The sequence below is a fragment of the Dendrobates tinctorius genome, unplaced genomic scaffold (assembly GCF_039654945.1).
Source record: "Dendrobates tinctorius isolate UK_male_01 unplaced genomic scaffold, ASM3965494v1 ptg000398l, whole genome shotgun sequence".
In the NCBI taxonomy this organism is placed as follows: domain Eukaryota; kingdom Metazoa; phylum Chordata; class Amphibia; order Anura; family Dendrobatidae; genus Dendrobates; species Dendrobates tinctorius.
The window spans coordinates 577-128,353 of NW_027362064.1; the positions used below are offsets into that span (position 1 = coordinate 577).

The 127,777-nt window shown below is 44.3% G+C and overlaps 2 protein-coding genes across 4 annotated transcripts; one reads left to right on the forward strand and one right to left on the reverse strand.

Moving 5' to 3' along the window:
• Positions 1-10,971: 10,971 nt before the first annotated feature.
• On the reverse strand, positions 10,972-62,166 carry SLC35A5 (solute carrier family 35 member A5). 3 transcript variants are annotated; one of them, XM_073563798.1, is made up of 8 exons: positions 61,995-62,166; positions 51,092-51,204; positions 49,394-49,549; positions 31,924-32,022; positions 16,012-16,145; positions 15,148-15,215; positions 12,750-13,497; positions 10,972-11,298 (listed from the first exon to the last, which is right to left on the reverse strand). In XM_073563798.1, exons 3-8 carry the CDS (start codon positions 49,521-49,523, stop codon positions 11,230-11,232), a joined length of 1,248 nt encoding a protein of 415 aa, XP_073419899.1. In that variant the 5' UTR covers positions 49,524-49,549; positions 51,092-51,204; positions 61,995-62,166; the 3' UTR covers positions 10,972-11,229. The 3 variants fall into 3 exon arrangements, with proteins under 3 accessions (XP_073419899.1, XP_073419901.1, XP_073419902.1); XM_073563800.1 differs by lacking the exon at positions 49,394-49,549; XM_073563801.1 differs by lacking the exons at positions 49,394-49,549; positions 51,092-51,204.
• Positions 62,152-109,845, forward strand: ATG3 (autophagy related 3). The gene is made up of 13 exons (XM_073563802.1): positions 62,152-62,286; positions 62,367-62,464; positions 76,140-76,181; positions 79,885-79,934; positions 81,664-81,734; positions 94,763-94,870; positions 97,693-97,742; positions 100,570-100,645; positions 102,150-102,184; positions 104,728-104,880; positions 108,172-108,299; positions 108,910-108,978; positions 109,599-109,845. The coding sequence occupies exons 2-13, from the start codon at positions 62,393-62,395 to the stop codon at positions 109,678-109,680; spliced, it is 936 nt and encodes a 311-aa protein (XP_073419903.1). The 5' UTR covers positions 62,152-62,286; positions 62,367-62,392; the 3' UTR covers positions 109,681-109,845.
• The last annotated feature ends 17,932 nt before the right edge of the window (positions 109,846-127,777 follow it).

The window sequence follows — 127,777 nt, forward strand, 5'->3', positions numbered from 1 at the left end:
GAGAAAGAGAGAGAGAAAGAGAAAGAGAGAGAGAGAGAAAAAGAGAGAGAGAGAGAAAAAGAGAGAGAGAGAGAGAAAAAGAGAGAGAGAGAGAGAAAAAGAGAGAGAGAGAGAGAAAAAGAGAGAGAGAGAGAGAAAAGAGAGAGAGAGAGAGAAAGAGAGAGAGAGAGAGAGAGAGAGAGAGAGAGGAGAGAGAGAAAGAGATTTTTTTTTTTTCCGGCACCCAGACAGATTTTGGGGTTAATTCAGTGTCTGGAGGATCCGCCGGAAAAAAACGTTGCAAGCTCCGTTTAGAAATCTTTGAGGATGGTGATGGACACTAATATTGTGGCGGATCCTCAAAAAAACGGATGCAACGGACGGCAATCAGTCAGGATCCGCCAATAATGAAAGTCAATGGGGAAAAAAACGGATCTGCAAAGAAAAATGGCGGATCCGTTTTTTTTTCAAAATTGGCGGATCTTGACTGATTGTCAAAAACGGAAGTGTGAAAGAGGCCTTATAGGGCTAAAAATAGGTGACAGATTCCCTTTAAATGCAAATTTCAAGATTTCTTCCTTTGTCTTTTAATGATTGATAAATATCCATATGAAATACACATGTAAAAAACACAAAAACCTGATTTAAACAATGGGATATTCTCTGATGATGGCTTGCCTTTAGGAAAGAATATAGAGAACTTTTAATTAGGTTGAATCCTGACGCCTGTATATCACAGTCTGAATACGGACCTCTAGGCCCAAACCGGCTGCCGCTCATCTAAGCCAAACTTGACAGCCTTATATACCGGTATGTGTATGAAGCCATGACCGAAAGGAGCCAATGTATCTCCATGTATACACAGCAGGTGTCAAGGCTTGTGTGGTCGGACTTGCTACCTTGACAAAACTTATTTTATGATGACTGATCTACTTCGTATGTTTAGTAGAGTTTTTTTTTTTACCTGTGCTCTTTCACACATGCTAGTTTCACATTAGCGTTTATGGCCGCAGCGTCGGGCTGCGCACGGCCGCCGCTAAGCCCCGCCCCCTACGGTCGTAAACGCTAATGTGAAACTAGCCTTAAATAGTAAGGAGCAAACGTGCTCTGATAAGGTGTTATCTGAGCATGCTAGTATGCTAACCAAGTGACTTCCGCGTGCTCAAATACTATGTTCGAGTCCCTGCGGCTATTCGGCAGCCGCAAGACATACGGGGATAACACCTCATCCGGGCAGGTTCGCCCATCACTATTTAATATCAATTTCAGCTGGCATGCCATGCAATAGATTTTGTGCTTGATTAATTGTGACTTGCTTCGATGCCATGATTTTCATGTGATTTTAACAAACTCCACAGAACTAAAAACACAGGAAAAAATGTCAAGGACCCAAAAAACACATCAAAAGTGTGAAAAAATAAACAACTCTTAACCCCCACACTGCTTTTAGTTCATTTTAGGTTTTCTCATTGGCTTATTATAGCCAACATTTGGCCACAGCATTTTGCCACAAAAAAAGTCAGAAAAGCATAACATTGTATTAACCTACAAGAAAAACATTGACAAGCTGCACCCAACTGGTGTTCTCTGTTTTCAATTATCAGGGAGCAACTTCTGAGCTGGATGCAGAAATGTTCATTAAATATAAAACAAGATTCTGACATTTTCAGAGTCAGTACTCCAGCCTCATCGGGTCTATTTAATAATATATGGACCGTGCATTGTTATAGAGCAGATTTAAATAAGGGATTGGAGAAAATGATTAACGGAACCGGTCAGCAGGACTGTGCACAGTAACCTACAGACCGTGTCAGGTCGGCGCCGTTATACTGATTACAGTGATACCTTGGTTGATGAAATCCGTCTTGCGGTTGTTGTGAAATCTTTATTTTCAGTTTTGAGTTAATATGCTCGTGCTCCTGGGCGGCCTGTGGGGGGGGGGGGGGGGGGGGGGTCTTCATATGGTGCTCTGTGTAGGAATTCATACTGATCAGGTCACTGATCCCTCACTGACCTGTCCTCTAGTTTACATAATGAATATCTATACTTAATGAAGGAAAAAAAAAACCTTCTGCAGGCAGTTGCCAGCCATAGCACCTGCGCTGCAGCATAATCGCATATTTAATGTCCAAATAATAAATGTGGTTGATTTTGTTTTATATCGGAATAACACCAATTTTAAAATGGCGCACGCCACGCCTGCGCAGTAGCATCTATCTGTGATCCGATAGGGGCTACTGCTCATGCGCCAGCGGCACCATCTTGCTGGAGGAGAAAAAATATCCTCTCGGCGATCGCAATAGCTGCTTCTGCACAGGTGCAGCAGGTGCCATTTTAAAATTGATTTTTTTTTTTTTTTTTTTTAATTATTACTGGGCCATTACACATGCGATTATGCTGCAGCAGAGTTGTCACAGCCGGCACCCACCTGCAGAAAGGTTTTCTGTTTTTTTTCTTCAGTATGTACAGGTATTTATTATAAAAACTAGGTGACATGTAACTGAGGAATCAGTTGGCCTGACAGCAGTCTGCATTATGAATACTAATCAGAGCACCCACATGAAGACCCCCATAGGCCGCCCTGGAGCACGAGCATATCATTAACTCAAAACTGAAAATAAAGATTAAACAACAACCACAAGACGGATTCTATCACCCAGGTATCATTGTAATCAGTATAACGGCGCCGACCTGACACTGTCTGTAGGTTACTCTGCACAATCCTGATAACAGGTTCACTTTAAGTATATCTTGCAATAAATATGTCAAAATCCCTGCTCACGGGCTTAGGAATCAGCCTTACATGTTAATTGTGTGGTCCTAAACATTGATTGATGGGAGAAGCTATCAATCACACAATAGCACCACCCACTTGTCTCCTAAGCACAGAATGAGCACGGATTTCAATCTATAAAATATTGAACCCTTTCCTCCATATAAATTTGCTCAGTTTCCCACAGCAATATCAAGCAGGAATGTTCCCAGAGTAATTAAACTTTACAAAATTTAAAAAGTTACGAAACTTTGCAAACCACTTTAGATTGGTCTTCATGCCTGTAAAAAAAAATTGCATGCAAGTGGCTTTCAAATCTTCCCTAGTCTGTACTCCTGTCTTTAGCTGCGTTGATATCAGAATGTACTCATTTGGAGTACAGATGATGGCAGTGGTAGGGTCAGTTCTGTGCCTGTGTCTCCCTAAGCTGCTGCAGGAGATTGTTCTTATAAATATATCACTAAGATGAGGAGATGGGTGCTGACTCTTCTACTGCCATCAGCTGTACTCCAGATGAGGAAATATCTAAAAATGACAAAAATTGCCTGATAAAGTGATTTACAAAGTTTCATAACTTTCTATGCTGGACATTACATAAAAATGAAAGCTTACTCTTTAAATGATAAATATGTGAAACACAAGAAATAGAATTTTCTCAGTATTCACAGATGCTGAAAGCAGGTATTCAGTTATTTTTTTTCTCATTTGAGCTTTTAGACCCCATGTATAGGAGTAAATTTGCCTAAAGTCTTGCCTGATTTTAAGGTGGGAGCAAAATAGCCAGATGAAATAATGGCAATTAACACAAGATAAATGAGTGGTCACCAAGATGTGGTGGTCCAGCAGTAACCATTCTAGAAATGCTAGCAGCCTGGATGTTGTAGTTCAACATCGGCTGGAGTGGATCATCTTATAGTCTGCTAGTCAAACTGCTTAGGTTCACAGTAGGACTAATGTTGTCTAATGGTGGTAAAAGGCCCTAAAATATTTTTCAGCGCAATATATTTATAATTATTTTAGCTAGATAGACAGTGTCAGGCAAGGCACGATTGGGCTCCATTACTTACGAGAACTGGTAGAAGTTAAAGCAAAAGTGGAAATCTAGAAACAAATCTACTGTAACTGCGCGATATTAAACTTGGACAATTTGTGTCTCACTTGTTATCCGTGTGCAATTCACATGCAATTATTTTTAACAGGATCAGTTAAGTTGCAAAACCATTACAGTTTCCTATGCAAGGTCTCTGTAAAAATGCATGCTAGACTGTGGTTCCATATGGCAGCCAATTTTTTGGTTTACCCATAGACCTGAATCGGCAGGTCTCATCAGACTTTACAGAATAAACTAGTGTATGCGGTGATTTTTTTTTTTTTTTCACATGTAGCTTTTGTCCATGAAAATAAAAATCGCTCGCATACACTGCGCTACTGAATAACCTTGGTCTTAGTGCTGTTCATGTGTGGTCTGCTTTTTACAGACAGCACTCAGAAAATATGCTGCGAGAAAACCCTAATTGTGGGGATGACACTGCGTGTTTGGTATACATATAAATGACTATAAAAATTTGTAACTTTTTACGTGATGTGAAAAAAAAAAATGAAGCTATTTTTGGTTCAGTTTTTTTCTTGTTCATAGTTTCAATTGTTCATATTTCATAAGTTAACCCGTGGAATGAATCCTCCAGGATATTATGGCCATGTGGCAAAATTATATATACATACACACAAATATATATATATATATATATATATATATATATATATATATATATATATATATATATATATATATATAATTTTTTTTTTTTTTAAAAACAGCACAAAATGGAAAAAGGATAGTCCATCAAAAAAGAAAGCAGCACACCATGTTAGTTTTCAATAAAGTGCTTTTTTAATAGCCCATATGGCTATGTGCCCATGCAGCAATGTTTCGGTTCAATGGGTGTGAAAAAGGTTCACAGTGTGACAATCATGCAAAAGAATAGGAAATCAGGAAGGGGCTAACACTCTTTCATGCTTCTGTATATTATATATATATACACATACATACACACAAACACTTTTGTGGTGACTTTTTTGTATATAAATATGTGTGACAATTTATCTTATATAATTTGTCCCCCCAATAGATCATAAAAGATCTTTGGGGAACATTTTTTTAACTATTCAATTTTCCCACTGTAACTGCGACATCCATGAGCGCAAGAGTTACAGAGGAAAACAGCCCACCACTGTGCCCCATGTCATGGATAGAGCTGAGCTGGGTCTGCTAGGGCAATTATATGATCCCCAGCTCTCACAAAAGTAGTGATGGTACTTTGGTACACTACAAAATGCTCATACACTTAGGTTCATGATGCAGTCAACTGTCAGCGCCTCCAAGTGCTGTACACAAGACCACATCCTCTTGAATTTGGGAGGGATTACTCAACCTGTAAAACTGTTGGGACTCATCTTCCCACTTGCTGGCCCTCCAAGACCCTCCAGTAACAACCCCCAGGTAAGAAGAATTCCCCTGGCAGCACCAGGAACTGTATGTTGGCCGCCGAAGATCGGAAACCAAAAGCATATATAGAGGCTTTGCCTATTCAATCTGTATGTTTCCAGTTGTTGTGGGGTGGATCCTCTCCCTAAAGCTGTGGTCATACTTGCATGAAACTCGCACCTCAATACCCGACACTGCCACCGGCACTCAGACCGGAGTGTTCAGCTGCATAGAAATACATGCAGCTGCACACTCCGGTCCAGAGTGCCGGGTATTGAGGTGCGATATTCGTGAGTGTTTCTCGCAAGTGTGACCACGGCCTAACTGGTGCTGTTGTGAGAATGGGAAAATTACATTTTCTATTGCAATGTCAACCTGAGTCTGCTACATCTACATTCCTGAATCCCTGGCAGATACAGTATGGCATCACCTAACAGCTATTCTACTACAATCAGAAATAATGGCAAATTGTATTACGGCCCCGGCAGCATGCCAACTAGGCACCCTTTCTAGAGCAATACTGGTGCCACTTTCAATTCCATGCAAACTGTATTTCTCATTGACTGCTATCTAACTGCCAAAATAGAAAAAATAAGCGGTAATAAACAGTTTGTCTTCTACCCAGGGTCTCCTGCTGCGTTTGGAGCAGATACAGCCAGCGACTTACCCGCGTCTACTAGATTACAGGAACTTTAAACCTGCGCTGCAAATTTACCACACTTATTTCATTATCAGGTTACTATCAAGATACTCACTCTTTGGTTTCATCACAAGTCGGACAAATACTATTCAAAGGGTCTTGACAATTTGTTTTATGGGAATGAAATTCAGAGACAACTGATCTGAGATAAATTATGCACAGACACCTAAACCATCACACATTTAGAACTAAAGAGGAGCCATCACCTCTTCTGGCACCTAAGCAAATAATTGCAATCCATTTGGAGCATATTTTCTTACAAGTCTACATTGTACCGTTACTCTGTCATTCCTACTAAAAATGAAAGACCAATTTAAAAATTGCTGAGAGTTTAAGAGTTATGAGACCAAGAGTGTAAAGAGTTGTGGGGAGTGTCCCTAAGCACTGACACTAACCATTCATTGCCGGCGGTGTCAGAATACTAAGACACATCCACTATTTTCTTTGTTAAAGGGGCAACACCCAGTTGTCAACTTTTTGGATTTACAGAGGAATGGCAAAGAGTAACAGAAAGATGCTCAAGAATTGTAATTTCATGGTGAAAATAATTGCTGAATGAAGAAAGACATGGAAGGTCCTCTATAACTAGTGAGTACTGTATACAGTGGTGGCCAAAAAGTATTGGCACCCCTGCAATTCTGTCAGATATTACTCATTTTCTTCCTGAAAATGATTGCAATCACAAATTCTTTGGTATTATCTTCATTTAATTTGCTTGCAAGGAAAAAACACAAAAGAGAATGAAGCAAAAATGAAATCATTGAACATTTCTCACAAAACTCCAAAAATGGGCCAGACAAAAGTATTGGCACCCTCACCCTAATATTTGATTGCACAACCTTTAGCCAAAATAACTTCCAACAACCGCTTCCAGTAACCATCAATGATTTTCTTACAATGCTCTGCTGGAATTTTAGACCATTCTTCTTTGGCAAACTGCTCCAGGTCCCTGATATTTGAAGGGTGCCTTCTCCAAACTGCCATTTTGAGATCTCTCCACAGGTGTTCTATGGGATTCAGGTCTGGACTCATTGCTGGCCACCTTAGAAGTCTCCAGTGCTTTCTCGCAAACCATTTTCTAGTGCTTTTTGAAGTGTGTTTTGGGTCATTGTCCTGATGCAAGACCCATGACCTCTGAGGGAGACCCACCTTTCTCACACTGGGCCCTACATTATGCTGCAAAATTTGTTGGTAGTCTTCAGACTTCATAATGCCATGCACATGGTCAAGCAGTCCAGTGCCAGAGGCAGCAAAGCAACCCCAAAACATCAGGGAACCTCCGCCATGTTTTACTGTAGGGATCGTGTTCTTTTCTTTGAATGCCTCTTTTTTTTCCCTGTAAACTCTATGTTGATGCCTTTTCCCAAAAAGCTCTACTTTTGTCTCATCTGACCAGAGAACATTCTTGCAAAACATTTTAGGCTTTCTCAGGTAAGTTTTGGCAAACTCCAGACTGGCTTTTTTATGTCTCGGGGTAAGAAGTGGGGTCTTCCTGGGTATCCTACCATACAGTCCCTTTTCATTCAGACGCCAACGGATAGTACGGGTTGACACTGTTGTACCCTCGGACTGCAGGGCAGCTTGAACTTGTTTGGATGTTAGTCGAGGTTCTTTATCCACCATCCGCACAATCTTGCGTTGAAATCAGTGCCCAGTGCCATGGGCTTTAAACTTCTTGATGACACTGCGCATGGTAGACACAAAACATTCAGGTCTTTGAAGATGGACTTGTAGCCTTGAGATTGCTCATGCTTCCTCACAATTTGGTTTCTCAAGTCCTCAGACAGTTCTTTGGTCTTCTTTCTTTTCTCCATGCTCAATGTGGTACACACAAGGACACAGGACAGAGGTTGAGTCAACTTTAATCCATGTCTACTGGCTGAAAGTGTGATTTAGTTATTGTCAACACCTGTTAGGTGCCACAGGTAAGTTACAGGTGCTGTTAATTACACAAATTAGAGAAGCATCACGATTTTTCAAACAGTGCCAATACTTTTGTCCACCCCCTTTTTTATGTTTGGTGTGGAATTATATCCAATTTGGCTTTAGGACAATTCTTTTTTTGCTTTTTCATTGAAGACAAATTAAATCAAGATAATAATACCAAAGAATTTGTGATTGCAATCATTTTCAGGAAGAAAATGAGTGTTATCTGACAGAATTGCAGGGGTGCCAATACTTTTGGCCACCACTGTAGTACTAAGACTTGTCACATGCCTTTATGTTCTGACCAACTGACAGAAGCACCAACAAAACAGCAAACCGGGAGGACATGCAGTACGGAAGTACCAAGTCTGACGTCCTCAGCATCAACTAAGAGTTTTCTATGCAGTTCAGGCTCCATGAACCCCCTGGGATCATACAAAACCCAAAAACAGATTGGCACCGTTAGGTTGAAGTTGTACAAAACATCCTAGCCTGCCTGTACTCTTGGATCCCTTGCGGCTGATGCAGTACTGTAGCCAACAGCCATTTACACCAGAAACCATGGCAAATTGTAGCAATTCACCGGCAGCATTGGAAGCAGGCTGGAGCAATGCTGGTGCCACTTTCAATTCCACAAACTTTTTTTTTCCCTCTTCCCTATATGCATTTCTTTTAATCTAAACATAAAAAGGAAAAACCCAATATTTTAGAGACAACCAATTGCCATTTGCAATCAATACCTTGGAATTTGACATTACGACCTTGATTCATCATTTCAGTGGTTTTTAAGTCATTTTCCGTTTTTGTTGTGTTGTATTAGTTTCCATATTTGGGGAAAAATTCTTCAAAATATTGCACTCGATTCATGAAATTGTCACAAAGTCAAAAGTGCTTTTTTTTTCTGTTTTGAACTGTCTGAAATGTCACACCTGTTGCAAAAATAGCACAAAAATTGCACCAAAATCCTGGTGTACTCAAAAACACACATTTTTATGACATTTAAAAAGTTGTCATTAATAAAACAGACAATAAACAGAAAGGTGCAAATAAAATAATGAATTGGGTGCAAACAAGAAAAGGCCCAAAACACACAAAAGTAGATAATGGCAGTGATGAATTGGGGCCTACGTGCCTAGGATATTGGGGATTTAGATCCGGAGTGCACATTCATATGCAGAGGTGTTATGGCAGAGTACCGCTGAGTGGGTAGGACAGAACCATACCACCTTTGGTCAATCACTACAATGAAGCGATCATGGATGCAGAACCAGAAAGCAAGAAGATGAAAGCATGCATGCAAAGTGCACAGAGACGCACTCACAGAGCGCACATTACATTGACACAAGTAGTAATCTAAAATTCTATTTGCGAAAATGTTGCTTTTTTCCCCCTCTTTTTACCTTGTGTGCCAACTTTATTATTGTAATTGTATGCTTTCATCTATTGAGATGTAACTTCAGGAATAAATTCAAAAATTTCCAGCAAGGTAGATAGTCTACTTGGAAAAGACTAAGGCACACATGTAAAAATATCTTTTAGAACCATGTTTGATGAGCAGTATTATTCTAGGCAAAAAGTGCAACCTTTAAATAGGCATTCAAAGGATAAGAAATGCCTGATGGGCGAGCGTCCCAAAGAAGGCACCCACATCTATGAGGGGAACACCAGCCTGCGAACCTGGCAGTGGCTGAGCCATCTCTCTCTACATTTTCCTACATTAGGTAGTACAGCCTTCCCAAAAGACTGCACCACTCTCCTGTTTCGAAAAGGGAAGCATGTGACCAGACTTTCCATCAGCCTCCGCCAATCAGAAAAAAAGCTTTGGTATGCAAACGGTTGCTTCTAATAAGATGAGGCTAATCAACAGGTCTGGCAACATGCTTCCCCATCAGAAGCCATTTTGAAAAGAGGACAGGTGTTAAAGAGAACCTGTCATGTAAAATAAAAAAAAAAAACATTATTAACCTGCAGCTATTGGGTAATCTACAGGTTAACAGAGTTCAAAGAGGCCAGGCAACCGAACTGAGAGCCCCGCTGCTGAGAGGAGATGAATTGTATTGCTCCTGGCAGGCTTCAGCTTTCAGCCATACAGATGTGTCGAGGTAGCTATTTAGGGAGGGCTAAATTAACCCTTCATGGTTGAGCCAGTGCTTTCCAAATTATTCCAGTGTTGCCAGCAACTCAAATGACCACACGGAGACGGCCGTACCTAAATAGAAAGTAGTATAATGGCATATTCTTCAGAGTTTTACACCCCGCCTCCCTTATCTTTGTACCTGATGAGAACAGTTTGGTTTCATGACAGCCCATGCCAATTATAAAAATTTATCTTACAACAACAAAAATTAAGAAACGAAACCTACAGAGGAATGGAGAAGTGAAACTTAAACTCTGATTTTAGTATTAACCCTTCACAGATGCATCCAGCAAGGCTTCAGGTGCTCAGCATTAGAGCCATCTGTCAGGCACTAGTGACTATAAACAGAGCGGTGACTGAAGCCCCTTCAGCTGCACACCTATGACTCAAAAGCTGGAGCCTGTAGGGAGGAATAAAGTTAATTTTCTCCTGGCAGCGGGGCTCTCAGTGCAGGCGCCTGGCAGCTTCAGGATATTAACCTGCAGATTAACCCAATATCTGCATGTTAATTGCATTTTTTTTTTACATGACAAGTTACCTTTAAGTCTGCGAGGAATTGCAGAAGGAGAACCTGTAATACTCATTAGTAAATGGCACAAAATCGTGTTCACAACATATTTGTTAAAATAAAGATAACACTAAGGCCTTCAATGAACAAGACAAAATTTGATCAGGCTCTGGACTTGCGTTCTCAAAAACGGTGAAAGACCAAGAGATGGGACTCGAAGAAATGTAAGCCCCTTTAAGGCCATGTTCACACACATTACACTACAACCACAGACTCAGGCTCAAGATTCCACCTCCCAAAGCACGTTCAGCCCGATACAGTAACACTAAGTAGCGCTAAACAGTTGCAGGGACTGGAACAAAAGAAGACCCCTGATAACTAGGAATCGGAGGAGTAAAGATCGACAAGGAGTAAAGATCTCTTTAGGAGGCTTCAGGGCCAAGAAACGTCAATACACCAAAGATTATGTGACAAGATACCCTATTAAAAATATCATTACATTATTTTTCACATTTTGCTTCCCAAATTCACTCTTAATAGAATACCCGTTCCAAATAAATATTGCTCTTCTTGTGCAAACCCCTGTATTTTCTCCATGAAAACAGTTATGTTGAAAAAAAAAACAAAACAAAGTGTCCATTTTTTAACCATTTTCAAAAATACGGTAGAGTACATCAGTAAATTTGGCCCCCATTTTTCTTTTGAGGTCTGTGCTAATGTGTTAAAAAATGTCTTCATCAGTCTCTGAGTCGTCACTTGTTCTGGTTAACTTCTCAAGCTCTTCCCCATCCTACAGGTAAAAAAGAAAGAAAAAACATTACAACAGAAAATAGGGAACTTCAGTGGGTAGATCCGCCCAAAAAATGTTTATGTAGGTGGCCACGAGCATTTATTTGCAGACCACCCAATATTTTAAAATGTCGAGCTAGTCCTCATATTACTCCGCAAGGACGATTTAAAACATTGTTACAAAAACAACAGCAAGGAGCCAACCATCAGAAACCTTCAGCGTCCACATAGAGAAGGCAGAGATGGTCTATTTGCATTTCTGCCTTCCATCTTGATCCCTGTACCAAGCACTTCCTCCTCCCATCCTAGTGATCATGTGATCACTGGGTATCGGGAGGGTGCAGTAGCTTTGCAGGGTAGTAAGGTGGTTGAATTTGTCCTGTAAACTAAGTCTAATAAGCCAATCCAAATTACAGTGAAAATCATCAATAATTAAAATTATTTAATTATTGAAATACCCTCCTAGAGGTCTGTTATGAGCTAGTGTGGGGCACAATGTGCAAGGTAAATCCTTAAAATAAGTTAATGAAGAAAAAGTAGGGAAAAATAAATAAATAAAAAGGAGAATGCAGCCTCCAGTCCAAACTGCTGTTTATAGTCAAGCCCTTGATGAAAGAAAACAACAAAACAGTCCGATATATATATATATATATATATATATATATATATATATATATATATATATATATATATATATAAATACTGTAATGATTGAAGAAAGGGAAACACCATTCATATTGTATCTTATTGGCATTTTTTGTGGATTCATTTTCCACAGATATCTGCAAAAATAATAACTACAAAAATAAAAATTACATAGCCACATTGCTGCTATACGTACGGAGCGATCCAGACTACATAGCCCGATTGTTATACTCCTGCTCGCTCAGGACTCATCTGGAATGCTGTGTCCAGTTCTGGACATTGAAAAACTGGAGAAAGTTCAGTGAAGAGTGACCAGGATGGTGAGCGGACTGCAAAGTATGTCCTATGACAAATGGTTAAAGGATCTGGGAATGTTCAGCTTCCAAAAAAGAGGGCTAAGAGGAGACTTACTAGCGGTCTACAAATATGTGAAGGGATGTCACTGTGTAGAGGGATCATCATTATTCTCATTTGCACATGGAAATGAGAAGCAAGCCAGACAGCAGAGACTCCCGTGGATCGCTAAACTAACAGGGTAAATGTGCTCCGCTCATGAATGTACAGACCCACAGACCTTGTGTTGCGCCATTTGTGTGCCCGCTTTTAGCCCTATAGTTTCTGTGACCAATGGGGATCTTTGTGCATAAGAGGGGCTACTTCACACAGAAAAATATCCTAACCGTTAAGTAATATATTACCTGGCATAAGTATTTCACTGCAATATTGTATGAATATTTATAATTGTCATGTTAAAAAGTTGCATAAACAAAAAAGTGAAGAAAAGAAAAAAAAAAAAAAAATACTTACACCACAAGAGTGTTCCCAAACATCTCCATTTACTATTTTTAACTTTTCCCGCTGTGGGGGGCCATTGGATTCTATTATTTGGCTTGCATTGTAAATATATATGGAGAGAAGAACCACAGGGGCTTGGAGAAAGAATTCCAGTGAGGGCTTAAAATTGAATACAAAAAATGACACAATTGTAATTATAACGGCTGTCACTTGTGCTGTGAGGACGTGAAACATATTGTCTCTGAATTTTAGTATAAAAGCCACTGACAACCCAACAAATGCAGTTGCAAAAATGAGAGCAATTGAAAATCCATTATGGCCATAAAAAAATCCACAGGCCTTTATTTTGTCGAAGTGCTCACTGTGAAGAGACAACGTGAGTCCATTGAACAAAACGCCAAACACGTAAAGTTTGCTGTTTTGAATAAAAATGCTCTCAGAAATCTGGTCCCCTTCTTTCAGGATTTTCTCATTGTAGATGTTTGCCAGAGCTGATATAAAACATTGCAGTAAAATCAGAAAGTGTCCAAATCCAAGAGGGATAAACTTCAATGTCTTTTGTATCGCTGGATTGCTGCTTTCATGGCTCTCGGCATCAGACTTTGCCACAAAAATGCAACTGTTGGACGGTATGGAATGGAAAATGTGGTGAACTTCATGGACGGAGACGTTTTTGTGAGCTCCATTCTGGGATGTGAGGCCCATTATGGATAGGAAAAGTATTAGGAGAGATGCCCACTGAACAAAAGAAAGGTGTCGCCTGAAAGAGAGAAAAAAAGGCCGAAACTATCAGTTTTTCAGGTTTTTTTTTTTTCTAAAAGGGAACATGCTTAAAAAAATAAGCTTTATTTTCATATTAAAGGTCATCAAAGACAAATACAATAAAGTTTTAGGGGCTTATTCATCATGACTGGGGTTGAGTATGCCAGTCTTACCGAAAGACTCAATTAGAGACTGGGGTAGACTTCTGGCATAAACACCGGCACATTTGCTGAATTTGATGGGTGGACCTATCCTTGCCCTGTCCAACCCAGGCTCATCTACAGTGATGCAAAAAATGTGGCAACTTTTCAATGTGTTTTAATTGTATAAGCCGACCCCTCTAAATTTGCACAGAAAACTGGGAAAACTTATTGACTCGCGTATAAGCCTAAGGTGGAAAATGTAGCAGCTACTGGTAAATTTCAAAAATAAAAATAGATACCAATAAAAGTAAAATTAATTGAGACATCAGTAGGTTAAATGTTTTTGAAATTCCAAATTGAATCAGGAGCCCCATATAATGCTCCATACCAGTCCAAGATGGCCCCATAAGATGCTCCATACAAAATGCACCCCATATAATTCTGCACAAAGGTTAATAATGCCCCATATGCTGCCCCATAAGATATTCCATAGATTATGCTCCCATAAAATGCTCCAAAGATTATGGCCCATATGCTGCCCCATAAAATGCTCCATAGATTATGCCCCCATATGCTGCTCCATAGTTTATGCCCCCATATGCTGCTCCATAGTTTATGCCACCATATATTGCTGCTCCATAGTTATGCCCCCATATATTGCTGCTCCATAGTTATGCCCCCATATATTGCTGCTCCATAGTTATGTCTCCATATATTGCTGCTCCATAATTATGCCCCCATAAAATGCTGCAAATAAAAAAAAAAAATGACACTCACCTCTCGTTGCTGGGGGCCCAGTGCCAGTGTCCTGAGCAGGCGGTGACAGGATCTGATGTTACCACTGGCTCAGGACCCCGGCACTGGCGATATTTACCGATCCCCACTCTATGGCTGCGCGTCGCTCTGTCCTCTCCTCCGCGTGCTGTCAGTGACTTCCAGGCAGCGGGCGTGGCGCGCATTAACTACGTCACCGCGCCCTCTGACCTGAATATCACAGACAGAGGACGCGGAGAGGACAGAGCAGCGCGCAGTGATGGACCCAGGACAGGTGAATATAGCTTATACTTACCCCCCCGGCGCGGTCGCTGCAGCCCCGCTTCTCTCTTAGTCTCAGGCTCCTTCCTTCAGCGGTCACGTGGTACCGCTCAATAAAGTCATAAATATGCATATGTTCATGACTTTAATGAGCGGTACCATGTGACCGCTGAAGGAAGGAGCCTGAACCGGGAGAAGCAGGGGGGCTGCAGAGACCGCGCCAGAGGGGGTAAGTATGACTTGACACCCCCGCCCCCCTCCCCCGCCGACCCCCTGGTATATGACTCGCATATAAGCCAAGCGGGGGACTTTCAGCCCCAAAAAATGGGCTGAAAATCTCGGCTTATACGTGAGTATATACAGTAAGTTTTCTGAGGTAAAAGCTTTTATGTTTTAATTTGTGTAGGTCATCCAGTAAATAAGAGAAATATAAAATGGCCAGAATAATATATACATTGAAGGTTACATACTTTAATATGATCCTGAAGAACAACGCAGTTGTAATTATAACAAAATTGGACAACAATACTGCCATAGCCTAAAAGGAGAAAGTAAAAAGAAAAAAACATTTAGAAGAAAAAAAAAAAAGATGAAAATAAAGTAATGCAAAGCATTTTCAATCAATTTTCAGGTAAACAAAAAAAAAAAAAAAAAAAAAAGAGAATGAAAGGTAATTCGTATAAAAAAAGACCTCCAATGAAAAGTACAATTCAAGAAGTATGCCACTACTTGGACAGCCCCCTCTCACACCCTACTCTAGGCCCTGATAAAATAACAAAGCCTATTATACTCACCTCCCGCAATGGCGCCATTCCAGCAGTGTCGGCACTTGCATTCCCCATGTTCTCGTGTGGTTGATATGACAGGTGAGCCTGGAGCGCAAACAGCGCTGGCATCACTGTCCCCACCTTCAGACAAACGGAACATCCAAGAAAAAGTCAGGGCTGGGGCTCTCTCTCACTTTCTCTTGATGTTGGGTTCGTCCGAAGGCGGGGACAGTGATGCCAACGCTGATCGCGCCAGGCTCACTTGTCATATCACACAAGAACACAGGAAACGCGAGTTCCAACACTGCTGTATTGGCGCCGGCATGGGAGGCGCGTATAAGCTTTTTTTTATAAAATTGGCGCCAAGTATTTAGATCAAGAAGGGGTGGTCCTAGTAGTGGAACAATCCCTTTAATATCATACCTATTAGAACCTCTTATTTACACATATGCATCCTACTGCCGCTTTTAGGGAAAGTTCAGAACTTGCAATGGTTAAGTGAATGCCTTCCAGAACTGTGTATGTATAATATTTCACATCACAATAAAAAATATACTTATCCCTTACTGGCTGTAGATAGGACAGGACGTAGAAAATTATAAGATTGTCTAAAAAGTAGAGAAACGCCGGCACAGCCCATTTCATGTACCGGCAGAATTCCTTCGCTGTAAAGTACGAGGAGCATCGCAATGATCGCTTTTCTGAAAAATACATAAAAGTACATAAAAAAAAATAGAACATGCAGTGAAAAAGATGGCAAAATGGAATACAAAGTCATAATACATTGCTATACAGTTGAGTAGTCCAGCTTCCAGACAGCATACCCTTATTTTAAGCAACACCCTGTTTTGTTATCCATTAACCCCTTACCAACTGTGTGATTTTTCTTTTATTTTTGTGCTTTCGTTTTTGCCCTACCCTTCTTCCAACACACGTAACCTTTATTTTTTTTTTCGACATAATTGTATTAGGAATTATTTTTTGCAAAACAAATTATAGATTTGAAATAATTATTTTATCCCTTGCTGATTTTGTAAGTTTGCCCACTGACAAAAACATGAGCAGTCTATAATTTTAAGGGTAGGATAATTTTAACATTGAGAGATAGAATATGCAAAATAAAATTCAGAAAATCACATTGTATAAATTATATACATTTGCATTTTGAAGTGAGAAATAAATATTTGATCCCTCTGGCAAACAAGTCTTAATACTTGCTGGCAAAACGCTTGTTGGCAAGCACAGCAGTCACACTTTTTTTGTAGTTGATGATGATGTTTTGCGCACCTGTCAGGAGGAATATTGGTCCACTCCTCTTTGCAGATCATCTCTAAATCATTATGATTTTGAGGCTGTTGGAGGTCACGTGTGTTGCTTACTTAAGAGAAACGAATATCTATTAAGTAGCAGCACATGTGACCGCATGCAGCAGTAGGAAACCGGTGGCTGACACTGCACGCTACTGAAGAGCAATGAATACTCACTCCTCTATGCGCGCAGTCCTGATGAGTATTCCGGCAACTGTGCTCTGTGTGAGCAGCGTATGACGTCCCTGCCATGCGCGGCTTACAAGCATAAAGCAGTTGCTGGCACTGGAGCAGGACAGTGCGAGGAAGCGCAGGAAGGCAAGTGTAATGGTTTGTTTTTTTTTGTTTTTTTTTAATATTTTCTGATGGGGCCATGCTTACCAAGATGAGGGCCATGCATACCAGAAAAGGGATGGGGCCATACTAGGATGAGATGGGGTCCCTGCATAAAAGGATAGGGATGGGACCATGCATACTAGGACAAGATGGGGGCCCTGCATACCAGGACGAGATAGGGCCCCATCATACCTGGATAGGGATAGGGCCATGCATACCAGGATAGGGATGAGGGATCCATGCATAACAGGATACAGATGAGGGATCCATGCATACCAAGATACAGGTGAGGGGGCCATGTGTATCAAGATGGGGATATTAAGTACAGAATTGACCACATTTTTTGCTTCAATTATTTTTTCCCCAATTTCCTCCTCTAAAACCAAGGTGCATCTTATGGTCCGATGCGTCTTATAGTCCAAAAAAATCCAAGAGGAGGGGACCAAAATTGCTCCTGACATGTGCGCAAATCTCATCATCAGCTACAAAAAACGTCTGACAGCTGTGCTTGCCAATAAGGGTTTTTGCCATCAAGTATTAAGTCTTGTTTGCCAGAGGGATCAAATACTTATTTCTCACTGCAAAATGCAAATGTATATAATTTATACAATGTGATTTTCTGGATTTTATTTTTCATATTCTATCTCTCAATATTAAAATTAACCTACCCTTAAAATTATAGACTGTTCATGTCTTTGCTACTGGGCAAACTTACAAAATCAGCAAGGGATCAAATATTTATTTCCCCCACTGTATATCAGCACATACGTTGGGTTTTAGAGACGATTTTAAATATAACGAAACCTCTCCCCCTCACTTATTTGTACGGTCATTAATGAAAAGATGATAGCCCTGTAAATTAACAGCACAATCATAGCTTTCGTCCAGCTATGTCCCAGTTATCCCCACCACATCATAATTTTTTTTCAACAGTATTAATACTAATTCCTCCATATTCTTGGTCAGGCTTCTTGCATCAGTGTACATGCACTTTATGTATTTCTTGGTTCCTCTATACCTGCTTAGGCTATTGACTGTCCTAACCCCTCCCCCATGCCACACACAATTTCATTACTTATGCACACTCTTCCCAAGCTATACAGTAATTGCCCACCCACCAGTCCATAGTTTAAACACTCCTCCAACCTTCTAGACATTCTTTCCCCCACCACATCTGCACACTCCCCATTCAGGTGCAGCCCAGCACTGGTGTAGATCCTATAGCCAATGGATCGCCCGCTAGGACCATGGGGTACTCGGTATCGGGCCGGTCAGTTCTTAAAGGGGATGTCACGGCAGCAGTGACCCAGTCCGTAGCCCTGGGCGTCCAATTAAATGGATATTTACAAGGAGATAAACTTTGTAACGTTTATAATAAAGTGTGCGTGACGCCACCTGTGGTATTCGGTCAGGGGACCGACGCTGCTATGAAGATCCTCTGGGATGGTGACAGGGTAGCAGAGATGGTTGAGCTCTCCACAGGTAGAGCTGTATCCCAGGGCAGCTTGGATGTAGATGTTAAAGGTGAAGTTGGAGAATGTGGTGCAGGGCAGGTGACGCAGGAATGATCAGAGGACACAGCTGGGTGCAGTTTTCAAAGCGTTACTCACAGTTCTGGTGCGTACAGATGCCCGCTTGGCACTGTGTCCTCCAGGTGAGGGGTTCAGCCAACTCCCAGTTAGATTGGGATGCACCTTTCCAGGACTCCTTTCTACATGTCCCTCTCCTGGCCGTCTCACTGTGCTGGTTTTCCTCCCTTCCTGCCTAACACCTCACAGTCAGTGTCCCGAGCCAGCAGCTGGAGCTTGACGGGCGACGTCCTCTCTGCGGCGCCATGCTCCTATAGGGCTGCCTTTTCAGTGAAATAACTCTGGCTGTAGCACCTAGAGGTGCCCCTGTCTCTGGCTTGCTAGCTCAGTCTGGTGATTCTTCACTAGTCTCAGGGGCTGGTACCCCACTGCGACCCGGTCCCTCCACCCGTTGAAGACAGGTAGATACAGGCCCCACGGATGGATCTCTCACTATCCCTAGGACCCCTTCTTCCTCTCCACTCCTGGAGCCTTTTCTTCTCTTTCCTTCTTCACTTTCTATTGTCTGGGGACAAGCTGCTGTCAGTCCCACTTCCCCTTCCAGACTGACCCTCTAATCTAATCGTTCTCTGATTACCACACTGACTCCTCCTCCCTCCTTCCTACCTTCTCCACCCACTCCCCCAACACCGTTTTCTACCCAGCCTGGGATGAGACCATCCTCCCTTAGGGTACATCCAGGGTGCCCTGCTGCAATAGTCTGTGTTGGGTGCAGGTGTTAGAGTCCTGGGTGGTGCTCCCTTCTTACCTGAGAGTGGGGTACCACACCTCTGGATGAGATGCAGTACCTCCTCTGTGGCGACTGAACCCTCAGGGGTCCCACACCAACAGAGAAGTCAGCCCAGTTTTCCAGAAACCCAAAACTCTCCTTCCTACACTATTTCATGTGCCAGTTATTCACCTCCTTAATCTCCCGCTACCTCTCTGGTTTGGTACAGGCATGTTCTTGCTTTAATCTTACAACCTAATTCACTGAAGTCATCTTTAAGGGCCTTCAAACTACCTCTAACTTTGCCATTTGTGCCGATGTGCACCATGACCTGAGTCCTTCCCAAACTTTTCCAGTAATCTGTTAACCCCATCAGCGATGTGTAAAACTCAAGCCCCAGGAAGACAACACATCATTCGGTCTTTGTGACAGACTGCCCTATCTATTCCTCTAATAACGGCATCCCCACTACCAACACCTATCTGGCCTGCCCTGGGTTCCTACTCCCCTCCTTACTGGAGCAGACACTTTCCAGCTTTCAGGGGACATGTCTTGCTTCAGCAGTGCTACTCCTGTACTGAAACTCCCCTCATCTGCCAACTAAACAAACTTGTTTGGGTGCGCCAGATCAATACTAGTCTCCCTGGTGCTCTTCCCTCTACCCTGCCTTCTGTCACCCAGGTAGCTGCCTCATTGTCCTGAAGCTCAGTACTATGATCCTACGATCCTTCCACAACTACCCTAGCGAGCACTTGCTCAGTGAGCAGCTAAACTCCTTTCCATATTGTCAATAGATGTCAGCATTGGCAGCTGTTCACTTAGATACAGTTCCTGGGTTTCCAAATGTACAACGTGCCCACACCTCATACAGCAGTATGCCCTTCAATCCGCTGGTCAAGGATTGCATACATGTGACAAGATGTACACTGGATGCCATTGTCAATCATGTAGCACATATTACTAATGGGGATTTCACAAGACAAAAATAAATAGGCAAGTAACTACAAACCATGAATGAATACAAGTTACTCCCGTCTAACCTCCCTGAAACCAAAGTCATTGAATCACAAATCACCCATTTAAAGGGGTTGTCCACTAATAGGACAACCACTGCTCGTACTCCCCGCTTGGTCCCAATAAAAACTTATACTTCCGTGCTGGCAGCGTTCTCGCAGTGTTGGCACTCACTCTCCACGGAGCCCTTGTGCGATTGGGGGCCAAGGTCACGTGTCGCAACAATCAGCGGTGGCGCCACTGTCCCCACCTTCGTACAAATTGAACATAAAGAGGAAGTCCGGGCTGCAGCTGATCTCTTGCTTCCTTTTCATGTTCAATTTGTCCAAAGTCGGGGACAGTGACGGCAGCGCTGATTGGGCGTCGGTGTCACAACAACCGCAAAAGGACTCTGGGGAGAGAATGCCAACACCACCCTTCAAGAACAGGAAATCTACTAAATAAACGGGCGGTACCTCTCATACGCATCAGCTGGGTTTCAGAGCATGAGAGTACCTCCAGACAGTCATTAACACAATCATCACCAATCTACATTTCTACACCCCTATGTAGTACACAACAACTAGTGGTAAGAAGGGAGTAAATATAAGGGTGCTGTCACGGGCTCTGTAAAATCCAGTTACCGGTAAGTGTCTAAAGGTACTGTCACACTTAGCGATGTACCAGCGATCCCGACCAGCGATATGACGCTGTCAGGATCGCTGGTACATCACTAAGTGGTCGCTAGTGAGCTGCCACATAGGCAGATCTCACCAGCGACATCGCTGGGGACGGGGGTCGCTACTTACCTGTCAGACACGGCGATCCTGCGTCCTCCCGCCCGCCTCCACGCGTCGCTCGTCGTCACAGCAGGAAGCGCCGCAGGAAGCTGACGACGAGAAACAGTCCTGAACGTTCTCGCGCGATCAGCGATAACCAGCAGGGGAGCCGGTCGTAGGTAAGTATCACACACAGCGATATCGCTAACATCGCTATAACGTCACTAGTTATAGCGATATCTCTTAGTGTGACTGGCCCTTAAGATTTTTCCCCTTTTCCCATGACAGCACCACCTGAGAGATTTATATTGACCAAGGCACCATAGGGAGGGATCACCACTTGTAACACCGTTTTCCCCAAAGGACAGGTCATCAGAAGACAGATTAAGTCAATAATGATTATAGAAGGTAGAAGGGGCAGACCATATCGCTGCCTTACATATCCTGTCGATCGACACCTCTGCCTTCTCAGCCCAGGAAGTTCCCATGGTCCTGATGGAATGAACCTTCAAGTTCTCTGGAACTGGTATATTACTAGAGGCGTATGCTCAGGGCTGTGGAGTCGGTAAGCCACAGTTGCGACTCCGACTCCTGGATTTTATCAGGCTCCGACTCAGACTCCGGCTCCTTCATAAATGGCCAATTCATAACAACAAATTTACTGTTGTAAAATATTAAACATCGTGCTTATTCAGTTTTTCACCATCATATAAGTAATCAGACCACTTAGAGCAAAAACTACATTTATTAGAATACAATTAGAATATAGCAAATAACTTTTATAAACTTTTCTAAACTGTAAGTAAATATGCAATAAACACTTTTATGCAGTTAATAAGAAGAAATCTATAAATTTGTCCTCAGAAAAAGTATTGCCTCTGTCAGATCCTCCTTCATGGATGCCCTCAAATCTGGTCTAATTATTTTGAGAGCAGAGAACAACCTCTCTACACTAACTTGTGTTGGTGGCAAAGCAGTAACCACTCGGGCAACATCTCTGACAATGTCAGGATACAGAGGAATCGCTTGTTGCCCTGTTATTTTTGATTTACGGTCAAATTTCTCAATTTTTTAGTGCACATGAAAAATTCTGCTGAAATGTACTGGCTGTGTTCCTTGATGGGGATGACTCCTCTTCTATGCGGGAACGCTTTGCACGGTCCTTGTGATCCAAATATTTTTCGAAATTATATTCTTCATCAGTTGATGAGGGTGAAGATGTGGCAGGACGACCAAATTCTTCTTGTTCCTCCTGACTGTTCTGCAACCCTTTCATTCTTACTGCTATTTCAAACAGAGCTTCTTTTCCTTTACTTAGCTGTTGATCATCTAGAAGAATCCGATGCATTGGGTCTACATAAACAGCTGCCAAAAGAATGTTATTTTGTAATAGTAGCTCCTCTCTCCGTTTCATTGATGTAGCAATGCCACTTGCAATTAACCCTCCTCTTTGGGACAGGCGAAACATCAGGTTCTTCCACTCCTTTAAGAAAATACCTGGAGTTAAGTCCTCTGCTTGTAATTTTTTAGTCACTGTAAATGGGTGCTCTAGCAATTTTTCCAGCTCAGTCACCTGACTCCACTGACTTTCATTTAGCGTCAGTTGAGGGTTAGCCATGTCTACAAGAAAGGTTTTCAGTTCAACCAAGCGCTGAATCATTAAGTAAGTACTGCCCCATCGTGTGGCTTGATCAATAATTGCCCCTTTTCCAGCACGTCTCTTCAAAATTGAGTCAACTTTAGGGGTTCTGGCAACAGTAGCCAATTTTCTCACCTTGCCAATCAGTGCAGCAGCATGTCCTTCTTGCAGACTGTGTCTTATAGCCAGCTGTAGCATATGCACAACACTGCGCATGTGATGAATGAAAGAACATATTGACACAGTTTCAACAAGATCTAAACTATCATGTTGCTGTTCATCTGAAGCAACTTCGGTTTGCTCCTCAGTTACAATACTGTGTTCCTCTATTTCAAACATTTCTGTGTCTGTGGACCCAGAATGTTCTTCTAGCTGCTGGTCACCATCATTACTCTCATTCATTAGCTTAATAGTACTTATCATATTTGAAGCATTGTCAGTTACGACAGAAAGAACTTGCTCTTTTTTAAGTTCATAGTCTTGCAGAACCTTTTCCACCAAGACCTGGAGAAACTCACTGGTGATGAGCTTTGGTGTCTTTTACTGCCAATGTCTTGGTAACTATTTCATTTTTGTCACAAACAAATTGGACATTGATGGCAAAATAGTTCACTCTGTGACGTGTGCAGGATTACTAATTTTCTAATACTCTCTCTCTCCAGAGAAACACCAAGCTTGCGGGCCATTTCCCCATTCAGACACATAAAAGCTGGTCGTGAAAATAATGAAATAGGCACACTATCCTTTACAACAAGCTCTATGATCTGTTTTTTAAATGTATCTACTGTCATTGTCACAGTAACTTTGTCACTGACAAAATATCTTGCAACTGATGGCTGCAAAGTTCTCTGCTCCTTTGTTTGGCTGGAAGAGCTGGGCACTGGTTCATTGGTTTGGATGCAGTCTTTCTCATCCACTGCTTTCAGTACTTCTGGATGAAAGCGCTGTAAATGTCTCTTTAGATTAGAAGCTCTGGTAGGAGCATTTTTATCTTTGCCTGAATATGCATTCATCTTGGCTTCACAGCATTTGTTTTCGTCTGGATCATTTGTCATACACTGACAGACATAATGTTTTCTATCTTGAGTGATGGTGAAATGTTCAAATACAGCTGATTTAATGTGATGCTTCTTTGACATTCTCAGGTTTTTAATTCTGCATTCACAATCCAAATGACAATTGTTTTTCCTAAAAAATTGTACAAAATTATTGCCAGGTCGTACAACTGATATAGTGGTCAGTAATACTGTTATTATTCCTCATATACTCACAGTTAACTGATGCAGTTTGTTGAAAGGATAATACTTCTTACAGTCTTCCTCTTCTGAGTAGCAGGCAGCTGTGAGATGCTTGGAAGACGCACACCTAGTATGATCTAGTCTAGAGGAGGAGCTTTACTACTAAGAATTTGCAACACATTTTCACTTTCAGTTTCATACATTGTAAGTAGGGGGGTTGGGGCAGCATGAGGTTAACCAAGTATAAGATTAGATAAGGGCAGTGGAGAACAGTGACACACAAGAAGTAAGAAATGTCTCTATCTCCAGCAGAACTGCTTATCACTGTTGTTCATAGTTTGATAGAACATATATATTTGAGTAACATTTATAAAATTCATATGAAAGTTCAATTATGAAATATTAATACATTTTTTTTTAAAGCTAGAGTCGGAGTCGGTACATTTCTACCGACTCCAACCAAAACTAACTCCGACTCCGACTCCACAGCCCTGCGTATGCTAAGCTAATAGTGTCCCTAATCCATCTAGCTATGGAACCCCTTGTTACTTTGAAACCTTTCCAAATGAATGACACGAATAAGGACTAACTTTCACCATCATTTTGAGATGGCTAAATAAATATTGTACCAGGACCCATTTAACATCTGGCAAATGAAGTCTCTGTTCTTCTGCATTTTTAGGTTGCTAAAAAAAGAGGGGAGAACAATGTCATGTCTCCTGTAAAAATTAGAGGCTACTTTTGGAAGATATGCTGGATCTGGTCTCAGTATAACTCTATCTTCCATGATCTATGTAAACAGGTGGTTGACTGTAAGTCACTGACACTGCAGGCTGATGTTAGGGCCACTAATATCACTGTCTTTAGTATGACTATCTTGGCTGGTAATTCCTCTAAGGGCTCAAAGCGAGATCTTGTTCGTGCTTCCAGGACCAGGTGGAGATCCCAAGGAGGCATTTTTGGGGCCGGTATTGGTCTTGATCTATCACACGCCTTAATAAACAATTATCCACCTATCTTCCTCTAGGTTCTAATTATATAGGGCCCCTAAAGCAGATACCTGCACCTTAAGGGTACTAGTGGCCAGGTCCATCTCCATACCATACCCTTTTCAATAAACTAATATGGCCTTTAATCGGAACTCTCCCACCCAAGGATTGTTCTGAAGTAGACAAGAATTTTGCCCATGTCCTACCATATATCCTAGTTGTTACTGGCTTCCTGCTCTCCAACAGGGTAGAGACTAAGGTCAAGGAGAAGCCCTTTTGGATTAATAGCGGCCTCTCAAACTCCAGGTCATCAAATGAAGGCCTGCCCTCTGGGGATGACAAACTGGGTGCTGCCTGTGGAGGTCAGGGATATCTGGGAGAATCCAGGGATCAGACAAGCACATCATCCTCATCCATAAGAACCATGGCCTCTTGGGCAAAAATGGAGGAATTAAAATGACATCTGCTCTTTCTTCCCGAATCTTCCTTAGTACTGCTGGAATCAACATTAACGTGGGAAAGGCATAGGCTAGTTTTAAGTCTCAGGGAATATGTAGTGCATCCACTGCATATGATCTCTCAGATTTAGAGAGCACAACTTTTTTTTGTTTTTTCGTTTCACTTGTTTGCCAACAGGTTTATTTCTAGCTGGGTCAGGCTGGCTCTGACTTGCATCAGCTGGTGATTGCAGTCCTCTATTCATCTGCCGATCATTAAAAAATACTCCAGATAAGGAACCGTTAAAACATCTCGTTCACGGAGATGTGCCGTTACCTCTAGAATAATCTTCATACATATCCTTGAGGCCATGGATGGACAGGAGAGTAGGGCCCTGTACTGAAAGTGCCTCTGATTTGCTTCTTTATATACAAGGCTACACTCCAATACTTCTGGTCTCTCACATGCATTGGGACATGGTAATAAGCATCCTTTAAGTCCAGGACACTCATAACAGCCTGGGAAAAGCATCTTTATAGTCGAACTTATAGACTCCATCTTGAAGGGCTTTTTGACCAGAAACTTGTTTAGTCCCTTCAGGTTGACTATAGTTTTGAAGTTATAGTTGGGTTTTCTTATCAGTAATGAGGGAGAATAGAATCCTTTCCCCTGCTGTTGAACCGGCACCTCCACTGAAACCTGTTTCTGTAGTAAGCCTAGTACTTCCGCTTCCAGAACTAATTGCCCCAAAGGAGTTCTGGGAGATGAAATCCGGAAGATGTGCTGGAGAGTAGACCCCTGAATTCTAGTTTCAGCACTGACTTTATTATGTTCAGAATCCAGGTATTGGATGAGATCTTCTCCGAGGCAGGCCGGAAGTGGGACAGCTTTCCTCCTACCTGGGGAAGACTGTCACTTAGAGGGCTTTATGGCCTCAGCAGAAAGGCCACCGAACAAGAAGCCTCTGCTTCTCAGCTGCCTATCCTTCCTTGTCCCTGTTATATCTAAACCTACGAAAGGAACTCATATTGTGGAATGGACACACTGGGAAATCCCTTTTTCGTATCTGTCGCTTTGTCCAAAATATCATCCAGTGCTTAGCCAAAAATATATTTTCCTTTGCATGGGATTGAGCATAATCTGGTTTTAGGTTGAGCATCCCCCGGCCAGTTCTTGAGCCACAATGCTCTACGGGCCACATTTGATAGATTCGATGACCAGGCTGTCAACCTGACAATCTGCAGAAGTATCAGCGAGCAAGGCAGCAGCTCCCTGCGTTAGTGGAAGATTTGCCAGGAACTTATCCCTAGGGGTGTTATTCCTGATTTGATCCTCGAGCTGTAGTAACCAAACCATCAAAGATCTGGCTGTGCACGTTGCTGGCTTTAATGCCCCTGCCGACGATTCCTATGCTTGTTTTAAGGGGGTCCCTAGGAGTGCCAAGATCTTCAAAAGGCAATGTAGACTTTTTACAGGACTTAACTACTGCAGCATCAATCTTAGGGGTCTTCTCCCATATGCCTGCTTCCTCCTCGTCAAAGGGGCACCTTCTTTTTGACTAAGATGATAGTGGACCCTTTCTCTCAGGTCTTTTACATTCCCTGTCAATAAGTATTTTAATCCTCTCATTGATTGTGAATCATCACCTTTTCTTTTGCTCTAAACACCCAAACATGATGTCCTGGACTGTTCTAGGGGGTCTTAGAATCCACAATTCTCAGTTGTTCCAAGTTAAATTATAGACTTTCGGTCCATAGCAAAACCGGGGGTTTCTTCAGAAATTTTTTTTTAATGCAATCGGGACATAGTCTCTTTGTATATGTGCTGTGTAACCCATACCTGCTCAAAGCACATTCTTTATTATTTTGCTTGTCACAACATTTCATGGGCCTTTCCTAGTAAAAATGCATACAGAAAAGGGACCTATTTAATATGGTGAGCTTTCACAAAAATCACTCCCCATTCGGTTGATCAATCTAGGGGTACTGAGATGAAGGCTGGATCAGTTCACAAGAACATTCTCCCTTGGGGTTGGTAGATTCATGGCCTGCCCTGTTCCTCTGGCTGGTATCGCTGCTTGTCCGACTGTCATTGCTTCGTGCCTAGCAATGACACGCTGCTGGTGTTGTTGCTGCATATCCACGAAGGAGGACTGCTGCCAATGCCACCATTATACTGCAATTATCCTCACACACTGGGGATGGTCTAGGCACACCTCTGTCCGCCCTCTGGGTTTCCAGGGTCAATTATTACATTTGAATCCGGCGCGCTGTGCCCATGGAGCTTCTGCAAGCCCTGTGTATGCGTTACTGGGGTGCACCGTATCTTCCACAAGCGTACCCCGCATGCGCACAGCCTGGAAGCATGTCCCAATGCACTCAGCAGGGGGTATTCCAGTAGCCCCGACACCTCGTGTCGGCAAGAGACTTTCACCAAAAGGTCTCTGCCTGCATGGCACTTTGTGGCCAGTGGTACCTCACCCCTATGGAAGGCATCCCGTATTGGACACCCGCCAGACTTGGGTAAAGTCCGATGTACATCTCTCTTCCTAGGTTCCCTCAAGGACAAGAAACCAAACTGATGCGGAGGAGAGGTACCACTCCTATTCAGTAGGTTTCCTGTCCTTGATGGGCGGATACCCTCTCTCAGGTGGTGCGGTCATAGGAGAAGGGGAAAAACACATTTCTGAAGTATCAATTTTTTTTTCTCTTAAGTGTTTACCGTACATGATAATTTTACACTTTGGTACATTATACTTCTAAAGGTGGAACAATAGCAAATATACCTATTGTTTTTAATGGAGTTTTAGAAAAACTTTTAAAACATTTTTAACTTTGTTTTTAGTCCGCTGTGCTATATACTACAATACCACAATAATGTGGTACAAAGATGAAATAAAGGACAGTCACAGGATGCTCTTCACAGGAGCACTGTAATGGCAGGCACGGGGGCCTTCAGTAGGCCCATGAGTGCCTTGGCAAACCAACAGCACCGTACAATGGCTCTGCATGGGGGCCGAAGGGTGGGTGGAATGGTGTGCCCCCTGAAGCACGCACTTCAAATTCGGCTGTCAAAAATGGACACTGGAGGCATTAGTAGCATTGTACCAAATTCAACTCAATGGGACAACACTCCAGTATATTGCTCTAAAAAGATGGAGAACAGATAGGTGGAGCAATGTAAACATTGAAGAGGGTCCAGCACATAAGTGTTTTGGCCACTGCAAACAGCTGATCGCAGAGAATGCCAAGAAATGGATCCCCACCGATAAATATTGATGGCCAGTCTAGTGATAAGCCATTAATATTTTAGACAACACACTTAAATCTTCATGTATTCTATATACAAATTATTAGTTGGTACAGGTGCCATGTTCTATCCCATTCATTCTCTCTCATGGGGTTGGACACATGCTTGCATTGACATCAACATTGTGGAACCACGCTGTGTGTCTGTTGGGCTGGCATCTGATCAAGCTCAGTTTGAATATAGAGAAAGTGGGCGATGGTGGGCAGAGGGAGGGCAGTAACAAGACCACAGCAGGATTAGTTTGTAGCTTGTAACCATGGACATGCATTGGTCTGAATGGGAGTTAAAAACACAAAGAAATAGTCTAATCTTAATACATTATAACAAATTAATAAATTATAACCTAAATTTACAATCTAAATGCATTGAAGCACGATGGTCCATATTGTGATTATACATCATTGGTAAAGAGTGTAGTTCAAGGCAGAAATTAGGAGGTAAACAATGTTATGCATACAAAGGATTTAAAGGGAACCTGTCGGCAGGATTGGGCTTAATAACCTACAGACACTGTTAGGTTGGCGCCGTTATACTGATTAAAATGATACCTTGATTGATGAAATCCGTCTTGTGGTTGATTTTTAATCTTTATTTTCAGTTTTCAGTTAAGGAGATTCTCATGCTCCGGGGCGGCCTGTGGGGGGTCTTCATGTAGTGCTCTGCTTGAGTATTCATAATGCAGACTGCCGACAGGTCACTGATCCCTCACTGACCTGCCCCCTATTTTACATGCTGTATAACTTATTGTTTGGGGAAAATAAAAATAATTCCATTCATCACCGGATCTATAATATCCATATACCGTATATACTCGTGTATAAGCCGACCCGTGTATAAGCCGACTCCCCTCATTTTGCCACAAAAAACTGGGAAAACGTATTGACTCGCGTATAAGCTGAGGGTTAATGGTGGTCCAAGAAGATACTCCATAGATAAAACCCCTCCATATGCTGCTGCACAAGGGTTAATGGTGGCCCAAGATGCTCCATAAATACCCCCCATATGCTGCTGCACAAGGGTTAATGCTGCCCCATAAGATGCTCTATAAATACCCCCCATAATATGCTGCTGCACAAGGGTTAATGTTGCCCCATAAATACCCCCCATATGCTGCTCCAAAGGGTTAATGCTGCCCCATAAATACCCCCATATGTTGCTCCACGAGGGTTAATGCTGCCCCATAAATACCCCCCATATGCTGCTCTACAAGGGTTAATGCTGCCCCATAAGATGCTCCATAAATACCCCTTATTTGCTGCTGCAATAAAAAAAAAAAAAAATTACATACTGACCTCTGCGTCGTTGGGGGCCAAGTGCCGGTGTCCTGAGCCCCTGGCAGTGGTGATATTCGCCTGTCCCCGTTCCAAGCCGTGCACCGCTGTGTCTCCCGGATCTCTGCATTGACAGCAGAGGGCGCGCACTGACTACATCTTCGAGCCCTCTGCCGTCACAGCAGGAGGACCCGGAGACAGCGGTACACGGCTTGGAACGGGGACAGGTGAATATCACTCTGCCCCCGTCATACTCACCCCTCCTAGCGCAAGGTCTTCTCTGCAGCGGCAGCCCCTGCGTCTCCCTCTGCCGTGTGCTTCCTGCATTCAGATGGTCACGTGGTACCGCTAATTAAATATGCGCATATTCATGAGTTTAATGAGCGGTACCACGTGACCGCTGAATGCAGGAAGCAGACGGCAGAGGGAGACGCAGGGGCTGCAGAGAAGTGTCTCTGACCCACCCCCCGGTATATGACTTGCGAATAAGCCGAGAGGGGGACTTTCAGCCCACAAAAATGGGCTGAAAAATCTCAGCTTAAACACGAGTATATACGGTATTTATTTATATAAATTTGAGGAAAAAAAAATATTCCTTAAAATAGTGCTGGCGGCGCTTGCGCAGTTGCATTTATCGGATTGCTGATAGATGCTACTGCACAGGCGCGGCTGGTGCCATTTTGGTGGAGACAAAATTTTTTTTACTCAAGCAGAATGGCAGTGTCGCCTGCAGAGTAGTGTTCTGAATTATGCTACTGCGCAGGCGCCGCCAGTGTGATTTTGGAGGAAGAATTTTTGTTTCGTTTTTTCTCAAGAAATTTACATCACTAAATAAAATGAATATATGGATATATTACAGATCCTGTCAGGCTACAGCGCAGGCTCCGCGCGAATATAATTTTTTTTTTTACTCAAAAAAATAAGTTACAGTATGGAAAATAGAGGTCAGGCCACTGAGGGATCAGTGACCTGTTATAAGCCATACAAATGAATATGTAAAGCAGAGCACCGCATAACACCCCCCCCCCCCCCCATAGGCCGCTCCGGAGCACGAGCAGATCATTAACTACAAATAAAGATTGAAACAACCACAGGACAGATTTCATCAACCAAGGTATCATTTTAATCAGTATAACGGCACTGACCTGACACTGTCAATAGGTTACTGAGCACAATCCTGCTGACAGGTTCACTTTAAGGCTGGAGGACACACTAGTGACTTTAAAAACCGATCCGATTTTGTTCTTGCCAAATCGGACTAGTGTCAGGCAAGTGTCATGCATTTTTCATGCAAATAAAATCCCATTTTTAACACCTAGCATCCAATTTACATCCAAATGCAGTGCGATTGCCATCCGAGTGCCTTGGGAAATAATAAACAAGATCACTTAGTCAATCTGCTGCGGTTAGATTCTATTCAAGGCATACGATCTCTTTTCCCTTTTGTGGCCTTTAACTAAGAGCTCCGTAACATTCTTCTCTCATTTCCCCCTACATTCTTCTCTTTTTTTTTCGTTTTTATTCTGCCTCCTTTCTTGTTCTCTTGGCTACTGGTTTTTCCTTGCCCTGCTCCTTGATTTCAAGGACTGGTATGTTTATTATCATCCCAAACTATGAAGATTTTCAATGTTGTGCTCTTGCTGACAATGTAAAGTGGCATTTTTCAAGGTCCATTATTCAGTTTTTAATGCCTTCTGCTCTGTTGCACAGTATTTTTCGCAATAACTTGGCACACGGATTGCTCAGAATTATACTGTGCCATTTAATAACTTTAATAGGATAGATCTTAAAATGCACAGTACAGAAAGAAAACCGTGAACCCTGAAGTCACAGCTCCAGGTTACAACTGAAGTGTAACACTAATATACTGCGGAAAGCTTACCCTTCACAATGACTCGAACAGCCATTATCAGACAAAATACGAGTTTCACGGCTTCTGCGCACACATTTACTGTGGCGGGAACATAGTCGTATGTATTATCTGCAAAACACAAAGAACAAGTCTGCAACACGCTTATACAAATTCGGTGTCAAGGGCTCAAGTCCCACATTAAATTTTCATTTAAAAAAGTATATCAAACACACGACTGCATTAGATATAGATTTTTGTTAGCATACACCAAAAATTACCAAGCATTGTTGGACCTATAAAAAAAAAAACAAAAAAAAAACAATTATCCTGCATGTAAAAATGTAAGATTAGAACAGTTCGGTTGGCTACAGACCATCTGCCAAAGGAAAAGCTTTACAGAAAGCCAAAAAATGTACATTATCTGGCCTACATTTACAGAAAAATTTGAAAAATTGCAACTTTTCCAATCCATTATATACCATGTTTAAGAGTGTATCTTTATATAGGATAGGTGAAAACTTCTAGATCAACTGAAACCTGCCCCAATAACCAGCACAGGTCTCTTATATTGGCTAGAATAGAGCGACAGTGCACATACTCGACTGCCGCTCCATGCCAAACTGCTTGGTCTTGGCATTCCTATAAGGAATGAGTGGAGTGCTGGTCAGGCATGTGCACGGGGATAACAAAAGCCCCTCTTCTGGTGATTTGTGGGAGTTTCAGTAATCAAACCCCTAGTATCCAGTGAAAATGCAATAACTTGGTTTAACAGGAAAATGCCTTTAAAAGGGGGATGCCTGGTTTACAAACCCCAGATAAGGGTGTCCTAAATTAATGTCGGTTTTTATCTGCTCAACACCTCCACAATTAGCAAGAACAGACATTGGCTACAGAGCATCTGTGATTGTGGGGGACACAACACGCCCACGTAGTACTTCTGAATCCCTCGGACTTCAAAAAGTGTAGAATCACTTCTCATGGGAACGCAAATATTTACTAGAAAAGCTTGACAAATTTAGAACAGATCAAAACAGATTTCAGAGCTTTGCACATATATCAACTGACTAAAGGTAAGGGTTTCCATAAAAGTAGTGTAATGTCCCCATATTATACCCTAGTACGTTATGCCCTGTACATTCCACAGCTTTTCTAAAAAAAAAAAAAAAACAACTTTGCCTACATGGTGATACTCCTACCCCTTTTTCTTATCCATGTCTGTCTACCCTATCAGGTTACCGCTTTCATTTGTATCAGGTGCATGGGACTACTATTGTGCCAACATTATTTACTGCCTCTGTGTTAAGACTTTTTACCAAACTGTTGATTTGACCACTCAACATTTTTGCTCTCACTGGTTGATTTCTTCTTTCATTTCTGCCCAATGGTGGTCTGTTTCTCTTCCACTAAAAACTCCTTTGGCAGCATGTTGTGTGTTCACAGCAACAGCATCCAAATGCAAATGTGATACCTGGAATCAGCTCCAGACTTTTTACTTGCTTAAAATGATGATGCACTAACGAGGAAATAGCCTATGAATCCCACTAAAAAAGCTTTTGAGATATTGTTCATATTAAAGAGCTGTAATTCCTACTGTAACCCCTTACTCCAATTTGAATATGAATACCCACAAATTAAAGCTGAGAGTCTGCACTTTAATATACTGATAATATAACAATCTTAAATAGGTTTTGGAAAACTGCTAAAGTGCCAAAACCTGTGTCACTGTCCATATATTTCTGGATCTAACTGTATGTAGAGCAAAAGCAACATCATAACTTAAGAGGGGTTCACACAAAGTGGATGAACCTGTGGTATGTATCTAGTCAGTAACTAAGCTGTAAAATGCCAGCCATGGCTCCAAGTTTCCAGAGTAGTAGACAGAGGCATAACTTAAGTTATAGTGCTATAAATACAATTATATGTACATTAAACTTAAAAACAAGGTAGGAGCAGTATGCAGCTTCTGACAGTTATACAAGCAGCCAAAAGGGTCTAGTGACATCTGCAGTCCAAACCCGTAATAGAGATCAGCATTTCTCACTTTACAGACAAGTGCTCGCAAAAACAATCTCCACAATTCAGTACAAACTATACTTCTCAATATAAAAAAAGAAATAGACATCAGTAAGACGACAAGAAATGAAGCAGACCTATGGGCATTATAGTCATGGTCGAAAGTGTTTGCACCCTTGAAGTTGTTCCAGAAAATAAAAAAATATTTGGAATTGAGAGTCCTCATTTGTTGATACCTTTTATTGGCTAACTGAAAAGATGGTAACAAATTGCAAGCTTTCCAGACTACTCAGGTCTCTTCATCAGACATAGACTAATACAACATCGGAAGAGTCACATATTTATGCACAACAAAGCACAGAAATAACGCAATAGACGTGAAGCAGAACTATCATTATGGGAGAGAAAATAAAGCATTTATCCCAAAAAATTATAGCAATTACACATTTTGTTATACACTAATTTTATTTGTGCGTTTTAGTACACCACAACAAAAAAAGAAGAAAAAAAAAAAAAAAAAAAAAAAAAAAAGGCAAACTGGATATAACTTCATACAAAACCCAAATAATGGGACAAAATGGAAAATGGTTGGCAACTTTCCAAACTTCTGGGTAAACAACTTTGTTTCAAGCATGTGTTGCGCATTACTTACTACAGGTGAGTTTTAACAATTGTTGGCAATGTACTGTATATAAAAGTGTGTGTGTGTGTGTGTGTGTGTGTGTGTGTGTGTGTATCAAGCCACGCCCACTCCACGCACAAGGCTCCGTATAATATCTAATATATATATATATATATATATATATATATATATATATATATATATATATATATATATATATATATATATATATATACACACACATATATACACATATATACACACACACACACACACACATATACACATTTTATTACACATACATACATTACACATACATATACATACACTAGCTGCTGGCCCGATTCTAAAGCATAGGGTACTCTAGAATATGGCCAGTGGGAGATTAAAATAAAGAAAGTGATATACTCACCATCCAATGGCCCCAGGACTGTGTCCCTCCTCTCCACGCTCCCGGCATCTTCTGTTCCAAGTAATGCTTTGCGCCAAAGACCGCTGCTGACGTTACTCTCACGAGAGCTCAACGTCATCAGCGGTCTTTGGCGCAAAGCCTTACTGGGAACGGAAGATGCCGGGAGCGTGGAGAGGAGAGAAAAAGTCCAGAGGCCGTTGGAAGGCGAGTATATCACTCTTATTTTAACCCCTTCATGACAGCCAATACGTATATTTACTGACCTGAGATATAAGGGAATATCATCCCCATACAGGTGACAATCCAGCAGCTGTCGGCTGTCCACTATATCTGACAACTTGTGTATCACAAATGATTGGTGCTGGCACCATCCATATCTGTTTAACCCCTTAGTTGCTGCTGTCAAAAGTGACATCAAATAAATGGTTAATAGATTGTGGGGGCTTGCACTTTAATTGACACACCGAGATCATGATTGTGTGGTCCTGATGTTTGCCATAGCAGTTCATGGCCAAATAGCGGCCTTAGAGTCTCCCGGATATAGTGGTCAGTTCAGAAGTTAGCGACATTTAGGTGGTAAACAAGCACTTTTCCATTCCGACTATACCACTTTGCATTAATTCCTAAAAATCACCTGAAGGGTTAATAAACTACCTGACCTGACAGCAGTTTTCAATGTGTTAGGGGGAGCAGTTTTTAAAATGGTATAACGTTTGGGAATTTTCAATATATAGCACCCCTAAAGTCACTTCAAACTTGGATAGGTCCCTCAAAAAAAAATAAATTTTGTAAATTTCCTTGAAAGAATGAAAAATTACTACTACATTATTAAACCTCCTAAAAGGCTAACAAAATAAATTAGCGTTTAAATGGTGCTGATGTAAAGCAGACATGAGGGAAATGTTATTTATTAATGTTTTTCTGTGGTATGACTATCTGGATTAAAGGGATAATCAAAGTTTGAAAATTGCAATTTTTTTTACATTTTTGTCAAGTTTCTGATATTTTTTTATAAACACAAAATATATCAATCTAAATTTACCACTATCATAAATTATAACGTGCCATGAAAAAAAAAATCTCAAAATCACTGGGATTTGTCGAAGCATTCCAGAGTTATGACCACATAAAGTGACATTGGTCAGAATTTAAAAAATTGGCCCGGTAACGAAGGGGTTTCTATTTTTTACACGTTTATAGTACCCAGGGTCCGGAGGAGTCTCCTCTCCTCTGGACCCTGGGTACCGCTAGCCGGTCATCTCGGTACTGCTAGCCGGTCATCTCCCGGCTGCGTCGCTGCTGACGCCCGTGCGCCCGGAAATGACCCGTGGCAACCGTTGGAAGATCAGCGGCGCAGTGGCGTTCGTCCTTCTAATTGAGGACTGCGCCTGTCGCTGATTGGTCAAGGCTTGGCGGCCGCGACCAATCTGCATCGCAGGATTTCGGTTACAGACAGACACCATAAGACGAAATATATACACATATACACACACACACACACACTAGATGGTGGCCCGATTCTAACACAACAGGTATTCTAGAATATGTATGTAATTTAAAGGGAATCTGTCACCCCATTTTTACCCCATAAGCTGGGGCCACAGCCATCAGGGGCTTATCTACAGCATTCTGTAATGCTGTAGATAAGCCCCCGATGAAATCTGAAAAAATAAGAAAAACACGTTAGATTATACTCACCGGGGGGCGGGTGCGGTGGGTGTCGCGGTCCGGTGCCTCCCCTCTTCATACGATGATGTCCTCCTCCTTGCTTCTCCCTCAGCTCCTGCGCACACGTACTTTATCTGCCCTGTTGAGGGTAGAGTAAAGTAATGCAGTGCGCAGGCGCCGGGAAAGGTCAGAGGTCCGGCGCCTGCACACTGCAGTACTCTGCTCTGCCCTCAACAGGGCCGATAAAGTACGCGTGCACAGGAGCCGAGGGAGAAGCAAGGAGGACGACGTCATCGTATGAAGATGGGAGGCGCCGGACGGGACGGCGACAACGGGGCCGGACAGGGACTAAAATTCAGCCCTGGCATTTAAAGTTACACAGGCCCACTAGTCACATGGTGACTATATAATATCTTTGTACACTTGTAGGTTACAAGAAGTGAGAGGAGATTAACACGACTATATAACATGTAGTCAGAGCTGTGCCCAGTATTTCAGTTCAGTCCTATTTATTGCTTTTAGTTGCAGTATTCCTCCCAAAGCTCTGTCCCCTTTTGTACGCACAGTGACAGAATTCCTGGCAGAACTGCTATCCATTGGGCAACCAGACCCCCTGGTCATAGCCGCCCCTATCATACCTCCCAACTTTTGAAGAAGGGAAAGAGGGAGAAAGACAGCGGCGCGCGCAGCGTGCCGCTGCAAGTTTTAGGCCACGCCCCGGCCACATCCATTTTGCAACTAGTCACACCCATGTCCACCCCGACCGCACCCATTTAGCACTGCTGATCACACAGTGGCTGGCATTATGGGCACACTGACCGGCACTAAGGAAGAAAGAAAACAGAGAAAAAAGATAATGGAGAGAGAGAAAGAAAGGAGAGCGAGAGAGAGAACAGAGAGAAAGAAGAAAGAACAGAGAGAAAGAGGGGAAAGAAAGAACAGAGAGAGACAGAGAAAGAACAGAGAGAAAGAGAGGAAAGAACAGAGAGAGAGAGAGAGAGAGAGAAGAAAAAAGAAAGATTAGAGAGAAAGAACAGAGAGAGAGAAAGAAAATGAGGGAAAGACAGAACAGAGAATGAGAAAGAAAGAACAGAGTAAGAAAGAAAAAGAAATAAAGAAAGATTCTATAGAGATACTATAGCAGCCCGGCTCCCATTGTAGTGCCCACCTGAGTCTCCCAATGCAGGACATATCATGATCCGCTCACATGGCCGGCATCCCCGATTCCAGGGCAATCCCGCTGTCCGCGCTGTCAGAAGAGGACATGGTGACGGAACTGAAGCATTCCTAGTTCCGTCACAATCTCCTCATGAAATTATCTCATTTCCGGTCAGCTTCCAGCATATCATTTCTGGTGGAACGTCATGTGTGAGTTTTAAAATGCTCCTCGGGGCTCCGCCGTGTACTCCAGTGTCCGTGGGAAAAGCCCGCTTTGTATGCTTCGTACACACTTGGCTCCGCTCCATACATCCCGTACACGCTCCGCTCCGTACACCTCATACACACACAGCTCTGCTACATCTACCCTGTAAACCCCTCCTGACCCCACACATACTTACCTCATCCAGCACAGCAGAGTCCGGCAGACACCAAGAGGCAAGGCTGAGCGCACAGGACGTGTGATGAGGTCACAGGAGGAGCGGGGAAAGGGGTCACATGATCAGTGGTCTGGACAAAGGCTCCTGATCATGTGACCCGACTCCTCCCATCCTGTGACCTCATCACAGGTCCTGTGTGAAGAGAAGAGAGCGGGCAAGCAACGCTGTGAGTGGCTGCGGGGCGGGCGGGGGGGGGGGGGGGGAAGGTCTCAAGCTAGGGCGAGGATGGGGTACGTGGGGAGGCGTGGCGGCTTATCTCCCTGCAGTGCGGGAGGGTTGGAAACTATAACCGCCGTGCCCGCAGAGGGCCGGCGCCAGGAACAACAACCAGCTGGGCTGGCCTGGGCGACATCCATCGGACCGGACCGAACGCCGGGGTGAGTGTAATCTAACTATTTTTTTATCTTTCAGGTTTCATTGGGGGATTATCTACAGAATACTGTAGATAAGTCCCTGATTGCGGTGTCTGCAGCTGATAGGCCAAAAATGGGGTGACAGATCCCATTTAAATTCCGCGCCAATATTGCTGACTGCGGCAAATCCGTGCGGCAGGAGATGACCCGCGGCAACCGTCGGGAGTCTCCCGACGGTAGCAGTGGCGTGCGTCGTTCGAATTCCGCGCCAATTCGTGGCCGGACTGCGCCAGTCGCTGATTGGTATATGATAAATATATATATAGTGCCTTGCGAAAGTATTCGGCCCCCTGGAACTTTTCAACCTTTTCCTACATATCATGCTTCAAACATAAAGATACTAATTGTAAATTTTTGGTGATCAATAAGTGGAACACAATTGTGAAGTTGAATGAAATTTATTGGTTATTTAAAATTTTTGTGGAAATTCAAAAACTGAAAAAGAAACAAGACGGATTTCTCCAACCCAGGTATCATTCTAATCGGTGTAACAGCGCCATCCTGACAATGCCTGGTTCGCTTTAAACTTATTCATACAGCTACAACTAATGTCATTCTAAATTAGTCCTTCTTTACAATTTCTAACTGAATGGTATTACTAAACTCAGGGGGCGGAGCCGCGGCACTGAAATGCTCGGTGCTGCGGGGACACTGCACCTCCACCGTGTAAAGACGGAGGGAACCTGGAGATGACATACAGGTATATACAGGGGGAGATGACATACAAGTATCTGTAACGCTGGAAGTGTCACTCTGTCCGAAGCCTTTATAGACTGCGCAAGCGCAGACAGAAGAGGGCATCCAGCGGTACAGGGAGTGTGTATGGCGCCCGAAATCACAGTACGCGTAGACACTGAATGCATACCGCGATCTCTGGCGCCATACTTACACACTTACCTGACCGGGAGGAGCGTTGCCGTGATGCTTCTCTTCGGAGACCGGGGCAGGAGTGCGTCAGTATGGCACATGTGCTTTGCGCTATACGGCACCATTTTACTGAAGACACATTTGCAGCGTCTTCAGCAATATGGCGCCGGACAGCGGGGTATGGGCATGCGCGTACTCCGGCGCCACACTCCTCCCCTGGCCTCCGGCAGGTGGGACCGCGCTGGACTACAGGAAAGAAAGGTGAGCATAAATGTTATTTTTTGTATGTGTGCAGTTTAATCGGGGTGAGGGGGACCACACATACCAGGATAGGGGGGGTGAGAGGACCACGCATACCAGGATAGGGGGGGGGGGGTGAGAGGACCACGCATACCAGGATAGGGGGGGGGGTGAGAGGACCACGCATACCAGGATAGGGGGGGGGGTGAGAGGACCACGCATACCAGGATAGGGGGGGGTGAGAGGACCACGCATACCAGGATAGGGGGGGGTGAGAGGACCACGCATACCAGGATAGGGGGGGTGAGAGGACCACGCATACCAGGATAGGGGGGGTGAGGACCACGCATACCAGGATAGGGGGGGGTGAGGACCACGCATACCAGGATAGGGGGGGGGGGCGAGAGGACCACGCATACCAGGATAGGGGAGGTGAGAGGACCACGCATACCAGGATAGGGGAGGTGAGAGGACCACGCATACCAGGATAGGGGAGGTGAGAGGACCACGCATACCAGGATAGGGGGGGGGGGTGAGAGGACCACGCATACCAGGATAGGGGGGGGGGGGTGAGAGGACCACGCATACCAGGATAGGGGGGGGGGGGGTGAGAGGACCACGCATACCAGGATAGGGGGGGGGTGAGAGGACCACGCATACCAGGATGGGGGGGTGAGAGGACCACGCATACCAGGATGGGGGGGGGGGGGAGAGGACCACGTATACCAGGATAGGGGGGTGGGGGGTGGGAGGACCACGCATACCAGGATAGGGGGGGTGAAAGGACCACGCATACCAGGATAGGGGAGGTGAAAGGACCACGCATACCAGGATAGGGGAGGTGAAAGGACCACGCATACCAGGATAGGGGGGGGGGGGTGAGAGGACCACGCATACCAGGATGGGGGGGGGTGAGAGGACCACGTATACCAGGATGGGGGGGGTGAGAGGACCACGTATACCAGGATAGGAGGGGGGGGTGAGAGGACCACGTATACCAGGATAGGGGGGGGGGGTGAGAGGACCACGTATACCAGGATGGGGGGGGGGGGGGGGAAGAGGACCACGTATACCAGGATAGGCGGGGAGAGAGGACCACTCATACCAGGATAGGGGGGAGAGAGGACCACGCATACTAGGATAGGGGGGAGAGAGGACCATGCATACCAGGACTGCGTGGGTGTGAGGGGACAATGCATACCAGGATAGGGGGGTGAGGGGACCATGCATACCAGGATTGGGGGGTGAGGGGTGCCATGCATACCAGGATTGGGGGGTGAGGGGGTACCATACATCCTATGATAGGGATGAGGGGGGACCGTGCATACCAGGATTGGGGGGTGAGGGGTGCCATGCATTCCAGGATTGGGGGGTGAGGGGTGCCATGCATTCCAGGATGGGGGGGGTGAGGGGTGCCATGCATTCCAGGATGGGGGGGGTGAGGGGTGCCATGCATTCCACGATTGGGGGGTGAGGGGACCATGCATTCCACGATTGGGGGGTGAGGGGACCATGCATTCCACGATTGGGGGGTGAGGGGACCATGCATTCCACGATTGGGGGGTGAGGGGACCATGCATTCCACGATTGGGGGGTGAGGGGACCATGCATTCCACGATTGGGGGGTGAGGGGACCATGCATTCCACGATTGGGGGGTGAGGAGGACCATGCATTCCACGATTGGGGGGTGAGGGGGACCATGCATACCAGGATTGGGGGGTGAGGGGGACCATGCATACCAGGATTGGGAGGTGAGGGGGACCATGCATACCAGGATTGGGGGGTGAGGGAACCATGAATACCTGGATATGGATGAGGGGGTACCATGCATACCAGAATTGGGGGGTGACGGGACCATACCTACCAGGATAGGGATGAGGGGCTACCATGCATACCAGGATAGTGGATGAGAGGGTACCATGCATACCAGGATTAGGGGGTGAGGGGACCATGCATACCAGGAAAAGGAATGGGGTGCCATGCATACCAGGATTTGGGGGGGGGTGACCATACATACCAGAATAGGGATGAGGGGGCCATGCATAGCAGGATAGGGATCAGGGGTACCATGCATACCAGGATAGGAAGGGGGCAGGACATACCAGGATAGGAGACCATCTTCCAATAAAAATGCTCGTCACCCGGGCGTAGATCGGGTTCAATAGCTGGTATACTATATACAGGAGAGATGACATACAGGTATACACTATATAAAAGGAGATGACAAAGCCACAATTTATGTGCAATATAATCATTATAATTTGTTATAACTAACCATAGTTAGTTACTATGCCCGGGCAACGCCAGGCTCTTTAGCTGGTATGGAAATAAAACCTGAAATCAGATAAAAAGGGAAGAAGTTGACCCAGTCTTTGAATTGTATGCCACACTAAGCATGGAGAGCAGAAAGAGGAGAAGAGAACTGTGAGGATTTGAGAACCAAAATTGTTTAACAATATCAACAATCTCAGGTTACAAGTTCATTTCCAGATATCTTGATGTTCCTTTGTCCACAGTGCGCAACATAATCAAGAAGTTTACAGCATACGGCACTGTAGGTAATCTCCCTAGACGTGGACGACAGAGAAGAATTGATGAAAGGTTGCAGTGCAGGATAGATGAGACCAAGAATTCGCCAAAAAATTTCTATTGTTTACTAAAATCAGAATGAGGCCTACAAAGAAAAGAACACAGTACCTACAGTCAAATATGGTGGAGGTTGAAAGGTGTTTTGGGGTTGCTTTGCTGCCTTGACTGCGTGCAAGGCATAATGAAATCTGAAGAATACCAAAGGATTTTGGGTCACAATTAATGATGAACGAACGTTCCCGTATAACGTGTTCGAGTCATTTTACGGTTGCATGTTTTGTTCATGCAGCCGCAGGGACTCAAACATATTATTCTAGCACACTCAAGATGCTCGGATAACACATTAGCTGAGCACGTTCCCTCATCATTAATCGCAATGTAGTGCCCAGTTTTGAAAAACTGGGTTTGCATCCTAGGTCATTGGTCTTACAGCAGGACACTGACCCCTAACATGCTTCAAGAAGCACCCAGAAATGGATGGAGACAAAGCGCTGGAGAGTTCTGAAATGACAAGCTATGAGTCTAGATCTAAATCCCAAAGAATACCTGTGGAGAGATGTTAAAATTGCTGCTGGAAGAAGTCACCCTTATATGAGAGACCTGGAGCAGTTTGCAAAAGAAGAGTGGTTCAAAATTCCAGTTGAGAAATGCAAGAAGCTTGTCGATGGTTATAGGAAGCAATTGATTGCAGTTATTACAATGGGTGTGCAACCTAAGTTAAGGGTGACAACAATCTTATCCTGCCTATTTGGAGGATTTTATGTGAAATGATGTCCAATTTGCCTTTCTTTCCCCCTTAGTTTTTTGCGTTGTTCCAATACACAAAAAGAAAATAAATGTGTATAACAAAGCATGTAATTGCAATAATTTTCTGGGAGAAATACTTCACTGTTTGGCACAATTTCATGGGTGCAAACATTTTCGGCCATGACTGTATTTATAGACCTAAGGGGCAAGTTTTCTCCTTGTGGAGAGTGACATGCCAGGTTTGGCAAGCCAGTATGAGGAGACTTAAACGCATTGCGTACTCCTCAGGGAAATTAAATATGAAAATTATGTCTTCAGAGAGGAAGAGGACTAGAACTCTAGTGTCACCTATCCTAAGTAGCGAGCCTACAAGTCATTATCGACCATTTAACGAGCCTTGCAATATGACTTGGGATAAAAGCCAAACCAGAATGTCAATTTGCAGACAACTTGAGAGTCTGATTTGGCTTTTATCCCAAGTCATAATACAAGGCTCGTTAAAGGGCCAATATTGACTTGTAGGATCACGTGCTATAGAATTCAAGTCTTCTTCCTCGCTGAAGATACAATTTGCATATGTATTGATAGAAGTACCTCTATGCAAGTTAAAAATGAAGCAGTTGCTCCTAACACTAGAAATACCTATACTGGATAAAAGGGGATACATTTCTAGCAAAGTGATCACCATGTAGAAACAGTTAGGCAATTTTCAGGCCTCTTTTCCCACTTCACAAGCATTTGCCCTTCATGGGTTGCCTCATATTAGCAGTGTTATTTTTCAGCTTGAAAGTAATACATCATCTGCTTTAGATAACCCAATGGGTCAAGCAGAGATAAGCAAATTAAATGGCCACGGAGATTCCAAACATTTTTATGCAGTGCTTTTTTTCCTTCAGATCTTTAAAGACTGTTAAATGTCTGATGCTAGAAGCGCATTACCAAAAGAATAGGATTCTCACATGTGAACAGAGCTGTAGTGTGCTTGTGTGGCAAGGTCTCCCATTAACAGTGAGGTGAGCGGCGGTCACAAATGCACCCTACTACCCTCTTGGATGGAAACCGGGAGCCCGTTCATGGGATCAGCGCGAGTCCCAGCAGTCACACTCCTGTTGATCACATGCTCATCATCTATGATGTTTGTTGAGCAATCCCTTTAACAACCACACACTAAAATATTATGCACTATTACACTAGACACATATCGCACCGGCAAAGAGAAATGAGTCCAGCAGAAGAAGAAAACAATGTTATGTGCATATATTCCCAGGGGGAGCACAGAAAGCACATGCTTGGCAGCACAATAAAACACAGCCATTCTAGTTAGCAAAGAAAAGTTACTAAGGAAACAACAATTACTGCAGAATTGTAGACCAGGAATATATAGCAGCAATCAGGTTTAAAGTGTACACAGCACAAAAACAGTGCCTTGAAAAAGTATTCACACAAAACGCTATGGGTGGCAGAAAACTCACACTGATCATCCCGAAAACATCATCACCAGTGTCAAACATGGTGGCAGCATGCTGGGGGACATGGAAGTTGGTCAGAGTTGACTGGAAGATGGATGGAGCTAAATACAGGGAAATCCTGGAGGAAAACCTGTTAAAGGCTAACAGACAGGGGTGTAGGTTACCAGTCCAGCAGGACAATAACCCTACACATACTGCCAGAGCTAAAATGGAATAATTTACATCAAAGCATATTCACGTGTGAGTGGCCCAGTCACAGTCCAGACCTAAATCCCATTTAGAGTCTGTGGCAAGACTTGAAAATTACTGTTCAGACGCTTCCATCCAATCTCATTGAGCTAGAGTGATTTTGCAAAGAAGAATGGGCAAAACTTTCAGCCTCTCGATATGCAAAGCTGGTAGAGACATACCCACAAAGCCTTGCAGCAGTAATTGCAATGAAATTTGGTCCTACAAATGCACAGCACAATTTTCAGATTTATATTTTTAATGTAATCATAAAAAAAACATTTCTTTTACACGTCAAATACTTACTACTGCTATTTCACATAAAATACATTTTTTTTTTTAAATCAGATCATTTTTATTGATTAGTCGATTTTATAAACAATTACATACATTATACTACAAACTTAAACAAGTTTAACCCTTAACCTTTAAGTGACAGAGCCAATTCTGACCACTGTCATATTATGAGGTCTTAACTCTGGAACGCTTCAACGGATCCCGGTGATTCTGACAATATTTTCTCGTGACATTGTACTTCATGTACCGTATTTTCCGGCGTATAAGACGACTTTTTAACTCCTCAAAATCTGCTTAAAAGACGGGGGTCGTCTTATATGCCGGATGTCGTCTTATACGACGAGTGCATATGGGGGGAGTGGTCCCGATGAAGAAGGGAGGGTGTAAATGGTGTTATCATCCCCCTTTTACCTCATCGGTGGCAGCGGTGTGGCAGCTCTGTGCTGGGGGTCAGCGGCGGCTCCTCTTTGTTCAGCGTGGGGGCGCTGTGCTGGGGGGCGGCTGTGGAGGCCGCCGGAGTCCACGCATGCTCAGATTCAAATCTCGTCCCGAGATCTCGGGAGACGAGATCTGAATCTGAGCATACAAGGGCTCCGGCGGCCATTTTCAGGGAGGCCACCGCATCGCAGCAATGGAGCTGCCTGGGCCTCCAGGCTTTGGGGAAATGCCGGAGGAGCCCCGACGCTGGACAGAGCCTCCGCAGCCGCCCCCCAGCACAGCGCCCCCACACTGGACAAAGAGGAGCCGCCAATCCCCAGCACAGACCCGCCACAGTGCAGATGGAGTAGCCGCCGATCCCCAGCACAGACACCCGAAGACAGCACCGCTGCCACCAATGAGGTAAAAGGGGGATGATAACTCCACGTACACCCTCCCTTTGTCATCGGAACCATTCCCCCGCACCCGGCATATAAGAAGACCCCCGACTTTTGAGAAAATTTTCTATTTTAGCTGGAAAAGTTGGGGGGGGGGGGGGGGGTCGTCTTATACGCCGGAAAATACGGTAAGTGGTAAAATTTATTCAATATAACTTACACTTATTTATGAAAAAAATGAAAATTTGGCAAAAATTGTGAATATTTTGCAATTTTAAAACTTAATTTTGTGCCCTTAAATCAGAGTCATATTGCACAATATAGTTAATAAACATTTCCCACATGTATTTTTCTTTGTTAGGACGTTATAAGGGTTAAAAGTTGACCAGCAATATCTCATTTTTCCAACAAAATTTACAAAACCATTTTTTTAGGGACCACCTCACATTTGAAGTGAGTTTGGGGGGGGGGGGGGTCAATATGACATACCCAAAAGTGATACCATTCTAAAGACTGCACCCCTCAAGGTGCTCAAAACCACATTCAAGAAGTTTATTAACCCTTCAGGTGCTTCATGTGAACTAAAGCAATGTGGAAGGAAAAGAAAAATGAACATTTTTTTTTTTTTTGCAAAAAAGTGAAATTAATTTAGACCCAAACTTATTTATTTTCACAAGAGTATCATGAGAAAATGGACCACAAAACTTGTTGTGCAATTTTTCCTAAGTACGCTCATACTCCACATGTGGGGGGAAAGCCATTTTTTGGGTGCATGGCAGGGCTCAGAAGGGAGGGAGCACTGTGACTTTTTGAACCAAAATTGGCTGGAATCAATGGTGGGCACCATGTTATGTTTGGAGACCCCCTGATGTACCTAAACAGTGGAAACCCCCAATTCTAATTCCAACCTTTACACAGCCCTACCCCCTGAACCTAATCCCTACCCTAACCGTATCACCAACACCCCAACCCTAACTAACGCTAGCCCTAACAGAAAAATTGAATAAAAAATAATTTTTTTTATTTTATTTTTACCTAAGGGGGTGATAAAGGGGGGTTTGATTTACTATTTTTTTTTATTTTGATCACTGTGATAGACCCTATCACAGTGATCAAAATAAACCAATAGGAAAAATCTATTATTTTTGTCGTGTGCCAGCTGGCCGGTCTTGGCAGGCGCACTGCGCATGCACCTGCCATTTTCTTCGCAGAAGACGACGTCAAGGACCATGGAACAGAGCCGGAAGGCACCGTGGGTATCAGGGTCCCCATTTCTCGGTCCTCTGGTATGCTAGATCATATCAGAGGAGAGAGAAATAAATGGGAAATTATATATATATTTTTTTTCCAATCGCAAAATTTTCCTACTCTAGGGGGCGCTATAACCTTATATCTCAGCGCCGTTAAAAGCGGCGCTGAGGAATAAGTACCCTTAACTGCCACCATTAAAAGGCGTATTGGCGGTTAAGGGGTTAAAGATGACAAGTTCTATAGCTGCCAAGGTAGTCAATGCCAAACAAAGTTATTAATTTTGTCCAAATGAAGATTTTCCCAAAGACTAATGACACATTATTAAATACAGGGATTATATCAAAACTAGTATTGGTTGTATGTTCACCAACATGCTTATGAACAGAAAATAATTGGTCTCTATATGTCCTCAACATTCAATATCTAAAAAGCCGAAATAGCCAACCAGTCTAGTACAGTTACTCTGAGTAGGTCCACAGATGCCACCCCAGGGGTGACCAGCCACTGTTTCCATATATTTATGAACTCCAGGCATATGGTATTATTAATTTTAGCTTTTAATTCCTCCAATGTTGGGGGGGATTACGGTCTAACCAGTGCAATGTTAATTTCCTGGACCAGAAACAGTATTCTCAGAATGGCGATAGTCACAGGGAATCTTAAATCTACCCCCACCCCCAGAAGGTCCAGTATGCACACCCTAGGATCAAGTTGTATGTGTATCCCGAATACTTATTTAATCAGAGAGGTCACCTCCACCCAGTAGTGGTCTATATCAACACATTCCCATAGCATCATATGTATCAGATGGGCCCCATGGATACCGCATCTCGGACATGAGTCTTCAGTCCAAGCCACAATTTTAAACAATATATTAGGTGGCTTATATACCACCCTGTAGATAAGGAAAATTTTGGACATTCTTCGGGACTCAGCTAGAGATAGTATAGGGTGTTTCTGGTATTTCATTCCATTGTTCTTCAGAAAGGGGGCCAACATTCTGTTTCCACTTTGTTCTGACCAACATGGGATGTTTATCTAGATATAAGGGTAATAATATCCGGTAAATGGAGGAAATGAGGCCCTTCGTATTAGATACTGTAGCGATTAAATCTAAGACAAAGTGATTCGTGATATCTACCTTAGTAGTCTTAATTTGTATCTGGAAGGCATGACGAAGCTGCAAATACTGAAAGAAGGCTCTATTTGGAATGCCAAAGCCAGAGTGAATCTGATCAAAACTTTGGATTGAACCGTCTTGTATTTGGGTCAACAGCAAAATCCTTCTGCGTTCCCATTCACCGAAGCCCTCTGGTTAAGCTATTGCGCTTAGTTTAGAATTGATCCACAGAGGGGAATAGTCTGTGGATCCCTTGATACAGAGAATGTCCTTGCCCCTATCATTATTCCTGAGAAAACCAGCCTCTAGCGCTAATACTGGTATCTCCCATTAAGTGCAGTTGTACCCCAGCCCAATAAAATACATTTACTTTTGTGGGTGTAACATGGAAAAAAGTGTAAAAAGTTCAGAGTAAGAATACTTTTTCAAGGCCCTGTATATAATTTGGTATCAAAAGGTTTAGATTACAAAAGCGACCCAGTCATAATCACGGGGCAAATATAGTTTCATACAGTGACGAAAAGTCTCTTTATATGGGACAAACATAAGATCACTGGTCCACAATCATTGGCCAAAGTAAACTGCCTGATGCAGGTTTCACTGTTGCTTTCTCAAGGGCCAACAGTTTAACGTTTTAAAGCCCTTGAAGCAGCAGTGAAACAAGCGCTGAGCAAGCACGCACTGCATCCTTGATATGTATGCACTATTGTACTTTTTTGTGAAGAGAAGGAAATTTCATTGGCACATTGCAAACAGGTAATAAAACAACTATTTTATTTAGACAATTTAAAAAGGTTAAAAAAAGACCATGAAGCTTCAAGGTCTTTTTTAAACTTTTAAATAATCACACACAGCTCTACAGTGAGATCAGACAATTACTCATTACAGGACACACTGGTAATGCTTCCTTTAATTTATAATAATCTCTGGAAGCAGATTCTCATCTAGATCAGTGTCCACCCATAGATCTGAACTGCTTAGATATCAAGGTATCATTTTATTCTGCCTCCTATAACCTGCATGCCTATATAATCGACTGAGTAGGGTATGGTTGACCATACTGACAGATTCCCATTAAACTAATACTTTATTTAAGTACCCATTGTGCAACACAACATAAACATTATGTCAAAAAATAAAGTCAACCCACCCTCATTAGCGGAAAATTTCAACAGAAGGACACGGCTTGATCCAAGTCCAACAAAAGTAAATCCAAGCAGAAAGGTGTGCAAGTTGGATCTGGAGAACCATGATGGATTGATGCAGGTCTTGCACATCATTGAAGTCAGGATCAGTCCAGCATTTCCTGATTAAATAAAAGATCACATACAGGCGAGGGGTGAATCTGTTATGTATACAGTATGTGCAACAGGCACAGCTATCATGGATACAGTTTTGTAGGTCTGAACTTTTTGCAGAGCAGAGAATAATAGGTGCTGAAATCAGAGTCAGCAGTAATGCCAAGTGCAGGAAGACGGCTTACATTTACGTATTTCACCAGTCAGTGACCGGAATCTCCCCCCAAAAAAGTCCTCGCTTGTTGTGTTACAAGCCAGTTCACAGGAAATTGCAACAATATGGCTTTCTCAATCTGTTGGCATTGAGTCATTGTGACATCTCTCTATGTCCTTGCATACATGTAATACGTGGCACATGAATCACAGGGGTTGTACCGCACACGTGTCAGGCTGGGAACGCATGGTGCACGCACAGATCAAGGAGGCAGCATTAAGCAGGGTTTAGTGCAGGGAGCGGACACACATGCCTGAGTAGAGCACTTGCCAGCTCATTTACTTAATCACACAAAGTTGATATTCTCAGCAATAATCAAACGATCTGCGGCCATATAGGTAGGTTTGAAATCTCGTAAAGTCAATTATCGAATGCTAGACATGATTTAGTAGGCATAAAGCAGCAGACGGACTTCCTTTAAAGGGACTCAGTCGGCCGAGCAGGTTTCTGGGAAATAATCAGAGAAGCATTAGTAGGGGCAGAGATCCTGATTCCAGGGAAATGTCACTTGCTCGGCAACTTGCTGTATTTTCCATACAATCAGTGCTTTATCAGCAGGAGATCATCATTACAGGATTCAGTGTAGTGTTCTAGGCACTCCAGCTAATCTGTGTGACTGCATCCCTGATTGTCAGCTTTGCCTCCTGTATACACTGTGCATTGTCAGCAAGCTGCCAACCAGGGATGTTGGCAAGGTTATTCACAGCTCTGCATTCACAGAACTGCTACATCTACAGCAGTGAAAACCGGAATTTTATCAAATCTACACCAAGCAGTCCAGTAAGGGATAGATCACTGAAATCAGAGCCTCTGCTCCAACCTCATGCTGCTCTCAGACTAACCCCTTTACGACCTATGGGTACGTCATATGTCGCCTCCAACTCTGATGCAAACTCCGGCAATGAGCCTTCATCTTTTGAGGCACATGACAGCTGATTTCATCACTTGTCATGTTCCCCCAACAGCCGTAGGTGGAATCGTGATCCACCCGCAGCTGTTAACATGTTAAATGAAGCTGTCAATTTCTGGATGCGCGTTACAAACCTTGCCCCTAGGCACTCCTGTCAAAAGATTACGGGGCGACGATGGGTTGGCATGACAACCAGCGGTCTGTAGAGGACCCCCGTGTTTGTTATTGCTGATCTGCTATGAGAACCACCCCTGGTTCGGCGTTCATGGCAGATAATCATTTCTGCTACACATAGCAGTGCTTCAGACGATCACAGCTTGAAATCTCCTAAGGGTTTTCTAGTGGAAACTGCTTCGGGAAATGTTTTTCGTTAAGGAGTTTCTTTTTGTTTTTGTTTCTAGCAGCAGTTTTTGGAGTATTTATTACCTGAAGTGTTTTTGCAGACTTGAGTAGACAATGTTGAGTTTGGAGTATTTTACATTGGGAGCTTTTTCAAAGAAGTGACATGCACTTTATTGCCACCAGGCGCTTTTGAAAACCTGAAAAAAAAAAAGGAAAAAAAAACAAAAAAAAAAAAAAAACACTGAATAGTCTGCACATATGACAAGCAAAGTTTTATATTAGAAAAGAATAGGAACAGTCTTGATTTTTCAGGCTTTTTTTTTCTTTTAACCCCTCTCTGCCATTAAACGTACTATCCCGTCCATGTGCCCTGGGATTTACTGCCCATGGACGGGATAGTACGTCATGGGTGATCAGCCGCGCTCACGAGGGGAGCGCGGCTGATGGCCGCCAGCTGATTCTCACAGCTGACACCCGCCACTAAGTGCCAGGAGCGGTCACAGACCGCTCCCGACACTTTAACCCCCCGAAACACTGCAATCGAACAAGATCGCAGCGTTCCAGAGCTGGCAGAAGGACCAACAGCCCCTCTGCCTTTAGACCAGAGACCCCGCGGCAGAAATAGAGGCCCGACATGATGACCTCCGGGTACCCAGAACTGAGAAAATTCCTGTCATGCGCAGTGCATGTCAGGAAGTCTCAAGTTAGTGCATAGAAACTGCAGCGCTGACAGCTTCTATGGCATGCAGATCTGCAGATTTAAATAATTGTAAAAATATTTAAAAAAAAAAAAGCAATATTTATTCGATCACTAAATAAATATTTGAATGGAAAAAAAAATCTAAACAATAAAAGTACACATATTTGGTATCGCTGCGTCCGTAACGACCCGACCTATAAAACTGTCCCACTAGTTAACCCCTTTAGCGAACACTATAAAAAAAGGCAAAAAACAATGCTTTATCATCATACCGCCAAACCAAAAGTGGAATAACACACGATCAAAAAGACGGATATAAATAACCATAGTACCGCTGAAAACGTCATCTGGTCCCGCAAAAGACGAGCCGACATACAGCGTCATCAGCAAAAAATAAAAAAGTTACAGCTCGCAGAATAAAGCAATGCAAAAACAAGTATTTTTTCCATAAAAGAGTTTTTATTATATAAAAGCGCCAAAACATTAAAAAAAAATATATATATAAATGAGGTATCGCTGTAATCGCGTGACCCGAAGAATAACACTGCTTTATCAATTTTACCAGACGCAGAACGGTGTAAACGCCCCCCCCCCCCCCAACAAAGAAATTCATGAACTGATGGTTTTTGCTCATTCTGTCTCCCAAAAATCAGAATAAAAAGCGATCAAAAAATGTCATGTGCCCAAAAATGGCACCAATAAAAACGTCAACTTGTCCCGCAAAAAACAAGACGTCACATGACTCTGTGGGCCAAAATATGGAAAAATTATAGCTCTCAAAATGTGGTGATGCAAAAACTATTTTTTGCAATAAAAAGTGTCTTTTAGCGTGTGACAGCTGCCAAACAAACACCCGCCATAAATAGTAAATCAAACCCCCCGTTATCACCCCCTTAGTTAGGGAAAAATAAAAAAACGTATTTATTTCCATTTTACCGTTAGGGTTGGGGCTAAAGTTAGGATTACAGTTACGGTTGGGATTAGGGTTAGGCATGTGTTGTTTAGGCCTGTTTCACACATCCGTTTGTCACCATCAGTCAAGATCCGCCGTTTTGCAATAAAATGGATCCTCCATTCTTGGAGGATTCGTTTTTTTCCCCATTGACTTGCATTATCGGCGGATCTTGACTGATGGTCTTGTATCAGTTTTTTTGCGGATCCGCCAAAATTTTGTTGTCCGCTCACGAGCCTGGACGGACAATGCAACGTTTTTTCCCTGGCCGGATCCGCATTCTTGTCATTTGATGGTGATTTAACCCTAAATTCATGTCTCTCTCCGCGTCCTCTACCCGTATCGCGCGATCTCCTCCATTGCGCGCCTTCCTCGCGCGATCTCCTTCGACTGCTCCATCCCAACTCGTACTTTACAGAGGCCGCGGTCACGTTAATTAACGCCGCTTTCCTTCTTCCACGGATCCGTAGTCCGCGGTCATCCGTACTTCGCTAAACGGGGATGGATCAGTTTTTTCCCCCATTTGTCGGATTTCAGCTGACCGCCAACTATGGATGTGTGAAACAGGCCTTAGGCACTTCAGGTGCTCTCCAAACGCAACACGGTGTCTGATCTCAATTCCAGCCAATCCTGTGTTGAAAAAGTCAAACGTTGCACCTTTCCTTATGAGATTTGCCATGTGCCCAAACAGTGGTTTACCCTCACATATGGGGTATCAGCCTACTCAGGACAAACAGCACAACAACTTTTAGGGTCCCATTTCTGCTGTTACCCTTGGGAAAATAAAAAATTGGGGGCGGAAAGATCATTTTTGTGGAAAAAAAATATTTTTTATTTTTATAGCTCTACATTATAAACTTCTGTGAAGCACTTGGGGGTTCAAAGTGTTCACCATGCATCTAGAAATTCCTTAGGCGGTCTACTTTACAAAATAGTGTCACTTGAGGGGGGTTTCCACTGTTTAGGCACATCAGGGGCTCTCCAAACGCGACATGGCGTCTGATCTCAATTCCAGCCAATTTTGCATTGAAAAGTCAAACAGCGCTCCTTCCCTTCCATGCGCCCAAACAGTGGTTTACCTGCATATATGGGGCATCAGCGTACTCAGGACAAATTGCACAATAACTTTTGGGGTCCAATTTCTCCTGTTACCCTTGGGAAAATAAAAAATTGGATCTGAAGTAAATTTTTTGCGAAAAAAGTTAAATGTTGATTTTGTTTTTTAAAACATTACAAAAATTCTTGTGAAGCACCTGAAGGGTTAATAAACTCCTTGAATGTGGTTTTGAGCAGCTTCAGGGGTGGTTTTTAGAATGATGTCACTATTAAGTATTTTCTATCATACAGACCCCTCAAAGTGACTTCAAATGTGAGGTGGTCCCTAAAAATTGATTTTGCAAATTTTGTTGTAAAAATTAGAAATCGCTGGTCAACTTTTAACCCTTATAACTTCCTAACAAAAAAAAATTGTTTCCAAAATTGTGCTGATGTAAAGTAGACATGTGGGAAATGTTATTTATTAACTATTTTGTGTGATATGACTCTCTGATTTAAGGGCATAAAAACTAAAAGTTTGAAAATTTTCAAAATTTTCGCCAAATTTCCATTTTTTCACAAATAAACGAAAGTCATATAAAAGAAATTTTACCACCATCATGAAGTACAATATGTCATGAGAAAAAAGTGTCAGAATCACCAGGATCCATGGAAGCATTCCAGAATTATTACCTCATAAAGGGACAGTGGTCAGAATTGTAAAAATTGGCCCGGTCATTAACATGCAAACCACCCTTGGGGGTAAAGGGGTTAAAAGGGAGCCTGTCAGCAGGATTGTGCACAGTAACCTACAGACAGTGTCAGGTTGGCGCCATTATACGGATTACAATGACACCCGGGGTGATGAAATCAGTCTTGTGCTTGTTTCTCAATCTTTCTTTTCAGTTTTGAGTTAATGATATGCCCCTGCTGCGGGGCGGCCTGTGGACCAGGGAAATGGGCATCCAGGGCTCAACCACATGAGTGAAGGCTGGATCCCACTGGGGAGCTGAACATTGCGAAAATAACCAATGCTGCTCTGTATATTCTCTAACTCATCTGTAAGGCCTCTTTCACACTTCCGTTTTTTACAATCAGTCACAATCCGCCAGGTTTTGAAAAAAAACGGATCCTCAATTTTTTTTTGAGGATCCGTTTTTTTTCCCATTGACTTGCATTAATGGCGGATTGTGACGGATTGCTGTCCGTTACATCCGTTTTTTGTGAGGATCCGCCAAAAGTTGCTGTCCGTCACCATCCTCAAAAATTTCAAAACGGAGCTTGTAACGTTTTTTTCTCTGGCGGATCCTGCAAACACTGATTTAACCCGAATTTCTTTCTGGGTGCCGGACAAAAAAAAAAAAAATCTCTCTCTCTCTCTCTCTCTCTCAGCGATTCCTTTAAATTTCTTCATTTTCAGGATCCGTCTGAAAACGGATCCTGTGCCATCCGTTCACATCAGTTTAGAACGGATCCGCTTGTCTGGCTTTTTGGCGGATTATAACTGATGCAAAAAACTGAAGTGTGAAAGAGGCCTTATAAATGGTAACCATCTCTGCGCTAAACTGTTTTACAATTTGATTTTGTATAAAGAACAGCAGCACGGCGCTTTGAATTTTCATGTCCTAATGACGTGTATAAGCTCATCATAAACAAGGCCAATACAAAAGGCGGCCTTCACCATATGCTCATTGTTATATAGGGAGGCAGATACAAGGGCGGCCTCTGCCATATGCTCATTGTTATATAGGGAGGCCGATACAAGGGCGGCCTCCTCCATATGCTCATTGTTATATAGGGAGGATGACACAAGGGCGGCCTCTGCCATATGCTCATTGTTATATGGGGGGGATGATACAAGGGCGGCCTCTGCCATATGCTCATTGTTATATAGGTTATATTGTTATATATCTGCTGACATCCCCAACATCATCATGGGTGACTTCAACATCCCTATTGACACTTCCACTCCGGCTGCCTCTAAACTTCTATCGCTCACGGCTTCACTCAGACTCACTCAATGGTCCTCTGCGGCCACTCACAAACATGGTCACACGCTGGACCTTATCTTCACCCGTCTCTGTTCTCTCACTAATCTCAATAACTCACCCCTCCCCCTGTCTGACCACAACCTACTGACATTCTCTTCCCTCTCCTCTCCTACTGCGCAACCCCCGCTCCATAATCTCGCTCACCCTCGCAGGATTCTCAAACACCTCAATTTACAATCACTCTCTGAATCCCTTCTCCCTCTTACAGACATAGCTTCCCTTCATGACACAGATGCTGTTGCCACTTTTTATAACACCACAATAACAGCAACACTTGATTCGGCCGCCCCCCTCATGCAGATCAAAACTAGAACAATAAACAGGCAGCCCTGGCTGACCAGCCTGACCAAAGAACTGCGACGGGTTTCCAGGGCCGCTGAGCGGAGATGGAAGATAACTCATTCTACTGAGCACTTCAATGCATACAAGCAGTCCCTTGCCAGCTTTAAGTCCACGCTCTCTGCCGCAAAACGAACTTACTTCGCATCTCATATCCTCCCTGTCTCATAACCCTAAACAGCTCTTCAACGCTTTCAATTCTCTACTCCGTCCCACAGCACCTCCTCCCATCTCTGCTGAAGACTTTGCCTCCTTCTTTAAGCAGAAGATCAACACGATCAGACAAAACTTTGGCCCACAGCCCCTAATGCCCCTCTTAGCCGCTCAGCCCTGTTCTGCAAAAGCCAGCTTCCCCACCATGACAGAAGATCAGCTCTCCACCCTTCTGTCAAGATCACACCTCACCACTTGGGCCCTCGACCCACGTCATCCCTAACTTGGCCACAGTCCTTATCCTATCTCTAACACACCTTTTCAACCTTTCACTTACAAATGGTGTCTTTCCCTCATCCTTCAAACATGCCTCAATCACACCCATCCTCAAAAAGCCCTCCCTTGACCCATCCTCTGTGTCTAACTATCGCCCAATATCTCTTCTCCCTTATGCCTCAAAACTACTGGAACAGCATGTATATCTTGAACTGTCCTCCCACCTCTCCTCCTGTTCCCTCTTTGACCGGTTACAATCTGGCTTCCGACCGCATCACTCAACTGAAACTGCCCTAACTAAAGTCACTAACGACTTACTAACCACCAAGAGCAAGCGACACTACTCTGTACTCCTTCTCCTGGACCTGTCCTCTGCCTTCGACACCGTAGACCATTCCCTCATCTCTTGGCATCACAGGCTTGGCCCTATCCTGCATCTCATCATACCTAACGGACCGAACATTCACTGTCTCCCTCTCACACACCACCTCCTCACCTCGCCCCCTGTCTGTCGGTGTTCCCCAAGGCTCTGTCCTAGGACCCCTACTATTCTCCATCTATACCTTCAGCTTGGGACAGAGCTCATAGAATCCCACAGTTTGCAGTATCACCTCTATGCCGATGACACGCAGATCTACAGTCATGGCCAAAAGTTTTGAGAATGACACAAATATTATATTTTCACATGATCTGCTGCCCACTGGTTTTTATGTTTTTGTCAGATGTTTTTATTACATACAGAAATATAATTGCAATCATATTATGAGTAACAAAAAGGTTATATTGACAGTTAGAATGAGTTAATGCAGCAAGCCAATATTTGCAGTGTTGACCCTTCTTCTTCAGGACCTCAGCAATTCTCCCTGGCATGCTCTCAATCAACTTCTGGATCAAATCCGGACTGATAGCAGTCCATTCTTGCAAAATCAATGCTTTTATTTTGTCTGAATTTGAAGGTTTTTGTTTGTCCACCCGTCTCTTGATGATTGACCACAAGTTCTCAATGGGATTAAGATCTGGGGAGTTTCCAGGCCATGGTCCCAAAATCTCTATGTTTTGTTCCCTGAGCCATTTAGTTATCACCTTTGCTTTATGGCAAGGTGCTCCATCATGTTGAAAAAGGCATTGTTGATCGCCAAACTGCTCTTGGACGGTTGGGAGAAGTTGCTCTTGGAGGACATTCTGGTACCATTCATTATTCATGGTTGTGTTTTAGGCAAGACAGAGAGAGCCCATTCCCTTGGCTGAGAAGCAACCCCACACACAAATGGTTTCAGGATGCTTGACAGTTGGCATGAGACAAGACTGGTGGTAGCGCTCACCTGGTCTTCTCCGAATAAGCCGTTTTCCAGATGTCCCAAACAATCTAAAAGGGGATTCATCAGAGAAAATGACTTTACCCCAGTCCTCAGCAGTCCACTCCCTGTACCTCTTGCAGAATATCAGTCTGTCCATGATGTTTTTTCTGGAGAGAAGTGGCTTCTTTGCTGCCCTCCTTGAGACCCGGCCTTTCTCCAAGAGTCTCCGCCTCACAGTGCGTGCAGATGCACTCACACCTGCCTGCTGCCATTCCTGAGCAAGCTCTGCACTGCTGGTAGCCCGATCCCGCAGCTGAAACACTTTTAAGAGACGGTCCTGGTGCTTGCTGGTCTTTCTTGGGCGCCCTGGAGCCTTTTTGGCAACAAGGGAACCTCTCTCCTTGAAGTTCTTGATGATGCGATAGATTGTTGACAGAGGTGCAATCTTTCTAGCTGCGATACTCTTCCCTGTTAGGCCATTTTTGTGCAGTGCAATGATGACTGCACGTGTTTCTTTAGAGATAACCATGGTTAACAGAAGAGAAACAATGATGCCAAGCACCAGCCTCCTTTTAAAGTGTCCAGTGGTGTCATTCTTACTTAAGCATGACAGATTGATCTCCAGCCCTGTCCTCATCAACACCCACTCCTTTGTTAATGGAGCAATCACTGAAACGATGTTAGCTGGTCCTTTTAAGGCAGGGCTGCAATGATGTTGAAATGTGTTTTGGGGGATAAAGTTAATTTTCTAGGCAAATATTGACTTTGCAAGTAATTGCTGTTAAGCTGATCACTCTTTATAACATTCTGGAGTATATGCAAATTGCCATTAGAAAAAATGAAGCAGTAGACTTTGCAAAAATTAATATTTGTGTCATTCTCAAAACTTTTGGCCATGACTGTACCTATCTTTACCCGACCTCGCCTCCTTACTGACTGAAATCCCACAATGTCTGTCTGCTATCTCAGCCTTCTTCTCTGCTCGCTTTCTCAAACTAAACATGGACAAAACAGAATTCATCATCTTTCCCCCATCTCACTCTACCCCTCCACCAGACCTATCCATCAATGTCAACAGCTTCTCTCTTTCCCCAGTCCCGCACGCTCGGTGCCTTGGGGTGATCCTCGACTCTGCGCTCTCTTTCAAACCACATATCCAAGCCCTCGCCTCCTCCTGCCGCCTCAAACTCAAAAATAATTCCCAGATCCACTCATTCCTCAATCACAAAACCACAAAAACACTAGTGCATGCTCTTATCTCCCGCCTCGACTACTGCAACATCCTACTCTCTGGCCTCCCCTCTAGCACTCTGGCTCTGCTCCAGTCCACCCTACACTCTGCTGCCTGACTAATCCACCTGTCTCCCCACTACTCCCCAGCCTCCCCCCTATGCCAGGCCCTTCACTGGCTTCCTATCGCCCAGAGGATCCAATTCAAAACCCTAACCATGACATACAAAGCCATCCACCACCTGTCTCCTCCATACATCTGTGACATGGTCTCTAGGTACCTACCCGCACGCAACCTTCGATCATCTCAAGATCTCCTTCTCTACTCCCCCCTTATCTCTTCTTCCCACAACCGCATACAAGACTTCTCCCGTGCTTCCCCCATACTCTGGAACTCCCTGCCGCAACACATCAGACTCTCACCAACAACGGAAACCTTCAAAAAGAACCTGAAGTCCCACCTGTTTCGACAAGCCTACAGCCTGCAATGATCCTCAGTCTACTGAACCACCGCACAACCTGCTTTACCCTCGCCTACTGTATCCTCACCCATCCCTGTAGACTGTTAGCCCTCGTGGGCAGGGTCCCCTTTCCTTATGTACTTGTGTGTCCCTTGTCCTACACTTGTTTATTATTCTTGTATATATTACACTTGTCTATAATTCCCCTTTTGACATGTAAAGCGCCATGGAATAAATGGCGCTATATAAATGCATCATAATAATAATATAGGGAGGACGATACAAGGGCAGCCTGCGCCATATGCTCATTGTTATATAGGGAGGACGATACAAGGGCAGCCTGCGCCATATGCTCATTGTTATATAGGGAGGCCGATACAAGGGCGGCCTGCGCCATATGCTCATTGTTATATAGGGAGGCCGATACAAGGGCGGCCTGCGCCATATGCTCATTGTTATATAGGGAGGACGATACAAGGGCAGCCTGCGCCATATGCTCATTGTTATATAGGGAGGACGATACAAGGGCGGCCTGCGCCATATGCTCATTGTTATATAGGGAGGACGATACAAGGGCGGCCTGCGCCATATGCTCATTGTTATATAGGGAGGACGATACAAGGGCGGCCTGCGCCATATGCGCATTGTTATATAGGGAGGACGATACAAGGGCGGCCTGCGCCATATGCTCATTGTTATATAGGGAGGCCGATACAAGGGCGGCCTGCGCCATATGCTCATTGTTATATAGGGAGGCCGATACAAAGGCGGCCTGCGCCATATGCTCATTGTTATATAGGGAGGACGATACAAGGGCGGCCTGCGCCATATGCTCATTGTTATATAGGGAGGACGATACAAGGGCGGCCTGCGCCATATGCTCATTGTTATATAGGGAGGACGATACAAGGGCGGCCTGCGCCATATGCTCATTGTTATATAGGGAGGACGTTACAAGGGCGGCCTGCGCCATATGCTCATTGTTATATAGGGAGGACAATACAAGGGCGGCCTGCGCCATATGCTCATTGTTATATAGGGAGGACGATACAAGGGCGGCCTGCGCCATATGCTCATTGTTATATAGGGAGGACGATACAAGGGCGGCCTGCGCCATATGCTCATTGTTATATAGGGAGGACGATACAAGGGCGGCCTGCGCCATATGCTCATTGTTATATAGGGAGGACGATACAAGGGCGGCCTGCGCCATATGCTCATTGTTATATAGGGAGGACGATACAAGGGCGGCCTGCGCCATATGCTCATTGTTATATAGGGAGGACGATACAAGGGCGGCTTGCGCCATATGCTCATTGTTATATAGGGAGGACGATACAAGGGCGGCCTGCGCCATATGCTCATTGTTATATAGGGAGGACGATACAAGGGCGGCCTGCGCCATATGCTCATTGTTATATAGGGAGGACGATACAAGGGCGGCCTGCGCCATATGCTCATTGTTATATAGGGAGGACGATACAAGGGCGGCCTGCGCCATATGCTCATTGTTATATAGGGAGGACGATACAAGGGCGGCCTGCGCCATATGCTCATTGTTATATAGGGAGGACGATACAAGGGCAGCCTGCGCCATATGCTCATTGTTATATAGGGAGGCCGATACAAGGGCAGCCTGCGCCATATGCTCATTGTTATATAGGGAGGCCGATACAAGGGCGGCCTGCGCCATATGCTCATTGTTATATAGGGAGGCCGATACAAGGGTGGCCTGCGCCATATGCTCATTGTTATATAGGGAGGACGATACAAGGGCGGCCTGCGCCATATGCTCATTGTTATATAGGGAGGACGATACAAGGGTGGCCTGCGCCATATGCTCATTGTTATATAGGGAGGACGATACAAGGGTGGCCTGCGCCATATGCTCATTGTTATATAGGGAGGCCGATACAAGGGCGGCCTGCGCCATATGCTCATTGTTATATAGGGAGGACGATACAAGGGCGGCCTGCGCCATATGCTCATTGTTATATAGGGAGGACGATACAAGGGCGGCCTGCGCCATATGCTCATTGTTATATAGGGAGGACGATACAAGGGCGGCCTGCGCCATATGCTCATTGTTATATAGGGAGGACGATACAAGGGCGGCCTCTGCCATATGTTGGGCGGCACGGTGGCTCAGTGGTTAGCACTGTTGCATTGCAGCACTGGGGTCCTTGGTGCAAATCTCACCAAGGACAGCATCTGCAAGGAATTTGTATGTTCCCCTGTGTTTATGTGAGCTTCCTCTGGTTTCAGCAAACAAGGCAATATCGCACTGCCAGGGTGTTTAGATTGTGAGCCCTAATGGGGACAGTGCTGATAACACAGAGCACTGTGGAATAGGACAGCACCACATAAGCAAAGCAGAACAGTGTGTGCAGAGGGAATGTCCAGTGAGTGCACACATGGAGCCATCACGTGACACAAGGCTCAGCAGTAGAGCGAGTGCTCGGGGCACAGTATGAGAACATGCCGGCACTCACCTGAGAAGACACCAGGACTCGGACACGTCACCGCGCACTGACTGCCCAGCAGCCCCACATCTAACCGCAAAACCAGCCTCACACAGCCACACCAACTAGTTTACTTCCGGGTTATGACGTCACGCGTTCCACACCTCGCTTTCACATCAGAGCGAAATAAGCTAAACGCCACGCCCAAATTTCGTGGGCATGCGCAGCGGACATTTCCGGATGTGGCGCCCCCATGTGACCGGCACCTGCACCAGAGTAGAGGAACAGGGCGGAGAGGTTCCTTGAGAGACCCTGCTAGCAGGTGAGAGCTGTTTCTGTGAGTATGCGCGGCCCCTTTGTCAGCGCTGTGTCCAGTGATCACACTTGTGTTCTGTTCTGCAGCGCCCCTGCGTGGGGAGACGGGAGACATGCAGAGCGTGATCAACACGGTGAAGGGCAAGGCGCTGGAGGTGGCGGAGTACCTGACTCCTGTGCTGAAGGTAAGCACCGCCATTATTGCCAGGAATGTAACCTCCGTCATCCTGCCATCACTCGTCAGCTGGTGGTGCTACACAGCTGTGCCCTCCTGCTGGCGTCCCACGGATCGCTGCCCGTCCCACGGATCCCACGCCCGTCCCACGGGTCCCACGCCCGTCCCACGGATCCCACGCCCGTCCCACGGATCCCACGCCCGTCCCACGGATCCCACGCCCGTCCCACGGATCCCACGCCCGTCCCACGAGTCCTCGCCCTTTGCTCCTTGCCCGTCCCACGAGTCCTCGCCCTTTGCTCCCTGCCTGTCCCATGGATCCCCCACCCGTCCCACGAGTCCTCGTCCTTTGCTCCCTGCCCGTCCCACTGATCCCACGCCTGTCCCACGGATCCCACGCCCGTCCCACGAGTCCTCGCCCTTTGCTCCTTGCCCGTCCCACGGATCCCACGCCCGTCCCACGAGTCCTCGCCCTTTGCTCCCTGCCCGTCCCACGGATCCCACGCCCGTCCCACGAGTCCTCGTCCTTTGCTCCCTGCCCGTCCCACGGATCCCACGCCCGTCCCACGAGTCCTCGTCCTTTGCTCCCTGCCCGTCCCACGGATCCCACGCCCGTCCCACGAGTCCTCGTCCTTTGCTCCCTGCCCGTCCCACGGATCCCACGCCCGTCCCACGGATCCCACGCCCGTCCCACGAGTCTTCGCCCTTTGCTCCTTGCCCGTCCCACGGATCCCACGCCCGTCCCACGAGTCCTCGCCCTTTGCTCCCTGCCTGTCCCATGGATCCCCCGCCCGTCCCACGAGTCCTCGTCCTTTGCTCCCTGCCCGTCCCACGGATCCCACGCCTGTCCCACGAGTCCTCGCCCTTCGCTCCCTGCCCAAACCAATGGATCCCCCTGCCATCGGTGACTTCTCCATAGGCAACTCCCTGTAAAGCTCTTCTCTGGTTGCAGTCCTTAGTTCTAGCAGATGTGTGCACGGTCTGTGTGCCAGCCTTCACTTTTTGCCCCCGGGTATCTAGGATGAGTTACACTCTTTTGCCTGAAAGATTGCCCTCTGTAGGTAAAACAAGATGATCTTGTAGTTATGATACCTTTTAATGGCTAACAAAAATAAAATAAAATGTTACAGAGCAAGCGCTCGAGACTGCTCAGGTCCCTTCCTCAGGCGTGGTATAACAAAGTATCAGAAGAAACACAAATATCTACACAAACAAAAAAACAAACACAGGCATGGTATAATAAATAAACAAATAAACATACAGACTGATCTCAGCGACTGAATGCTTAATTGCATTAAAATAGTGATGTGAAAGTTTATAGTCCCAATATCCAAGTAAGATCAGAGGCCCGGCGGCTCCCTCACTGTCTCTGGAGCAGATTCTGTAGTGAGTCATATTCCTTCCGACAGATTTAGCCCTGTGTGGAAGGAATCGGAGACTCTAATAAGTTTGTATTCCTAAACCCTTTGATGTTTTTGTGATTTAAAGTTGCCTTTTACTATGACTACTAACTTTCATATTGTTTATTATTATTATTAATATTTATTTATATAGCGCCATTGATTCCATGGTTATGTTCTGTCCTGGACCACAGAAATGTTTGGCCACTAGTAAATGTGTTTTTGTTTTTTGTTTTTTAATCTGTCATGTATCCTCGGTTTCTGTCCTGTTCTCTTACATAGAGGCCCCCAATAGGACATATAGTTAAAACCATCAGTATTGTAGGACTTGTTAAAGCCAGATCCAAGAAGGAACATCTAATACCCAAAGGACTGAGCGTAAAGAATCCTTTTTGGAACACTTCCAATCAGGGCTGTGGAGTCGGAGTCGTGGAGTCGGAGTCGGTGCTCATTTTGGTGGAGTCGGAGTCGGAGTTGGAGTCGGTATAAAATGGACCGACTCCGACTCCTAAAATATATAATAAATTGGGTACAGTAATTCAATGCAGGATGTGCTGAATATTTTTTCATAGGAATTTGGGAAAGTTATGAAATGTCCTATAAATGGCTGTTCTATTCGTGATCTAAGGCTACGTTCACACACAGCGTTTTTCCTGTGTTTTTTGAGGATACGTTTTTCAGCTGCAAAAGCTGATCATCTTTTTAAAAAAACGCATCACCTGAAAGGTTTTTGAGCTCATAGATAATGTTTTCAATAGCAAAATCAGATTAGAAATCTGCTCTATCTATCCATTTATCCATATCTGTCTATCCATATCGTATCTGTACCAAAAAGAATGAAAACCGGGTAGTACACCAATATATATTCTGTTCTATCTAAATATCTTGATTATGGGATCATAAAAATGATTAAATGTCTGAGGTTCACATTGTACTACAATAAATTTTTCACTTAAATATAAGCAATATGTGTGGGAGTCGGAGTCGTGGAGTCGGAGTTGGAGTCGGAGTCGGTGTAAGAGAAATTGAGGAGTCGGAGTCGGAGTTGCAGGTTTGGCTTACCGACTCCACAGCCCTGCTTCCAATAGTCATTATTCACAACCACCCCACCGCAGCTTGAGGTACTGAGGAAAAACTGCTAAAAAAATCACATATTACACAAGGATGACCAGCTAAAGACAGTATTCTAACACCCTCCCTTGCTGTGCTAGAGGCAGCCTCCAAATTTAAGAAACATTGTGATCCGAAGTTCAATGCCCTGAGATACACCGAGAGGAACTTATCCGCACAATGTGAAGAGCTGCAAAACCTGCACTCATGTAGAGTCCAAAGACAGGATACAGATTCCCAACACACAGCATGATTAGAAGATTCCCAGGACATTCACATGTACTTCTTCCAATGAGGTGTACTTAATTCTGTGCACTATATGTCCTATTATTTCTCCACACTGTTTTTCGATGATTCCTTTGTATCCCCGTTCATACTGCACCCACACACAAGCGACACACCATTTGAAAGGTAAACTTTCCCCCTTCAGCAAGAAAATAGCCAAACAAACCACACAGCCACAATTTGATCACAAAATACAGTTTAAACATTAATTTTTTTATATACCTGCAATAAGGAAATATGACATGCAGGTGGCATCACACTACCCCAAAGCACACTACCAACACATTTGTAAACATGCACTGCTTTTTCGATGATGACTTCACCCCACACACACACATGATACACCATTTGAAAGGTAAATTTGCTCCCTTCAGCAAGAAAATATCCAAACAAACCACACATTCACGATTTGATCACTAAATACAGTTTAAACATTCATTTTCATAAACCTGCAGAAAGACACAATGACCTGCAGGTGGCACCTAAACCGGAAAACATTTTTTGGCCTCTATCAAAACAATTTATTGTGTTACCAATCTACATACAGCACAGACCAAAAGTTTGGACACACCTTCTCATTCAAAGCGTTTTCTTTATTTTCATGACTATGAAAATTGTAGATTCACTCTGAAGGCATCAAAACTATGAATTAACACCTGTGGAATTATACAACTGAAAATACTGTGTGTCTTATATTCTAGGTTCTTCAAAGTAGCCACCTTTTGCTTTGATTACTGCTTTGCACACTCTTGGCATTCTCTTGATGAGCTTCAATAGGTAGTTACCGGAAATGGTCTTCACTTCGCAGATGTGCCCTGTCAGGTTTAATAAGTGGGATTTCTTGCCTTATAAATGAGGTTGGGACCATCAGTTGTGTTGTGCAGAAGTCTGGTGGATACACGGCTGATCGTCCTACTGAATAGACTGTTAGAATTTGTATTATGGCAAGAAAAAAGCAGCTAAGTAAAGAAAAACGAGTGGCCATCATTACTTTAAGAAATGAAGGTCAGTCAGTCTGAAAATTTGGGAAAACATTGAAAGTGTCCCCAAGTGCAGTGGCAAAAACCATCAAGCGCTACAAAGAAACTGGCTCACATGAGGACCGCCCCAGGAAAGGAAGACCAAGAGTCACCTCTGCTGTGGAGGATAAGTTCATCCGAGTCACCAGCCTCAGAAATCGCAGATTAACAGCAGCTCAGATTAGAGACAAGGTCAATGCCACACAGAGTTCTAGCAGCAGACACATCTCTACAACAACTGTTAAGAGGAGACTTTGTGCAGCAGGCCGTCATGGTAAAATAGCTACTAGGAAACCACTGCTAAGGACAGGCAACAAGCAGAAGAGGCTGGTTTGGGCTAGAGAACACAAGGAATGGACATTAGACCAGTGGAAATCTGTGCTTTGGTCTGATGAGTCCAAATTTGAGATCTTTCGTTCCATCCACCGTGTCTTTGTGCGACGCAGAAAAGGTGAACGGATGGACTCTACATGCCTGGTTCCCACTGTGAAGCATGGAGGAGGAGGTGTGATGGTGTGGGGGTGCTTTGCTGGTGACACTGTTGGGGATTTATTCAAAATTGAAGGCATACTGAACCAGCATGGCTACCACAGCATCTTGCAGCGGCATGCTATTCCATCCGGTTTGCGTTTAGTTGGACCATCATTTATTTTTCAACAGGACAATGACCCCAAACACACCTCCAGGCTGTGTAAGGGCTATTTGACAAGAAGGAGAGTGATGGGGTGCTACGCCAGATGACCTGGCATCCACAGTCACCAGACCTGAACCCAATCGAGATGGTTTGGGGTGAACTGGACTGCTGAGTGAAGGCAAAAGGGCCAACAAGTGCTAAGCATCTCTGGGAACTCCTTCAAGACTTGGAAGACCATTTCCGGTGACTACCTCTTGAAGCTCATCAAGAGAATGTCAAGAGTGTGCAAAGCAGTAATCAAAGCAAGAGGTGTCTACTTTGAAGAACCTAGAATATAAGACATACAGTATTTTCAGTTGTTTCACACTTTTTTGCTAATTCTATAATTCCACATGTGTTAATTCATAGTTTTGATGCCTCCAGAGTGAATCTACAACTTTCATAGTCATGAAAATAAAGAAAACGCTTTGAATGAGGTGTGTCCAAACTTTTGGTCTGTACTGTATATAAATACCTGTCTGTTCATCAGCTCATGAAATTCATTTACATTTGACCAGCTTGCTTTTTCTGAAATTGCCTGCGTCCCCTACAACCGTTGTGCGAAAATTTTGCACGGGCCAAGCTAGTATGTCCTATTGGGGGCCTCTCTGTGGTAGAAACAGGACAGAAACTGAATGCATGAATGAGATCTCATAGCCACACAATTACAGATAGAAAGAAGCAAACATTTCTGTGGTCCAGGGCATAACATAAACACTATGAAAGTTGTCATATTAAAAGGCAATTTTGAATCACAAAGACATTGCAGGGTTTGGGAATACAAACGTATTAGTCTTTGATCCCATCCACATAGGACTAAATCTGTCGGAAGGATTTAGGACTCACTACAGAATCTGCTCCAGAGATGGTGAGGGCGCCGCCGGGCCTCTGATATTACTTGGATATTGGGACTATAAAACTTTCACATCACTAATCTAATCCAATTAAGCATTTGTTCTCTGAGCTCCGTCTGTTTATTAAATGTACATTTATTATACCATGCCCCTTTTTTTAGTTTGTGCGTGCATTTGTTTCTACAGATCCTTTGTTATACCATGCTTGAAGAGGAGACCTAAGCAGTCCCGAAAGCTTGGTTTGTAACATCATTTATTTTATTTTTCTTAGCCACTGAAAGGTATCATAACTGCAAGGTTATCTTGTTTTTCCCACCGATAACATTCTTTTTTCAACTTGCTATCACTGTACCAAAACTGTTTTTTTTTCCTTTTAACTCTTACCTGTAATGCCAGCCCCAGTGCCCGGTAGCCAGATAGTGGGCACTAACCAACTTCTTTTTTCTTGGTCAATGACAATCTAGTTATTTGACTACATTTGTCCAGTTGGCTCCTGAAGTCTGTTTTATTAGTCTTGTACACCAGTCAGCTACAACAATACCCGGGCGGGCACAGACAGCCATGTGCTGTCCAGTAACGTGTCTGTGATAGGAGTGGGCCGCCCTCATGGACCCCTGTGCGGCTGAACCTTACACCAGTGGTATGTCTGCCCCCCGATAGAACCACTGGCTGACTGTCTGGTGTGGCAGTAGCCAAGACAGCAACTTGGACAATGTCAACCTGGTAAGTGTGAGAGGGTATGAATAATGCTTCCATCCCCAGCACAACCACTGCTACATGCACTACGAGCAGCTAACCACTAGGAGCACTGCAGCCCCCACATTGCAGTCAGTCTGCGGCGGCTCTGACCACATCTCTCTGATACTGATGGACCATTTAGAAAGTCAAAATTGTGATCCTGGAGAAGCCCTATAAGTGTAAAGATATGATGATACAATATAACTCTTAAGCATTGTCTGCCATTGGTTTATATTGAAGTATTGAGAAGGGTCAGAAGGCAAAATTTGACTTTTTCAGTTTTCTTTTTCTGCATCCAAAGCCTCTACCCTAGGAGGTGTCACAGAAAACCCGGTAGGCTAACTCACCAATGCTCGGTCAGATTACCAATGCACTAGTAAGAGACCCCCATGATGAAGGCGGGGGAAGCACAGGTACAAAGTACTGATGAAGACAGCCACTCCCAACCTGCCATCATGGAGGAGGGGGCTGCCAAGTCTTACAAATGCACACAGAAACGTGATCTGCACAGTGTCTGCCTTCCAGCCTAATGGTGACGGCCATACTATTAGATCAGATGGGCTGCCCAGCACTATATATGTGCACCCAACCACTGATGACACAGATCCTGGCTGCAGCTCGCATAAATACGAAAAATGTGCTGTAAAAAGATAAAAATGATCTATAAAATGAGGTATTGGTCGAGGTGCTACAGACCATGGGACAGTACAGCTTTTGATATTACTCCTTGCTGGTAACAGATTTTATTTAATGGGAGTTCTGAACTTGTTTGCAAAAGTGCTCTGCAAAGAGTGGAACTTCCGTAAAACCGCAAAGTCGGGTAGTTTTCATAATTCCCAGGTCTAGTGCCGGCTCTCCACCACTGCTCCAGTCTCAGGGTTTTGGCTGCAGCGGTGACGAATCACGTTTATAGCACATATGACCACTGCAGCAACCTACATCAACAGACCTACTGAGCTAAGTGATTGGCTGCAGCGGTGATGTGATCCTTGCAGTCAGAACACTGAGGCTGTGTACCCACGTTGCGGATTTTATGCGTTTTTGCCGCGTTTTTCGCAGCGCAAACGCTGCAAAAACACATACAGAACGCACCCTATGCATTCCTATGGCATTCCGCACATGCTGTGCTAATGCTGCATTTTTTTCCGTGGCAAAAAACGCAGCATGCTCATTCTTTTTGCGGAATTGCGGCGATTCCGCACCCATAGGAATGCATTGATCCACTTACTTTCCGCATGTGTCTATGCCCACTATGTGTAAAGTGAGCGGATCATGTGTGGATGGTACCCATGGTCTGGAGGAGAGGAGACTATCCTCCAGGCCCTGGGTACAATATCCCTATAAAAAAAAAAAAGAAAAAATCGGGTTATATTCACCTTCCGGCGTCCCGTGCAGCCTTACCGATGCTCCCGCCAACTCCCGTTCCCAGTAATGCCTTGCGGCAAAAACTTTTGATGACGTAGCGGTCTCGTGAGACCGCTACGTCATCAAAGGTCTTGCAAGGCATCGCTGGGAACGGGAGCATCACAAGGATTTAACATTCTAACTTTTACTATTGAGGCTGCATAGGCAGCCTCAATAGTAAAAAGTTGGTCACACTAGTCAAACACTATGTTTGGTCACACTTGACAACCTGTCAATCACATTCCAATCGATGCTTGAAATCACTTGGAAAGCGCTTGGTTCCGCACATGAAAATCGCGGGAAAAACCGCTTGTTTTCTGCGGGAAATTGCTTGCGAATTCGCATGCATTTTCACGCGGCGGGAGTTGCGGAAATGCTGCGGACATTTCCGCAGCATCTCTACAACGTGGGTACATAGCCTAAGAGTAGAGCAGCGGTGGAAAGTTGAAAACCCTTTTAAAGGTTATCTGTCACTCCATTTGAGCATTTTTAACTAATATGGGCATACAGGTTGTAGACATCTGAACCTAATCATATCTGTAGGCCTCCTGGATGATGCCTTGTTCATTAAAAACCATCTTTATTCATTTTGATCTTCCAGGCTGTGGGGCGTATGCCAAGTAGATAAGACTGCATCCTCTCTTTTTACACTACTTTAGATTTCTCTTCCCTGCTTGCTTTTGACGTCATATGCATGACCGAAAATCCCACACCTGCACATTCTGCCTGCCGTCTCTCCTATGCACCTTTCCACCCTTCTCAGGGCAATGACTTTTCAATTTTCTTGTGCGCCAGAGAGTCACAGTCCTTTCCAGTCCCAGTGTTCTCTGGCACTCTGAAAAGTTGCACACCCGACTTGCAACTTTTCTAAGCGCCAGGGAACACTGGGACCGAAAGTGGCTGTGCCTGTCCGGCGCACAAGAAAATCGAAAAGTCGTTGCATAGGAGAGACGGCAGGCAGAATGCACGGGATCTCTGGCCACACACATGACCTCAAAGGAAAGAAGAGGAAGAAGAAATCTAGTATGAGAGAGGAGGCAATTTTTTTGTGCTGAAAACACCCCCCTCGGCTAATACATGAGTCAATTGTCCAAGAAAGCCGGAGGGGGAGCGGCGTAGCAGCGGGTCACAGAGGCAGGAGCCGGTGGCTGTGGCTAAAGCCTGTGCCGCCGCCAAATAGAAATTAATATTCATTTTTCTTATAGCGTGCACGGTGACAGCTGGAGCCGCAGCCGCCGGCTTCCAGAAGACATCCTACTCACCCTCCAGCATGGCCTCACGTCATCTCGTTGGTGCCGGCTTCCAGCAGCACTTCCTGTGCTGAGTGATCACGTGGCACTGCTCATTAAGGTAATATTCACGTGCTTACACTCCATAGGCGTGGAGGCACTATTCATTACCTTAATGAGCGGCGTCATTTGATCGCTCAGCACAGGAAGAACTGCTGGAAGCCGGAACGTGATGTTGCGAGGGCACACTGGAGGGGTGAGTAGGATGTTTGTTTTGGTTTTTTTTTGCAATAGGAAGCATGCATACCAGGACAGCTACGGGGGGAGCCACGCATACCAGGACAGCCACAGTGGGAGCCACGCATACCAGGACAGGGATGAGGGGACAATGCATACCCGGCTTATAGTCGAGTCAATAAGCTTACCCAGTTTTCCGTTGCAAAATTAGGTGCCTTGGCTTGTACTCGGGTCGGCTTATACTCAAGTATATATGGTAGCTAAAAATGCTCAAATGGGTTGAAATATACCCTTTAGTGTTAAGGCCCTTTTACATTTAGCTATGCACCAGCAATCCGACCCGGTCAGGATCGCTGGTGCATCGCTAAATGATCGCTAGTGAGCTTCCACACAGGAAGATCTCGCAGCGATGCAGCAGCGGACGATACTCACCTTTCACACTCAGCAATCCTGACGTCCTCCCGCCCGGGTCCAGCGTCGCTCGTCTCACACAGCAGGAAGCCGACGACGAGAAACGGAGCTGCCCGATCTCGCGCGATGAGCGACAGACAGCGGGGGAGCCGGTCGGAGGTAAGTATCACACATAGCGATATCGCTAGCAATATCGCTATAACGTCACAAAATCAGTGACGTTTTAGCGATATTGCTAGCGATATCGCTATGTGTAAAACCCCCTTCAGATATGGGTTTGCTCATGTGCTCTAGTCCGCTGATTTCAGCTGTGTTGGCTGATGGTTTTAAGTATGGCTTAAGTCTCTGGTTAAAGGGAACCTGCTGTCAGCAGGATTGTGCACAGTAACCCACAGACAGCGTCAGGTTGGTGCCGTTATACAGATTAAAATGATACCTGCGTTGATGAAATCCGACTTGTGGTTGTTTAATATTTATTTTCAGTTTTGAGTTAGATTCTTGTGCTTCAGTGGGGGTCTTCATGTGGTGGTCTGCTTAGTAATCATACTGATAGCTTATGACAGGTCACTGATCCCTCACTGACCTGCCCCCTAGTTTACATACTGATTATTATATGTAGTGAAAAAAAAAATAATCACATTCAGCAGGCGGCGGCTCCTGTGCTGCAGCATGATCGCATGTGTAATGTGCATTAAATTGTATTATTTAGTCAAATACATTTATTCTGAAAAAGAAAATCTCTCAAAAAATTCTCTACCAAGATGGCGCCTGTGCAGTAGCATTTATCGGTGATCCAATAGATGCTACTGCGCAGGTGCCGACGGCATCATTTTGCTAGTAAAAATTTGTCTCCACTGAGATGGCGCCTTTTTTTTCTCTAGCAAAATGGCGCCTGCAGAACGTGATTTTTTTTTTTTTTTCCCAATACGTATAATATTGATTTTGTAAAATAGGGAACAGGCCAATGAGGGATCAGTGACCTGTTATAAGCCACCTATATGAATTTTTTTTGATGCATGAGCAAAGCGGACTGAGTTTTACCAGTGATTTATGTCAGAGTTTGATTAGTTTTTTTCACTAAGGCTGGTTTCACACTTGCGTTTTTTTGTGCTGTATTTTAGCGCTAAAAAACGCATGCGCGCTTTTTCCTATATTTTGCATGGGATGCGCTTATGTGCGCATACACATGCGTTTGTATGCGTTTTTACGCGCATGCGTTTTTTGTGGTGTGCGCTCGGGCGCACAAAATGCAACCTGTTGCATTTTTGGGGCATCCGACTTGCCTCAAAAAAATGCGTTTTTTTTACAGCAAGACATCCATTGTAAGTCTGTGGGTGCGCATACGTGCGCATTGGCATGCTCATGTATGCGTTTTTTTGTTGACCATTGGTTAGACAATGGAAATTAGGGGTTTGGGTTAGAGTTAGGGTTAGTTAAGGGGGGTTAGGGTTTGGGTTAGGGTTAGTATGGTTTGGTTAAGGGATAGGGTTAGTATGGTTTGGATAAGGGTTAGGGTTAGTATGGTTTGGTTTAGGGTTAGTAAAATCATGGTTTGGGTTAGTGTTAATCCTAACCCTATCTTGATTTTTTTTGGTGAGGTCAACTAATGTTGGAAATAAACGCAAAAGCGGTAAAAACGCACTAAAAACGCATAAAAACGCTGCGTTTTTTCATGCATGCACATAAAAATGCTTGAAAAAAACACAGCGTTTGTATGCGTTTTTTCCATGCGTTTTTTTGCGGGAAAAACGCGCTGCAAAAAAAAGCAAGTGTGAAAGTAGCCTAAGGCCTGTTTCACACTTCCGTTTGTGACCATCAGTCAAGATCCGCCGACTTGAAAAAAAAAACTGATCCGCCATTTTTCTTGGCGGATCCGTTTTTTTTCCTCATAGACTTGCATTATCGGCGGATCTTGACGGATGGTCATCCGTTCGATCCGCTTTTGTACGGATCCGCCAAGATTTTGGCGTCCGTTCAGCGGCCCGGACGGAGCATGTAATGTTATTTTGTTCTCTGGATCCGCTATTTACTAAATTAACCCGCATTTCTGTCTGGCTGCTGGATAAAATATTCTCTCTCCTCTCCTCCACGACATTCCCCTCCACATCGCCGCTGCTGATCTCTCTCCTCCACGACATACCCCTCCACATCGCCTCTGCTGTCCCGCGAGATCTCTCTCTCTCCTCCACGACGTACTCCTCCACATCGCCGCTGCTGTCTCGCGAGATCTCTCTCTCCTCCACGACATACTCCTCCACATTGTCGCTGCTGTCCCGCGAGATCTCTCCTCCACGACATACTCCTCCACATCGCCGCTCCTTTACGGCACCTTCTCCACGACAACGCACCTACTGATGCCGCAACCACCGCTGCTGCTCCCGCTACTTCCCCACTGCTGATCCCGCCATGCCCACAGCTCCCGCGTCACCATGCCCGCTCCCGGACAGCTCTACATCGCCGGTTTTTACTTTTTTTTTTTTTTCTTCACAGGCGCGGTTCTTTTAATTTTTCTACTTTGGCGGACCCGTCCATCCGCCGATCCGATGCCACCCGTTCCTGTCAGTTCGCCTGCGGATCCGTTTTCCGCTATTTTGGCGGATTCGGACTGACAGGAAAAACTGAAGTGTGAAAACGGCCTAATGTGAAAAGGATTTCTTGACCTTCGCAAAGAAAAACTGACAGTACTTGGACCGCTCCAAGTACTGCCTGAATGGTTTCTCAGACCCTTTCATTGCCAAGGTTGATCCAACACTCAGATCAATAAAGACAACTCACATAATTTTGCTTCGACCACTTGATCCACAAAAGTTACTCATATGAACATCCACATAGACCATCACAGGTTCGAATGTTATCTGTTCTACCAGGTACACAAGTTATCCTCTAGCAATATAACATGTTGATTAATAGGAGAGGGAAACTGTTTGGACCTCTACCAATCCAGAGAAGGGAGCTCTTCAGTACCCTCTAGGAACGAAGCAGCGGTGGAGTAAGCACACTTGTGCTCCATTCTTTATGATTGCCTGAGAGCCAGTTTCAGTACTCTCTATTTTTTGTGAATCTTGTAGGGAGGTGCACGTGCCTGATCTTTGCTCCATTTAGACAGTCTCCAATCACACTGTCCCTGATCGTTCCCGTCACCTTCCTGTGACGTACCATCTGACGGTTTCTCCTTCTGGCCTCTAGCCTTGGATGGATTATCAGTGACATCACTTGAGAGGATGCATATGTACGGACAGCCATGAATGAGTCTCTCGTGATGTCGCTGACATTCTGGCCAAGGCTGGAGAAGCTTTCGAACAAAACATCAAAGGCAGATGTTGTGCAGGGTCAGGTGACTGCGACATACGCAGCAGAAATCGTCCTAGATAAGTAAATGTATTTCTAAATGTGGGCCAATTGTAAAAAGGAGGAGACGACTCCATTAAAGCAATGTTCTCAGGATGACCAGTTGGACTTTCACAGCCTTTCTGATAAGGACACCTGAGCAGTTCTTCAGTAGAGCGCTTGTGTTGCCTTCTGGGAGACAGCTGTCAACAGGACTCGTCGTATTTTCTGCCTTCCCGAAATAAAACCACTGTCTCACAATGGTTCTAGGAAATGTATGGCGTGCTTCTATGGAAAACCGGCAGAACCTCACCACAGTGCCACATGCAAACCTCAGCGAGACTTATGCCAGAAGTATCTCTTGCAATCACATGATTTCCTTATGAAGTTTGTAACCTATAAGGCTAGTTTTACACTAGCGTTTCACTGACCTGCGTCGGTCTGCGCACGGCTGCCGCTAAGCTTCGCCCCGTCCGTGCCTCCTCCCTGCCGCTTCGCCTATGGGCGCACGATGCTGCATGCGACCTGCGTACCCTATCTTTAGCATTGGGTACGCAGGCCGTGCACAGGTATGCGTTTGCCGGCGCATGTGTCCTTTCGACGGTACGCCAACTTGCGCCAAACGCACCGTGTTGCATTTTGGTGTGCTCGGCGCACCGTCAAAATGACACATGCGCCGGCAAATGCATACCTGCGCACGGCCTGCGTACCCAATGCTAAAGATAGGGTACGCAGGTCGCATGCGGAGCCGCCGGGAGGAGACGCGGCCGGGAGCGGAGCTTAGCGGCGACCGTGCGCAGACCGACGCAGGTCAGTGAAACGCTAGTGCGAAACTAGCCTAAATTGTAGATTATGGACGTCCACTTGGCAAGTATTTTTATGAATTTGTGAAGGGGGGGAAGACAATCCAAGCCGCACTTAAGGATAAATGCACAGAGTTCTCCACAACTGATTTGTCTCATGACATTATTTCCTATTCTTATATATTTCTTATACAGGAGTCAAAATTTAAGGAGACCGGTGTGATTACTCCTGAAGAGGTAAGTGGCCGTACAGGCCGCCTAGTGAATGTTTTCTTTAGTGTTACCTGAGACCAGCACCCTTACACCTTAACCTCTTTAAAAAGAACTTGCCACCACGTCGAAAGTGTACAATTTTTCCTTTTATTATATTCTCCCCATCTGCTACTCACCTTTTATCTCTAACCTCCTCATTTGGCCTTTCGCAGCTTACTAATTCTCCAACGCATGAAGACGGAAACTCCCTCGACTTGGTCTTCTCTCGGCTTTGTGCAGTGGATGATTTTGCAAACTCCCCTCTCCCGCTCTCTGACCACAATCTTCTTTCATTCTCTATAAAGAACTGCCAGGCTGCTCAGGTCACCCCCACTGTCCAGACTTATAGAAACACACAGGCCATTAACACCCAGAAACTTCTGAAGAACTTGCAGTCTTCATTGGCCCCTATCTCCTCCCTCTCATGTCCTGATTCTGCATTGAAGCATTACAATGAAACACTTCAAACTGCCCTGGATGAATTTGCACCCCCTATAAATAGAACACCACAACGCAGACGGCGACAACCCTGGCACACGGTGCAAACACGTTTCCTGCAGCGGTGCTCCAGGTGCGCCGAACGTCTGTGGAGAAAATCCAATCTACACGAAGATTTCATCCATTTTAAGTTTATGCTTAGAACATACAACACTGCCCTTCACCTCTCCAAACAAACCTATTTCAACACCCTCATCATCTCACTGTCCAATAACCCGAAACGTCTCTTTGACACTTTTCATTCTCTACTCAATCCAAGAGTACAGGCCCCAACCACTGAGCTCCGAGCTGACGATCTGGCCAATTACTTCAAAGAAAAAATTGACCAGATTCGACAGGAAATTATCTCCAAATCCCCTCATACCATGCACTGTCCTCCCTCCCCCACTGCATCTAACTCACTCTCTGATTTTGAACCAGTCACAGAAGAAGAAGTAAGCAGGCTCCTTGCATCTTCTCGCCCAACTACTTGCACCAGTGACCCATTTCCGTCACATCTCCTCCAGTCCCTTTCCCCTGCTGTCACCCCTCACCTAACTAAAATATTTAACCTCTCTCTCTCTTCTGGTATTTTTCCCTCCTCATTTAAGCATGCCATCATACATCCACTACTTAAAAAACCATCCCTCGACCAAAACTGTGCCGCTAACTATAGACCTGTCTCTAATCTTCCCTTCATCTCTAAACTCCTGGAACGCCTGGTCCACTCCCGTCTTATCCGCTATCTCTCAGAAAACTCTGTTCTCGACCCTCTCCAATCCGGTTTCCGCTCTTTACACTCCACTGAAACTGCCCTCACTAAAGTCTCTAATGATCTGCTAACAGCTAAATCAAATGGTCATTACTCCATGCTAATTCTCTTGGATCTCTCTGCAGCATTCGACACTGTGGATCATCAGCTCCTCCTCACTATGCTCCGTTCCATTGGCCTCAAGGACACCGTTCTCTCCTGGTTCTCCTCCTATCTCTCCGACCGCTCCTTTACTGTTTCTTTTGCCGGTTCCTCCTCCTCTCACCTTCCTCTTACTGTTGGGGTTCCTCAAGGATCGGTTCTAGGCCCCCTCCTCTTCTCCTTGTACACTGCCCCTATTGGTCAAACAATCAGTAGATTTGGTTTCCAGTACCATCTCTATGCTGATGACACCCAATTATACGCTTCTTCTCCTGACATCACGCCAGCCTTTCTAGAAAACACTGGCGATTGTCTAAACGCTGTGTCTAATATCATGTCCTCACTATATCTGAAACTGAACCTATCAAAGACTGAACTCCTTGTGTTTCCTCCCGCTACTAATGTACCTACACCCGACATTGCCATTTCCGTCTGTGGTTCCACTATTACTCCCCAGCAACATGCCCGCTGTCTTGGGGTCATACTTGATTCCGAGCTTTCCTTTGCCCCCCACATTCGATCACTGGCTCGCTCTTGTCATCTGCACCTCAAAAACATTTCTAGAATTCGACCTTTTCTTACTTTGGACTCTGCAAAAACTCTTACTGTTTCTCTTATTCATTCTCGTCTCGACTATTGTAACTCTCTTCTAATCGGTCTCCCTCTTACAAAACTCTCCCCTCTCCAATCTGTCTTGAATGCTGCAGCCAGGATCATATTCCTCACCAATCGTTACACCGATGCCTCTACCTTGTGCCAGTCATTACACTGGCTACCCATCCACTCCAGAATTCAGTATAAACTTATTACCCTCACCCACAAAGCCCTCCATGGCTCAGCACCACCCTACATCTCCTCCCTTGTTTCAGTATACCACCCTACCCGCGCCCTCCGTTCTGCTGATGACCTGAGGTTAGTATCCTCAATAGTCAGAACCTCCCACTCCCGTCTCCAAGACTTTACACGTGCCGCGCCAATTCTTTGGAATGCACTTCCCAGGTCAATACGATTAGTCCCCAGTCCCCACAATTTTAAGCGTGTCCTGAAAACGCATTTATTCAGACTGGCCTATCGCCTCAACACATTAACCTAACCTATCCCTGTGTGGCAGAGCCAAAAATTTTACCATAACCAGGTTCCCAGCATCATGTTCCCACATGCTTTATGCATCCATTAGCCCTCTGTGTCTGTACTGTTACACACTTAACATTATGGCTGGTCCATACAATCAGGGCAACTGTTACCACCCACCTTTCGTGTCTACCTCTTTCCTCATAGACTGTAAGCTTGCGAGCAGGGCCCTCACTCCTCTTGGTATTTGTTATAATCTACTGTATGTGATTATTGTTATGCTGTAATGTCTATTGTCTGTACAAATCCCCTCTGAAATGTAAAGTGCTGCGGAATATGTCGGCGCTATAAAAATAAAATTTATTATTATTATTATTATTATTCACACTGTTCTCCATGAGTATTCTTCTGGTTTGTTTGTTTTTAAATTCGCCATCTGATTACAAGATACCAGCCTTTGTATGTTAATTGCTATGGTCTTTACCAAAGGGGTGTGGATCACAGGGTAATAATTCAAAGCAGCTTAAAGGTACATCCCCAGAAGATCCAGAGAGCCATGCCCCATTGGTAAAGGCTAGCACAAAATTAAAAGCCCGTATCTCTGGAACTGTATGGCGAATTTAAAAATACAGGGAAAAAAACCTTATTTCTCAAGGGAGCAACAAGAATGAAAGCCAGAACAAAAACTGTCCACTTTTCACCAGGTGACAGCAACTCTTTAAATCAAATGTTTGTCTCACTGCCTTATTGCTGCAGGATTAAAGGGGGTGTCCCACAATGGTCACCTGTATTCAAAGCTTGACCTAGGTGTGTGTATAGTAGGAGACAAACCCAGAAAGGGTAGGAAGTAGAGTGCAATTTGGAGGTGACATCTTGGCAATTGTGGCCATGATGTGATGGTCACTACAGATGGCACTGATCTTCTCATATAACATCTTCCTCTTCCCACTGAGGAAAGGAGTAAGGAGACAACCAATCTGGGACCACATGTATATGGCTGCCATGCAAATGAGCCGTGCCTCCCACTAGTAATAGTGGAAGGGGGTTTTCTTCCATACAAAATCTCATGTGTCTCTAGAACAAATGTTTCATCCGGCTGTAGTGTTTGATGTGGTGTTGGCCATCTTGAGGGCCACCCCAGGCTGTAGGACAAGATGATCGCTCTGCGCAGCAGCGTACACACCTCCCAAAAGTATATACTCTAATATGTTTGTATTTTGTTCACAGTTTCTGGCTGCCGGCGATCACCTGGTCCATCACTGCCCTACTTGGCAATGGCAAGTAGTTTTTTTTGTTTTTTTTGTTTGTTTTTTTTTCCTTGTGGCACAGTTAGTCAAAAGCATAGTTTCCAAAGAACCTCATTAAAAATAATTTAACAGAGCACATGAAATGGATTGTTTGCCAATCACTAAAATGAAGGGTGAGCGTGCTTGGCTGTATCCCCTAAGGCTCAAGGCAGGAGTAAATGTTGCCAAGTTCAAGATATCCTACTATGTAAGCAGGCATTACCCATAGGGTCCCAGTGTTAAAAAAAAATAAATAAATATATAAAATACTGTTTTTAGGGGTTTGTTTGTTTTTCCACTCCGTTCCCTAGTATTGAACAGCATGTTCTACGATGTTTTCCCTACTGTAAATTAAAATGCAAGAGTTTATCCTGCCCGCATCCATTAAGTAAAACTGTCCAATGTTTATTCCATCCACAATTCCAGGATGGACGGAGTCAATGGTGTTTCGACCACATTAGAAATAAATATACAGAGGTCTCGTTTACATGACCAATGTTATTCAATGCAGCAGAGCAACTTTTTTTTTTTTTTTTTCAACTGACTGAATCCGATTATTTTTACAATCTCATCATATACTAATTTCCTCAGTAAATCGGATGAGACAAATCCATTCAAGTCTACAGGCAAGTAATAAAAAGGAATAGGATGCCATACAGAGAGGCAGTGTAGCATCTGAATTTTGCAGATACATTGCAATTCTGTAAATGGTGAATATCTGCTGTAAATAACGGATTGCACAAAGTTGGCAAGTGAAAAACAATCTTCCCACTTTTGGTGATTTAAACTGAGTTTTTTTTATTTTATTCATTTTTTTTTTTAAATGCTCACATGAACCTACCCTTATACCCTTAGAAGTTATTTCTGCATGCGAGAATTGAACCGCATGAACCTCAAAAGTTAATTTATGTATGGAGGATTTTATTAGATGGAATAAATTGATTGAATATTTGTAATTAGCGAAGCCGTCACACAACTGGCTCCGAGCACCGCTGGGTTTGTAGGAGTTTTTTTTTTTTTTTTTTTTTTCAGGAGGGAGCATTGAAACTATTCGCTCTTTTTTCTTCTGTTAATAAATAAAGGAATGCCAAACCATACCTCACATACATATGCAAAAGAGACATCCTTATGGCAGGCGTCTTTTGGTGGGGCCGCATGGAAGCGTTCTGTGTATGCGCCATGGTGGGAACACATACTTAACTGTTGATGCCTCTTATAACGACCTCCTAAAAAATGCTAGTATAAGAGGAAAGCGCATTGATGCCCCATCATCTGGCTGGTTATTACCGGTCTCTGTACCCATGTGTATATTGAGAAGACCACACTTGACACTCTTCTGGTTGGAGATCCTATTAGTTTACAACTGAGGTTTTCTATGAGATTGTGCACCGTTTTTAGTTAGTGTTATTATTCCGGCACGTCGCCTACTTAAGATTCGATGTGATCTGCGCTGTGTCAGCCATCTCCTGCTGTTATTGAGCGGGCAAACACTAAATAATGCATCACACGCTCCTCTACATTGTTTCCTTTCTAAACTTTGTGTATTAGAGGACTGCCGGCCACATGTGGAAGTGGCTAGAAATGTATGTATCAGGAGCTTTTAAGAATTGTAGGATTTGCGTACTGGGAGTCACATGAATTCATTTCTTTTCTATGTTGCTGTATTGATTTTTGGGAATATTTCTCTGTCACGTTATACACCTTTCTCTTTTTACTTTAGGGCGGCTGGGGAAGAATTAAAAATTAAAGCTTATCTGCCCAATGAAAAGCAGTTTCTAATGACAAAGAATGGTAAGAGCGTGTAATATATCGCACAAGAGGTTAATTGTGTTACTGTAAAGCAGAGGTCCCCAACAGGTGGCTCGCGGTCCCATGAATTGTGGCTCGCGACTGTCTGCCAACTTGGTGCATTAGCTCCAGGTCTAACAAACAGGTATGAAGAGAACAACTCAAAATGGTGAATTACGTGAGTAGCCCTGCACAGAACAGATCTGGATGCACATATACTGGTCTTAGGGGTTTAGAGATGATTTGGGTATGGTACGCTGGAGGATGGTACTACCTGTGAGAGGCAGTGCCTGAAGCTGGATGTGAAAGTGTGTTGGGAGTCCTTGATGGGAGAATACTGATTGGGGTATTGTGGGGACCTCTGGATCTAGGTATACTTATACTTCTGTGGAAAAGCTTTGGCTATCATTCTACCCATAATGGGGGCTCTGGTTGCCACTACTGTGAGGGGGGATGGAGCTGGATTTGGCTCGTGACCCTCTCGAAGTGCTGAATGTGGCTCTCAATGTCAGAAAAGTTGGGGACCACTGCTGTAAACCATCCTCAGGCCATGTTAACACACTCAGTATTTGGGCAGTATGTCACATCAGTATCTAAGCCAAAACCAGGAGTGGGTGATAAATACAGAAGTGGTGACGAGTTTCTATTATACTTTTCCTGTGTGTCACTCTTGGTTTTAGCTTACAAATACTGAGGTAAAAAACTCACCTAATACTGAACATGTGAACACGGCCTTAGAAATATACGCTGCCATCGTTAAAACAGCTGCGATACCGACCTGGACAAGTCTTCAACGGGTCTGGGAGCGCGCTCCCAAAGTTAGCCTTTTGACATGGGGCAATTGATGCACATAGAGGAAGCAAAACAGTACAATAAACGCTCTGCAACAGGAGAAGTATGGGACCGGTTTTCCAGATATCTTGAAGGCTTTTTCTTCCACTAGAGATTACAGGAGATCCACTAATCAGCAGGAATAACCCAGCCAACAACCTCCCTAATAATAATCACAGCTTGCCCTCCTCTGTTCGCCTCTGTTACAGCTGACAATACCTATAATAATAATGTTTATTTTTATATAGCGCTAACTTATTCCGCAGCACTTTACAGTTTGCACACATTATCATCACTGTCCCCGATGGGGCTCACAATCTAAATTCCCTATCAGTATGTCTTTGGAGTGTGGGAGGAAACCCACGTAAACATATGGAGAACATACAAACTCCTTGCAGATGTTGTCCTTGGTAAGATTTGAACCCAGGACTCCAGCGCTGCAGTGCTATCCACTGAGCCACTGTGCTGCCCATACAGCTCTGGCAAAAATTAAGAGACCAAAATGTTCAGTTTGTCTGATTTTTCTCTTTATAGGTATATTTTTGAGTAAAATGTAAATTGCTCTTTTAATCTATAAACTACTAGAACATGCAACGAAGGTAGTGCAAAACAATGTGAACGTCATCTGGGACAATATAATAAACAATATGTCATCAATGACCGTGATTAATGTCCCAGTACATTTATAACATTGGACTGTAATTGACCAGTTGCCAAAATACATATAGAAAGAGGGGGAGGAGGACGAATCCAGAAACGGCAACTAGAGGTCATAGTGAAAAAAATATATTTTAGGCTAATTTCACACTTGCTTTTTTTTGCAGCGCGTTTTTCCCGCAAAAAAACGCATTGAAAAACGCATACAACTGCTGCGTTTTTTTCAAGCATTTTTATGAGCATGCATGAAAAAAACGCAGCGTTTTTATGCGTTTGTATGCGTTTTTAGTGCGTTTTTACCGCGTTTGCGTTTTTTCCAAACATTAGGTGGCCCCTCACACTAACCCAAACCATGACTTTACTAACCCTGACCCTAACCCTTAACCAAACCATACTTAACCCTAACCCAAACCCTAAACCCTAACTAACCCTGACCCTAACCCTGACCCTAACCCTTAACCAAGCCATACTTAACCCTAACCCAAACCCTAACTAACCCTGACCCTAACCCTGACCCTAACACTTAACCAAACCATACTTAACCCTAACCCAAACCCTAAACCCTAACTAACCCTGACCCTAACCCTAAACCCCCTTAACTAACCCTAACTCTAACCCAAACCCCTAAATTCCATGGTTAACAAAAAAAAGTGCATGTGCAAAAAAACGCATACATAAGCATGCCAATGCGCACATATGCGCACCCATAGACTTATAATGGGTGTCTTGCTGTAAAAAAAAACGCATTGCGCGCGCATGCATTTTTTTGAGGCAAGTCGGACGCCCAAAAAATGCAACAGGATGCATTTTGTGCGCCCGAGCACATACCGCAAAAAACCGCATGCGCGGAAAAACGCGTACAAACGCATGTGTATGCGCACATAAGCGCATCCCATGCAAAGTATACGAAAAAAAACCGCATGCGCTATTTAGCGCTAAAATACCGCGAAAAAAAACGCAAGTGTGAAACCAGCCTTATTTTGTGGTAATGCAAAGAACAAATGACTAAAAAAACATGCAAGTACTAGTTAGTCATGAATAAAACATGATCAGGACACAGGGTGCCATATTGCCAATAATATAAGAATATTGTCATATAAAACATGAGAACATTGTTTCATCAGGATGAAAGCGACAGAGACCAACAGAATCTCCTATGGGCATATATTGCTAAACTTGTCTCTGAATACAGGCAGATATTATATAATCAATCGCAATCACACCAATACATGGTGATTTACCTGAAAACAGACAGTGCTGGCAAAAGAGGGGTCCCCGGGCCCGCCCCAACGCGCGTTTCGGACACACCTTCTTCAGGGGGCGCTCTAATAGCGTGCATGCTCAGTTTAAAAAGGCCAGAAACCGGAAATGAGCGCTGGATCCAAAACCGGAAGTCGTCATCCGTTGCTATAGCACCAGCCACGCTATAAACTCCCACAGTTATGCAGAGAGTGCGGGCGGGTAAAGTGAGACCGTTGCCCGAGAGATGACCAGGCATCTACGACGCAGCAGATGAGGAGGTGTGACGCCGGAATCACTTGGGGCCCCACGTGATCAAACGCCCATAGCTCCACAGTGCTAACGCGAGATGCCCGGACACCGCGCAGGCGCAGGAAGAAAATAAGGGAACAGCCTGACATTTTGTTAATGGGCGGCCAAATAAATATCTAAAATGCTATAGTAGCAGAAAAAAACTGTGCAAATACACGCACACCCAGTCAGACATAGACATGAAGCTGTTAAAGTGAACAATCACAAATAACAATAAGTATTAAATATTAACACACAACATTAGGGGACTAAGAAAATTGACACCATAATGCTATGGTGATAATAGTACGTGCACTAACTACAAAGATTAGCAATATTGCCAAGTTGCCACGGCATCAATAATCATCAAATTATATTCACATGAAAACTAAATATAAGTATAAATACAAATTATGTAAAACCGATACCGACAACCACATTCGACATAAACAGAATCAATGTCATAAATGGCAGAAAAAGTGCACATACAAAAATCACATATACATATAAAGTATCATAGAAAGAATCTTCTTGAAGATCCTAATTATGTGTAGAAGCATAGTCCTCCACATGAATAATATAAAAAGAAGGTATTATGTGACCTCCACTTCGTCTGTACCGCCACATGTCCATCCAATACGGTCATACGAGGGACTTCTACCATCCAGCGAATCAATTGGTTGGCCCAAAAGAATACAATGGAATCTAAAAAAATTATTAAAAGAAAATTAAAAACAAGAAATGACACCAGACTGCATGTGGAACTCCAAGTAACAGTTATCCGAGGAAAGGAGCAAATGAGAGATTCTCATTCAACCCGTGAGGATGCACAGTTTTTAATGTCCAGATCCATCTGGATTCAAGACGTGCAAGTCTAGTGGATAATTTCCCTCCCCTTATATTAATGCCAATGGTATCAATACCCTTGAACCGTATCAAACTACTGTCACTACCATGATGGAGCCTGAAATGACGTGGAATAGTCTTCAGCGTGGATGCATCCTCATGGCCTGCCGACGCCTCAATGCCCAAAACATGCTCGCACACACGCACCTTCAATTGACGTGATGTCATACCTATATAGATAAGATTACACGGACACGTGGCATGGTAAACCACGTATCGTGTATCACAAGAGATGGACTTCTTGATCTTATATATCTTACCATTCGAGTCAGAGAAGGTGGTTGCGCGGTCCATGTTAGGGCAAGCGACGCAGTGGCCACAAGGGGTAGCACCCACATCGAGGAGTTACGTCATTAAGAAATGTAGTCCTAGGCTCCCCCATATAGAGACTACGTACCAAATGATCCTTTAGATTTCTGGCACGTCTGAATGACATAGAAGGTCTCTCAGGTAGTATTTTGGACAGTATAGGATCAATCCGCAAAATAGGCCAAGACTTATTAAGGGTCTCTCGAATCTTAGTCGCTTGAGAATTATAATTGGTGACAAACCTTATCTGGCGATCCTTAGAGGCAGAAGCTCCCCGCATATTATCATAAAGAAGAGATGAGCGGGAGCTAAACCTTGCCCTATTGTATGCCTTTTTCACCGAGCGACGGCTGTAGCCCCGGTCCAAAAAGCGATTCTTAAAGGGAAGGTGCCGCAATTTTATATAATTTTCAAAAAAAGAGTAACAAAACATGTTGTTAAAGCAAATGTTGTACTAACTAGGATTTATGGTTTGTTTGTAATAATGTTTTAATGTAGCCACTGGGCGCTGCCATCTTGATTTGCAGATCTGTGGAGGACTCGTACAGTCTGCAAATATGGCCGTCCCAGGACATAGGAGACTGCGGTCGGCTCCCGACCCCACCATGCAGCCTCATTAGCAGAGAACTGGGCACGCCCCTGTGGGCTACACCATTCACTGCTGTAGGTGTGGCTGGGCGCCATTTTATTGTAGCCCAGTGCTATCTGCTGAGCTCGACTTTCTGCACCGTGCTTCCTGCTCCAGCTCCACTGTCCTCCTGCTCTGTCTCCGCCTCCTCACTCACACACAGCCCCAGTGATCTCCGGTAATCTGACACCTTTGCTTTTATAGTGACAGTGACATATACAGCCCATAGTCTAGTGTATGGGGGGCAGTTACACCAGTGTGAGCATATCTGTAATACTGTCTCCTGTGATACTGCCTGCTGAGCCGTGTATCTAATCCTATCCTGTGTGATACTGACTGCTGAGCTGTGTATCTAATCCTCCCCTGTGTGATACTGACTGCTGAGCCGTGTATCTAATCCTATCCTGTGTGATAGTCTGCTGAGCCGTGTATCTCATCCTCTCCTGTGTGATACTGACTGCTGAGCCGTGTATCTAATCCTCTCCTGTGTGATACTGACTGCTGAACCGTGTATCTAATCCTATCCTGTGTGATACTGTCTGTTGAGCCGTGTATCTAATCCTATCCTGTGTGATACTGACTGCTGAGCCGTGTATCTAATCCTATCCTGTGTGATACTGACTGCTGAGCTGTGTATCTAATCCTCCCCTGTGTGATACTGACTGCTGAGCCATGTATCTAATCCTATCCTGTGTGATAGTCTGCTGAGCCGTGTATCTAATCCTCTCCTGTGTGATAGTCTGCTGAGCCGTGTATCTCATCCTCTCCTGTGTGATACTGACTGCTGAGCCGTGTATCTAATCCTCTCCTGTGTGATACTGACTGCTGAACCGTGTATCTAATCCTATCCTGTGTGATACTGTCTGTTGAGCCGTGTATCTAATCCTCCCCTGTGTGATACTGACTGCTGAGCCGTGTATCTAATCCTCTCCTGTGTGATACTGACTGCTGAACCGTGTATCTAATCCTATCCTGTGTGATACTGACTGCTGAGACGTGTATCTAATCCTCTCCTGTGTGATACTGTATGCTGAGCCGTGTATCTAAGGCCTCTTTCACACTTCCGTTTTTTACAATCAGTCACAATCCGGCAGGTTTTGAAAAAAAACGGATCCTCAAATTTTTTTTGAGGATCCGTTTTTTTCCCATTGACTTGCATTAATGGCGGATTGTGACGGATTGCTGTCCGTTGCATCCGTTTTTTGTGAGGATCCGCCAAAAGTTGCTGTCCGTCACCATCCTCAAAAATTTCAAAACGGAGCTTGTAACGTTTTTTTCTCTGGCGGATCCTGCAAACACTGATTTAACCCGAATTTCTTTCTGGGTGCCGGACAAAAAAAAAAAAAAAAATCTTTCTCTTTCTCTCTCTTTCTCTCTCTTTCTCTCTCTTTCTCTCTCTTTCTCTCTCTTTCTCTCTCTTTCTCTCTCTTTCTCTCTCTTTCTCTCTCTTTCTCTCTCTTTCTCTCTCTTTCTCTCTCTTTCTCTCTCTTTCTCTCTCTTTCTCTCTCTCTCCCCTTCCCGGCCAGCGATTTCTCTCTCTCTCTCTCTCTCCCCTTCCCGGCCAGCGATTCCTTTAAATTTCTTCATTTTCAGGATCCGTCTGAAAACGGATCCTGTGCCATCCGTTCACATCAGTTGAGAACGGATCCGCTTGTCCGCCTTTTTGGCGGATTATAACTGATGCAAAAAACTGAAGTGTGAAAGAGGCCTAATCCTCTCCTGTGTGATACTGTCTGCTGAGCTGTGTATCTATTCCTATCCTGTGTGACACTGACTGCTGAGCCATGTATCTAATCCTCTCCTGTGTGATACTGTCTGCTGAGCCGTGTATCTAATTCTCTGCCGTGTGATACTGCTCTCCTGAAATACTTTGTGCTGCTGTCACCCTGCTGGTTTTATGTGTGATCTACATGGTGGTATTGTGTATGATCTATATGGCGGCATTGTGTGTGAAGTATATGGCGGTATTATTTGTGATCTGCTAAAAGGGGACCCATTCTAGGGTGGTTCTGGCTGAGCACCTGCACATGGGTCAGGGGTAATAGGTGCAGTCAGGGGAGGGCTGGTGAGGCAGCTGAAGAGAGGGGTCTCATTTTTATCGTTACTGTATGGCTCCATTCCCCCCCAGCCTGCTTCCCAGTGTCACCCCGGACTGCGCCTGTTGCCTCGCTTTCACACATCGCCAGGATAGAATCTGAGGAGGGGAATGGGGTCTTTGCATGCAAAGTCTGGATCAGAACAGGCCATCAATCAGCAGAAATGTTTCCTGGACTTCTGTGGTGCTGTCACCCTGCTCCTCCGCCATATATCTCCCTCTGTGCCCCCCATAGACCAGTACACTGCTCTCCTGAAATACTCTGTGCTGCTGTCACCCTGCTCCTCCACCATTTATCTCCCTCTGTGCCCCCCATAGACCAGCGCACTGCTCTCCTGAAATACTCTGTGCTGCTGTCACCCTGCTCCCAGAATCCTTGCTGCCTGCCATCCTCGGTGACCGAAGACCCCATTCCTCTCCTCAGATCCTGTCCTGGCGATGTGTGAAAGCGAGGCGACAGGGGCCTGATATATGGAGGAAGGAGCAGGGTGACGGCAGCACAGAGTATTTCAGGAGAGCAGTGTGCTGGTTTGTGGAGGGCACCCTGTTCGGTGCCAGGGATTGTACATAGAGCGCTGTGTTTTATACACATGGATGGACCGTCTGCTTGTCTGCTCCACAGAAATCCAGGAAACATTTCTGCTGATTGATGGCCTGTTCTGATCCAGACTTTACATGAAAAGACAGTCAGTAACTTTGCAGGCCCAGTCAAAATGGCTGCTCACTGTGTTCCTAAATGTCATCCTCTCTTTTCCCTTAGCAAGCACCCAGTAGGGGAGGAGAGGAGTGACACCACATCCATGTCAGCAGATTCCACCCATACAGTGTCCATTTTAGGGCATGATCATATATCAAAATCAAACATCATGGACACTGTACGCCCATAATTACTGCAGGACAGTAATGTGAGCTAGTTGTACACTAGGTTTTTGTGCCAAACTTCAGTAGCTGCTCCCCCTAGTGTTAACAAGTGGAAATGCCAAACTTTTTAAAATTATTTTTAATATTTTACAAAATTAAAAACAAATGATAATATTTTTTAAGAAAATGTAAACATTAATTCTATACATTTTTTTCAATTGCTGAAAAAAAATTTTTGGGATGGCACCTTCCCTTTAAGATCCTCTGCCTGTTTTTCAAAATCTGACTCTGTGGAACAGATCTGCCATAAACGGAGAAACTGTCCCACAGGAACCTCCCTAATGATGTGTGTAGGGTGGCAAGAGGACGCATGCAACAGTGAATTTGTGGCGGTGGATTTCCGGAAAATATCCGTTTGTACCATACCAGTAACATCTTTCTTGACAATTGTGTCAAGAAATTCCACTTTTTCACTGCTGCATACATATGTCAACCGGATGTTCAGATCCTTGTTGTTCAGATCAGACAAAAAGGAAACTAAATCACTATGAGAACCCTGCGCCTTCGTATGCCAACCTGTTCCTGGGGCTGTGGGAGAGGGACCTCTTCCTGTCGGATCGACAGGCATCAATGGACCGGGTCCTGATTTGGACCCGGTACATTGATGATATCCTCTTGATCTGGCAGGGTTCTCATAGTGATTTCTGGCCTTTTTAAACTGAGCATGCACGCTATTAGAGCGCCCCCTGAAGAAGGTGTGTCCGAAACACGCGTTGGGGCGGGCCCGGGGACCCCTCTTTTGCCAGCACTGTCTGTTTTCAGGTAAATCACCATGTATTGGTGTGATTGCGATTGATTATATAATATCTGCCTGTATTCAGGGACAAGTTTAGCAATATATGCCCATAGGAGATTCTGTTGGTCTCTGTCGCTTTCATCCTGATGAAATAATGTTCTCATGTTTTATATGACAATATTCTTATATTATTGGCAATATGGCACCCTGTGTCCTAATCATGTTTTATTCATGACTAACTAGTACTTGCATGTTTTTTAGTCATTTGTTCTTTGCATTACCACAAAATAAAATATATTTTTTTCACTATGACCTCTAGTTGCCGTTTCTGGATTCGTCCTCCTCCCCCTCTTTCTATAAACTACTGACAACATGTCGATTTTCCAAATAATCACAGCTTTCATGCGTCTTGGCATGCTTTCCACCAGTCTTTCACACTGCTTTTGCTTATGCCACTCCTGGTAAAAAAAAATTTAAGCAGCTTTGTTTGATGTCTTGTGACTATTCATCTCCCTCTTGATTACATTCCAGAGGTTTTCAATGGGGTTCAGGTCTGGAGATTGGGCTGGCCATGACAGGGATTTGATGTGGTGGTCCTTCATCCACACATTGATTGACCTAGCTGTGTGGCATGGCGCATTGTCCTGCTGGAAAAAACAGTCCTCAGAGTTGGGGAACATTGCCTGAGCAGAAGGAATCAACTGTTTTTCCAGGATAACCTTGTATGCGTCTTGATTCATATGTTCTTCGCAAAGATTAACCTGCCCAATTCTAGCCTTACTGAACATCCCCAGATCATCACCGATCCTCCACCAAATTTCACTGTGGGTGCAAGACACTGTGTCTTGTACGCCTCTCCAGGTCTCCGTCTAATCATTAGATGACGAGGTGTTGGTCAAAGCTGAAAATTAGACTCATCAGAGAAGATTACCTTGCTCCAGTCCTCTATGGTCCAATCCTTATGGTCTTTGGCAAACTTCAGCCTGGCTCTCCTTTGCTTCTCATTGATGAAAGGCTTTTTTCTAGATTTACATGACTTGAGCCCTGCCTCTAGGAGCCTGTTACGAACTGTTCTTGCCGTGCACTTCACCCCAGCTGCCATTTACCATTCCTTTTGTAGATCACTTGATGTCATCCTGCGGTTGCTGAGTGACATTCGAATAAGATGAGGTTCACCCCGGTCAGTGCAGAGTGGTTTTTGCCCTCTGCCAGTCTGTAGCCTTGTTGTCCCCAATGTCTGCTGCTTGACCCTGTTGTAATGGACTGCTGTCTTAGAAATTTTAAGGATGGAGGCAGCATGACGCTCACTGTATCCCTCTGCTAGTAAAGCCAGAATTTAGCCCTTCTTTTCCTCACTCAAGACATTTCAACTCCTTTGCATGGATAAAGGTTATATTTTCATTCCTATTACTCTTGGGATATTACTAGCACTTGTTTTGCCATCCAGCTTGTCCTATTGCAAGAGGATTGTGAACACCACAGCAGGGTTTTTTATACAGTCATGGCCAAAAGTTTAGAGAATGACACAAATATTATATTTTCACATGATCTGCTGCCCTCTGTTTTTTATCTGTGTTTGTCAGATGTTTTTATCACATACAGAAATATAATTGCAATCATATTATGAGTAAAAAAAGGTTATATTGACAGTTAGAATGAGTTAATGCAGCAAGTCAATATTTGCAGTGTTGACCCTTCTTCTTCAGGACCTCAGCAATTCTCCCTGGCATGCTCTCAATCAACTTCTGGATCAAATCCTGACTGATAGCAGTCCATTCTTGCAAAATCAATGCTTTTATTTTGTCTAAATTTGAAGGTTTTTGTTTGTCCACCCGTCCCTTGATGATTGACCACAAGTTCTCAATGGGATTAAGATCTGGGGAGTTTCCAGGCCATGGTCCCAAAATCTCTATGTTTTGTACCCTGAGCCATTTAGTCATCACCTTTGCTTTATGGCAAGGTGCTCCATCATGTTGAAAAAGGCATTGTTGATCGCCAAACTGCTCTTGGACGGTTGGGAGAAGTTGCTCTTGGAGGACATTCTGGTACCATTCTTTATTCATGGCTGTGTTTTTAGGCAAGACTGAGAGAGAGCCTATTTCCTTGGCTGAGAAGCCACCCCACACATGAATGGTTTCAGGATGCTTGACAGTTGGCATGAGACAAGACTGGTGGTAGCGCTCACCTGGTCTTCTCCGAATAAGCCGTTTTCCAGATGTCCCAAACAATCGAAAAGGGGATTCATCAGAGAAAATGACTTTACCCCAGTCCTCAGCAGTCCACTCCCTGTACCTCTTGCAGAATATCAGTCTGTCCATGATGTTTTTTCTGGAGAGAAGTGGCTTCTTTGCTGCCCTCCTTGAGACCAGGCCTTGCTTCAAGAGTCTCCGCCTCACAGTGCGTGCAGATGCACTCACACCTGCCTGCTGCCGTTCCTGAGCAAGCTCTGCACTGCTGGTAGCCCGATCCCGCAGCTAAAACACTTTTAAGAGACGGTCCAGGCGCTTGCTGGTCTTTCTTGGGCGCCCTGGAGCCTTTTTGGCAACAAGGGAACCTCTCTCCTTGAAGTTCTTGATGATGCGATAGATTGTTGACTGAGGTGCAATCTTTCTAGCTGCGCTACTCTTCCCTGTTAGGCCATTTTTGTGCAGTGCAATGATGACTGCACGTGTTTCTTTAGAGATAACCATGGTTAACAGAAGAGAAACAATGATGCCAAGCACCAGCCTCCTTTTAACGTGTCCAGTGGTGTCATTCTTACTTAATCATGACAGATTGATCTCCAGCCCTGTTCTCATCAACACCCACACCTGTGTTAATGGAGCAATCACTGAAACGATGTTAGCTGGTCCTTTTAAGGCAGGGCTGCAATGATGTTGAAATGTGTTTTGGGGGATAAAGTTAATTTTCTAGGCAAATATTGACTTTGCAAGTAATTGCTGTTAAGCTGATCACTCTTTATAACATTCTGGAGTATATGCAAATTGCCATTAGAAAAAATGAAGCAGTAGACTTTGTAAAAGTTTAATATTTGTGTCATTCTCTAAACTTTTGGCCATGACTGTACTTTCCTTCGTTAAATAAGATTTGGGTCAGGTGATCACCTATTCAGAAACACATTAAGTAGAATGAGGTGTACTCTGGTTGGAATTCAACTGACACTGGAATGGAATGGCTGTCAGACACGTAGAGATGGTGATTTTTATAAAACTGTGCAGTGGTCTCTTAATTTTGCCAGAGATGTATATGAGAGGACTGTATGGGTCTATTTGGCTTCCGGCATTGGCCTCCACTAACACGAGAAGCACAAGGTTCTGTCATGACCATTTTGTGCTTTCTACCCAGCAAGATTGGTCTACCAGGGAGAAGGAGCCAGATATTGTCAGTGACCGCAACTTAACGAGTGACTACATTTTTAATTAATTGTTTTACATAAATCAACGGTACAAGTGAAGATAACAAGCTTTGTAATATATCTTATCATAAAAATCTGTTTCTTTCTCTTCTTCCCAGTCACTTTTTGTCTCCTGAACTTTATTCGGTCTGAAAGACTGCTCAAATCTGTCTACAGTTCTGTCATCGAGAGATCAAATTACACCTGTTGCTTATAGAATTCTCTGGGGAGGAAAGGGGAAGGAGAAAGTGGCAGCGCATGTTTAAAAAAAAAAAAATGCTGGGGCTTCTAGTGATTGGAGCCTGCAGAAGGGAAAACTAGTAAATACAAGCCATATACTGGCCAAAAGTAGTGTCATGCTCAAGTATATTGTCTTTTCAGAGAGGAAGAGGACTAGAGCTCTAGTCCCACCTATAGGAAGTAGCAATTCTAACCGTCAATATCGACGCTAGCAAGCCTTGTCACATGACTTAGAATAAAAGCTTGTCTTTTAGGATTGCTACTTTCTATAGGTGGAGCTAGAGTTCTAGTCCTCTTCCTCTCTGAAAAGACAATTTGCATATTTCCCAGAGGAGCATTGTGGCTGAAAAGTCTCCTCACCCAGGCATGTCAATCTCCGCAAGGAGAAACGTTACTCCTTGGATCCTGCTCATGCAGACGCATAGGACCTATTGTGCTGAAAGGGCAGTTCCACTTTAATGTACTCTGCACCCAATGACTGAAAGGCTGGGAGCACAATCTGGTGATCAGTGCTAATTATCTAGCCCATGCTTTGCTAGACATGTAATATTGCACTATGGGGCAACTGATACGTTATGATTGTGCAGGTTGTGTCCTTTCTCATGCCTTAGTTTCCATTATTTCATTACCTCCCAATGACACAGCATAAATGAGCCAGGCTCCAGATAGGGGGATGTGTAAGACAGAAGCTGGAAGTCATGGCACCTGCATAGCGCCACCGACCCCTCTTTTCTGCCCTTAATATTTCTATGCATTGACCATCACTCCTCGCTATTCCCTCCAGTGCCCTGTTATAAAAGATGTAAACAGATGGAGTACTCCGATGAACAGGAAGCCATCATAGAAGAGGATGATGGAGACGGTGGTTGGGTTGACACTTTCCATCATGCAGGTAAGTTATACTTATGGGCTTCAACGTTCCTCCCTTATCATATAATGCTTATGGACAAAATGGCAGAATTCACTAAGCACAGGGACGAGATGCACAGTTTTGTGTGAATGGGAAGTCAAATGGAAAGCAAATTACCAAGGGCTCAATTGGTCATTTCCAATTCTTCTCAGTATTTTTTGTTTTTCTTTTTTATCTTGTATTCGCTGACTTTTTCTCTGCCAAATTCTTTAAAATGGCGCACTTGGTTCATGAACTTCATGCAGAATTGAGAGTGCTCTATACTTTTTGTCTTTAACCATTTTTTGCAACTTTTCACTACCAATAGTCACAAATCCTTTAAAAAGTCAGCAAAAAAAGTGCCAAATTGAAAACTCCCCCAGAAACCTTATCACAGGCTGGGACTGGATTGAGAAGTGCCAAAAAATGCAACATTTGGTAAAAAGTCAAATTTTACCATGGTTTTAAAGCATCTGGATAAAATAAGTTGTCTAGGAAAATTTAAAACGACTTGGGGGAAGCTTAAAGTGGCGCAAAACATATAGCAAATACTAAAAGCACTAAAAAAAAGTGCAAATTACTCCAGAAAACTGGATCAGCAGCAATGATGAATCTAGGCTCAAGTCATTATCTCCATTAAATAATAATGCTGTATGGTAAAATATAAATGTATATATAGACTTATTTTTATTTTCTTTTTTGGGTTATGGTAACTGAATATTAGGCAAAATGATCTATCTATCATCTCCCATTTGATGACATTAGTGGGCTCTTCTCTCTGCTATACATGGCCTATGCATGTAATATGGAAATTTTGCTGCCATGTGCAGTCAAACCTAATGTATTGTGTATTTCTTGGTAACAAAATAAAGATTTTTGGCACTCGCTGTAAAATCTTTCCTGTAGCCTTCATTGGGGGACACAGGAACCATGGTTAATATGACTCCTCCCCACCAGACTACACCTGGACAGCTGCCACCCAGTTATTCAGTTATTGCAAAAGCAGTATTGAAAGCAAAACAATCACTCGGGTTATAACCCGAGAAAGTGATGCATTTAGTGCTCTTCTGCTATTTCTGTAAGAGCTTCACAATGATGTGGACAGAAGAGTTAGTGGCCCCAATGGAATAGAAGAACATACGTCTTGAGGCATAAAACCCAAGAGGCTTTTGCCCAACAAATTGAGAGCGCTGTGCCCTGACAGGGCCACCCTAGCTTAGCCCGACCTTTCGCACTGGCAGATCAAAACCACAGAACAATGGTCTTTCTAGAGGTTGTTTGATCTCTATCAGAGCATAACAGGATGACCCGCAAGGCAGCTGAACGAGCAGACTTGTGAGAGACAGAGCTAAACAGCAACAGTGTTGTAATAAATATTACAAATGCGCAGCATAAATATTCCTACCAGAACCTGTAAGAAGCAATGAGAAAAAAAGAGAATAGCTCAACATGGTCAACTGGGTTACACCAGAAAGCTATATACCCCCTGAAAATGGCGGAACATCAAGGACCGCCAGAGATGGCACCCCCTTTTCAAAAGCCGAAAGACCGGTACCAGGGAAGGGTGCAGAGCAGAAGAGTGGGAGGACAGCACCCACAATGAAACACCGGCAGGCATGCAGTCAGGGAGGGATGCCCTGGGTATCCTGCCACCAATGTAATGTACGTGGCTGAGATGTGTCTGAGGGATGTGAACATGTATCTCAGTGCAAGCAATGGCAGATAATGTTACTCGCTAACCTCCTATTCTTGACCAGCTGCACGTGGCTAATCTGGGAATGGCAATGCAGTGATGAACTTTAACAGGTTTTATTCACAGTACCTTGATGAGATGAGGTAAGATATCAGGGAAGATGAAGGGATGAAGATGAGGTAGAACATGGAGGGTATAGGCTAAAGGAAACAGGAGAATCCTCTCTTCAGTCCTGATGCATGTGTTGCCAAGATGGCACTGGCCACAAGAAAGGATGTGAGGAAACAAGATAGGAGGAGTTGCACAGAGAGAGGCATTGTGGGAATTACAGCTTCAGAACATGAAAACATATATTAACAATATCCAGTAGATGGCAACAAAATACAATAAACACTAACCATAATATCGCTATGATAGATAATGAAGTAAGACATATAAAATTAGGCACATGTTCCTGTAATGGCGGAAAGCCTTTACAGACGATTAGCTGAACAGCTCACTAGGCATCAGAATAGGACAGGAATACTGCCAAAAAATGACCACAGGAAAGCTAGTGCAATGCCTGAGTGCAGCAAGGGACCTATTAAACTGAAGAAACTTTATCCCTGTAGATAGGCGTTTGGGAAGTCTGGGCTCCTCCATCTTCTCTCCTGTGCAAAGTTTCCTCACTATGGTGGATAGGAGTCAAAGGAAAAAGGACCAGCTAACCCAGGTATCTGATGGCCAACTGCGCCCTGCTATACCAACAAGAGAGGGTACAGGTTGTAGTCTGTCGCTCCGTGGTGTTGAATTAAATTGCCTCATTCACACTCTGTTTCCCATCCTATGAAAAATTTGAGCTGCAGCCATGTCTTCTGAATAGCAAAGAGGAAAATCCAGTGTTGTATTCCAAACCTGCCTAATCAAGGCTAAGATAGGTCTGCTGCTTAGACCCATGTCTGCCTCCGAATGACACTAAGCTAAACTGAGTGACTGGGTGTCGGCTGCCAAGGTGTAGTCAACCCATGGTTCCTGTGTCCCTCCAATGAAAATCCTGAGAAGGGTTAGTTTTGTAATTGACTTTCTATAAATAATCCCTGACACCATATCACTTTACATCACATTTTTAGTCTAATTAAAGCCTGTGTCTTAGGTGTGAACACCGTCACTGAGGCCGTGAAAGAAATTACACTTGAGACGCAGGTAAGAATAACAGATCTGCTTGTTGCTCTGCAGCCATCTTCCAGAATAATGCACGTGCTGAGCAGTGAGATGCATGTTATAAATGAGTAATTCTGCATTCTCAAGGACTTCTAAAAATCTGATGTAGTAAAAAGTTCTTCAGCTCTTAAAGTTCTGTCTATTAAATAAGATACTAACCACTGGTTCAGCCACCAGTTCAGATGGTTGAGGAACCCTGAAAAGTGCTACTAAACCTGTTTATTCTATTTTTTTATTTTACCCTAAATATTGTGCAGTATAAAATTTTGGTTTTCTCTTTTATATATTGAGATGTATTATTTCAGAAATTAGCATATGTTTTCTAGTATTGGTCAACTACAGGTTTAAAAATCAGAGATGGGCTAATGTAAACCTGAAGGAATAAGCAAACTGAGCAACAAAAACCATAACTAAATGAGTTTTTACCACTTAGCGGCCGATGACGTACACCTGTCATTGGCCGTGTCCTTGCCTTTGATGCAGGCTCCGGCGCTGAGCCTGCATTTTATCCAGCAGCTGACAGCTTATTTAATCAGCCATTTATTTTCCTCTATCAACCTTGGGTGGATCCGAGATCCACGCGAGATGTTAACCAGTTAAATGCCACTGTCAATCAACGACAGTTGCATTTAACATGTGCAGACAGGAAGTGCATCAGTGATCCCTCCCATTGGTGCCCTTGTCATGTGACCACAAGTTGCAGAATGGTTGACATGACAGCCGGGAGTCTGCTGAATACCCCCGTGCATGTCCTCACGATCCTCCTGTCAACATCTGTCCGTGTCTGGCATTCATAGGCGGTTGTGATTTTTGCTATACATAGCAGAACTGAAGCCCTGCTATGTGTAGCACAGGTGATCAAACGATCACAGTTCAAGGCCATGTGCACACGTTGCGGATTCTGCTGCGGGTCCACAGCAGTTTCTGATGCGTTGTACAGTACCATTCTTTGCAATGGTAAAACCAAAAACGCTGTGCACATGCTGCAGATTTTTCCGCGTGGATTTGCTGCGGGTTACAATCCGCAGCATGTCAATTCTTTGTGTGGATTCTGCTGCGGTTTCACACCTTATCCATTGTGAGGTGTGAAACTGCAGGGCTAAACCGCAGGCTAATCCGCAGGTATTTTGACCTGAGGCTTTTTCAAAATCTGCATCACTTCCAAATACATGTGCACATAGCCTAAGTCTCCTAACCCAAGGAGATTATTAAATACAGTTAAAAATAAAAAAAATCAAATCACCACCCTTTTGCCCTGTTAAAAATAAAACCACAAAATACACATTTGGTATCGCTGCAATCAGAACTGCAATCAGAAATGCCTGATCTATCAAAATATAAAATAAATTGATCCATTTTGTAAACTGCGTAATGAGCAAAAAAAAAACAAACTCCCGAATAGTTTTTTGGGTTTTTTTGTCATCGCAACATTGCAATAAGACACAATCAAAATGTTGTATGTACCCCAAAATGGTATCCGTAAAAATGTCAGCTCTGCATACAAAAAATAAGTCCTCACCCAGCCTCAGATGCCGAAAAATATTGTTAGAGGTCTCGGGAAAATGGCGGCGAAAGCTATACAAAAAAATTTAAACAAATTTTTGAATGTTTTTTCACCACTTAAAAAAAAAAAAATCATGTTTGGTATTTGCATTCTTTTACTGACCTGGGGAATCATATTCCCTGGTCAGTTTTACCATATATTGAACATAGTAAATACCGTAATAAACCTAAAAAAAAATTGTGAAATTGCATATACAAGCCCTCATACCGCTATATGGCTAGAAAAATAAAAAAAAGTTATGGTTTTTTGAAGAAGGGGAGGGGAAAAAAAAGGAACTCGCTCGGGGGTAAAGGGGATAAAGGGAACCTGTCAGCTGTCTACATGCTGCCCATATCGTAGGCAGCATGTATCAGCCTCGGGCTGTGTGAGCACAGCATATATGTTTGTCTCCTGTAAGAAGCCGCCTGGGACCCGCCTGTATGACTAGTTAGTAGGGCGGCTCGTTCCCTGGCGGCTTCTTCCCTCCTGATGACAGCGACTGACAAGCCTCTGCCTATTTGCGCACGCCAGCAGAGGCATGTCAGTCACTGTCAGGCGGTCGGGGAGAAGCCGCTGGGGACCCACCTGAACGACTATTCAATAGCATTGGGGGGTTCTTGGCAGAGATTGCTTACAAATCGTGTATGTCACACTGGATGTCCTGTCCTGCGTTATAAAGACAATCCATCCATTTGAAGGGACACTATGTACTTACTTTCCCCTTTGATGGTGTTGCATAGAAATTTAAAAGGGTATTCCCATCTTGTATATTTGTGGTATAGCCACAGAATATGCTCTGAATGTGTAGTAGTTGCAGCTCCCATCAGTGACACTTGTAGCTTTCTCTAGAGAGGTTGTCAGAATTCCTGTACATATATAGTGGGATTCCCAACCACCTCTCCACTGAATTCAAGTCCTCATTCTCACCATGGATCCAGATCCCATTGGTGGGATACGCGCCTACGCATCCCATGGATTTGCCATGAATGGTCGAGATGGGGATATCCCTTTAACGTGTAATGCCACAAGTCACATCTGAATACTGGGAGTACCAGCCCGGAAACTTTGTAGTCAGTTTATTGTTAATGGACCATTCTACAAATGGGGAATGGATACAAACGAGCAAGGAACCGCTTTAGGTGATAGTAGACGCACTTTGTCTACTGTTTGTCTTAGATCGCACAGTGTTTGGTGGTAATCGGCTATTCTGCTCCCACATTCTGGTTCTATCGCTTACCTTATTTCTTGTATCTTTGATCATACAAGGATTCTGCAAAAGCAACCAGCCGCGCAGCTCACGATGATGATGATGACGATGATGGGGAAGCGGCAGATATGGAAGGTAGACCTTGCCAAAACATTCAAATGTGTGTATATACTGTGACTAATATTCTTTCATCAGTGGTTGTTTTAAATGCATACACCTGCTCGCTATACTGAACCCCGCCGCCCCTCTTCTAATGCTGCTGGGGTCTGTACTCGCTCTTCTGGGCACGTGATTGTTGCCGCCAATCTAATGGGCTTCTGATGGCTTTTGGGGGGTTTGCTTGTGCTTAGGTTAATTGGGTAAAACCGAAAACTTAAAAAAAAAATTGTGTTGACATCTGATATAACGGTATATTGGGTCTTTAAAAGGTTTGTGCAGCCTCTCTGCCGCCAAATTTGGCAACGGAGAAATGCTGCTGCCCGCTGTGGCCAAGGCAAGGCAGCTATCCTGCATCCAACAAGTATCATACGTGTGTCCTAGACCAATAAATAATAATTGCGGTGTGTTGGGATGCCTGCCAGTACAACTGTCCATCAAGTGTATAGCAGTGTCTGATCAGCCAGGAGGAAGCTCAGCCCTTTAAAGGAACATGTGCCATGCTGGGCTTCAAGGGAGATACACACGAAAAAATAGAATCCCCATGTCATGCACCATCTTTAACCCCTTCCCATATTAGGATGGTAAATAACATCCTGGGCAGAGGTCCGCATGTGTGGAGGGGACTCGGGGTGCCATCTTGGAATTCCTGAATTTAATAGACCACGATTTTCACTATATAAATCTGTAGGTACCGCAGTATATAATACAAGTCATCAAATAATCGCGGGTTTAAAGTTCTCTAAGGAGACTTACAATCTTAAAGTTAAAGAAATTACAAAAGTAACAATGTTTTAAAAAAAAAAAAAAGTCATCACCCATTTTTTACCCTGTAAAAGTAAAGGTAATCAAAATATTATCCTTATTGGTTAAATACCATAAAGAGCAAACAAAATCCAAACTCCAGAATTGTATTGTAGTATATACCGTAACTGTTTTTTTTTCCATCACTTAAATTTAAAAAACCTTTACATTTTGAGTTGGCGCAGTCGCACTGACCTAGTCATGTTTCCAGGTTCTTTTTAATACGCATTGAACAGAGTTAAAAACAAACCCCAAAAACAATTGTAGAATTGAATTTTTTTTTTCAACATTTTATCTCACTTGGAATTTTGTTCTTATTTTTCAGAACATTGTTTGGCAAAATGAACGTTGTCATTCAAACTAAAGCTGCAAATATAACAAGCCCCCATACATCCGGGTAAATGAAAAATAAAAAGCCCCTGCCATAATGCCCGGAGTGTTTCTTTAGAAAGACATTGACTAGTTATAAAGTAGCGGGGCAGAGATCTAACCTTTCATGTTTCTAAGGAATATGGCATTTGTTTCTGTAATATTGGGATTATTATTAGCATTAAATAAAGCCAAAAGCAAAATTGTAAGGAAAGCGAGCTGTGCTTCACAAGTGTGTATGAATGGACCTGTGTATATACAGGGATCTACCCTACTTATATGTATTTTTGTTTCTTTTTGTTTTTTTTAGAATATGAAGAAAGTGGCCTACTAGAGACTGATGATGTAAGTGCATTACTGTCAGGTTGGTCAGAGGTGATCTCCTGTAGCCCCATGTTACCTGACGCTGGGATTGGGGTCATGGCTTTGTCTATTGCATGCAGAAAACCTGTGAATATTGCCCTGTTATCAGACAGGGCCCGGACAAGGCGTCTGAGACAGAAAAATTGCCCCCAAACCATTCTGCATTACCATCACAAGTATTCTTTATTACACCCCGAAGTTAATAAAGAACCCAGACCAAAGACCAGAATATAGCATCCAAAACCTAAAGACCCCAGGATACACCAAAAACTCTGCACTCAAATGGCGATATTAGATTCTTGTTTTATTCGTATCTGCAATCCAAAGTAATGAACGTTTCAGTCGTCATCCGACCTTGATCAGAAATGTATAGGAAAAACACTATGCAACTGAATGTAACATAAAACATCATGAGACCATGTTGTATTTAAATATATTCCTAGAAATAAAGGACGACATTGCAAAATAAGAAAATATGAAAGACCCAGCCCCATCCGTCTGTGATGTAACATGGAATCTCCAGCATCCGTCTGTGATGTATCATGGAATCTCCAGTCGTGTACAAGGGGGAAAACGTACCTGAAAAAACATCTGACAAGTTTTGATTGCACGTACAAGTAAACCAACAATCTAATATCATCATTAGAGTTCCAGGTTTTTGTTTAGTGCATTATGCGGTATGATCCTACTTGATCTTTCAGGAATGCCGTATTCTACTACTAAACACCACAATCCAGTTCTTGACTTCACAATAAATACACACATTACACCGGACCACATGGCAAATACAGAACCTATAAAGCCAGACTGATTCAGATAAGACCCCTAAAGAAGTGCAGACCCCAGAATATCTATTAACTGTAGACTAGACCAGGGGTCTCTAACCACCGGTCCGCGGTCCAGGACCGGGTGGTTGGAGTTCTTGCGCCGGTCTACGGCGCTGCTGCCGACTATACGCAGACATTGTTCTCTGTGGCGGCTCAGAGAACATTGCAGGTGCCTATCACCAGGGCGGGGTGTGCGTACGCACGCAGCGTTCATCATCTGAACACTGCGACGCATGTGTGGCTGCAGCAGGGAACGCGCTGACCCCGTTATCATAACGGCGTTATGTGTCAGCGCTGTCTGTGGGCAGAGAGTTTTCACGCTGTTCTCCCGCCCGTGGCAGCCGCAGCCCAACTGGAGCAGCAGTGGCGGAAGAGAGGTATTTTTGTGGGGTACATTGTGGGGCCATCATACTTTATATGGGGGTTGTATGTGTGGGGCCATCATGCTATATATTGGGGCTATATGTGGGGGGCCATCATATTATATATGGGGGATTACATATGTGGGGCCATCATATATATGGGGGTTATATGTATGGGGCCATCATGAGAGAGATATATACTGTATGTATATATATATATATATATCTATCTCAAGTGTTAAAATTAAATAAGTATGCACTACTAACTACAACCCCGTCCATAGCCCCGCCTCTTATGACCAAAGTCCCGCCCCTGCCACACCTCTATCCCCGCCCTTCCGGGCCATGGAAGAATGGTCTTGCTTGAAGCTGGTCCCTGGTGCAAAAAGCTTGGGGACCACTGGACTAGACCACCTGAATAATTCCATGTTTTATATCAGACCCATGAATGGGGGTCAAGTATCTGGTGTCCAGTAGTTTATTCATCTGTTCTAGCTCCAGCACTGTCTGGTGACCCTCTTTGGTCTTCAACCAGATCTTAGGGTAGAATCTGGGAGTGTAGGGATCTTGTTATCTAGGGAGTCTGAGAGAAAAAAACAAAACCCCACAATTGCGATTTAGAAGGGGGCGTTGTTGCTAAAAACCAAGTCCTTATACAGTTCTACCATAGTTCCAGAAAAACAAATTTTGTTTTTATATTTTATTTTTATTTTTTTATTTTTTTTTTTTACATTTTTTTAATATTTTTTCAGCAGTTAAACGGCAATCATGTATAGTGGGGTTTTTTTTTGGTCTTTTATCACTGTAATTGTGCTGACCTGGGAAATCATGTCGCCAGGTTATTTTAACCATAAAAACAAAATAATGTATTTGCTTTTTTCATTGCACTATGACTTTTTTTTGTCCCTCATTTTCCAGTATATTATATGGTAAATTGGAGTCATTCATGACTGACTCCTCTCAGGAAAACCAAGCCATCATATGGCCAAGTTATGGCTTTTGGAACAAGGGAAGGAAAACTCAGAAGCTTTAAAATATAAAATAAAAATAGCCCAGCCATGAAAAGGTTAAACCAGAGCTTCAAATAATGTATGTTTATCGGAATGATTTTTGCTCATTAATGGCCTAAAATATCCAGTGCCTCAGATCAAATATTTGGGTCTTGTCACTTGGTCATGTGCAGGACCGAAATGCGTCACCTTGATAAATGGAGAAAATGCAGTGATTGAACATCTTCAGATGGCGCTGTGTGTTTTATTATTGTCGGGTATATTAGAATATTGCAAAGTGTAATGTATATTATATATAATGTCTGTGATGCTTTATCTTGATTTAGGCAACAGTGGACACTGCCAAAATTGTAGAAGCAAGCAAACCAAAAGCTGAGGGCGCTGAAGATGCCATCTTACAGACTAGGACCTACGACCTTTACATTACATATGACAAGTATTACCAAACACCGAGACTTTGGTTATTCGGGTACGATGAGGTATGCACATGGGCATTGGAGGGTCAGACGTCTCATTGTGATCTCTACAAAGGTTCTTTAGACAGAACACTTTTATTTATTAGAAGCTCATAGAATTGTGAAACGTGACATCAAACAGTGCCCAGAATGTGAGAGAACCCGCTATGCGTCCTGTACACGCTCTATGCCGTGTGCTGACAGTCACTCCCTACAATCAGTTTGATTGTGTTGATAACAGTTGATCGGTGGGATTCTTGGGTGTCCAACTCCAACCAGTTTTGTATTTAGGACCTTTTTTGAAGATGGGTCATTAGTTTTAGAAGTGCTAAACAATAACTTTAAATAGGTTGTGAGGGGTTGTCACGCTCGGTTGCTTCCTCAGGTAGACACTGGAAGACTGGTGGTGAAGCTCCTGCCTGTTTATTGATGTCGGCATACACCAAGGCAGGGTTCAGAAAACACAAGCAGCGCCTTCCTGACTTAACGGAAAACAAAGTATAACCAAGTCCTTTTCTCTGCAGGTTTGAACCTGCAGACACCTGGCAGTGTCCTTCGCTCCTCCTTTTAGCTCTGTGGGAGTACCTCCTCTCCCAAGACACCACACCCACTGTCACATGTCCAGGTATTTAACAGGACCATGTGATGATCACATGATTGTGACATCACCGCAGGTCCTGCTAGTACACATGCCGGTGTCGGCTCTGTGGTTAGATATGGTCAGCACTCTCCCTCCCACTCTTGAGTGCTCACATAAAACCAGGCCATGTATGCAGGTTACTTTAACCCTCCCAACACTTAGTGTGCTGGAGGAAAAACATCCTGGTTTCACACCACTGACGCCACATATCTCCCCTCTTGCCCTGTCACAAGGTATAGAATCCATGTGTATGGGGGCATCCCAACTCCCCCAAGAGATGATGTTTGAATTTTTATAGCCAATTCATTTTTTTTTTTTTTTTTTTTTTTTTTTTTTGGTGCAGAAATAAGCCACTGCCAGAGTATCATGACAGAGAGGATTACAATGTAAGCGATCACCTCCCTGTACAGTCAGTAACACAGGTTCCACCATTCACTCTAGGTAATGTCACTGCTGCACTCATCCGCTCCCTTCACAATGACCTTTGCCCACATCACAGCGTATCCCAAAAGTTCTTCTATGGAAGTCTCTGAATTTGAGCCAGTGTATTGCGGTCTAAGACCACGTGGCTGCTGAAAAGAACAGAACGTAGGAGTCTACTGTAAGGCGTGGTGACCAGTATGAAAATTGCAAGATGCTACTTTTTGTAATACAGATTAGTGCCTAAAGTAGGAATATTTAGTGAATAAACGCAATATCAAAACCTGATGTAAACCACAGTTAATGTTCTGAATCCACATTCCCTTTAACGCCATTAGAGCAGAACTATGGTCAGCGACTGCGCTTCATTCTGAGATGGTCTGAAAACCTCCTGATTGCTCATCAGGGGCTCAGGCTCTGCTCACCTGCCATGCTTTACACTGCAGCTCTGCTTACTCAGCATGAAGCCAGCACAAGGAGAGCTAAATGTGAAGGAGCGATCATAAACCATAAGTAACAGAAAGGTTCATGCGTCAGCTGCTACATTTCTAATGAGGTCAGTCTGCCTCCCCCCCCCCCCCCCCCCCTGGATAGAGGATCTCGATTCAGCTACAACTTCTCCATAATCAGGGCTGCCTGTGAGCCGTGGGCTCCAAAATAAAGAAGTCCCTCCTTGGGAACCGGCACCTGCTCTTCTTATCTTACAATGTTACTCAACGGGAAGTTGCTCAAGTTGCAACGGAGGACGGCTTCATTGCATCAGTCTGTGCGGACGTGAGGTTGCTGCCGGCCTGTGCAGAAGACTGTGACGGCTTGTTCTTTAATGACGTGGATGAAGTATGCTCTTAACTCTTTCATGACCTCTGTATTCCGAGCAAAATGTCACCAACTGGAAAGTCGGATAAAGTCATCTTTATATTTTCTAGTACTAGCTGCTTCTTACGCCATGAGCTGTACTTGTGTAGCAAAATGTGAACACGTTTTTAAGATCCCATTAAAGTGAATCTGTCTTCAGGTTTTTGTTTTATGATCTGAGAGCAGCATGGTGTAGGAGCAGAGAGCCTGATTCTAGCGATGGGTCACTTTAAGACTTGCATGTTGTCATTTTGGCACAATCTCTGCTTTCTCTGCTGCAGATCTAACTGCTCAAGTGCTCGAACACACGACGATTGGCAGCTTTCTGTGTACACTGTGCATAGGCAGAAAGTTGCTAATCAGCGGTGGAGGTATGGTTATACAGAACCGGAAGACTAGGAAGCATGAGACACCTAGTCCTGTAGTGATAATGTCATGCTGCTAAGACTTTGATTTTACGGAACCTCAGCACACAGCCTAGTAAATAATACATAACTGGAATCAGGGTCCCTGCCCCGACATCAGGTTAAACTTCCTGACAGATTCGCTTTGAGGGTTTTACTGGCTAATTTTAATTTTTATATAATCATGCATTTCGATGCATCGTCATCCGTGGCAGTGATGGCTCTACATGTAGGTCTATATGTATAGATACTGGTCGTTATATCACTATTGTGAGTAGTGTTTCTCTATAAGTAATGGTCATGTGTTTTAGCACTATTAGTTGCTTTTCCTATGATGGCCCAATCCCTATATTTGCATTGCAGTGCTCTCTTAATGCTTGTCTTCACATATATACCTCGCTACAGACATTTTGCCAAATTCCTTCTTGAAACAGAAATTGAACACTCTGCCCAACACGTCGGTGCATTATCTGGAGGGCGTAGGCGCGTGGTGGACACCCACAGCGTAGCACGGTACCTGCCAAGTGGCTGAGATCCTCCAGTTATCGTCTGCGTCGTGGCCATTTTTCATGCATACATTTAGTAACAACGCAGAGTTTTAAATCCCCAACAATTCTTTATTTGCAGATTCACCCTTCTTCAAGCGTGGAGCAAAATCTGCTACAAACCCACGGCACCATTCACAGTCATCTCACGTGGATGTTGTTACGGATTTGCTGCAGAAAGTGCATTTAATCACTATATATCGGAGAAGGGTGTAAATCAGACCCCTACTCCAATATGCAGTCCTCTTTCCCCAAATTAATGTGCATTCACCTGAATGTGTAGCAAAATGTAAAATTCTGTAAAATCAAAAAATGGGTTAGCGTGGACCGAAAGGGCAATTTTCATCAGACATTTATGGTGGCCTGCAAAAATGAAATGTCCTAATGAACTTGGGAACAATATTGCATTTTCTTCTTGTTGCACATTTCTGTATTTCTTTGTACCTTCCAGCAACGCCAGCCATTGACCGTAGAAAATATGTACGAAGACATTAGCCAAGATCATGTGAAAAAAACGGTGACCATTGAAAATCACCCTCATCTGCCTCCACCAGCTATGTGCTCAGTACATCCATGCAGGTACATTCATGAGCTGAAAGATGCAAGACATGTACCTGGCGACATGAGAACGTCCGCGGCGTGGTTCTAAGTCATCGCATGTGACAGCACAGCCGCAGTATGCTCATGAGCATTTGCCTTTATTAGTAACCGGACGACATTGAGAGGTTAATAATACAGGCGATATCTAAGTATAGCCCAATATGGACCTCAGAGTATGTATCGGATGTGTAAAATTGAAATCCGCCGTGTCAATAATTGCGGTAAGTCCGCATCACTTCACTACAAAGTCTAGTGGTTTTGATTCCGATTCTCCTACTGCAGAGTATCAGTCTTCTATGGGTGCGTCCTTCCGCATCTTAATAGGTGATGTAGAGGCGCCATTAATGACCAGTCATGGAGGTTTAGGGAGGGGACCGCTGCTATGTGTTTCTAAATGGCAGAAATAAAGAGACTTGGTGTTTTGGTGAAATTGCACATTAGACATTAGTGCCCCAAATGCATCGAGAAGTTAAGACTATGAAATGTTGTGAGAACAGAGTTTTTAGTGGGAAAAATGTTTGTTTTGTTCCTCCAAATGGTTCCCTTCTTATTGCAGCCTCTGTCCAAATGTTGTGTTTTTTCTTGTTAGGCATGCAGAAGTTATGAAGAAAATCATTGAGACCGTGGCGGAAGGCGGCGGAGAGTTGGGAGTTCACATGTATCCTTTCCTTTGTGTCTTTACAGTATACGATAATTGACCATACCATTTTATTTTCAGAGAAAACCTAGTTTGAAGATCCAGCCGGGAGCCATAACCGGAGGCGAGACTAGCCCACCTGGGCAGCTTTTCCCAGCACCGCTGATAGCGATCGCCTGGTCTCGCTATAGAAGGGGCTCATCAGTCACCTCTAACAGCGCTGGGAGAAGCCGGTCAGGTGCTGTGCTGCGCTAATCTAGTTTCTGGTTATGGCGGGAGGGGGCTTGTTCTCCTTACCACTTGTAATAACCCACATTTTATGTCTTGCCAAATGCTCGTCACTACTAGACTGCCCTTTTTGACAACTCTAGCACTACAGGTTATGGTACTAGATTCTGTGATGGGGCGTTGATCCAGGGAACTAGTCTGATTGCTGTATGTGGAGTCGGGAAGGAATTTTTCCCCTAATATGGAGCTGTTAGTGTCTGCCCCATGGGGTTTTTGCCTTTCTCTGGATCAATATATTACGCTCTAGGTTGAAAGCAATGGACTTGAGTCTACATTCAACCATGAGATGACATGGTCAGGGTGAATAATGCTGACTTGTACATCTGTTATCTTCCTTAATGTGACCTTACCAGGTATCTTCTCATTTTTCTAAAATTTGTACAGGCTGTCATTCCCACTATAGAATACGATTACACACGGCATTTTACAATGTAACTGCTATTGTTTACCTGCAAGTTCCATTAAAGCTCCAATTTTTACTAACAGACTCAGAAATATCCATGTTTTGTTTTTTGTTTTTTTTTCCCCATCCATACAATTCTTCAACATTTCTGTAATGTATAATATACTTCTTTGATTAAATTTCTGCATTTAAACGTTTTCCAAGTTCATTTGTTTCTGTTTATGGCATAAAATACTTGAAATACATTTTAGATTTTGTGTATGTAAATAGAAAAGCAAGTAGATGAGAATTTAGGGCATAGAGGGGAAACTCGGGCCTGTGGGCCACATCTGGCCTGCAGTGCAATTTATTTGGGGCCCAAGAGAAAATACCAAATGTCTACTAGAGCTGGCCTGCCGGTAAACAGCGCGCACACCGCTAATACCATAAATCCCGCATTTCCAGTCCGGCATGCTCCCTGGTGACTTCAAGGCTATTTACAACAAGGCCCGTAGTAATACGTTCCCCAGCCATGACGCACTTCCTGACCGGCATTCACCAGAGCCGAAAGTTCTCTCCTCTTCTCCCTACATCAGCATGCACTCCCCATGTGCTCTCCTTTTACATCCCAGCGCTCATGGCGCCTACAACCCTCTACCTCCTCCACTAGCTGGGCACCAGTATGCTATTGAGTATGAGTTTTTATTGCTCTCTTGGTCATGTACTTCCAATTTTTTTTTTTCGTTTTGTTTTTTTTGGACATTGTTATTCTTTCCCTATGTATTGATATCTTACCTTTTTTGTTCACTCTCTACCATCTTGACTCTGCGAATATTATGGTTCCAGTGCAGTTTATGTACTTCTGATGTTCCCTATATTTCCTCTTATTTGAGGGTCCCCACACCCTTTGCATTACTCCATGTTCTATCTATCAGCCTCATAACCCTAACTTTTCCTGCAGTATTGGGGTTCTCCCGACCCTTTCACATCCCCCCCCTTTTGTTTTTTCTGTCGTGATTATTGTTAGTAATATCAAAGTTGGCCCACTATGTGTGTATTTGAGTTTGACAGCCCAGATTTAAAAGTTAAACTTATGTCCCTCCCTACCCATGACTACAAAATGAACTGGTGAAAACGCTCTGCACCTCCTAGTTGTGAACTGTTTGGTAAATGTGGGCCATTCATTTTAAGTAAAAGTTAGTGAAAAATGGCACAAAGATTTAATAAACTTGTAAAGAAAGCTATTTACCTTTAAAGTCTATTACACAGAAATAGACACTGTGTACGCTCGAGAAAATAAACAGTAATGTGAGCTGTCCCATAGATTAACACTGGGCCGAGTGCTATGCGATGTTTTCTCACACAGCACTCGCTCGTATTCTACTGTAGTGCAACGCCTGCCTAATTATGAGAAATCTGCCTGAGGTTCCGTCTGAAGCACTTATTTCAGAGATTTACACGGAAACCCCAGTGTAAGCGCTCAGTGCAGAGCGCAGGATGAATGTGCGCCGAGCCTTACTGCGATCTTTGGGAGGCAGAATGAACAAATTAACAGCAGGTGAAGAACTGTTTTTATTTGTTATGCCGTTACTCGTGTAGTGTAAGTGATTAGACTATTTTATTCTTTGGGTCAGTGCGATTACAGCTATACCAGATTTATACCAGGTTTTTATGTTTGGCTGTTGTCACAAATGCTTTTTATTGCAAAATCTAGGTTTTGCATCGCCGTATTTTGAGCGCTATAATTTTTCCATATTCTGACCAAGAGTCATGTGAAGTCTTGTTTTTTGCGGAATAATAATAATCTTTATATAGGGCTAACATATTCTGCACACATTATCATCACTGTCCCCGATGGGGCTCACAATCTAAATTCCCTATCAGTATGTCTTTTGAATGTGGGAGGAAACCCACGCAAACACGGGGAGAACATACAAACTCCTTGCAGATGTCCTTGGTGGGATTCGAACCCAGGAACTCCAGCGCTGCAAGGCTGCAGTGCTATCCACTGAGCCACCATACTGAATAGACATTTTTATTGATGCAATTTTTGGTCACATGACGTCTTTAGATCACTTTGTATTCCGATTTTTGTGGAGGCAGAATGATCTAAAACAATCAATTTAGGAATTGTTTGTTTTTTTTATTCCATTCACAATGTGGTAAAATTGATAAGGCAGTTGTTTCATAGTCACAACTCTTGCATGGATAACCCAACAAACAGGCTCTCCATGCATGTGCTGTGACAGTGAAACAGCCGCGACACATGCAGCTGCGATGCCCGAACAGCTGATCATTGGGAGCGCTCCAGATATCCAGGTTACCGATGCAGCTATTCTGGAATCGCTATAGCTATTGGGATAAGCCCTTATTCAAAGTTATTTGATCAACCCCAGTAATAATGGTTCTGAATGTTCTCCTTTTGTGCACCGTGTATCTGCTGGTGTTCATAGTCTATAGAGATGGGTTATAGCCTTTTACAACTTTTTGAGTATCAAAAACTTTTCTGAGTTCGTCAACTCACACCTGATTGTCATCCCATTGATTGAAAACGCCAAACTGTACTTTCATCTTCAAATTATATGCTTGTCCTAAAAGTTCACATAATTTTGACAGTCATTAGGTATTTTAATCATTTTCCTAATTTATTACAAAAAGTCTAACATTTTGATTGATTTTGTTCTTTTTATCTACTCTTTTGACTTGTGTGAAAATCTGATGGAGGTTTAGGTGAAATTTATGCAGAAATATGGAAATTTCTGAAGGAGTCACAAGCTTACAAGTTCTTCTGTAGGTAACGTTTTATCCATAATGTTAGAGACAGGACATTCTATTAGTGTTATAATGAGTCTGAAAGTTGGTGCATAGTCATTTTAGTCAGAGCACATCCAATTGTCCATGTGCCGGTACATCTGTTTATCTAAAAGACACGTCCAACTAAGCAAGCAACACAATGTTTGCTCTTTGAAAAAGGAGGTTAATAGTTAATCAGAAGAGGGAGCTTCTGCAAAAAAAACATCACTATGTACTTTTGCAACTTTGCTAATACCATGATTCATTTTAGATAAAAAAAAATTTATGTTATGAAATACCATTCTGCGCCAACACCCTCAACTGGACAACTTGAAACAGTCTTTTGTAGCACTAAGTTTTGGAAACACATTGTATTCATCATAAAACTGTTTATCTTATGTGGGTGAATCCGTTAGAGACGTAGATCCATGTACAGGAATCAGCGAATCAGCGAAGCCTCAGTAGTTCATTAAGATGCAAAAGAATAAGTCAAACAATTTATATCATGGGACTTGATTCATAGGATCCCAAACTTCACATTCGGGAAGTGGTTGTTCATGTATCCATCCACTGAACATTCTTTGATTTGAAATTGTCCACCTTTTTCATACTGTAGTTTGTGTATGGTCATTTAAGCCCCATCATGTGGAAATGCACTGCTTTACAAAACTAGTTAATAATGGCGAGGTAAGATACAGTAAATCCTTATACCACTCTGGATATGGCACCCTATGTGGAAATACAATGCTTTGCAGAACTAGGTCGTAATGGCTAGATAACATATACTATTTTCTTATACAACTTAGTATGTGTAGCTCTATAGATCTCTTCAAGATACACTCTAAAACAAGTGAGAAACCTATTTTCTGCCAAGGGCCATTTAGATATCTATACGATCTTTCGGGAGCTGTACAAAATTATCAATTTAAAAATGATCCTGCTAAATTTGGTCATATGTTTAATTAACTCACCAATAATGTGATGGTGGGAACTGCTTCTTTTTGGTGAGACTGTGATAATAGGTGGTACTCATGTTACGAACTGCAACTGATTTCCCAGGTTTGTATTTGTCTGGAGTGCAATTGACTCTTTGCGATTAGTTTTTTAAAGAACGTCTCGAAGCATTAAGTGAGTTAACATCCCAATTAAAGTCTTAGGCTAGTTTCACACTAGCGTTATGAGGCGCAGAGCCGCCGCTAAGCTCCGCCCCCGGCCGCGCCTCCTCCGGTCAGCTCCTATGGGCGCATGACTCGTCATGCGACCGGCGTACCCTATATATAACGTTGGGTACGCTGGACATGCGCTGGTATGTTTTTGCCGGCGCACAAAAATGCAACACGGTGCGTTTGGCGCACGTCTACGCAGCGCAAAAAGGCTGAGAGTACAACCCCCATCTGTGGACGTCGGGCACTCACACCATCATCATGGAGTCGGTTTCTAACCATTTGTGTAGACACCTACACATTTGTGGCCTGCTGGAGGTCATTTTGCAGGGCTCTGGCAGTGCTCCTCCTGTTCCTCCTTGCACAAAGGCGGAGGTAGCTGTCCTGCTGCTGGGTTGATGCCCTCCTACGGCCCCCTTCACGTCTCCTGGTAGTGCTTCCAGCCTCTGGACACTAAGCTGACAGACACAGCAAACCTTACCACAGCTCGCATTGATGTGCCATCCTGGATGAGCTGCACTACATGAGCCACTTGTGTGGGTTGTAGAGTCCATCTCATGCTACCACGAGTGTGAAAGCACAACCAACATTCAAAAGTGACCAAAACATCAGCCAGAAAGCATTGGTACTGAGATGTGGTCTGTGGTCCCCACCTGCAGAACTACTCCTTTATTGAGGGTGTCTTGATAATTGCTAATAATTTCGATCTGTTGTCTATTCCATTTGCACAACAGCATGTGAAATTGTCAAACAGTGTTACTTCCTAAGGCTACTTTCACACTTGCGTTTTTTTGCGCTGCACCTTGTGCGCAATCCAAACGCATGCAAATAATGCATTAAGCGTTTTACATGCGTTTGCTGTTTTTTTGCGCATGCGATTTAACCAGTTTGTCGCCAGGTTAACTCTAAAAACGCATGCGTGCGTATGTCCTAGCACACGCGTGTGATCCCAGACTGTAATGTTGTTTTCTTGCGCATTTCGTGCGCTAACGTGCGCATGCGTTTTTTGGCAGCAGTTGGGCGCACAGAAAAATGCAACATTTTGCGTCTGGCGCACATCTGGAAAAAACGCAGTGCACAAAAACGCACAAGAACGCGTACTAGCGCTATACCACGTGCCCGCCATGTTAAAGATAGGGGAGCGCACGATAGCGCGCAGCGCTAAGAAACGCAAGTGTGAAACCAGCCTAAGTGGACAGTTTGATTTCACAGAAGTTTTACTTACTTGGAGTTATATTCTGTTGTTTAAGTGTTCCCTTTATTTTTTTGAGCAGTGTACAGGTGCATCTCACAAAATTAGAATATCATCAAAAAGTACATTTATTTCAGTCTTTCAATTCAAAAAGTGAAACTCCTATATTAAATCACTGTTTGTAATGACTATATTTCGAATGTTTATTTCTGTTACTGTTGATGATTATGGCTTACAGCCAATGAAAACTCACCAAAAGTCATCATCTCAGTAAATTAGAATACTTTATAATACCAGCTTGAAAAAATGATTTTAAAATCCGAAATGTTGTCCTACTGAAATTATTGTTCAGTAAATGCACTCAATACTTGGTCGGGGATACTTTGGCATCAATTACTGCATCAATGCGGCGTGGCATGGAGGCGATCAGCCTGTGGCATTGCTGAGGTGTTATGGAAGCCCAGGTTGCTTTGATAGCAGCCTTCAGCTCGTCTGCATTGTTGGATCTGGTGTCTCTCATCTTCCTCTTGACAATATCCCATAGATTCTCTATGGGGTTAAGGTCAGGTGAGTTTGCTGGCCAATCAAGCACAGTGATACTGTTGCTATTAAACCAGGTATTGGTACTTTTGGCGGTGTGGACAGATGTCAAGTCCTGCTGAAGAGTTAAATTTCCATCTCCAAAAAGCTTGTTGACAGAGGGAAGCATGAAGTGCTCTAACATTTCCTGGTAGATGGGTGCGCTGACTTTGGTCTTGATAAAACACAGTGGACCTACACCAGCAGATGACATGGCTCCCGAAAACCATCAGTGATTGTGGAAACTTCACACTAGACCTCAAGCAGCTTGGATTGTGGCCTCTCCACTCTTCCTCCAGACTCTGGGACCTTGATTTCCAAGGTCTGGTGTGAAGTATTCACAATCAAACTCGCCTGACCTTAACCCCATAGAGAATCTGGGGATTTATATACCAGGAATATGCCCAAGAAAAGTGACATGTAGACCAAGATGGGGACATACAGTATATACCAGGGTGTGCCCAGGATAGGGGACATACCAGGGGAACTGGGGACAGGATGAGGAACTTGTATGCCAGGATGGTGGACATATATAGCATATATATAGAATACAGCACTAGAACAACCATCGCTACATTAATTTGTCACCAGAATCACTATCTGAACAGGTACCATATACACATTTAGAACAGGCATATGGCACCAGAATCACCATCAGTTTTGTTGAAAGCTCTATTTGTCGCATGACAAACACAAAAACCTTCCTACATATCACTATTTATAACAGCTGTTTAGGTTCCATTAGGCCATCCACCAAATGCTGGACACCTTAAATGAAAGCAAACGGCCCCCATTATAATTAAGCAGTCCGACATTTAAAATATAGGACGAGTATCGCTATTTATCCCTGGTATTGTGCAAATGCTCTGCAAATAATTACAGTATATAACTTTGAAATTGCACTCCCTGTTGAGCCTCACTCCTAAAGTACACCATATTTTTACTTTTGCTGGTATTTTTTGATGAAAAAGCTAACATTTCTAGTGGAAGTGATCGTCAGAGAGTGGTACCTGACCGTTTGAAGGGGGGTGCATTAGGGGTCCTGATACCAAGTTGTGATCTGCTGAGCCCACACCACTGATTTCTGTGTACACTGTGCATAGGCAGAAAGCTGCCAGTTAGTGGTGATTGCGGGGTTATACAACAGGCAGCAGATTTATTAATCCTCTAGTGATAATATGCTGCTGATAAAACAGTGATTTTTTTTTTTTTCAAACACCAAGTAGCCCAGTAAGTGACACTTCACTGGAATCAGGGTCTTTGTCTCTACATTATGCTGCTCTCAGATAAAGTGAAAAAAACCTGGTGACATCCTATGGGAAAAAAAAAATCAATATATGGCGATGTGCTTTTGTTCTTTACAGTATATTTTGCAGGCTGTTCTTCCCTATACAATGGGCCACTGCAAAAAAAAAAAACTTTTAGGCTATGTGCCCACGTAGCGTTTTAAAACGCTCACTAAAAACCGGACTCCTTCCCAGAAATCGCGCGATTTCACCGCGATCTTGCCGCGATTTGCGCGCGCGATATTCAAGCACTTTCCAAGCGATTTGAAGCATCGCTTGGAAAGTGATTGACAGGTTGGTCACACTCGTCAAACATAGTGTTTGACAAGTGTGACCATGCCTATGCGGCATCAATAGTAAAAGATTGAATGTTAAAATGCTAAAAAAAATAAAAAAAATCGGGGTATATTTACCTTCCGGCGTCCCACGCTGCCATCCCGGGCCTCAGCGTTCCCAGCGATGCCTTGCGAGACCTGTGATGACGTTGGTCTCGCGTTGCTATAGCGATCTCACGAGACCACGTCATTACAGGGCCTTGCCGCAAGGCAATACTGGGAATGCTTAGGCCGGGAATGCAGCGCGGGACGCCGGAAGGTAAATATACCCCAATTTTTTATTTTTTATTCTTTTTTTTACAGGGGTATGGTACCCAGGGCCTGGAGGACAGTCTCCTCTCCTCCACACCGTGGGTACCAACCGCACATGAGACGCTTAACTTCGCGCATGGTGGGCATAGCCACATGCGGGAAGTAAGCGATTCTCATGCATTCCTATGGGTGCGGAATCGCGGCAAATCTTTGCGATTACGCACAAAAGAATGAGCATGCTGAGATTTTTTCCGCGATGCGATTCCGCCGCGATAAAAGAGCAGCATTAGCACATTATGTGCGGAATGCCATAGGAATGCATGGGGGGCGTTCTGTACACGATTTTTAAACGTTTTCGCGCCGAAAATCGCGGCAAAAACGCTTAAAAATCGCTACGTGGGCACACAGCCTTACTGTAATGTATGTCTATTTTTTCACAAAGCGGGCTGATAGGTAATGTATGTCACTGTATGTTTAACCACTGGCAAAGACAGAGGAGTAATATCCAATGCACACGTTCCCAAATTCAGTAAATAGCAATCGCCATGATCCAGTGATACAGATAGGATTTCTGTTAAGTGTCTCACTCTATTGATCAGACCTAGTCATGATGATTAGGACAGGCCTGATCTTGATGATACTTTTCCTTTATATTGTCTATATGCAGTTTTTCTATGCACCATTGCCTTAAACTCTTGACCCATATCTTCCAACTTGGAGAGATAGGAAATAGGGACAGGTATTGCTGTGCAGAATAGTGGGATACCTGTATTCCTACCCAGTGTTTACTCTGTCGCCTAATTGGGGGACACAGAACCTTGGGTGTTATGCTGCTGTCCACTAGGAGGCGACACTATGCATAATCTGAAAAAGATTAACTTTGGCTCCTCCTCTGCAGTATACACCCCTGGACGGCGTCAGCCTTCTCCAGTTTTTGTTTAGTGTCGCAAGGAGGCACACCTTTTTTCTTCCGTTTTTTTCCTTTTTTTCACGGAAATACAGATGAAGAAAAGTGGGTCTCCAGCGAGACTCCCGGCATGGCTCCCTCCTCGGTCCCCTATTAGGGGTACCCGGTTGAGGTCGAGGTGGTTTTTTCACCATGTCGCTCCCTCCCCAGTCCCTCGGGTCCTGGTTCAAGGTCGAGACCCCCCTCCTTCCCCAACCCCTTTAAGGGGTCTGGGTTGAGGCGAGGATGAAGACCCCCTGACGGTGACAGACGCACCCTCCCTAATCCCCCGCAGGGGGTATTAGGTTGAGACGCCTCAGGTAGGGTCGGAGATCAGGCAGCATTTCGCAGCTTCCAGGGACCCCAGGCTGGCTGAGGGATCCTGTTGGGGCCGGGGGAGGGTGCGGACTGGATGGCACAGCAGAGACAGGGTTTTTCTGCGTCCCTGTCTCTGCAACAGCAGCGGCTCCATAGCGCTTCAGGGGCACCCCATACAAAAACCGCTACCCCTGCTACCCCCACCGCTATCCAGTCGACCATTCTGGGGGGGTCTGGTACAAATCCCCCCCCCCCGGACTACCGCGCCGCTCTGGAGCCCTCCTGGGCATCAGGCTTCTAATTTAGGCCGCGGCTTCGGCCTAGCTGAAGCCGCCGCCTTTTCCCCGCCCCCCGGCCCGCCCCCCGGATGACCAAAATGACACGCTGGAGTGTCATAGAAGGGGTGGATTGAGGCAGAAAGGGTGCGTTTTTACACAGCCCAGCGCGCCCTTTTCAGCTCTCCGCCCTCTCCTCAGAGCCCCGGTGGCCATTTTTTCTGGATGAGATCCAGGAGAGGAGCATCACAGCGGTCTCCGGGGGGCACAGAACTTGGATCTGTCGGCGCTGGACCTAGGGGCACACCGGTGGGGTAAGCTCACAGCTGGGTTCTCATTACTCAGCTGTGAATCTATACTTCCTATAAGGCATTCTGTGGGTTTCCTCTGCGTAGCCACCCCTGTACGATCCCTTATAGCCAGCCTCTGTGCACTATGCCGGGCTCAAGGAAGAGAACCAGGCAGGAATGTTTCTATGCATTCTGCACAGCCTGCAAAGCCACGCTCCCTAGTGGCAGCACGTATCCGCACTGCCAGGACTGCATCCAGAACTCTGGGTCAGAACCCCAGGGAGTCCCTACTGACGCTTCAGTGTCACAGGCCACGCCGGAATGGGCAACTCAGATGTCTCAGTCTATGTCACAGTCCATAGACAACCTAACTGCTACATTACTGCAAGCTCTGCAGAGTCGGGCCCCGGCTATGGACGGTACACAGCAAACGGACAGCTTGTCTCAGGAACATGCTGCTTCCGACTCTCACAGACGTAAGCGGACCCACAGGTCTCGATCACCTAAGTCGCACTATAGCACAAGGTCGTCCCCCTCTAGGGAGAGACAGCGTCATTCCAGGTCTCCTGGGCAGTCCCCTGCCACAGACAGTGCAATTTACCACAGGGATCCCCCATCACAGAAGACCCCCGCCCCAGGTCGCCCTCCAGGGATCACCTTAGCGAGGCACAGGATTCGGAGGGCATCTGTGACTCCGACTCAGATAATGAAACGGTCAGGTCCGTGGTACCTTCTCCCCCTAGCAATACAGCGCTAGTTGAGGACATAATTTCTGCCATTCATCGGGTGCTAAAAATTCCAGAGTCGCCCCCGGAAGTCCCAGAACATAGGATTTGCTTCGAAAGTGTTCAAAAACCACCTAAGGTCTTCCCTAATCACGATGAGTTTGAGAAAATACTTACCAAACAGTTTGCGCAGCCTGACAAAAAATTCGCTAATCGCAAATATTTGGAAGCGAAGTACCCCTTCCCACAGAAAGACACCAAACAATGGACAGATCCACCTGAAGTGGACCCTCCGGTTTCTAGGCTAGCAGCGCAGACTTTACTCTCTCTGCCGGATAGCTCAACCCTCAGGGACGCAGCAGACCGGCAAGTAGAACGCATGGCTCGTTCTATTTTCGAAGCGGCAGGCGCCTCTCTGGGCCCTGCATTTGCTTCAGTTTGGGCATCCAAGGCCATCCTGGCTTGGGCCAAAAAACTACAGGAGGGTCTTCAGGCTTCAAATCCTGAACTCTCGGACCAAGCGGTCCAGATGGCAGTGGTAGCAGACTACATGATTCATGCAGCCCTGGATTCCGCCAGAGGTGTAGCGGGAATAGCATCAAACGCCATCACGATCCGACGCATCCTCTGGCTGCGAGAATGGAAAGCGGATGCGGCCTCAAAGAAGTCCCTCACGCGACTTCCGTATTTTACTGGAAGACTTTTCGGCGAAAAGTTGGACACCATGATAGCCAATGCCACTGGGGGTAAGAGTACCTCTCTCCCTCAACTAAAACCGAAACGCACGTTTAAACGAAGAAACCAGACGCGATTCCGATCCTTTCGGAATTCCTCAGGCTGGTCCGTTTCGCGCCCAGTGCAAAACCACAACCGTTCTCCACGCAGAGACAACCCACGGACTCAGCAGCGACCGGACAGGGCTTGGCAGTCGAAAGCAGGCCAAGCGAAACCCAAGGGAGGAAAACCTCAGAACTTCACTTCATCATGACTCGAGACCTCCGGAAGACACCCCACCAGTAGGCGGCCGACTTTTACTCTTTCAGCAAGTCTGGCTGCCTATTACAGAAGACAGGTGGGTCAGGGAAATAGTGTCTTCCGCATACAAGATAGAGTTCACTTCCGTTCCACCGAACCGGTTCTTCCTTTCTGTTCCTCCAACACCACCAGAAAAGGCTCGTGTTTTCCACCAAGCGGTTTCCTCTCTCCTTCAATCAGGAGTTGTGGTGCCGGTTCCCGCGAATGAGAGATTCCGAGGATTCTACTCAAATTTGTTCGTAGTCCCCAAGAAAGGAGGCGGCGTCCGACCCATACTGGACCTAAAACAGCTCAACAATTACGTACGGGTCCGTCATTTCCGCATGGAGTCCCTCCGGTCCATCATTGCATCCATGGAGCAGGGAGAATACCTCGCCTCCATAGACATACAGGATGCGTATCTCCACATACCAATTGCTCCCACCCACCAAAGGTTTCTCAGGTTCGCGGTCAACCAAAACCACTACCAGTTTGTCGCCCTTCCGCTCGGGCTCGCCACGGCTCCAAGAACGTTCACCAAAGTCATGGCGGCCACCATGGACGTCCTGCACTCAAGAGGCATCCTAGTCGTCCCGTACCTGGACGACCTCCTCGTCAAGTCTCCCACTTTCAAAGACTGCGAGGTCAGTGTCTCAATCTCTCTAGACACTCTGAGTCGCCTGGGATGGCTAGTCAACCTACAGAAATCGTCGACCATCCCAACTCGGACTCTAACATTCCTGGGAATGGTATTCGACACCGCCAGGGGCCTGGTGCTCCTTCCCAAGGACAAGACACTGGCCATCCGTCTGGGAGTTCGCACACTCCTTCGCAGTCCTCGATCTCTCCGGTTTGCCATGAGAGTCCTCGGCCGGATGGCAGCAGCAATAGAGGCAGTGCCATTTGCCCAGTTTCACCTCAGGGTCCTTCAACTAGCCATGCTCAGATCTTGGGACAGGAACCCCTTCTCCCTCGACAGGGAGTTCAGGTTGACGTCATCAACCAGGAGGTCCCTGCATTGGTGGCTCAAACCAACCTCGCTTACACGAGGGAAGCCATTCCTCTCAGGACAATGGAAGATCCTGACTACCGATGCAAGCCTGACAGGCTGGGGGGCGGTGCACCTACATCACAGGGCACAGGGCAAGTGGTCACCGAGGGAAGTGACATTGCCCATCAATGTTCTGGAAATCAGGGCCATTCTCTTGGCACTGAGAGCCTTTCATCACTTGCTTGCAGCCTCGCACATACGGTTACAGTCGGACAATGCCACGGCTGTGGCATACGTGAACCACCAAGGCGGGACCCGCAGCGCCCAGGCGATGAGAGAAGTGGCTCGTATCCTCCGCTGGGCGGAAGACACAAGGTCGGTACTTTCTGCGGTACACATTCCGGGTGTAGAAAACTGGGAAGCCGACTTCCTCAGCAGGCAAGGAATGGACTCGGGGGAGTGGTCTCTCCATCCCGAGATTTTTTACCAGATCTGTCAACTCTGGGGAACCCCGGATGTGGACCTAATGGCATCCCATCTCAATACCAAGGTTCCAAATTTCATGGCCAGGACACACGACCCGCGGTCGCTCGGAGCGGATGCCCTGGTCCAGGACTGGTCCCAGTTCCGACTCCTGTACATTTTTCCACCCCTCCCCCTAATCGCCAGGGTCGTGAGGAAGATCAAGCAAGAGGGAGTTCCGACCATCCTCATCGCGCCAGACTGGCCCAGACGTACTTGGTACGCCGACATCGTCCAACTTACGGCAGACCCCCCCTGGCGTCTACCCGACCGTCACGACCTTCTGTCTCAAGGTCCGTTCTTCCACCAGAATTCAGGGGCTCTCAATTTGACGGCATGGCCCTTGAAACCTGGATTCTAACCCAGGCAGGTTTTTCACCGGCAGTCATTACAACTATGATCAGGGCAAGGAAGCCTGCCTCCGCCAAGCTCTATTATCGTACCTGGAGAGCTTTCTTTTCTTGGTGCGAATCTCATGGACAAGTCCCACTCCCTTATTCCCTCCCGAAGGTACTAGGTTTTCTTCAATCGGGCCTAGATGCCAAGCTATCCTTAAGTTCGCTTAAGAGTCAGGTGTCGGCGCTTTCAGTCCTTTTTCAAAAGCGCATTGCTATTAAACCGCAAGTAAGGACTTTCATCCAGGGAGTTTCCCGATTGGTTCCTCCCTACAAACGTCCGCTGGATACGTGGGACCTCAATCTGGTCCTGACAGCATTGCAAGCTCCACCCTTCGAACCTCTTAGAGGAGTTCCACTCTCCATTCTGTCTCAGAAAGTGGTTTTTCTAGTGGCGATCACCTCGTTACGCAGTGTCGGAATTGTCAGCACTTTCCTGCAGACGGCCTTTCCTAGCCTTTCACCAGGACAAGGTGGTTCTCTGCACGGTACCATCCTTCCTTCCGAAGGTTGTGTCCAACTTTCACCTTAATGAAGAGATTTCACTGCCTTCCCTTTGCCCGGTTGCGGTTCATAGAGTGGAGAAGGCTCTGCATACACTTGACCTCGTCAGAGCATTGCGAATTTACGTGTCCAGGACTGCACCTTTCCGGAAATCTGATTCCCTCTTCATTCTTCCGGAAGGTAGTCGCAAGGGGTTGCTGGCTTCCAAGGCTACCCTTGCCAGGTGGATCAGGTCAACCATACATGAGGCCTACCGACTTAACAGTTCCCCTCTTCCGGCCGGTATCACGGCACACTCTACACGGGCAGTAGGGGCCTCCTGGGCCATTCGGCATCAGGCTTCGGCACAACAAGTGTGCAAGGCGGCCACTTGGACTAGCCTACACATGTTTACGAAACACTACAGTGTTCATACCCAGTCCTCAGCGGATGCGAGCCTGGGTAGACTGGTTCTGCAGGCGGCAGTACCCCAAGTCTAGGGGACTGTCAGCACAATATTCGTCCACTGCTTCCCACCCAGGGACTGCTTTGGGACGTCCCAAGGTTCTGTGTCCCCCAATTAGGCAACAGAGTAAAGGAGATTTTTGTGTACTCACCGTAAAATCTCTTTCTCTTAGCCTTTAATTGGGGGACACAGCTCCCACCCTGTTTCCCTTACGGGCCGTTGTTTCCTGTTGAGTTCTCATATTGTTCTTTGAGCTCGTACATAGTAGCCTTCTTACAGGCATGGTTATGTTATTTGGTTACGTTCCTCCTTATGCTTTGGCACAAAACTGGAGAAGGCTGACGCCGTCCAGGGGTGTATACTGCAGAGGAGGAGCCAAAGTTAATCTTTTTCAGATTATGCATAGTGTCGCCTCCTAGTGGACAGCAGCATAACACCCAAGGTTCTGTGTCCCCCAATTAAAGGCTAAGAGAAAGAGATTTTACGGTGAGTACACAAAAATCTCCTTTTTTTGTTTGACCCTAGAAAAGCATCTTGGCGATCCCAGACATTAAGGAACCAATGATTGTCTGCAGTGGTCACGTGACACAACATCACGTTACCGGAACAGAAGTGCCAATATCATAGGTACAGTGTGGGAAGTGAGCATACGTAAACAGGTTACTGGATGCAACACGCAGACAAGGACAAGACGGAAGTAACCAGCTATATATTCTCCTAACAAAGGAATAGGGAGTTGTGGTTTCAAACAAAAGGATGTAGTATTAAAACGGATTTTTTTTTACAGTATACGATTTACAATACATAATGTTCTTATCAAGGACACTATAACTCTTATAGCAGGTTCTCTATGCTCTCTGACTAATCTCTGATGAGAGCAGTGTTCACAATCATAAAAGGTGTCAATATAATGTTCTCCTTTTTGTTACAGGCCCTAGCAGGGGTCTCCGGTTCTTCCCACTAGGGCGCAAGTCCTTCTGACAAAGTCAAGCAATACTCTTTGGGTTGTCCTCACACTGGCTGCTCCCTGTCCCATCTGCTGTAGCACCCCAGACTGAACCTGTACCGTATATCAGTGCTGGAAGTAACGGTCCGGCTCACTCATGCCTCTGGTTCTCCCCTGTGGGCGTCCGCTTCCGAATTGCTGTCCTCACCGGGTCTTCGGTCCTTGACCTGTTCCGGTTGTCTGTTAGGCTTTGACGAACAAGGGCTGGACTCCGGGTCTTGACTGGCATAGTTTGATCCATACAAGAAACCACTGGTTCAGGCCTCCTGGTACGTTTTGATGTCTCGGCCTCTACGTCCCCCTAAGGCTACTTTCACATGTCCGTCGGTGGCATTCCGGCGCCATGCGGCAAAAAGATGGAGTGCCGGATCCAGCCATGAACGGAGGGACCGGAAGTATATGCGGCGCATCTTACGGCGCCTGACACGGCTATGTTGCAAAGGGGTCACCAGGGAAGAAAAGGATCCAGGAGCCGGTGAACGGGGTATGAAAAAGAGAGAGAACGGGGCATGAAAGAGAGAGAGAGAGAACGGGGCATGAAAGAGAGAGAGAGAACGGGGCATGAAAGAGAGAGAGAGAGACCGGGGTATGAGAGGGAGAGAACGGGTTAAAGAGAGAGAGAGATATCCGGGCATGTGCACAGGGTAAAACCGTGCATGCGGTGGCCGGATCAGGTAGAAGTCTGATCCGGCGGCCGGAATGTGCCATTGAGAAACATTGTCCCGCAGAGCCGGAAGGGCCGCATACGTCCATGTCCGGCTTTTTTCGCCGGACAAAAAAACGCTGCAGCACCCGTCCTGTCCGGCCGCCGGACAGAGGAATTCAGCCGGATCCGGTAAAAACCGGAACAAACGGAAGCACATGCGGCGCGATCCGGCGCATGTGCTTCTCAATGACAAAAAACGTATCCGGCGGTAAAAAAAAACGGATCCGTTTTTTTACACACATGCCGGATTGTGCCTGACGGCACAAACCGGATGTGTGAAAGAGGCCTTAGCGCGTATTCTGCTCCTCTATTTGTTGATGCCAAATCCTTTCCAGCCTTGCTACTCAGACCTCTTATATCCGGGAACTGCATCATGCAGGTCGTCTGACCGTGTGCTCTGTCTAGCCTCGTCCTTCCCGAAACTCTTCCCTTTCCTGTTGGTTCCGCAGGGTTCTGCATAGGCGGTAGGTGACAGTCTCCAGATACAAATGTTGCACAGCGCTGAGGATTCTCATCTTCTACGGCACACCATCTTACGGATACATTGCATTTTCTATGGGGCCCTGAATTGATTGAGCTGGGGCTATCTACAGTAGTAGTGAACATCCCCTTTAAAATCTGTGTTGAAGCCTCTCTTACAATGTTCCATCTGTTTTTTGGTTTTTTTTCATATTGTCTATAATTTTAACAGAAAAAATAGCACAGTCTAAACCCAAGGGACTTAATCATCCTAGTGTGAACTTAGCTCACGTTCATGCAGAGGTGACCTATACTTGTTCAGCACTTATTTGTATAAAATATTTGGGTAGTGTACCCATGAAGGCCTCCTTGTACCCAACACTAAAAGTTTTATAGATCTCAGTATTACACTGTGGATATAAAAAGTCTTCACTCCCCCTGTTAAAATTCCAGCTTTTTGTCATGTAAAAAAAAAAAAAAAAAAAATCACACCAAGAAGAACCATTTTGGAACTTTTTCCACCTTTAATGTCTCCATTAACCTGCACAATTCAATTGAAAAATAAACAATGTAAAATAAACCTTTTTGGGTGGAAAAAAAAGAATTACAGAGAAAGTAATATAGGTGCATAAATATGCACACCCTCTAATGAATACTTTAAGTACCCGTTGAATTTATGACCACATTGGGTATTTTTGCCCATTCTTCCTTGTAGCAGCGCTCCAGATCGGACAGATCTCCTGTGTACAGCGCCCTCTACAGGTCACCCACATATTTTCAGTTGGATTCAGGTCTGGGACCTGACTGGGCCAAACAATTTTCTTTTGTGTTTGATATCAATATGACACATGGGTACTGCCCATGTAAAGGCAGGAGCACAACATGTCTCCCATGGGGCTTCACGGAGTACGTCTGAACTGGGTGAGATCTAAAACAATTTTTCCCTGACTCTTTAATTCATAGAACCCATTGGATAAGAAGTGTTTGGTACCCATACTAAGGTCTATTTCTCTGATAGACTTTACATATGGTACATACAATATGTCCATAGTTAGATTTCAACAGGTTATTTAACTCTGGATACAGTTTCCATGTTGAAAGTATTTTGGTAGAGACATAACAGTTAGTCACTTCACAAGGTAGCCAACACATTTCCCAAACATTGCTCCATACAGCATTCCCGTATATTACAGGTATGTGAGTCATCACCCCGGTGGTCGGCGCTCATAGCAAGTGAGCATTTCTGCTACACACAGGCGATCTGATCTTCTCCTGTGTGTAGCAGAGGCGATCAGATAACTGCAGCTTCTCGTCTCCCATGGAGCCTATTGTAGCGTGCAAAAAGTAAAAAAAAGTTTTAAAAAAATATAAAAGTTCAAATCACCCCCCCTTCGCCCCATTCAAAATAAAACAATAGAAAAAAAATCAAACATGCACGTATTTGGTATCACTGCGATCAGAATCGCCCGATCTATCAATATAAAAAAATAACCCAATTGGTAAACGGCGTAACGAGAAAAAAATTAACAACGCCAGAATTATGTTTTTTTTGGTCGCTACTACATTGCAATAAAATGCAATAACGGGAAATCAAAAGATTATATCTGCACCTAAATATGATCAATAAAAATGTCAGCACGGTGCACAAAAATAAGCCCTCATCCAGCCCCAGATCACAAAAAATGGAGACGTGGTCACAGAAAATAGAGCCATTTTTTTTTTTTACCACCACTTACGGTAAGTAAAAAGAACCTAGACATGTTTGGTATCTATGAACTCATAATGACCTGGAGAATCGTAATGGCAGGTCAGTTTTAGCATTTCGTGAACATGGTAAAAAGATATGTGTGTGTGTGTGTGTGTGTGTGTGTGTGTGTGTGTGTGTGTGTGTGTATATATATATATATATATGCTGTAGCTTTGACACCAGAAAATGAGGGAGGCCCAGACACAT

Excerpts from the sequence above, each read along its gene's own strand:
- SLC35A5 (XM_073563798.1), bottom strand. The coding sequence starts at position 49,523 with ATGATGTGCAAGACCTGCATCAATCCATCATGGTTCTCCAGATCCAAC. Across the intron at positions 32,023-49,393 it reads GAAATTTTCCGCTAATGAGG|ATAATACATACGACTATGTT; the intron begins GTGGGTTGACTT and ends TGTGTTTTGCAG. Across the intron at positions 11,299-12,749 it reads TTTGGGAACACTCTTGTGGT|GATGGGGAAGAGCTTGAGAA; the intron begins GTAAGTATTTTT and ends TTTTACCTGTAG.
- ATG3 (XM_073563802.1), top strand. The coding sequence starts at position 62,393 with ATGCAGAGCGTGATCAACACGGTGAAGGGCAAGGCGCTGGAGGTGGCG. Across the intron at positions 62,465-76,139 it reads ACCTGACTCCTGTGCTGAAG|GAGTCAAAATTTAAGGAGAC; the intron begins GTAAGCACCGCC and ends TTTCTTATACAG. Across the intron at positions 104,881-108,171 it reads GGTTATTCGGGTACGATGAG|CAACGCCAGCCATTGACCGT; the intron begins GTATGCACATGG and ends TGTACCTTCCAG.